The 129818-nt window shown below is 40.0% G+C and overlaps 2 protein-coding genes and 1 non-coding gene across 5 annotated transcripts; 1 reads left to right on the forward strand and 2 right to left on the reverse strand.

Annotated features, from left to right (window-relative positions):
* Positions 1 to 10903: 10903 nt before the first annotated feature.
* Positions 10904 to 113072, forward strand: hmcn1 (hemicentin 1). 3 transcript variants are annotated; one of them, XM_038715368.1, is made up of 107 exons: positions 10904 to 11490; positions 34942 to 35012; positions 36980 to 37138; positions 37224 to 37346; positions 38586 to 38757; positions 39609 to 39715; positions 44301 to 44421; positions 44562 to 44825; positions 44932 to 45076; positions 45970 to 46091; positions 53068 to 53337; positions 56611 to 56752; positions 57021 to 57148; positions 57443 to 57556; positions 57805 to 57963; positions 59516 to 59707; positions 59786 to 59881; positions 61323 to 61450; positions 61558 to 61702; positions 63165 to 63277; positions 64294 to 64453; positions 65172 to 65337; positions 65917 to 66044; positions 66429 to 66680; positions 67114 to 67209; positions 67400 to 67594; positions 67755 to 67885; positions 68690 to 68837; positions 69034 to 69160; positions 69256 to 69410; positions 69540 to 69818; positions 70335 to 70616; positions 72283 to 72391; positions 72481 to 72650; positions 72754 to 72908; positions 73467 to 73590; positions 73768 to 73869; positions 74544 to 74720; positions 79063 to 79214; positions 79483 to 79606; positions 81432 to 81607; positions 81778 to 81874; positions 82182 to 82304; positions 82383 to 82538; positions 83319 to 83600; positions 83750 to 83917; positions 84794 to 84907; positions 85171 to 85257; positions 85401 to 85592; positions 85715 to 85888; positions 85991 to 86104; positions 86352 to 86497; positions 87161 to 87311; positions 87626 to 87823; positions 87899 to 88012; positions 88103 to 88290; positions 88611 to 88707; positions 88973 to 89134; positions 89309 to 89422; positions 89521 to 89723; positions 90239 to 90320; positions 90405 to 90536; positions 90775 to 90924; positions 91140 to 91299; positions 91409 to 91533; positions 91669 to 91852; positions 92310 to 92407; positions 92523 to 92801; positions 92895 to 93091; positions 93287 to 93368; positions 93880 to 94016; positions 94106 to 94247; positions 94361 to 94505; positions 94714 to 94841; positions 94945 to 95101; positions 95321 to 95442; positions 95576 to 95740; positions 96093 to 96200; positions 96628 to 96765; positions 96969 to 97103; positions 97440 to 97709; positions 98242 to 98432; positions 99904 to 100117; positions 100238 to 100372; positions 100480 to 100670; positions 100889 to 100970; positions 101202 to 101471; positions 101721 to 101891; positions 103097 to 103267; positions 103574 to 103744; positions 105392 to 105562; positions 105745 to 105915; positions 106356 to 106526; positions 106603 to 106749; positions 106882 to 107019; positions 107211 to 107332; positions 107617 to 107854; positions 107937 to 107999; positions 108225 to 108344; positions 108456 to 108590; positions 108681 to 108794; positions 108943 to 109068; positions 109220 to 109348; positions 110493 to 110861; positions 111065 to 111184; positions 111275 to 111401; positions 111885 to 113072. In XM_038715368.1, exons 1-107 carry the CDS (start codon positions 11235 to 11237, stop codon positions 112249 to 112251), a joined length of 16875 nt encoding a protein of 5624 aa, XP_038571296.1. In that variant the 5' UTR covers positions 10904 to 11234; the 3' UTR covers positions 112252 to 113072. The 3 variants fall into 3 exon arrangements, with proteins under 3 accessions (XP_038571296.1, XP_038571298.1, XP_038571299.1); XM_038715370.1 differs by lacking the exon at positions 110493 to 110861 and having other exon boundaries at positions 111885 to 112251; XM_038715371.1 differs by lacking the exons at positions 105745 to 105915; positions 106356 to 106526; positions 106603 to 106749; ... (11 more) ...; positions 111275 to 111401; positions 111885 to 113072 and having other exon boundaries at positions 103894 to 105497.
* On the reverse strand, positions 71471 to 71552 carry trnas-aga. The gene has a single exon. It is a non-coding gene; the product is annotated as a tRNA-Ser (tRNA).
* A 4031-nt stretch (positions 113073 to 117103) lies between the features above and the next one.
* arpc5b (actin related protein 2/3 complex, subunit 5B) lies at positions 117104 to 122406 on the reverse strand. The gene is made up of 4 exons (XM_038715372.1): positions 122102 to 122406; positions 121060 to 121132; positions 120448 to 120624; positions 117104 to 119340 (listed from the first exon to the last, which is right to left on the reverse strand). Exons 1-4 carry the CDS (start codon positions 122239 to 122241, stop codon positions 119278 to 119280), a joined length of 453 nt encoding a protein of 150 aa, XP_038571300.1. The 5' UTR covers positions 122242 to 122406; the 3' UTR covers positions 117104 to 119277.
* Between the last annotated feature and the right edge of the window lie 7412 nt (positions 122407 to 129818).

Consider the following 129818-nt stretch of genomic DNA (forward strand, 5'->3'; position numbering starts at 1 on the left):
TTCACAGTTTGGTCCACATACACTTCTGTTTCGCTGACTGTGTGCAGAGTTTTGACAATGTGACTTCAATTTTGACCAATGCAGGTTAGCAATTGAAAAAAACTGTAAAAGAGAGTATTTCCTTGCCACTGTCGGCAAGTGCTTGCTCATGGTCAAAGTTGTTGGGTCTCCAAATAATATTACAAAGAGTGTGGTCTAGACCTGCTCTATATGAAAAGTGAAATGAGAATTTGTTGGAACTTGTGAATAAAACTGACACGCAGTATGTCTGATGCACACACAAATGCCTTCTGTCAGGATAAGATGTGAGCTGTGAGAAACTTGTCCTTCCATTCCTTCAGTGGGATAAGGTAAGGGAAATGTTTTGAGAAAATGGTTGAATGGGGAGAGATGGTCTGCTTTCTCAAAATACTCTAGTACATGTTTGAATTTACTTCTTGGTTGTGAGAAAGAGACAATGTCAATGATTGTAAACCAGACAGAGAGACTGACAAGTTGAAGAGAATAAGCAATAGATCCGAGAAAAGGGAGGAGGAGGATGGGAGGACATGAACTACAAATGACTGTATTATGCAGTATATATACTGTGTCAGTTTTCTGTGAAGATTCTCAGTCATCTAGGTCATAGTTATCCAAGGATTGATAAAGCAAGAGGAACAGGGCTTGGTTGAATGTAGCGTACTGTATAACACATTTCTCCACTTATCCAAGAGGCTTCTTCAGATCTAACTGGCAAGCAGGTAATCCCCGGTATTTAACCGATAACAACTCCACAGAGGTTAAACACATCTGGACCCAAACTGGACTACGATGAACCATCCTATGACGTGACCTTCTTTTTCACATGTATCCTCACAATGGAGGCAGTGGAAACTGTGAACCCTGAACAACAGAACTAACGTCAGCCCAGATCAGTTCTGTCTGAACACCATCTATTTCCAGTACAACAGTGGAATTGTACAGACAAAAGCATGGCTGTATTACCAGTATCCCTTACTATGGCCAACATCTCAGAAAAAGTAGAAAGCAGAGCCCTGAATTTCTTCAGTAGAACAGCACCGAGCAATTGGTACAGATACGTGGACAACACATGGGTCAAAATTGAAATCCAGAAAGTGTAAGCCTTCACAGAATGCATCAATTAGGTGGACAGTAACATCAAACTCACACAATATGTCAGCAACAACAGTTTGGCCTTCTTGGAATATAACGTACACACTGAAGGGGACAGGAGCCTCCACTTTGTCATATACAGTAAATCAGCAAACCAATACTTTGACTTTCACCACCTACTGAAGCATAAGCAAGGAATTATCAGAACCCTGCACCACTAAGCTTATAACATACCAATAAGTGCCCAGGCCCAGGAGAAGGAGAATAAACACCCAAAAGCTTGTGGATATCCAAACTGGACCTTTGTGAAAACAGCCACAAGATCCAGGAGGAAAACAACACTATGTGTGATAAAGAAGAAGAAAAGCAAAAACATTGTAATTCTATGTGGGTTTGGAGTATTAGAGAAACTCAGGAGGATTTTCAACAAACACCACATCCCTGTGTTGTTTAAACCCAGCAACACGCTAAGACAGATACTGGTCCTCCTGAAAGACCACACACACAAACACAAGAAAAGCAATCTAGTGTAAGCAATAGTAATTGTGACCATTATAACCAAGGCAGTGACAGTCTCAGTGAACTGGGACAAACAGGTGCCTTTTCAAACATAAATATTCCATTAGTGGTTAGTATAGGTTGAAAGTTATGTCCTTGCTGAGCTACATTTTGCCGTTTGGCTCTTATACTCCATACACTTCTTTCACTCTTGTTTTCTGCATCTCTCTTTCACTTTCTGTCCTGCCCACACACTCACATGTGCACACACACACACACACACGTACATACACCGTTCTCGAAGAGTCTGTGTTCGCTGGCTGTGAAAGGCAAAGCCTGAAAGAGCGCTTAATTATGTGATCAGCATTCGCAGTAGCTTTTAAGGGAGGAATGTGCAGACCAAATAGCAGCAGTGGCCAGAGTGAAGAGTTTGACAGAGAAAGGTGCAAGGGACAAATGAAATTAGATGTCCAGGCAGCAGTCTAGCCAGATCCAGTTAGATCTGAATCTGCCAGATGGAGAGAAACTTCTTCCTTCCTCATCTGTGTTTTCCATTTAGCTTTTCAGAAGTCAGATGTCTTAGATTCTCATTTTGTACAGCCCACAGTGGTTTGTGTTGTGAAGTTACAGATGGCAGAAGCCATACGTTTAGGAGTGCAACATTTCCACTGAATTAAATGTCATTCATCACCTTTTTATATTTTCCTTGAAGGACATGTTCGCTGTTCCCTCCTCCTCCATTCTGTCACTCCTTTTCTCATTATTTACAAACTTCTGAAAACCATAGCCAAGGAACAAACATTTTTTCATCACTGCTTGTGTGTCTGCACACCTATGCTGGTATTCATGTGGTTACCCATGCCTATACTACAGTGTGTTTATGAGACCCATAGTGGGAGAGAGTGAGAAAGGAGAGGAATTACAACAGGTAGCAAGGGCTGCATGTGCACAACCAGTGAGCCTCATTGGCCAGATGAGTTGTGTTCACTACAAAAGAGGTGAGAGGACGAGATGAGAGGCAATAAGCCCAGGGATTAGTCTGTTGGGCAGCAGAGCTCCAGGCCCCAGGGCGGGCTTTCTGGTTGGCTTACTAGAGGGATGGAACCCATGTGTCATGTGGATCTTGTTTGGGAGACAGAGGGGCTGGTGTTTGTGTGCTGCAGTCATGTGAGTCGGCACTCAGCAGCCAGCAATGTGCACTTTACTAGCTTTAGAAAATCACAATATAGGAGGGAACACACACACAAAGAACACACTGTTTCCCAACCTGGGTGCTTCTGAGAGCAATTGAGAGAGGGCAGGAAATAAAAGATGAAGATGTCACTAACTGCTGGAAGCAGACACCGGTGCAGGCAGGAGAAAGTTACTGGTGTGAAACTGTGTTGTGTCCATGTCTTTGTCACTCCTTCCATCCTGTCATTACCTCAGCTCTCTTTTGTACATCTCTCGTTCAGTGACAAGTGACTATATTACTTAGAAAAGACTGCCTTTGTTAAGCATTTATTTGACAAAATACATTTCCACAGCTGTTTTATTATGTGAAATAAAATGCAGCACTCTCATTGATCTCGTAACCAATACATTATTTCATTTATAATAGAGGGAGGAAAAAAGCAAAGTGTCAGTTAAAATTTCTAGAAGTGCTCGGTGATCAAAAAACAAGTACGTATGGTTGAAAAAAACAGTGTGTGTGCCTGATTAAGGTTAGAGCTATACTCTACTTTTCCCTTCCTAGACTGAAAAACAATGAAATCTTAAGGAAGGTGAAGTGCCTACAGTTCTTTAGAGAAAAGAAGTTTCTTTCCTTTCCCCTATGTATCCCTATTTTTTTTTGTAGAAAGTGACGTCCATTTACCTGTACATGTTCCAATCTGTCATACTTCATTTCTTTCTGAAACTTGCACTGCAGGATTTTCAAAACATTTTCACATTAACAGCAGTGAGTATGTAAAGACTATTTTTCATTATATTCTTAATGTATTATCCAAAAACTACTGGTAGATGAAGGAGAAAGTCAGTTTGTGAAAGCTGGGTTGAGATTCATTGTGCAATAGAAAAGGAAGTTATGCAACTCTAATGTAGAGTCAGTTGGACTTTTTGGCTTTGTCAGGTTTGGTAAATCTTTGGAGAAAATGCCTCAGGCGAGTGTATACCTGCAAAACCGGCAAACTTTGCCAATCATTGATTCATTATCTTTGGATAGACCTGTGGTGATACAGTTGTGCCACTGAACAAATATCATGTTTGTACACACTGTAAGTAAATGTAAAGTAGGTATAGCAATGTCTCTCTCATTTTACACTGTCATGAATATCAATTATATTATCTATTATCATTTACACTTTTATCGTAAAAAAAATCATGAAAGTTTCGTTTAAATGTGTATCCACTGAACAGGGTTGTTTGTGTGGAAATACTATGTACCACGTTCTACTGAGCTCTATGTTCCACTGTGTTTCACTGTGTTTACCCACATCTGATAATGAATCTTTTCACTTCAGCAGAAATTAATCTGCAGTTTACTTTGAAAACAAGCTCTACCACGTGCGTACCTGTAGCAGAGAAATATTAATTTGTGTGTTAGACAGATAGATACATTTTCTCACAGTTCTTTACATACTTCCTGTTCTCTAATCTCAGATGTCAAAACTACCAACACCTTTTTTCCAGGGAAGTGTAGATTCACAGTAATCTACTTTTGCAGATTGCTTTTGGATGAGTCAATCATATTCCTAGCTTGCCCACATAGTATAAAGGAATGACAAGGAAATTTGTGTGAGTGAGTGTGTTAACAATCCCTTCATTACCCCCCCAAGTATGAACTTGTTAGGAACATGTTGTACCTCCAAGCTGTTGCTTCAGCTTAGAAAGACTTTATTTATTTATGTTGGGAAACATGTTGTGTAATCACTATCTGCATGGTAGATTTGCCACGGTACATTTCAAAAAGCTTCAGTCTCCCCATTTGTTTGTCATGCAAAATTCTCCTCAGCAGCTGCTCTCTGCCTACCTCATTTGAGTGTATCTTGGTTAGTGAGGTTTGGCTTTTGAATTCTTATTTGAATGTTTTCGTGTACCTTTACATCCTTCTGTAAAGACCTGGTAAATTCACCTTAGAAAAAAGACAAACACTTCACTGGAATGCCTTTACAGAGCCATGTATTTTGAAATAGACTATGACAATGACTTTCATATGCTTTTTACCTTTATTTTGAAATCCATCATGGTCCTTATGTTCTTATACATTTTTAAATTGCCCTGATCTCACTTATTTCTTTTCAAGCCCTGCAACAACAGCAAAATGAGACATTAGTGGTGTAGTAGCTCCCCCTAGTGCCAAAATATGCTGATTGTTTACAATTTACAATGATTGCCTGAGAACCACACAGTAGTTAAATCAGAATAATGTGACGTTTAAGAAATTCCAAGAAATCCTTCTTTCTATCACATCAGTTACTTTCCCCCTAATTCTCCTTTATTTCATATTCAATCACTTACTGCCACTCACAAAAACTGCTGTTTTAAGAAATTTTATGTATAGATTCATGTGCAGACTGATAGGGTCTAAGAATATGATCATTGTGTCCATAGTTGATGTTTCCAAGAGTGACACAAGGTATACATCTTGCTTTTGGAAACGCTGGACCCGAAGCCTGTATATGTTCTATAAATGATGCTTCATCCGCATCATTCTTAATTGTTTTGTATTGTTTTTACATTTATATATATAGATGTAGTGTGTTGTCTCTATGGACCTTTGTGTCTTGAATAAAATCATGTCATCATATCACTATTCATTCAGAATGGTGGCCTACTTTGTAGTGACTTTACTGGTTAGATGCTCATTAAATATTTTATCTAGTGAACACTTTTACAGTAGGCTTTTATTATTTGATGCAAAACAAAGAATTGCAAACCATCTTAAAATATTTAGAATATTGTACACAGTTGTGAGAGATCAAGCGGGGCATATAGCATAAAAAGTAAGAAACGTATTTTGTACATGTGCAGGAACACAGTCTCTCTGACCCCTCTTACATTATTTTTCAAAGAACCCTGCAACTTGAATACATTGAATTATCATCTTTCATAACTAACACAACTATCATAATTCTTGCTCTATGGCGTTGAAACGTTTTCTCAGGTAGATATTGAATGGCCTAATATGTTAAATTACAAAGACAATTTCCCAACCAAAGAGGCCTTTTTCATTTTGACATGTCACAATATACAGTCCCCTCCAAAAGAATTCAAACAGTAAGGCAAATTCCTTTGTTTTTGTTGTTCACTGAAGACATTTGGGCTTAAGATCAAAAGATGAGTATGAGACAAGAGTTCAGAATTTCAGCTTTTATTTCCTGGTATTCACACCTAGATGTGTTAAACAACTCAGGATATACCACCCTTTGTTTGAACCCACCCATTTTCCAAGTGAGCAAAACTATTTGAACATGTGACTGATAGATGTTTCTTGTTGCCCAGGTGTTGCCTTTTAGGTTGATTGTCCAAACATTAAATACAGTGAGGAAAATAAGTATTTGCTATTTTGCAAGTTCTCCCACTTAGAAATCATGGAGGGGCCTGAAATTGTCATCGTAGGTGCATGTCCACTGTGAGAGACATAATCTAAAAAGAAAAATCCAGAAATCACAATGTATGATTTTTTAACTATTTATTTGTATGATACAGCTGCAAATAAGTATTTGAACACCTGTTTATCAGCTAGAATTCTGACTGTCAAAGACCTGTTAGTCTGCCTTCAAAATGTCCACCTCCACTCCATTTATTATCCTAAATTAGATGCACCTGTTTGAGGTCGTTAGCTGCATAAAGACACTTGTCCACCCCATACAATCAGTAAGAATCCAACTACTAACATGGCCAAGACCAAAGAGCTGTCCAAAGACACTAGAGACAAAATTGTACACCTCCACAATGCTGGAAAGGGCTACGGGGAAATTGCCAAGCAGCTTGGTGAAAAAAGGTCCACTGTTGGAGCAATCATTAGAAAATGGAAGAAGCTAAACATGACTGTCAATCTCCCTCGGACTGGGGCTCCATGCAAGATCTCACCTCGTGGGGTCTGAATGATCCTAAGAAAGGTGAGAAATCAGCCCAGAACTACACGGGAGGAGCTGGTCAATGACCTGAAAAGAGCTGGGACCACCGTTTCCAAGGTTACTGTTGGTAATACACTAAGACGTCATGGTTTGAAATCACGCATGGCACGGAAGGTTCCCCTGCTTAAACCAGCACATGTCAGTTTGCCAATGACCATTTGGATGATCCAGAGGAGTCATGGGAGAAAGTCAGATGAGACCAAAATAGAACTTTTTGGTCATAATTCCACTAACCGTGTTTGGAGAAAGAAGAATGATGAGTACCATCCCAAGAACACCATCCCTACTGTGAAGCATGGGGGTGGTAGCATCATGCTTTGGGGGTGTTTTTGTGCACATGGGACAGGGCGACTGCACTGTATTAAGGAGAGGATGACCGGGGCCATGTATTGCGAGATTTTGGGGAACAACCTCCTTCCCTCAGTTAGAGCATTGAAGATGGGTCGAGGCCGGGTCTTCCAACATGACAATGACCCAAAGCACACAGCCAGGATAACCAAGGAGTGGCTCTGTAAGAAGCATATCAAGGTTCTGGCGTGGCCTAGCCAGTCTCCAGACCTAAACCCAATAGAGAATCTTTGGAGGGAGCTCAAACTCCGTGTTTCTCAGCGACAGCCCAGAAACCTGACTGATCTAGAGAAGATCTGTGTGGAGGATAGGGCCAAAATCCCTCCTGCAGTGTGTGCAAACCTGGTGAAAATCTACAGGAAACGTTTGACCTCTGTAATTGCAAACAAAGGCTACTGTACCAAATATTAACATTGATTTTCTCAGGTGTTCAAATACTTATTTGCAGCTGTATCATACAAATAAATAGTTAAAAAATCATACATTGTGATTTCTGGATTTTTTTTTTTGATTATGTCTCTCACAGTGGACATGCACCTACGATGACAATTTCAGACCCCTCCATGATTTCTAAGTGAGAGAACTTGCAAAATAGCAGGGTGTTCAAATACTTATTTTCCTCACTGTAGCTCTGCATGACTAGTCTAAGTTTTCATCCTTGGTTCAAACCTATAAAGAATGCATTTCCTGTTAAAGAGGATAAATCAACATGAAGACCAGAGAGCTGTCTATGGGAGAAAAGCAAGCCATTGTCAAGCTGAGAAAAGAAGGAAAATCGACTAGAGCCATTGGACAAACATTGGGCATAGCAAGCACAACAATTTGGAATGTCCTGAAAAAGAAACTACTGGTGTACTGAGCAACAGATGACGAACAGGTCGGCCAAGGAAAACAACAGTAGTTGATGACAGAAATGTCGAGAGCTGTGAAGAAAACCCCCAAAACATCAGTAAGTGACATCACCAACGACCTCCACAGTGCAGGGGTGAAGGTATCACAATCCACTGTTGGAAGACGACTCAGAGAGCAGAAATATAGAGGCCACACCACAAGATGAAACCACTCATCAGCAGTACGATTCGGAAGGCCAGATTGAAATTTGCAAAGAAGTACAGAGATGAGCCACAAAAGTTCTGAAACACAATCTTATGGACTGATGAGACCAAGATTAATCTCTACCAAAGTGATAGAAAGGCCAAAGTGTGGAGAAAGAAAGGAACTGCTTTTGATCCGAAGCATACAAGCTCATCTGTGAAGCATGGTGGAAGTGATGTCATGGCTTGGGCATGCATGGCTGCTTCTGGAACAGGCTCATTAATATTTATTGTTGATGTAACTGATGATGGTAGCAGCAGAATGAATTCAGAAGTGTACGGAAACATTTTGTCTGCCAATTTATGGAGAAATGCATTGAAACTAATCGGGAGGAAGTTTATCATGCAGCAGGACAATGACCCAAAGCACACAATCAACAAAACAAAGGACTTCATCAGGGGAAAAAGTGGAAGGTTTTAGACTGGTCAAGTCAGTCACCTGACCTTAACCCAATAGAGCATGCATTTCACCTCCTTAAGAGGAGACTGAAGGGAGAAACACCCCGAAACAAACAAGAACTGAAAGAAGCTGCGGTAAAAGCCTGGAATAGCATCACAAATGAAGAATGCAACGGTTTGGTGATGTTGATGGGTCGCAGGCTTGAGGCAGTTATTGCAAGCAAGGGTTATGCCACCAATTATTAAATGTTATTTACTTTATTTGTTTGTTCCTTTACTTTTTCTGACCTAAGAATGCTGTGGTCTCAGACAAACGGTGATATGTCCTAAGTTGTTTAACACATCTAGATGTGAATACCGGGAAATAAAAGCTGAAATTCAGAACTCTTGTCTCATACTAATTTTTTTATCTTAAACCCAAATATCTTCAGTGAACAACAAAAACAAAGGAATTTGCCTTTGCCTTTAGAAGGGACTGTAAAAAGCAAAGTATAAATATGAAATTAGTCATGGCTCAATTCCAGTTAGCCGCTTTGGTTTCAGGCTGCTGGTATAGACCTATTTCACAGCAGACATTTGACTTGTCAGAGCAGCAAAAGCACAGGTGTTACCAATAACATTAAGTCTGCCAGTGAGCTAGCATAAATGGCCCTGGAACACCTTAATGGAGTGAAGCCATCCTTAATCTTGTAAACTCCTGTGCTTTTCCTGTTATCACGTCAGGCATTTTGATGTAAAGTTGATGGCCCAAACCCAGTCTCCACTCTAAGGCCCAATTCCAATGCCCCCCCGAGCCCTGAACCCTCACAGACTTTTCTGACGTCACCTGGTAAGTGTGAGAGGCTGCAAGGGCCCAAAATGGCCTAATGGAAAAGCACCGCACTTTGCAACACATCACGTTACCTTGAGTATGCCAAAACAATTGGGTGTCTGGGACTTTTTATCTTACATTTTTTACTTTCTTCACGGATGAGGTACTGAAGGGACCGACCATCTGATTTGAATATATTCTAGGCTCTTGCCAGGTAAATTGATTATTTGAAAATTACCTCTTGTCCACAGGTAATTTTCAAATAACCAATTTACTAGTTTTTATCAAAAAAGTATTATATTCTTGCATATCAACTTTTTTCTTGTAGGCATTATTGCTCGTTCCCTGTTTGTTTACCCTTTTTTTAAACAGGCTTTCCCATGGTAAACCCCTGTTGAACATCACAATGCTATGAACTGTGGGTAATTCCCTCAGGCAAAGTCTGAAGATATGCGGACTTAAGAAAAGTGTGCATTAAGGATTTGACAGTTTGTACTAACAATTTGACAGTGGGACAGCCCTAAGCCCTTACGGACAGGAACGCGCTTCAAAGTCCATGAGTCCGTGAATGTGGAGAGCCCCCCCCCCCCAAGTTACTGTCTGTGGAGTCTCCACTCCAGTTAAACAAACTAGAAAAGGATTCAAAGATTAAATATATAGTAATATAGTAAACATTTACTACAATCTAGAAGAAACCGACTGACACACTACTTAGAAATAAATGTTGCATTGATCAAACCTTTTATCCCAAACATCTGCAGCATCAGTGTTTATAGTTATTTGTTTGTTAATGATGGACAAACTGATAAACTTTTGAAACTGGGGCAATTAAGATTTTAACTATTTTTATATGTAACTAAATCAGTTCATTAATACTTCTTTACTTCCATGTTTCACGTTTTTTTAACCTTTGCTGTTATTGTTGGTGTTTCATAGCTTATCATCGTCTGCGTACTGAATAAAAATTCCAGTGTATTACTGTTGTAGGCAGTTAAGTGTGAGGTCAAACTACAATCTGTAGATGGCAGTACAGAGTTCAAAATCAGCGAAGAGCTGCGTTTTGATCGTCCTTCTCTCATACCAGCTTGTCTCATACGTAAGTTCACCATGTCAAACTGATTACAAACTGTTGCTTCCTTTCTGTGTCTGAATTTGGTGGTTCATAATAGTTCGATATTAATTGCCCTGCTAATAATTTACATCTAATCGGTTAAAATTCCTTTTCTCATTGATTTTTTTTTAGATTGTTTCTCAAAAAAAAAAACAATGAGAGCTGCAACAAGTGCGTTAATGGTGTGTAAATCCATCAACATTTTATGACTCTAAATGTTTGAGCATGGTGAGCATGGTAGCCTTGCACATCTTTGTATAACGCGGTAACGTGAAGTAAGTTACGCACACTGTCCCGAAACATCTCGTCAAGTCATCCAAAAACATTTCGTCCAATCAGAGCACAGCTATTCTGAGTCGGGTAGTTTGCGCCTTGGAGACTTTATGCCCAGCTGAGAGGTGGTCTTTGTATGACAGAGCTGAACAACAACTCCTGACTCTACAGACAACAGGCACTGCTGCAGCTGCTGGGGTCGCAGAAGTTTAGTTCACGTAGAGTACAGCGACTGCGACTTCTGTGCACAGTAACTGCAGAAGAAACCAAAGACGCGCACGACGAGGGAATCCTTTCTTTCGTTGTCTTTGGCTGATGCTGTTGTCTTTGTAAATTGCTCTAAATACGTTTCAGTCCATTTTTGAGAGCCCGATGTCTCTACCTTTATATCGACACTCACCCTGAGGTTCCGACTGGCGAGAACAACATACCCAAGAACTTTGCTTGAGAAGCTTCTTGGCTCTGAAATGGGCAGCAGATTGGCGTGGCTGTTCCTTGCGCTGTCAGTGGCGTTTTCCTCCGGGCAAGAAACGGGGACCGGGGCCACAAAGGAGGACATCCCGGAGGGCGCATCTACCCTAGCATTCGTCTTTGATGTGACCGGTTCCATGTACGACGACCTGGTCCAGGTCATTGAGGGCGCGTCCAAGATTTTGGAAACATCCCTGAGCAGACCCAAGAGACCTCTATATAACTTTGCCCTGGTCCCTTTCCACGACCCAGGTAATGTAGGCTAATTAAATATATGGAGTCAACATCTAGTTCTCTGCTGCTCACTTTCTTACACATGGCATTTTTCCTTTTTTTGTAACATTTCTGCACACTTTTCGGGATTCTTTGGAGTATACTTCCTGTTGTGACAACAAAATGAAACAGAAAAGTGAGAAATGTGATAGTTTGCTCACAGTCCGCCCTTTGAATCCCTAATGTTTCTCACACCTCCAGAGGAAGGACTCTGGGGATTCTGTCTCTGCACACAGATGTTCAGACTGGCGGTCACTATCATTAGCATTCCGCCACGGTTAGTGTGTGGCTTTAGGTTTGCAATGTAGCTTGATGATTATCATCACCCCTGGGTGCTCTCTCATTCTGAACAGCTAATACCTAGACAATATATCATTGGGCTATTTAACAGCAACCCTGGCTTGTAGGTCAGAGGTGGAGGAGCACTGTCGTATAAAAATAAAAAAGTTCCAAATGATCAGTGTAAAATAATCAGGAATGATATTAAGTTAAGATTTAAAACTTTGAAGGGTTTTTTTTTTAAAGTTTTGGTGACGGAGAGACTTTGTGTGATGATTTTAAAGTCCCTGTAATTACTATTTTCTGAGAGGGAGGAGAGGTCACTTCCCTGCTTGCAAAAACACCATCAAAGGCTGCCATCATGTCATGTCATGGATGTTTGTGTTCTGATTTGGAGGTGAGATGTGTAAGATGTCCACTTGTGAAAATGCTCCATCAACAGCAAGTGTAAGGGGACATGCTGGAGAGTGCTTGAGATGTGCACTATTTCCAGAAACACCACTGTAGATAAACCTTAAGTAGGTCAATAGAGACATGGAGCAGCAGAAATGAGAGACGAGACAAAGAGAAAAAATAGTGTTTGTTGGACTAAATATTTTAAGCATTTTTGGGTACAACTTACTCCAATTATTTCTTACCATAGACTCTTAGTTTTGTAGTATTTGTATTGGATATCCAGACAAAACGTGACTTAGGACTTATGATGGGCTTCCTCATCACTTCTTAATGATAAATATAATTAATATGTACTCAGTTTAACTTGAATACGCTAAGAAACTTCACAAACAAATGGCTCCAAAAGATCAGAGAGAAGGAATGAGATGAATTGACATAGGTGATCTGTGTGTTGAAGAGACAGATTCCTATTCCAGATGTTTGTTCTCCTCTGCTAAACTTCAACATGTCACAAAATTTTATGGAGCTCAATTCCTGTATCATTGTTTCAAGCTGCAGCTCTGTGCCTAGAATAATAATTATATTCAAGGAGGAAATATGTCCAGTATACACAAGTGTAACAAATGATGATTTCATTATTGTGTGCTTCGGGGATAAAAGTAAATCTTAGATCATTAGCAGATGATGCATTGTATCTTGGCCAAAGCAACAGTAGTGAAAGAATGCTGTTATTACAACCTGCATCTTACTTCAAGGCTTGATTCATAGCAAATGTTATCCTAACTAGGAAGTAATTATAGGATTCTCCTCTTACTGTAAACTGAAGCTGGAACAGCTTGATTCAGATATTCAGTGTTGACATCTCTTTACGAACTCCATGTCTTTGTTTTTGTCCCTCACCACCAAGTGATGTTTGTTTGCTTCTTAAAATGTTTACGAGGATGTCAGAATGTGTTCTCCAAAACCCCCAGGGAAATAGAGGAATGATTAGCAAAGCACACTGCAAGCAGGGATAGCTGAACATTTACCCAAATGCTGTTCTGCCCCCCTCTCTCTCGTCTCACTTTTTGTCCTGTTCCGACTATACCCCAGACCCTCTGAGAATCAGTTTTGTTTTCATAAGAACTTTTATTTCAGGTTTCTTTCATTCTGACACAGATCCATTTTCTCCGCTTTCCATCTGACACAGTGTGATAACGCAGTCCCTCCTGTTTGATTTGGCTCCTTTTAAATCAGAGGCCGGAGCTCCGCTTTTATTTACACTGCAATCTGACACGGTAAACAGTAGAGTGTGTGTTTGTGTATCTGTGTTTCTCTCGGCCTGTGTGTGTGCTTGTCTGTGTGTGTGAAGGGAGAGTGTCAGGAGGATGCCTGGATATTGGGGTCAGGCTTGTGTGGGAAGATCAGTCAGGAAGCCTCCCCCCTTTCCTCCATCCTGCAGGGGGGAAAAGAAAGAAAGCAAGAGAATACTTCACATGTCATTTTACTGAGGCACTAGGATTGTGTATTTAGCCCTACAGTCTGAGAACACTTCAATGAAACAGTTTTAGGGAGGAATTATGGCTACAGTGTGGTGTTATCATTTCATACCCTGGTCACCTTTGAAAATGCCATTCATTTAATGAGATAATCCACTGTAAAATACCATCCTGGGCTCAAATAACAGCTGGGAACATGAATATGTCTCTATTGTAGCTATAGCCAGAGAACAATGACTAATCTGTCATTAAGAATCCAATCTTAGGCTGAGAAGTTAAAGGTGTATTGCAAGCAGACTCTCTGGGCTCATTTATTTGAGAGTTTACAGCCAAATAAACTTTATTTCACACTCCTACCATTCCCAAGCCAGGAAATGTGGCATTTACCCCAGAATTAATGCCAAATTATGCAGTTTTCCAATGAACCAAATATAAAGAAACTCTACAATGTGTAAAGAATGTGCTCTAAGGAGTTCAGGTGACATGAAATAAAAAGAGTATGTGTGTGCATGTGTCCACACATTAGTTCCCAATGGTCTCAGAGATTTTACATTCTTCATAGCTCTGCTGACGTCCATACACACACATGCTCTCCCTTGTAAATACTGTCTTGCTGTGAGAGTGTGTGTTTGTGTGTGTCTTGTACGTGCTCGTGTGAGTGTTTAATTAGCTGAGGTTGCGATGGGTCAGAGCATCCTGCCTTGGGTCAGGGGGGGATCCAGCACTTATACCATAGTCATACAAATTCAGTGCAGTCAGAAAGTATTAAGACAGTGACAATTGTGCATACCAGCATAATGGATTTAAAATGGAACATTGTTAACGCTCTGACTGCTTTAATTTGACTGTGTTTGTTCCTCAAAAAAGTCACAGTTTTATCTCTTTTTAGTGTTAAAAGTGTAGTCCTCCAGTTTTAAATGCCAGACAGGATTGGACAAGTTAATATTGATAAGTTAATATAGTGTTATTTAACGTAATAGTATTCACACAGTAATAATAACTGAGCACACTTACATGCAAAAGTGATAGAAGTAGTTGTGTGAACTATGAAGAATTATAAAGGGAGCTTGAGAGAGAAGTTCAGATGATGTCTGCTTCATCAACTACACACACCTGCATGAAGTGTGCGTACTTGCCATTTCAGAAAACTGCAAAAAATTGTCCAATGCAAACCCCCAATATCATCATTGGAAAAGTGTGTGTGTGGGGGGGGGGGGCGACAATCTTACAAGCACTTAATTTGAAGCATGCTGACCATTTAAAAATCAGCACTTGTAATTGTAAGAGTAATTGTTTCATTTCAAATCCAGTGTGCTGGAGAAGCACTATGTGCTCTGTAGATTGGTTCTTCTGAGCTAATGTCCTTACCACCCTTTTCCAGCCAGTCAACTTCAGTTAGAAGGAGATGGACGAAAGCCCTGGGCGTTGAGTGATGAGAGGAGATGACGAGATAGCTTCTACCTCCTCTGCATGATCAAAGGCACTTATCTCATAGCTGTCTTTGTTGGTGTTCATCATTCTTTACCACCATCCCTGTCTCCTTTTGTTTCCTTCTTTCCAGAGCAGCAGTTTTTTGTCTGAACCACCCGTGTGAGATTACAAGGAGTCTGCGTTTAGCTGGACAGAGTCAATAATGATGCTATTAGGCAGGAATGCCTAAAGAGAGAGGTGGAGGTTTTTGGAGAATTAGAGAAGGAGAGAGGAGTGTGGCAGACTTCAATGCGTGTCTGTGTCTTTCATGTTCTACTAGAACTGCACTGGAATATTAAAATGTCCTTTAATTTTTTGGACCGTACGTGCACCTTCAGAGGTGCTCTGAGGTGCTCTTAGCGGCAGTAGTTTCAACTCCATCTGTAGCTTTGTAACCGGTGCTCACAGGTAATCCCCCTTTCATTTTGGAAGGCAGCTCCTGAAGGCTGCTACAGGCACACTTTAAACATTGTCCATTCTATATGCTGTTTACAAATATATAATTATAAAGGCTATTATGACTAAAAGATGTTGCTGATGTTTAGAAAAGTCACAGGTAGTTGACCTTCAGGTGCACTGGTTGACATGAATCCATTTGACATGAGTGACTCATTCAAGAGATATTTGTCAAATGTTTCTGGTACTTTGTACTTTCCACCATTTGTATCCCTCTAGGCTTTAGATTTGTTTTCCAATCTCTGTTGAATTCCGAGCCTCATCCTGAGGTCCTCGGGGTTCCTGTGCCCCAGTTGTGACCTTCAGGGCTTTTTGACATCACTGTCTGGGTCCCCATCATCCTCTTGACCTTTTGTGGCTTCTTTTTTGTTGCTGCTCTAGTATCTTTCAGGAAGTGCTTACTTTGTAAGTCAGGAGGTCCCAGAACACAGAGAGGGTGGTATTCTGGCAGGTCAGGGGGAGTGAAAAAGTCACAGAATGCATCAAAGGGTAGTGCCTGGAGGACATTGGACAACGCCTACGTGCTAACTACTATAACTAAACAAAACTGTCATCTCAGACAAATTTACATTTATTATTTAGAGCATTCACAATAATCTCTCAGAATTAGCAGAGGGAGGAGTGGAAAAACAGCTGTTTACGGTTTTCCCTCTCTCTCTGTCTCTCTGACTTTCCCTTCACTTCCCACTTGTTTCCTTATGTCTATGGATTGCTGCTACAATGGGGGAAAAGGAATTAGAAAGTTCCAAGTACAACCACAAAAAAACAAACAGGCTAAGAAACCAACTAAGTGATGTGTTCTGTCTGTCTGTCTGTCTGTCATCTCCGCTCTATATCAGTACTGTGGACAGCGCCGTACCTTCACAGGCATCCTTAATTTAGTGAGACAAATTTCAGCATTTCACTGCACAAATGGCCACTTGTAAGTAAGTAATCATATGCCAAAATATTAAGACGCCAAAAAGCATTAAACCACTTTGGTAATCCTTTGGGCGTTCATTTGAAGGAGGCCACTTAGCATTGGTATCCAATGGAGGGCCCCAGCAAAAAGTTTAACCTGGGTCAACTTATGCTGCAATGCAAAATTATGTCATCTGGGTAGGTGCTATGTTGGCCAATCAAATATGTGCAAGCTTACATCCTGGGTCAATTACTTTAAAATGTGAATACTGTATTTCTGCTGTTAACCTTGTGATCAAAGATAGAATGATAGTTGCTGTGAACTTCTCAGACTTTTAAAATCATGTCTCATATTATTATAAGCCATTGTGCAATATTTCGGTGTCTGATAATATTACGTTGCCTCACCAGTCCCTGAAACAACAGCCCTTGAATTCTCTCAGAATGCCAAAATAATAATGATTAAAGAGGTGGTATTATGCCTTTTGCCCTTTTCCCTGTCCTCTATTGAGTTATATATCTTTTTTGTGCATGTAACAGGTTTGCAAACTGAAGCAAGTGAAGTCTAGCCCAAAGGGAGTTCCCATCTCCCACAGAAAACACTGCTCTGCACTGTCTGAAATCAGCTCGTTTGTAGTCCAGTCATTTTCCTTTCATCCCTGTGTCGTCACAGGGATGAAAGGAAAATGCGTGTCATATAACGCTTGCCAAGCGGCTAGTCCGACACGCCCTCAAAAACACCTGTGGAAAAACACTGAGCTGCAGCACACCTCTCCTCTCCCTTCCAAATACTAGCTACCCTTCAGGCAGTCAATGGACATAAAGTTGTTACTGTGATGTAGAGAAAGAGCTCAGTTATAACTTTATGGATGAAAGATACTTTCCACGCTGAAACTCTTGCTCCAGTCCACGTTGCTAAGCTGGAAGGGGACATACAACTGAACCAAAGCCATGTTTACCGGCTTTTCACGACCCACCCTTCTCTGCTTCTGATTGGCTAGTAGTCCTTAACTAGGAACTGCGCATGTGCAGCTCCCAACAGGCAAGATATATCACTCCATAGCTAAAACTAAGACTTCAACACACGGTGAAAAGAGGAGCTGCAGCAATGTGCAGCATGACAAAAATATAGTGTTTTTTGAAAATAAACCATGTAAACCTGTTCTGGTACAACCCCTAAATAAGATTTTAAACCTTAAAAATGAGCATAATACCACCCCTTTAAATGAACCTGATATGATTACTCAAATGTAAAGGAGTTAACAATTTATTAAACCTAATTAGACCTGTGTACCTCACTTTTCATTAAGCATTGTGGTTTTTAAAGTTTAGACTATAATTTGCCCAATTCAAATATATGATATCTGCGTCAGAAGACTTGTATCAGTGTTATTTTAGATATGACAAGTTAAAAGGAACTGTCTTTAAGGTTCACTTCTCAGAGGAATCTGATCATTTCCCTCTGTATGTTTATAGAACTTGCACTGTGTTTGCTGCATGTCTCTGTTTTTTTCCTGTTCTGGGCCAGACATGTTTACCTGACCTATCCCTAACTCTTGCCATGTGTCCGCAGCATAAGCAGCCAGTCACTCCAAATCCATTTATCAAGGAGAGCTGAGCACCCGAGGCAACTCACGTGATTTTGATAACAACTGCCACTGCTTGCCTTTTATTGATGGGGAGCAGCTTTAAAATGCTGTAGTTGGTTTCGTCAATTTCTCTAACAGAGACGGCTTGAGCCACATAGCACATTATGAAATTGGTTATGAATAACATACTGAACCATTTTTATGCCTCTACAACAAAAGTTTGGTCCCGAATCACTGTTTCAAAATCACTACCCTGGAATCCAAGTGGATTGTTTCCAGCTGCTCATTGTCAGCTATACCAGTTGCAGACCTACATACACTATGTTGTGTTTCAGTAAATGTCAGTCAGCATTTTTAGTACTTTATTACTCATAATAATAAGCAGCAACCTCAGCACTTTTACTGTTTCCCCCTTCAATGAGGGCTTTCCTCAAATCAGCGTTTTTATAGTCAGTTTAGACTCTACAGATCGATGTCTAGACATTATTATTCAGGAAACATTTTTCCTAAATTACTTTTTAGCACAGATTCATTTTATTTCATTGTTTTACATCATACTTTCAGGGTCTGGAGGACTAATTTGGAACACATTAAAATTACGTCCATATAGCTCTGGAGCCAAAGTTGAACATTCCCGTGGTTTGGGATGGCATGACCTCATTTTCTTTACTGTGTAAACTGTTTATGTACATTTTAGTTGAAACATATGTTAGCTTTCATCAGCTTGGCCGGTGTGTTCAGAGTGACACTCAAATTATTAACACTACAGTGATGTGCTTTTTCTCATAGAAATAGACAGAGGACAGCTTTTTTGGAGTTATCTGTCTGCACCGGATGTAGGCATTTATTTAAGCTTGGTGATCCTCTAACACATCATGTACAGGGGTGAATGTGCAGGACAGCAAAATAGAAGGGTTTATGGCCATACTTACTTTTCCTTTTTTGAAACAGATTTGAATCATTCAAGCGGCCCTAATCAATGTCTTTAGATTAATAGGGGATCAAATGACTATGTGTTTCTCATTGTGACAAACCCATAAAGAATTGTCTCCGGACTCAGTTCAGAGTTACAGAGCTTTTTAGGATGTTGCAACTATTTATTTTGGGTTTACTGACCACAACTTTACTTGTTTACATTCTGTCTCCCCACCTCATCAACCTTGTTTCCAACCTCAACAGGCAGCTGTTTTCCACAAAAACACTTGGTTATACATCCTGCATGCTACCTTCCTAGCTCTACAAAGTTAGCTTGTGAACATAATGAAGCACTTAGATGCTAAAGAGCCACATATTTCCCTCAGCAGGTGGTCAAGACCAAACAGAGGTGAAATGAGAGTGACTATTGGACTTACATATGTCAGCTGGCCAGAGACATAACTCCAAATTAATACTAACTAATACTAATGAATACTAACACGTTCACCACAACAACAAGGTGATAATATGACACTATTGCTTCCAGAAAATAAAACTGTTGTTGTGTTCATTAAATTCTGTCTACTGTGCCATCTTTGCAATACCAGAAAAGACCAAGCAGGACATTACCTCCTTGAAAAAGTTTAATAATAATAATAATCTTTATTTGTAGAGCACTTTTCAAAAACAAGTTACAAAGTGCTTTAACAAGTGTAAAGACAATAATACCCAAAAGACAATAATACATAAACAATACAAGATAAAAGCATGAAAACATTGAAAAGACTAAAATACACATTTAAGATAAATATAAAATTAGTAAAATACAATAAAATAAAAGGGATAAAATAAAGTCAAATAAGATCGGGAAAGGCTCTCCTATAAAAGTATGTTTTAAGAAGGGACTTAAAAGAGTTCACTGACTCAGCAGACCTGATTTCCTCGGGCAGGCTGTTCCAGAGCCTCGGGGCCCTGACAGCAAACGCTCTGTCCCCTTTAGTTTTCAGTCGAGACGCTGGAACAGACAACAGACCTCTGCCCGAGGATCTCAAGGTGCGTGCTGGTGCTTATGGGACTAAAAGGTCAGAAATATAACAAGGCGAGAGGCCATGAAGAGCTTTAAAAGTGATCAATAGAATTTTAAAGTCAATTCTAAAACATACTGGGAGCCAGTGTAATGAAGCTAAAATTGGAGTAATGTGGTCATATTCTTTGTTCTGGTTAAAAGCCTGGCAGCTGAGTTCTGGACAGTCTGGAGTCGATCAATAGATTTTTGGGTTAAACAGGTGAAAAGGCTGTTGCAATAATCCAGGCGTGATGAGATGAAGGCGTGTAAAAAGGTCTCGGTGTCCTTAAAAGTTAACATAGATCGAATTTTTGCTATATTTCTAAGTTGATAAAAACATGATTGAACAAGCTTTGTGGTGTGCTGCTCAAAATTTAAATTACTGTCAAACCAAACACCAAGATTCTTTGCCACAGGCTTAATGTGGTTTACTAGGGAAGCAGATGGCAGTATTTGTTTTGCCATCTGCTGGGACCCAATGACCAGGATTTCTGTTTTGTCTGAGTTCAGTCGGAGGAAATTATTTGACATCCATTTTTTCTTAACTTCACAAAGGCAGTTGTTAAATGAATTCAGCATTCCAGGGTCTGTGGATCTGACGGGCAAGTATATTTGTGTGTCATCAGCATAAATATGAAAAGAAATGCCATGTTTATGGATAATATGTCCAAGGGGAAGCAGATACAAGGAAAACAAAATGGGTCCTAAGACCGACCCCTGAGGCACACCATATTTAACTGCACAGAACGAAGAGACAGTTGTTTACAGACACGCAAAACTTCCTATTTGACAGGTAGGATGAAAACCATTCTAGGGCAGTACCAGAGATCCCCACCCAGTGCCTCAGTCTGTCTAACATGATGTTGTGATCAGTGGTGTCAAAAGCAGCGCTAAGGTCCAGGAATACCAGGACTGAGCACATGCCTTCATCAGCAGACATTAAAAGGTCATTGGTGACTTTAAGCAGGGCAGTCTCAGTGCTGTGGTACTTCCGAAAACTTTTGAAAACTTCCGAAAACTTTTGAAACTTTTCAAATATTTTGTTATTTTCCAGTAAAGTGAGCAGCTGTTTGGACACAATTCTTTCTAGAATCTTTGCAATAAAAGGCAGTTTTGAAATTGGTCTAAAATTATGTGGGAGGGAGGGATCTAAACCAGGTTTCTTTAAAAGTGGGTTCACGCAAGCCGTTTTAAAATAATCAGGGACACAACCAGTAGATAGGGAGCTGTTGAAAACAGAGATCAAATGGGGCCCAACAGAATCTATTACTTTCAGTAAAAACTTTGTAGGTATTACATCAAGTGGGCTGGAGGACACTCTCATTTGTGATACTGTTTTTAAAAGCTCAGACAAGTCAATGGGATAAAACTGGTTAAAACTCTCTTGTTGCTGGTGAGGAACCTCTGCGTAAGAGGCCATGGGGGTAATAGAGGCTCTGATTGACACCACCTTATTGGTAAAATAAGATAAAAACAATTCACAGTCATCATTACTTCCAGCTGAGGCACAAGGAGGGGTTGGGTTTACCAGCTGATCCACAGTCTTAAACAGAAACCTGGGATTGTGTTTATGTGTAGTAATGAGTTCAGAAAAATAGTGTGTTCTCACATCCTTAACCATGTTATTGTAGTTAATTAATAAATCCTTCAGACTGAGGTAATGGACTTGGAAACTGGATTTTTTCCATCTGCGCTCTGCTTTCCTGCATTCCCTTTTTAGGCTGCGAATGCTGTCATTTATCCAGGGTTGCTTACTAGCTTTAGACGTAGGCCTAAGCTTTAGAGGAGCAGTAATACTTAGTGACGACAAGCAGATATGATTGAAGTGATCGACCAGATTGTTGGTGTTGGAATCGGACAGGTGTTGGCTTTGGCTCTGAAAGAATGCGCAAAACTTTGAAACACTTTGTTCATTAAAGATGCGAGAACACACGGAGCTTGGTGAGGCGGCATGAGTAACAGGCGAATCGCAGCTAAAAACAATACATCTGTGGTCAGATATGGTAATGTCCACTAATTCCACAGAGGAAATGCTGACACCCAGGGTAAAAACCAAGTCCAGTGTATGACCACGGTTATGGGTTTGCCCTTTGACATGTTGTTTGAAGTTAAAAGAAGTGGCCATATTTAAAAGGTCAGTTGCATTAACATTGGTGGGGTCATCATCATGAATATTAAAATCGCCACAAAGAACAATTCTGTCATAATTTAAAACCAGAGTAGATAAAAATTCAGGAAGTTCTGATAAAAATCCTCCAGGCGGTTTTGGGGGGCGATAAATTATAACAAATATGATAGGTTGCAGCCCTCCAACTTTAAGAGTGAGAACTTCAAAGGAGTTAAATTCATCACAGCGTACTTGATGACATTTTAAATTTTTCCTATACACGCTCACTAGCCCACCACCACGACCACTGACCTTCGGTTGACTAAAACAATCATATTTAGGTGGACACAGTTCAGCTAGCTGGCTATAGTCATTCGTTTGCAACCATGATTCAGTTAAAAACAATAAATCTAGATTTGCAGACAAGATAAAATCATTTAAGATAGAAGTCTTACTTGAAAGTGATCTCACATTGAAGAGAGCCATTTTAAATGAGTTTGTTCTGGGTGCTGGAGTTGGTGCAGTTGTCCTAATCCTTAAGAGATTACTAATATTTCTGTGTGGGATGTGCACATTTCGGTTTACTGGTCAATGCGTGATGATGACAGGAATAGAAGTCTTTGGAACAGCGCTGGGAGCAGACGGCTTTACATGCCAGCAGGTGGAGACTGTTAGAGTTGTTTGTGGCAGTGAGGCAGAGATCTGTTCAGTGACCCGTGGTGTGTCCAGGTGTGCTGCATGAATGATTAGTGATACATGCTGTATGTGAGCAGCTAACATATCTGAGCCCCGTTTGTTTGGGTGAAGTCCGTCTGTCTTAAAAAGAGACATTCTTTGCCAGAAAATATTAAAATTATCCACATAACAGACACGGTGAGCCCTGCAGGCGGACTGGAGCCAGTCGTGGAGGCCAAGGAGTCTACTGAAGCGGCCAGCACCGCGACCAACTCTGGAAATGGGACCAGAGATAAAAACGGACTTTCCACACTGCTTTAAAAACTTAAAAAGATGGTTAAAATCTGATTTTGTCAGCTCAGACTGCTGAAGAGCTGTGTCATTTGTTCCCACATGGACTATCACTCTTGTGATGGAGGACGGAGGATGGAGTTTTTTAAAAATGTCAGCTGTCATCATAGGACCCCATGTTTACAGCCATACTTGAGCAGGAAGATTTCAGTCACAGTGGATATATTTACAGAAATAGATGAGCTCACAGGCTGCTAGTCTGGAAGACGTCTCATCCATATTTTGAAAGAGCTGTTGGACAATTCGAACAGTTCTGTTTTCAGTCAGAAATATATTTTATTGAATGCAGTGTTGGCAGTGAGCCAAATCTCTGCGATGCTTTCTGTAATCATGATCAGAATTGCTCTCTGGGGATGCAAGAAAGCATTTTACCTATGTGCAGTGTATTGTGCTTGATGCATTGTGCTTTCTCACCATTGTCTTTTGTAGGCATATTCTTTTCATCCTTTCATTCTCTCTTTCCACATTGATGTCTCCTGCTCCATCCTCTTGCAGACAAACCTGATGTCTAGTGCTGAAGCATTTACTGAAAGGCTGCTCCACTTGTGGCATGTCCATTTGTCTGCACCAGAGGAAAGGGCATAAAGATAAAAGCCAGGGATATAAGTAGACATGGTAGTCAAGTCATGTGTCAAGACCACCTTAGACCGGTGTTTACCAATATTTTCTATGCCATAGCACAGGTTCCAAAACTCCCTGGGCACACCACTTAAACATTGCAAAATAATATACACATATTAAACTGTGTTCATCCCCTACAAATGTAGTAACATACAAATTTGAAACCTGAGCTTTTTTTTTTATGTCAAACTGTCTAAATGGTTACAAGCACAGGCTGAGCTCAAAAAGCTAAAACTAGCAGATACTATCCATATAACTTTAATTTTTAATTGTCAAAACCCACAGGGTTAGGTCTAAAGACGCTCTTGTGTGCTATAGAAAACTGGTTGGACAATCTTAGAGAACAGAGTGTACATCTGTGTGTGGTCGGCAGTGCTGATCTGCTGCGTCTGAGCTTTCTCCTCCTGTTTCAGCATGCACAATTAGAATTTCCTCAGTAAAACAAGAGAGGCACAATAAACAGAACACACCACCACCCAGTCACTTTTAGGTGGCTTTCTCTGGGATTACACCATCACTCATAAAATGCTTGGTCATGAGCAACAATTTGTGGTTGTAATATTGAGGTTGTGTCCATTTATTTTCAAGACCTCTACTTAATGTTTTATGCAAATTAATGCAATTAATTTTAATTGTAAAGTTGTTGTTTTTTCCTGAGAGTGAATCATAAAATCAGCCTCAGCCACGTCGCAGGGTTTGGGCGTTTTTTTCTACAATGGATACCATATGTATGTGCCAGTTTTTGCCCTTTCAATGAGAGGCATTTAGAGATTTAACAGAGACAACACTACCTGATGCCTTTCTAGACCACAGCTTTGTCTTTTTTGTCATCCTCTTCTCCAGCCCTCCCTCTCATCCTTTATATGTTGTCAAGGCAATAAAATTAGCATCCGTCTTAACTCTTTGCTGTCATGTGTTATGGGTAAGGTGAGATGTTGCGCAATACAACCACCCATCATGGAAGGGGTCAGTTTTGTAAGAAAATTTTATAAGATCAAACTGCTATAGTTATAAACATGTATCCAAGGTGTCATCAGCACATAAGGACCATGATTTGTTTATTTTTGAGTTTAACATTTTTCACAGGTGAAGAAGATGAAGAGGTTAGGAACATTTCACAGTTTAACCCAGAAACGCCTCTATCAATTAGTATTGACAGAAACCAACAGAAAATTTCAAGGAGTTGAGAGAAATGACTGCTTATATGTAAAAAGTGGGGAGGTGCTGAGCTTAGAATTGATAACACAACTCTTACAACAATGATCATAAATCAGACCAGAACTCTTTCACTCAGTCACGTTCCTTTCAATTTTACACAGCATGCTTTTCGACGTCTGAGTCAATGTTCATGTTTAAAATAATGACATTAGCCATCTAATTAGTGGTTGTAAATAAGTGAGGACTGTGTAGGATAATCTTAAAACAAACTGGATTATGGTTTGTTTCTTGACATTAAAAGGGAAATGTGTATTTTTCAGTGGCCACTAGTGGTGCGGTTTTAAGATTACAACCAGGTGTGTGCTAGTACACGTGCTCGCTTGAAGTCATGAGCAAGCATAATAAGAAACACAACCGCTTTCATAAACAGTGGTAAATTTAGTTAGCTGGCTTCTCCATCCGTACATCAAGGCTAGTATAAACAAATCACTCCACATTTGCTTTGTAGTGTTACACCCTTTCTTGTGGCTAAGATAAACACTTAACACTTAATACCGGTGGTACAACAGATAGTAGTATGAATCGCGTTAGTAAATTTATGTGGAAAGCCATACTGTTACATATTATATATTGCAATGCACCAGATAACGTTAGCAACTGTTCGGCATTAGCTGGCAAGCTAACGTGACTCTCTCCGTGGTTCACGTAAAACTTTATTGTTGTTTTTTAACCTTACGTGAAGTTTATGTTAGAGTCTGTGTTGTGCTAAGAGCCAGTTGTTTTATGGTAATAGTGTACTGTATTTCGTTAGCTGTGGTGTTGTCGCTGTAGTCGGAGAGAGGCTCGGGAGCGCGCATGTAGCTACATCACTACCCAGTGCCTTCACATTAAAACAGAATAGTGGAGAAAACAGAAAACAGCTGTGTGCTTCATTTCTAAATGAGGTTAGAGATTATTGCCAATAAGGGAGTAAAATTTTGATTACTTAATACGTGATTTCATTGAAAAACTACATATAGACCTTTTAACTAAAAAGTCTCAAAATACACCATGATTGCCTATGAAAAGTTGTATTCAAATGTGTCAAGGAGAGATACACTCTCAACATTACCTTACCTAGCATGTTTTAAAACATTGTAAACACAACAGACTGGAGTGTCATGCTTCAATGAAGCTTCTGTGGTCTGAAAAGTTTGTGTGTAGAGAGGCAGTAACATTATTTGTTGATTTGGGGCTGTTATGTGAAAACATCTGCTTTCGAACAGTACACTGTAAAAAAAATCTGTAATTTTACAGTTATATTCCTTTTTATTTCACAGATTATTCCTGTATTTTTGAAATACATGAAAATATCAAAAAATTACAAAAATAAACTCTGAATTTACCTGTCTAATGTAAAATAACATGAAAAACCTGTAGCTGTTATTTTAAAGAAAATATTGGGTGTTTTGACATAAACAAACTGTTCCATGGATTATGGATATTTGGAAAATAAAAACATTGAATAAATGTTATTTTAATCAGTATATAATGTCTAGAAGCATTGTTAAACTGTCAAAACATAGTTTTGATCATTGAAAACAGCCATAATTACTGTCATTTCACAGATGTTGACTTTTATCATAATGTTTAGATTACAAGTTAAATTAAATAATTGCCAAAAGTGGTAAAATTACAGAAAGGTAATATTTCATTTATTGTTAAATGACAGGTGTCCACGTCTTTTAATGGGCTTAAAAAAGAAATGTAAATTTCCTGTAAAATTATGGGTTTATGATTAAAAATGAATTTTAATGCCATTTTACAGACACTTTGATTGAAGAGTCTTAGCTATAGGTGTATTATCAAAACCTAAAACCAACATATTTAAATCGTTTGTTAAATTGTTTTTTCTTAATTAAAAATTACCACGTTCACATTTTACATTAGAGTAATATATATCCATTTATCTTAGACCGAAAAACCCTTTTTGAGTTATCTTAATTTGAGGAATCTTAAATTACCACCACAATAAAAATACGGACATCTGATACTATTTATAGACCATTTATTCAATTCCATGCTCACAACAAATAAGCCACACAAATCAAACATTTCAGTGTAAAGAATTATTCCTCCTGAAACTAAAGTTTAGTTTTTAATTTACCTTATTGCTGACATTTTCAGATCTATTCATTAGAAACATAACTGGTTTGACATAAAGAACATTTTGGACACTGTCAGACACAGCTCCAAGATTAAAGTCGAACATGAATGTAAAGTAATTGGAAAGTATTAAAATGCTGGCATTTTGCTTTGATAGGAGTGTAGAGAGACGTAAAAGGTAAAGGAGAGGGGATAATGGTATATACAAAATAGTGGTTTTACATAGAGTGATCTTCACGCACAATCCAAAGACTTGATCATTTTCCACTTTCTAATGCCAGTTTTTGTATCTGGTAAATTTTGTTACGGCTGTATGTGTTTCCCTGTGCTGTGCATCCATGTTCCTTTTCTGTCCTCTAGTTCTACCCCAGGAGTGCTACAGCTGATTGCTGAATTATGTCCACCTTGCCTTGGAAGGCACAACTGTGTGTACCTGAGTTAAGGAAGTCCACAATTAATAAATTAAGTTGGTATACAAAATAGATGCAAATATGTGCAAGTAGAAAGACAAGTGGGAATGTGATAAAACACAACTCAAGCAGAGCATTTACCTGAAATTTTATGTGAATTCAAACTCATCTTCTTAAAATGGTTTGAATAATACCTAGTCAAACAACAAACACCGGGTGGCCATAGCTCAATCACTGTAGAATATATGCAAGTTTTTCTTGGCAGTCCTAATGAATCCATTTGTTTGCAAGTTTTTGGTATGCAAGGCGAAAGTACATTTTCAGATTCGGCTGACTTTGCACAACAACACCTCAGGATGACCTTAAGAAACCATTTTGCTTGTCATGGTAGCTCAATTGGAAAACATAAACAATGGCAAACGTAATAAACAGCATATCTATCCAAGGTCTGTGAGACATTAAGTAAGTTTCCTTTAATAATGATATGGTGACCAAATTATGGAGATGTGTTAGTCCATAGTCCTCTCCACAGAATTAGGGACAAATTCAATTTTGCAGCCAGAGCAGATAACCACTCCCCCTCCACCACCAGCTCTTCCATCAAGTGTGAGCAATAAGCAAAAGGCAGATGATCTTCACTTGCTTGCCGTTCCTTATATCCAAAAAGCTTGAGAGTGTTTGATTTACAATATAACTGCCATTAATAAATAGGACTGTGTGATATAACAATATACACTATATTCCCAAAAGTATTGGGACGCCTCTCCGAATTACTGAATTCAGCTGTTCCAATCACTTCCATGACCACAGGTGGATACAATCGAGCACCTAGGCATGCAGACTCCTTCTACAAACATTTGTGAAAGAATGGGTCGCTCTCAGGAGCTCAGTGAATTGTGAATTGAAGCATGGTACTGTGATAGGTTGCCACCTGTGGAATAAGTCCATTTGTGAAATTTCCTCACTACTAAATATTCCACGGTCAGCTGTTAGTGGTATTATAACAAAGTGGAAGCAATGGGAACCACAGAAACTCAGCCACAAAGTGGTAGGCCACTGTGCACAGTGTGCAGAAGCCGATAACTTTCTGCAGAGACAATAGTTACAGTCCTCCAAACATCGTGTTTAGTATAGTAATAGTAATAGTTGAAGATTTGATGCTTCAATGGGCGGAGCCTGATTCGACTGTCAATCTCACGGTCGAAGCTTCGCAGCAACACAAGGATCATGCCATTTTGGCTATATGGGGGTACTCAACATCTGATTTTACATAGAACTACCAGTTTTCTCTCAATAAGTTAATATACAGCATATTAGAACATACATTTCAACGTTTAATGCTGTAAATAAACATGTAAAAAGAATAAAACTTTCAATAAATGTTTTTGAAGTGCGTGAATAAATCCAAAATTGTAACCCTAACCCTGGGTCGTCAGTGCGCATGTGTAGGCCTAGCATGTATGTGTGCAGTGGCAATGGAGGAACACTTGTAGAAGAGACGGAGTTCAGCTTCACTGGTTTTGTGCCGCACCTCGCGGGACTTTCAGATAATTTATCACTGTTGATGAACCACATAAAGAATATTTTATCATTTTTAAATAGCCGGCTACTTGAAATAGACCCGCGACATGAAGAAAAAAACATGCAGCTGTCGGCAGCGGTAATGCACGTAAAACTCTGCATAAGACCAGTGAATGAGAGAGAGCGCCTCAGTTTAGCTGGATGAAAAGAGACTGCAGCTCTGCAGTTTCTCAAGATTAAAGCGGAGCTACCATGCCCCAAAATTACAAAATGTTTTTTGTAAAATGAAAGTTTCAAACTTTATTATTATTACTATATGATAAACTAATGCACTCCAATATTGTTTACCCTGTCTAGACCATTCACAGAGTTCAAGAGCACAGTTGATAACCTCTAAAGGTCAAAAGTCAACCTTGCAGACAGGGTCAGACAGGTCTCTGAAAATCATAACTAATTCCTTCTTTTCTGTGATAGCACATACATCTCACCTCTAACTAAGTCACTAAGTCTGTTTTATTTATGCAGCCACAAATTTGCCACGAAGGGCTGTACAATATGAACAGCATACAACACACTCAATACTAAAGAAATTAGTTTTCAATGCATGCTATGTATTCTTACACATCTTCATGAAGACAGTTGACACACGTCTTGCCAATGAGTAGTCTATCTTGTTTTGAACAATAGATTATTCACTTTTTCCCTCTTCTTCCTTCCATATTTGTCTACATTGTTCTCTTGTGGCTGGTATTCAGACACAAAGTCCGTCACCAAACCACACAGATTCAACTCTCTCTTGTAATGTTTTACTTTGAAGAAATCTGCCCATGCACATGTCACAGTTCATAGAATTTGTGGTAAGAATTAGACTAAAGTCTAACATGCGATCGTGTTTATATGGATCCTCAACAAATCATAACCATAAACTAACCCTATTCCTCTTTGTTGGGTCCACTATGATCATTGCCTCCGACCCCACCCGTTCCCAGACCAGATGTAAATAAGTGACAGTCACAGAACAACACATCCCCATAAATGACAATCATAAATGAACATACACGTACACATACACACGATACACACTCAATTAAGACTTTCCCACGGGTTATATCCTCTTCTGTGTTCTGTCTCTGGCACCAGTTATCATGTCAGATGGATAACTAGTGGAGGGTTCAGAACTGTCATCTGTCTCTGGAACATGCTCCCCATCAGGCCATGCATCTGGGAGGGATTACATGTCTTTGTGTGATGCGTGCATGAGTTGGGTCTCTACATGTTTGTGTGTGAATGGCTGTGTGTGATCATTATAACTCATGAGTGCCATTGATAGAAATCTGTGGTTTTGTGGCCCACCATCCTGAAACACGTCCAATTGAGTTTAGCTGCCTGGTGGTCCTGCCCTCTCTCAGTTGGTTGTGGGAGAAGTTTCCATCAGAAGTTCAGTTTGTGCCCGTTTGAAATCATTGTCAGCTCTGTTGCTACGGGCTAAACCTCAGTCATTAGATGGCAGCTGGTGAAATCAAACAGTGTAAAAAATGAAATTTAAAATAGCAAGGGTAAGAGGAGAACAAATGTAGAGGGAGACACATACAGCGGAACTGTAATAAGGGACAGAAAGAACATATAGAAAAAGGTGGTAAAAAACAGAAAGAGAGAAAAGCAGAGGCAAGATTGAGCATGGATTTTGAAGCCTGGTGATTGACAAGCTTTGAATCTTATCCAGGGGAAAGAGTAAAAGTGAAGAATTTGAATACAGTCAGTTTACATCATGCCAAAATATGATCTTTTTATGTTGACAGTTAGCAGGGCTTTATTTGAAATAAATGTGGATTATTTTCCTGTGAGAGGGTCTAACCACTTCCTCGCCACTATTCTTTCCCATTTTAAATAGGCAACACATGAACTTGGTAAAAAGCAGGAATTAATCTTTCACAAGGCTGCAATTTCCTGTTTGGGAAAATCTTTCAGGCTGATTTCACCACCGGTGTCTGTGTAAAGCTGGCCAATTTAAGCAACTGTAATTAGGGATTTAGATCTCTATCAAAAAAACAAACAAACAAGCAAAACAAGGAAAAACAATTGGGTGAAAATGAAGGAATAAAGAGGTATTAGATAATAAAGTTCATAGTTTAAAATTAATGGAAGGAGAGTTAACAATTTAAGAAAGAAAGAAACTACACTTTGTTTTTTGTATGCTGTGTACTTAGACCTATTTAGTTTTGTTGCCTATTCTCAAGAGAATATATAAGTGTATTCCCTATTCAGAGAGATTGCTGCTCATACTGAGGTAACACAGCACTATGTTGTTGACCTTTTATCTACAGTATATTTATTTGTGTTTGTGTGTGCATTTATATGTCAAGAGTGTAAATGGATTTGCACGCCTTTCCTCATGTATGCTGTATGTCTGCAAACAATGTATGTATAGTGCTCAACTCTTCCCACTTAGGCACACTAATTGCACCATGTGCTGTTTCTCATGTGTTTTCTCAGTGGGGCTGATTAAGTGAATTATGCATCATAGCTGACGGTTAAGATGACAGCCACTCTTATTTTGGCAGATTTTACACTGAGTCAGCAGAAGCAATGTGTGTTTACAGCCTCTGTTGCTGTTAAGTGTTGTAACAGCTACTTGTTGTGTAACCTGTTGAATTTTATTGGATGGGGAAAGCCATAGATCCTATTTTACCTGAGCATTATTTCAGTGAATAACTTATTCTAGTAACAAACAGTGGCTCACTTTGAAACAATGGGCACATTTAGGCACATTTTGTTAATCAAAATCTTGAACCATGAATGATCCAGTGCCTGTAAAAAGAATACCCAACACCGCCCTTTGTAACTGTATTGCTGCAGGTATTGATGAACAGAAGGTTCAGTTTAGGGTTTCTTCAGTTTGCTGTTGGTCTCTATTCTTTCATAAACCAGAGTAATTGTTAGTAAGGAACATCCTGGTCTTGATGGAAAAATTTAAACAAATGTAGGCAGAAACTTCTGGAGACAACAAACACAAAACATATAAAGACCATAAATTTCCCAAACTGCCACATCATATCATGGTCACCATTTGAAGAAATGTCAGTAGTACATCATACAACATCTCTTTCAATTGTCCATCATGTAGCAGCTTGTGAAGCTCTCGCGTCTTATGTATTGCTGCCAAAATTCTGAATTTATTTGGTTGGAAGACATTAACGGCTGTGACCTTTAAATGCATTGGCCTCAGGATTCTTTGCTGGTGATGTTGTAAGGAAAGAGAAATTCACTCCGCAGTGAATGCGTGAGTGATTCCCAGAAAATTACTTTAAGCCTGAATGTCAGTGGAGGTGAAACTGAGTTTGCCATTGGACTGTTGCCCAGGTTTTTCCATCCCACTAGACTTTCTGCGAGTGTTTAAACTTGCATGCATGCCTTTACAGCCGCCATTATAGATGAATGCTGTTAGTATATCAACTTGTAACTTATAACTTGTTTTGATCTTCATTTTGATTTGTTTGTTTTGGTCATTTTCTCTCTTTTGTCTGTCCTTCTTGTCAGACTTTAGAGCATTCTTTCACTCTGAGTTCATTCACTTGGCCATGCTCATGCACCTATGTGTACCTTATCATCACAGAGAAAGCGTTAAAATGATTTTCTGTGTGGCAGCCAAAACACTGCATTAAGATTTCCTTACATGTGTAGTCATGTAAAGCATCACATGTCCTCAAATGTGTTTTTCTTCATAACATTTAAGTGGTAAGTGTGGAAAATAGCTTTGTTCCTTAAAGTCCACAGAGTTATCCAAAATTACGTTGCCTAAAAAGGTACCATATTTTGTGCAAGGAACCTCTAGTTTGACTCTCCAGACCTTTAGGGAAAATGTGTTTTTTGGATATGAAGCAGTAATGATTCCCCTTCCTGTAACCACACAAACCACAATTCATGAGGTGCTCTTGCGCAAGGCACTTAAACAGTACTAGTGGACTTCTGGAATTGGGAATCTCCGAGGCATGAATGTTTGTAACTGTTGACTTGGTACTGGCCCTGAAAAGGAGCACACATGCTCTGGTTTCCAAATGCGGATAAATGCACATTTAAAGTGATTATAACGATGAAAAGAGTGCTATCTTTATGTTTAAATGTCAATGTCAAAGATCATTACACAAGTAGTGCTTGAATAGGGAGGTTTATGTCATGTCATATGTCTGTGTAGAGGTCATGAGTATTAGCTATGGTTTTCCACAGTACTGGTGCAACGATGGTGGCTGTGGTTAAGGGCACCGTAGCCAAAATAGTCTAAAGAATACTTACCACAGCCATGGGAACTTCTCCCATAAGGAAAGAGATGTCAGCTTTTCCATCTCTGAAAAGTTTGGCTCGAGATCCATGTTCCGTTCAGAGCAGCCAGACACATTTCCATGTTAGTTTTAAAAAGCTTTGCTGATCGCCACAAATGTTCTTTCACTCCACCTTGAGGATTTACAAGGATACCAAAATCTGGGTCCTTTGGAAAAAGGCTTCTTGCTTCTTTGTGTATGTTATTATAGAAATTGAAAGTGCATGTGGAGTGCTTTTCAATAAGAAATGTAATGCTGGTTGCAAAAAAAGAAAATGCTTCTAATTCCTCACAGCATGTGGTTTAACATTATGTCAAATTCAATAACTTTAAATGTTTTACTTTATAAAATAACTCGAGACAGAAGAAGAATAGAACATTCTCAATGATAAGTATGTTTAAGGATTCTCAGCACTCCACCAAACAGCTAGATTTCTCATTTGGGCCCTGGCCTCTAGACAAAGTTGAAGACTGCTGTAAAACAGTTCAAACTGTATGCCTTTCAGGGATCCTTTGAAATTGCCCTCTCTTGAACAAGGGAAACCTTGTTTTCCAATCTGCTTGCATGTGCAGAACCACAGTGTGTGTGTGTGTGTGTGTGTGTTTGTGTGTGTGTGTGTGTGTGTGTGTGTGTGTGCGTGTGCGCTTATTGCAGCCCCTCATCAGGCTCATTCCACAGCACAGCTGCAGTGGCTGAAGTCACACAGTTTGACTCAAGAAGGGGTTTAGCAGCTCATTAACGGATAGAACAAAGTAAGCTGAGAAATAGCAGTGACTACCTAAACTTGCAGAGATACAGAGCACAGTCTATGTTGTCACTATGTGGCATTGGTTATCTACTTTATGGTACAGTGACAGATGGCCTCACTTGGGCCAAATACTAAGCCGACATTGACAAAAGAAAATTACAGTAACTGAATTGAAAAGTCTTTTGTCTGCAATCACAGAGGAGCCAATCACACAAGGAATTGCAGGGAGGATAAACCCATCCAACCATTCATAAACTGACAGTATCACATCATCTTTATTCTAATGACTGTAGCTTTTTTAACTCATTGTGCTTAACTCTTTATTCCTTGACAGTATGGGCTTCATCATTTGCACCTTTGTCTTCTCTGTCTTTCACTATATCTAGTCTAAATTCTTGTTTGTGATATGTAGATGATACCAGCTTTGGTATATCAGTTTGATCGAATTGGACATCTTTTCAAAGCTCATATGGTTTATCAGTACAGACATTCAAATTTTCATCATCATTATCCCTGATCTGTCTTTAGAAACATTTTAAGACTATAATTGCAATCTTGCTTGTCTTTCCTTTCATGTTTTTTCTTTATCATTTGTCAGTCTCATATTTCCTTCTTTCACTGTTCGTTAAATCCCTTTTCCTGAAGTTTTTCCTCACTGCAGTTCATATTGTGACATTTTAATCTGGACATCCGTACACATCTGCCAAAACTAATATTTAGCTAAAGAGAAGAATTTCAGAAACAAAAATGCTTTCAGTTATTCAATTGATGTGGTCTTCCGCCTTTGGCCTTATTAATCACAGAGCTTCTTTCTGTTATTTCTTTGCAGAGATTGGACCCGTAACAATCACAACAGACCCCAAGAAGTTCCAGTATGAGCTGAGAGAGCTGTACGTCCAGGTGGGTTCAGGGATCACATTCTTGAAGCCAAGGAAACAGCAGCAGTTGTCTGGATGCTATAGCAGTAGCATAAGGTCATCTGGCCTTGATAAAAGTGGCAGAGTGTGGTAGTCTGGGTACGAATGTTTGTTTGATTAAGACCAAGCCTGATCTGCCGGTCTGCATTGGATGATGAAAGAAGTTTCAAACAGTAATTCACTTGCAATTACTGTTCACATTTTTAGCTGAATTTCATCGTTCATAAAATGTAGCTAGGGGTTCTAACACTGTCTTACAAGACTTTGGTCATATGTTGACCTTACTGTTGCAAATGAAAAAAACCTTGTTGATCCCATGTTTAATTGCCTTCCTGCACAATTACAAACAAATGTATAAACATAAACATACAATGGCTAGAAAGCTAAATAGAGTTCTACTAAGTTCGAATTTTTGTGCAGTCACTTGGAAAGATAAAATAAGTTGTGCAGAAACTCTTGAGAAAAACAGAAAACTGCAAAACTGGTACTCTTCATGTCTACGGATGACAGAGAGACAGAAACGAGTAGCATTCAGGTCTGTCCTTTGAAGAAAAAGATTTTGGCATATGTCTGTGCATCCTTGGCACTAGCTACTGTTAATCTGGTGAGCGAGTGTGTTGTGTGTAGCATGGAGTAGATCCAGTTTCCTCTCACTTGCTGCTTCATTCCTGAGTCTGTTTTTCCTCCCCTCACCACTTCACCTGCACAACCCCTGAAGAGGTTTTGGCCAGAGTGCATGGAAAATATAATCTTTGGAATTTACATTTTTCTTGAAATTGAAATTCTTCTGACATGAACTTTGTGTTTTAAGGGTGAAGATGTTAGGCAACACACTTCATGCTTTTAAACCACAAACCCTTCAGACAGACAATAATGTCTGTTGAAATGCTGCAGGGGACATTTGTCTTTGACCCCACCAACAAGACAAAGAGACAGAGAGAATAGTGGATGACAAAGACAGATCGAACACTTGCATTCACACATACTGTGAGACATTTTTTAATTTCATACTGACTCCTGGATGTAGCATTTCTACATTACATTTATTCATTTAGCTGACGCTTTTATCCAAAGCGACTTACAATTGCTATACATGTCAGAGATCGCACGTCTCTGGAGCAACGAGGGGTTAAGTGTCTTGCTCAGGGACACAATGGTGGGTAGGTCACAGTGGGGGATTGAACCGGGTCTCTCACACCAAAGGCAGGCGTCTTATCCATTGCACCATCACCCCCGCTTCTACCACTACACATTCAATCTTTTTCAAGAAATAATGTTGGTGCTCCAAAAATACCAAGCATTCACTCAAATGCAATTTTATTAATTTTTCCTGAAACTTGAAGAGAAATGTGAACTAATTGCCTTCTAGTTGTAGTATTTAATTTATCCATTTAATCAAAGCACTGAATCGACACTGCACTGATAATTATACACTATATTACATAGACTCAGTGACCACTTTATTAGGTACATCTGCATGATCCAATTCAGTTCCGTTTTTGTTGACATTGTCATAGAAGTTTTATTTGAATTATATGTTTTAACTTTGATATCATAGTGACGGTGTTGTGCTGGACTTCATTATTCAGAGGTGCTCCTAATATTCTGTCCCCCTCATGTATATAAATGGGAAGGACTGAAAAAACAGAACACCAGTACAAGACCACATTTGACTTTGACCTTAATGATAAACAAATAATTGAATTTACACCTTTCCGACAATGTCACCAAAAATGGAACATCATGAGCTTTATAAAGAAATATGTTTTGGCAGAGCTGCTATATTGGATTTTATTAATTTGTACAGGTGTAATGAAATTACCTTAGACTGCATGCTATAACTAAAAAATATATTTCCTGGATAAATCAGAGAACTGTGTTGCCTCACAAACTCACACATACTGTATGTACATACAAACCATTTGCTGATGATATCCTTCTCTTTTTCAGGGAGGTGGGGACTGTCCAGAAATGAGCATTGGTGCCATTAAGATTGCCTTGGAGATCTCCTTGCCAGGATCCTTTATTTACGTCTTCACAGACGCCCGTTCAAAAGATTACAAGCTGACCCATGAAGTCCTGCAACTCATTCAGCAGAAACAGTCACAGGTTTGGATATTACTGCAATGAACTGTATATAGTATACTGGTTTAGAAGTAAAGAGATCACATTTTTATTTATTTTATGTGTGTAGGTGGTGTTTGTGCTGACAGGGGACTGCGATGATAGGACTCACATTGGCTACAAGGCTTATGAGGAGATTGCCTCCACCAGCTCTGGACAGGTCTTCCATCTAGACAAGAAACAGGTCAATGAGGTAAGAGCATCACTGAATGGAAATTTGGAGTAGCACTTCTGTTCTCTTTGCTTCCTTGCAAATACAAGTTTTTAAGTTTCAGAGTCAGAAGAAAACCTTTCTGGTTTTAAAAGACATGCTTTGGTCACAGTATTCAAATCATTTCAGCTTGGCCTGGATTCTACCCCTAAGCTGTATAAATTAAATGGCACTGGAAGGTTCCACACAGCTTCTCTCGTGTCTTTTGCTGTGCCCATATTCAAGTCTGGACTCCAGATCAAATGTGCAGGAAACATTTAATTGATTGATGCATACCATGGCTCTTTTTAACCTTTCCAAGAAATATAAATCAGCGGTCTTAGACTGGGCAGTGAGTCAAAGTGTGAAGTTTGAATAGTAATGCTGTTTTATTACTGTAAGATAAGGCTCCTTGCTAGGGGGAGGAAGGGATTTTTGATTTTGGGCAATTTTCTATTAAGACGACATGAAAGTCCTTCGCACTTTCCCATTTCTCAATTCATCAATTTTATCTACCTTCTATCTTTCTCCACCAGGAGAGTTTTCAAAAGAAGCAAGTAATTAGAAATGTTGTTTTGTAACTAGTTTGGAGAAACACTAGTATCAAATGTATTGACTATGGTTTGGTTTGTTTTTGCAGTGATTATTCTGAAGAATCAGATTTCTTTGGGTGCATTTCAGTCAAATCATTTCTTTTTCTCCATGTCCCCAGCTTCACTCTCAGAGTTTTTGAAATGAATGCGCTGTATCATATTATTCTCATGTCTCAAATGCCTGGTACTTTACATAGTATGAGTTAAATAGCGTCTGGGTCTCATACAGTAGCTGTTGAGTTCTCCAGAGGGACCCGGGGGGTGGGGGTGGGGGGGCACGACACAGGGGAATGTGAGAAACTTCCTGATGAAAGCTTGCACATGTTGAGGGGATGACCTTATATGCAGCTGAGGGGGTAAGTGTGTGTGTGTGTGTGTGTGTGTGTGTGTGTGTGTGTGTGTGTGTGTGTGTGCGTGTGTGTGTGTGTGTGTAAGTGTGTTTGTTGGTTGATTATTCATGTGTAAAAATGAATAACTTCCTTTTAACAATGGTATTTAATTTTTTAAACATCGCTTAATCATTAAACATCAGTATTAAAATACAGCACCGTATCTAGCTTCTATATCATCACAGAGACAGAGTACATTTCTCACAATATAAATGCTGTGTAATTCCTGCCTTAGTAACATTTCCTTCCCATCACTGTAGGTTCTGAAATGGGTGGAGGAGGCTGTGCAGTCATCCAAGGTCCACCTGCTGTCTACTGATCACTTCAGCGGGATCAGCAACACTTGGCAGATGCCCTTTGACCCCAGCCTCAAGGAAGTCACTGTGGCCCTCAGCGGCCCAGCACCTGACATTGAGATAAAAAACCCTCAGGGTATGATAAGTGTTACTAGAGATAAATAAGATTGTCATTCCAGAAATTCCTCATTTTTAAATGAAGCTATTTATTAGCAATCATACAGATGGGTGACAAACAAAACAGAAAAAAATGGGAAAATAAGTGGAGAAACACAAGATATGTAGATGCTTATATAAAGGGTACTTGGGATCAGTGAATAGTTTGACGAGAATTAAAATAATTTGAATCCTATGTTGGGGTCAGTCACCAGATCTTAACCCATCTGAACATCTATGGGAGATTTTGAACTGACATGTAATAATGCCCTCTCCATTACATCATCAAAACCAAATGTGTAAATAAATATATATTTTAAATATTGCTTAAAGGGTCTATGACAAGAAACATGGAAGCTGTTCTAGCTGCTTGTAGTTTTATTCCTGGGTCTATTACCAAGATACTTCCAGTGCATCTGTTAGATTTTAAAAGCACATTTTTAACTGATCTAAAACTAAAACTAAAAAGTGTAATCTTCAGGTCTTGATGTCTGTCTTCATCAAATAAGCGAAGCTTTTATAGACTATTTTGGATCATGGTTCCACAATCATACAGGAAGAAGAGGAGGAAATTTTACTATTTAGAATATGAAACACACTGTAGAAGCTGATGTACACAGACACAGACCAGGTAGAGTTAAGTTTACACCAAAAAACAAACCATTTTTTATCATAGGACTAAACCATATCTTGCATATTCTTCTTTATCTACCGTAAATTTTTTAAATGTAACTTTCAGCAATGTATCAAGAAGTGTTAAGAATTCATTTGCATCAGTCAGAGCTGCAGAAAAGGTGAATAATTGTCTTGGTGTTCATGTTTGGCCTATAGGGAAGATTGTGGGGAAGAGTGATGGCCTGACTGAGCTCCTGCACATTCCCAACTCTGCCAAAGTTGTCAACATCAAGGACCCACACCCTGGGATGTGGTCTATCAAGGTAAACAATTCAGTCTTTACCTGGGAATGTGTGTAAAATTACATCCTTATCCTAACAATTTCCGCAGCTGACCTGTCTTTTAAAAGACTGAAAATAGTGCATATATTTCAGTAGTATAACCTTGAAATGAGGTCACAACTCACACCCACACACAGGAGGGAGCTGTGCCCTTGAGGAAGGTTCTTAAATTGAATTACTGCAGTAATATTCCAGCATGTTGAGATACAGTGTTATGTAATCAATTTAACATGCGTGACGTCTGGTGAAAACATCTCAGAGCAAACAATAACATGTCCAGAAAGACACATTTTAGCACTGAGATGATTTTTAAGACAGTCATGGTAGATGAAGATAAAGTATGTTCAAGGCCACTGCTGTCAACACAACCTGCTACTTTTATTGTTGGGGCACCCTTGCTGTTGTTTTCCTCTTGCAGAATTGAAACTGTTGGCACCCTGCTGTCGAGGTAATGCAAACAAGGTCATACATTTGACTGCCCACACTTGGGTGACCAGACGTCCCGGATTTCGAGCAGTTGTCCCGACTCCTGTCCGGTTTGTCCTGAAAATAAGACATAACATGAGTTTTGATTATAGCCTAATTAATCATTAAATACTGATCGTGTAATTCTCAGGCTCCAGCAGGGTTTGCAGGTTATCTGTAGCCTACATTGTGTCAACAGCGTTGTTAAAACCTCAAAGTAACACTTTGTTTTCTTGTGGTTAGTGGAAGTTATAGTCAATAAGTTTAGCTTCAGGCAGCTACGGCGGAGAGATCTGACATGCGCGTTGCGCGGACAGATGTGTCAGACACTGCACTGATGAAATGAATGAAATGAAAAATAAAATAAAAATTAGGTAAAAGATCATGATTTACCCACTGTTACAAATCCACAGTTGTTGCGTTTTTCCTAATGACAGACAGGTGACTTGATAAAAATAATTAATTTTAGCGTTGTGTTTTGATTTTCACATGTATTAATGTTCATTGCCACTGAATGTACCGGTAGCCACGCCCCATCATCCCGAATTTCACCCGTTCTCATCTGGTCACCCTAGCCCACACTGTCAATGCCAGATGTTGGGAAATGACAAGCATTTTTACCTGAGTGATTTGTTGAAGGGGCCTCGATGGCCCCTGTATTCTCTGTAAACTCCTGCTGGGGCACTTTCCCTCATCCCTGCATAGCTGTGTTATGTGTTAGTGGACATTTGATTTACTGGTGAAGAGATTAGATGTAAAACTGTCATCTCTGTGTTTCCACTCAAAGAAAGGTGTCGTTGTAAGCAGACGCTGAGTTTTATGCATATTTGCTGTAGGTTCTCTCAGTGATTGGCTTTCTCATGATTTATTCTGGCATTTCTACACGTTTGATTCTTGTACATCATATGGCATTTGGTTTTCATCACTTGCAAATCCATGAAATTTCCCTCAATAGGAGTTCTTCAATATAGTTCTATTCTTCTCTTGTTCTTGTCATGCCTATTAATTCCTCACTCACTTATCCCCTCTCTGTTGGCAGTAATGTCATTATGGGTCATTATAAGCATTATAGGAGAACCATTGTATTCAAAGTTTAAATCTCATGCATTCATTCATATAGTTATCTCAAAAAAGTATGAATGTATATTCAAACAGTAATGCATTTTTTTTGGACTGAGGTTGATTTGCTGTATAAGATGAAACAAGGTCTTTCCAGCTGTGTCTGCACTTAACCCACAGGTTAACACAGAAAAACTGGTCTCAATATTTCTAACTGGGGCTTTGCTGACTTTCTTTTATCTCCTGTGCAATATAGACTAAAAACACTCCCCATCATGTTGTGTTGCCTCTGGCAAATCTTCTCAATCAACTTCTGATTGATTGTTTACTTGATTGTTTTGGCTTCATAACACACATTTTTCTCTATCTCCCTCTCATCTGTAGCTGTGTTTCCCAAGACATCGAAAGTATTGTGGATAAATACTTTAGGGGGATTTCACTGCTCTGCCATGCTGGGTTTCAGTAATGCTAATGGCCCATTACACACCAGTGTAAGGCCCTGACCATAGACTGTGTGTGAAAAGGAATTTGATCCTTTTTAATCTGTCTTTAATTGGATGTTGTGGTGGGGTGTAGAAGGTGGGCTCACCCTACTATCACCCTCTGCTGCTTCATTACTCTCTCTTCTACCTTACATTTACTTTGTGCTAAATTCATAATACTCATAGTAGTATTCTTCTACAATTACTACATGTAAACCATTTGCAAATACTGTAGTATAGAAGAAATAATGTAATTTTTTTATTTTGCACTAATATGAAATGATACCAGGTGTGCACAGACAGATATGAAGCAATTGGTGACTGTGTTGTCAGTTTCAAATCTTGTCATACAACAAGCTACAATACTTTCCCAAAACGATTGATTGCTCTTTAATTTACAAGAAACTCTGTATTAGTAGTAAGGAGCTCCTCCATTTACGCTTTGTGGGACTACAGTGTCGGTCAGCAACACACTCCAAAAGCTAGTGATCTTAGTGTCCATGCTGGTCACATGAAGTTAGAATAACTGTATGTGTATAATTGTGTGTGTGTGTAGTGTGTGTACATGTTTAAATATGTGCTCTACGGAGAGTCATCCAGGTGAGACGCATTAATGGTGAGTGAGCTCAGCTGAGTGACCTCAGCATTGATGAGTGCATTTCAGCTTCATACTGAATTTTATAGCCCATGATAATAGTTTAGACAGGCTGTAATTTTGCGATTTTAAAAGCATGCAAACAGTTCAAAGGAGAGAACCTGCCCGACTCATGTTCTTTGTGTCTGCTCTTTCTCTTTCTGAGTCTGCTCTCTTGGTTTCTTATGTTCCTCTGTGCTGATGTGCAGACAGCAGCCAAATATCCTGCTGAACAAAACAAAAACAAGGCATTTAATTAAATATTGACAGAGAAGAAGCAGGACAGTAATTTTAAAGGACTTGAAGCAACTGTGATATTTATTGAAGATCTTTCTTCTGCCAAACGGAAAGAAAACTAAAGACTACCCAATGTTTCTGACCTCACAACATCTTGAAGTTCCTTCTATCCTTTCCTCACAAATAGCTTGATGCTTAAGCCCATGTTTTGCAGGTTAGTGCTAATAATTTTTTCCTACATTTTGTAAAAAAAATACAATATAACAAATTAATAAAGTCATAAAATACATTTGTGTAATCCAGGATGCAAACTTGCATTCAGAGTGAACATTATTCCATGCATGTCAGTGACAGTTCAAGTCAACTTCACTGATATATATAGTATTGAGATGGATGGATGCACATTTCCAACAGAAAGGCAATTCATGGTGCTTTGCGTAATACACAAAATACATAAAATAATAATGTAACCTTTAAATAATCTCAGACAATTGAGTATTGAGCATTACTAAGGTTTTGAGAAAAGCCTATGCTCAAATCATGTTAATGTAACTTCATGATTCACAATAATGTGTCTAATGTATCACACCATTAACAGCAAATGGTTTTCTCTTTGCACGTGTCCTGCATCTTTAGGTCTTCAGTCAAATCTGTATCAGTTATCTTACCTCAGCAACACAAGAACTGTGTTGGTCATCTGTTTGGCTTGGTGTGAAATTGGGTAACAAGTAGCTTTAATGACAGGGACTCTTGTCTTTTTGTAAGAGCACAACCTTTACAGGACCTCTCCCCAAATTACAGCCTCATTTACCACTAACTAAAGACCTTGGATAATTTCATGGTGGCCATTAGGGCAGGTTTGATGACCACTGCATGTATTGTTTTTTTATGATGGCAGGCAGTAGCATTTAAGGCTGTGCCAGATTCCCTCTGTCCTGCTGTTACCTCATTGTTTGACTTGATTAACCTCCAGCTTTGTTGTCTGGCTGCCTATATGCAATGCACTATCCTGTTTGGTAGTTTACTTTCCACATGGAATTTAAGTTCATGTCAGGTAGAACTCAGTAATTGTAAAATCCACACATTATCTTTCATTTCAGGCAATTTGCAAATGACAGTTTAAGTTTGCATGCCTCTCTCTGCATTGTGAGTCAATGTCTGTGACACCACCAAGGTGTTTTACCTAAGGTGAGGAGTTTCCACCTCTCACCAACCTATATTTCTTTGTAATTACTCTGTCTCTACTTTTGCAAAACTTCAAAAGACCTCCACATGATGAAGACCATGTGAACCACTAACAAGGATTTGATTATAGTGGTTGGGTTTGTTTTATTAAAGTGTGTATGTCAGACTGAATGGGCCATCTCTGAATTGTGGATGTTCTAAAGCTCCATCGTAAGATATTCAACATAAGCCTTGACTTACTTAGAGTGGCTTGTCTATACATGCAGGGATGGTTGGCATACAAAAGACTGTTACACAATAGTCCCAGCGCTGTGTCTGTCATTTAGACAATTCAGTACTGCCTTTGATGCAAAAACTCTTCTCTCTTTTGTTTTCTTGAGTTTCTTGAGGCTCTTGAGAAAAACGGATGTACTAACCTGTACTTCTGAGTCACATTATCAGACATACAACCAGAGTCCTGGACATACATTTCCATAAATCTCCATGCCCCTTTTCCTTGATACAGACCTCCAGTGAAGGAAGACACTCAGTTCGTATCTCAGGTCTCAGCACCATTGACTTCCGAGCCGGGTTTTCCAGAAAGCCCACCCTGGACTTAAAAAATACCTCCAGTAGGCCAGTTCAAGGTCAGTGAGGTCAACCATACCAAATGGTAAAAAACAAAAAAAACACCACACCACAGCTGCTTTTTAACCTGTTGTGTTCACTTACATCTTTTATCTTTGGGACTGTAAAGTATACAGTATATGTTATATCAACTTTCCAGGTATTCCCACCCACATCCTTTTGAACACCACTGGGCTTTCGCCCCCTGCTCGGGCTGACAGGCTAGAGCTTTTGTCAATCACGGGCCAAGTGATCAAAACTTTGCCAATCCGCTACTATCCTGAGCGCCAGCCATTTGGCCTCTGGAACATTACAGAGTTCATTCCACCCAACGAGGCCTTCTTCCTTCGAGTGACAGGATATGATGTGGATGGTTTCACATTCCAGAGAGTCTCCAGCGTTTCCTTCTCCAGCATCATACCTGGTCAGTAAGCAGGTTGTCACCCATATTTAGATGGTGAGGGACTGCTTAGTAGTTTGGTTGATTAACTGAGTGATTACCTTAACTTGCTGATTTTGCTTTCTTTTAGATGCCCCTAAGGTGCTGATGCCAGCCAAAACTCATGGTTACTACCTCCAGAGAGGGGCTGTCAGCTGCCAGGTAGAGAGCCTGATCCCCTTCACCCTGCGCTTCAGCAGGGATGGGAGACGACTTGGGGTGGACCAACTCTTCAGGTAAGCAGGGCTGTGGAGAACTATGTGTGTCAGTTCAGGTATTGTTATATAGCCCAATATCACAAATCACAAATTTTCCTCAAAGGAGTTTACATTCTGTATAGCATACAACACCCTCTTTCCTTAGCCCCTCGATTCAGATAAGGAATAACTCTTTCAGCACAAAAGAGGGAGCCCTCCTCTGTTGTACTTCCCAAATAATCAATGCCAGTTCCATATGATGTACTTTCACATAAGGTCATTTATCCAGGTTCCATTTCCAACCTGTTTAAAGCCAGAAGATTAACACATTTTTCGACAGTATCTGAACTGTGACATGGGATACATCTGTTAAAGTCCTAGCCATGTTTTAAATGTTTCAGAAGATTATTTTAGCAACATGTGGTTAGTCAGATCTATTTTTGTTCGGCGACTTTATGGATTTTTAGGTTTTTGGAAAAACTTGCCATGTAGTCATGTTTAACCTAGAAATGAGCTCCACAGATGCACTATGTTGCTGGATTGGGCCAATGATGGGTTTGCCCAGTCTTCTCTCAGCGGATAGACACACAAAGTTTTGCTGATGATATGATACAGTCATTACATGCTGAGAAACCATACCAATTTTTCTTTTGGCCAATGACTAATGGTTCCACATTTCATGGATATCTACTGATACCTTCTAAAGGATATCTATCTACCAGGCAGAAAGGAAAGCAGAATGAATCAAAATTTTCCATCCTTTGTCCAACTCTGTTGGAGAAGCAGCAGATTAAAACTCCCATACTGTCTTTCCATTTCTACGCTCCTGTGTGACTAAAGCCTAAAGGAAGGATTTTCACCAGATCAAGTGATGAGTTAGTAGCAGATTTTTGAGTCAGAGGTATTAAATGTGCTTCCATTTCTCATTCTAGTGAGTCTGCCAATGCATCATGGGAAATAGCCCAGGTAACTCTGAAGGATGAGGGCTACTATGAGTGTATTGCTGTCAACAGTGCTGGGACAGGAAGAGCTCGCACCTTCCTGGATGTATCAGGTAAGCACACATACCTAGACTCATTAAACATGTCATAGTTATTCAGCTTATTTGGTGATATACTTGTAATGCAATTATTCTATTAAAATCCTACAATGGCATTAGTAAACATATTATTAATAACATATAAGCTGTAAACTGAAGCACTAGGAATTAAGTTGAGACAAATTATGTATTAAGACACTATTACAACATGTCAGAAAGACTCTCTACACAGACAACAGTGTTGAATTATGTCAATGGACTGCAGTACTGTAGTTTATGTTAATAAACAGCGTATGGTGAGCTATTCCCCATCACTATGTGGAATGAGCCATGATGGTCGATCAGACATGAATGCGTAGGGGCTGGCAGGCATTAGACTGTCATCAAGGGTAATTGGTGTGTAGTGGATCTATTTGCATGAGCAACTGAAATTAATGAAAAGCATTTTTTGTGTGTTACGACATACATTTCTGCTCTGTAAATCCCTTGTCCTGTGTTCTCCTTTGAGAAAAAATCAGAAAGAAGGTTTTGCATTAATTTGATGGAATACTGTTCCGGTATCAGATCTTGCAAAAAACACTAATGTCGCTGTTCTATTGTAGGCAGAGCAAAAGGTCACACTGACTACACAACACAACACAAGAGTTTGAACAACAACCCACAATAGCTTTCCTGCTAAAGTCTCCTTCTTATCTAACTTACAAACATGAACAGATGTCTTGTTGAGCGAGCCACCGAACAAAAAGTGCACTGTTAGCTAGCTAATTAGCTGCTCAGCTACAGTATATTAAATAGCATGTACCTGCTAGGGCTGCACCTAATGACTATTTTTTAAACAATTAATCTAATGATTGTTTTCTAATTATTTATTGATTATTCTAAAGATTTTTTTATTACTTTTATTTTTTAACGTAATTTGACAATTCATTTATTTAAAATAAATATCAAAACCTTTTACTATTTCAGAGGCCAGATCAGAAAACTGGACCTCAGATTGAAAAGGATTGCTGTGACACATAGATGAATTTAAGCCACCCCTTTCCCTGAACTGGCGAATTAGTCTTTATATTCATTCTTTTATTAATTTTTGCATCAGTGTGCAGTGTAGAGAGTATAACAACAGTCAGAAAAGTGCAGAAATTATTTTTAACATGTGGGCGAAGAAATATTTAGACATTTAAGTGACTCCTACTAACAGAAACACATTATTTAATTTTGTAAAAAAATAATTTTGCTTCAAGTGTTCGTGCATAGTGGTGTACTTCCAATTTACAGATCTTACAGAGCACTTGCTGACAGTCAAACACAGACACCAACACGCCCCTCCAGGCAGCTGAGACAAAAAGGGGTATTCCTGATATTTCCCCATAGACCCTTTTTTTTAAGAAAAAAACTATTACCAATACTGTATAGAAGATTTCATATTCTTTCATGTATTTCTACCTTCTATTGCTTGAAACTTGCTATGGAAAAACGTGTTGACATTATATTAGCCGGGACCCGGGTTCAATCCCCCCCTGTGACACATTCACCTTGAGCAAGACACTTAACCCCTAGTTGCTCCGGAAGCGTGCGACCTCTGACATATATAGCAATTGTAAGTTGCTTTGGATAAAAGCATCAGCTAAATTAATTAATGCAATGGACGTCATGTTTGGAAAATCACACTTAAAGGACACACACATACCGTATAATACACAAAATACCTCAAGGAAAATGGTGCAGCAAAATTAAGTTTATGTCATGCTCAATAGGTTTACATACACTTACACTACTTATGGACATGTGGTTGAAATCCAAGCACCAGTCGATGTGGGTTGAACCTTATAGATTTGTGGTCTGTTTGTCTGGATCCCATGCAGAGCTACTGCATGACGTCAAAATTAATGTAAGTTTATGGAAAATTCGACTCTTAACTTGACATTGTAATCCATGCCTTACAGTGATCATGTCATGGGGTTTATGGTATGGTTTGTGTGCCCGATTTGTAAAGCAATGGACTATAGATATGATGTAAGATGAGAACACACTGTGCACCAAGAAAAAACTGTATAGTGATAGTTTAGGTGGCTTTACGGTTACTCAGGTGCACAGTTTCACTAGAACAGCAGAGCTTAAACACAAATACTCACTTGTCACCACAATAATTAATGCAAAACAGATAAATTCATAATCTAACATTACTGTGATGATGATTTTGTGATCATGATGATGTCAAAGCTTTGAACACAGACACAACTAGTGGGAACATATAATGATTTATACCTTAAGTCATTGAGCCAAAACAAAAATTTATTTTTGCCTATTCCACAATCCTCTGTAGTGCATTTATTTTTCAGTCTGATCCCTTTCCATTATGATACACCAGAGCTGACACCACATGACTTCCAGTGCACTCAGTAATGGTCTCGAAATTTTGCTTTCCAAAAAACGTCCTGCTTTGGGAAATTCACTGGAGCCTCATCAACATAATGAATGCTAGGCAGAAAGTAAGAAGGTAGAGTGAAGAGAAAAAGAGAGTGAGAGGTAGTTGAAAGAAACTTTGTGAAACAGAAGGATAAAGGGAGTCAGGCAGGGATCTGGTAATGTATGAGTGTAGCTCATTATTGTAACTCACCCACAATGTTCACAGTCCAAAGGTGCAGCTGGACTTTGTGTGTCCGACTTTTACCTCTTATGATGTCTATAAAATGAGGTGAAAGTAATCCTCCTCAGCCACAACTTCAAACTTTGTTACTTGGCCAGTGATATTCTTAACAGGATGGCAGTCCTCTGCATTTTAAACTTGTACACACAGAAACACAAACACCCACTATGCTGCCAAATTTTTGTCATCCTAATCCCTGATCCCTGATCTGTGCTGAAATCCCCATCACCCTCCTTCTATCAGAGCCAAACCCTCTGGTACCTCTCCTCACCCTCATCTTGTCTTTCCTTCCCATTATCTCTCCTTCCCCTTTTCCCTGCTTAGCTCTGAAAGAAATGATTGAAGACACACTGAGGTTTAAGAGATGAGTGTTTTTGACATGGTGACGAGAGAAAAGACAGAGATAGTGGAAGAGACAGAGAAATAAGATAGGAAAAAGTCCAGTGATGAACATCATTCAAATAGGGGTGTTTCAAATTAAACTTCTCTTGCACATAGCTAAGAGAAGCTACATGTATTACGTTTAAACAAAGCTGAGAAACACATACAGTGTATACATCCAAACACACACTGTATAGGTGGTAGCAGTGCATTAGAGGGTTAGACAGACAACAAAATGCTGACATTGGTGATGAAATGTGGATTGTTTAAACTGCTGATGCAGCTCCCAGGTATACATACAGTATATACAGTCTCTAAAATGAACAATAACATTTTATTTCATCACTTTTTATTAAAGGGATACTCTAGCAATTTACTATTGCACTGTCATAAAGTTGGTCAGTTTATTAGAGACAGATTAATAAAGAATGGTACAAATATACAACATAATATCCACACAGAACTACAGACAGTAAAAGTAGTAGTGGTGCAGACTGAAAATAAATAACGATACAGATAATTATAGTAATAAAAATATAGTTTTCTCAGACTGAGCAGTTCTCCTAATGATAGTATATACACTTAACGTGTAAAATCAGATGAGTGCCCCTAATTATTCTTAATTTAAGATGTTATATGTGACATTCACCTTCTATTGAAAACTACACTAAACAAAATTATAAAGGCAACCCTTTTGTTTTTGCCCCATCCATCATGAGCTGAACTCAAAGATCTAAGACTTTCTCTATTAACACAAACAAACAAATATTGTTCAAAATCTGTCAAAATCTGTGTTAGTGAGCACTTCTCCTTTGCTGAGATAATCCATCCACCTTACAGGTGTGTCAAGATGCTGATCAGACAGCATGGGTATTGCACAGGTGTGCCTTAGGCTGGCCACAATAAGGCCACACGAAAATGTGCTATTCCATTACACAGCACAATCCCATAGATGTCGCAAATTTTGAAGGAGCGTGCAATTGGCTGGCTCCATGCTGACTGCAGGAATGTCCACCAGAGCATTCCTGCAATTGAATGTTCATTTCTCTACCATAAGTCGTCTCAAAAGGCATTTTAGAGAATTTGGCAGTACATCCAACCAACCTCACAACCGCAGACCTTGTGTAACCACACCAGCCCAGAACCTCCACATCCAGTATCTTCACCTCCAAGGTCGTCTGAGACCAACCACCCAGGTAGCTGCTGCAATAATTGTTTTGCATAACCAAAGAAATTCTGCACAAGCTGTCAGGAACCGTCTCAGGGAAGCTCATCTGCATGCTCATGGTCCTCATCGGGGTCTCGACCTGACTGCAGTTCATCGTCGTAAGCAACTTGAGTGGGCAAATGCTCACATTCGATGGCATCTGGCACTTTGGAGAGGTGTTCTCTTCACGGATGAATCCTGGTTTTCACTGTACAGGGCAGATGGCAGACAGCTTTTTTGGCGTTGTGTGAGTGAGCGATTTGCTGATGTCAAAGTTGTGGATCGAGTGGCCCATGGAGGCGGTGGGGTTATGGTATGGACAAGCATGTGTTATGGACATTGAACACAGGTACATTTTATTGATGGCATTTTGAATGCACAGAGATACAGTGATGAGATTCTGAGGGCCATTTTTGTGCCATTCATCCACGACCATCACCTCATGTTGCAGCATGATAATGCACATCCCCATGTTGGAAGGATTTGTACACAATTCCTGGAATTTGAAAACATCCCAGTTCTTGCATGGCAAGCATACTCACCGGACATGTCACCCATTGTGCATGTTTGGGATGTTCTGGATCAGCGTATACGACAGCGTGTTTCAGGTCCTGCCAATATCCAGCAACTTCGCACAGCCATTGAAGAGGAGTGGACCAACATTCCACAATCTGATCAGCTCTATGCGAAGGAGATGTGTTCAACAACCCTGGACACCCCCAATACAATGAAACTGCACTACCTATAGTGGACCTCATCACAGCTACAGAATCAGCAATTAGTAGAACAGCTCAGGCTAAAGGTATCAGCAGCCCTTTCCAATGTGAAGGCCCCCCCTTCCAACCTCACTATCCAAGAGGGCAAGGAGAGCTGTGACATCTCTGAGCAAGGATCAAGGATCACCATCTTACCGGCAGACAAAGGCAGATGCACGGTAGTCCTTAACACAGTGGACTACCAGGACAAAGTCAACACACTACTAATGGACACTATCACATATGAGACACTGAAGCGGGACCCAACCAGTGGGTACAAGAAAAAGGCCATAGAATGTCTACAAAAACTTCAGAAAGAAAACTCCATCACCCGGGAACAGTATTACAATTTGTATCCTGGAGAAACCATTCCTTGCATATATGGACTACCCAAAATACACAAAGAAGGAGCCCCACTCAGGCCTATTATCAGCAGCATCAACTCTGTCACCTCCAACATTGCCAAATACATATCTACCATCTTAGCACCTTTAGTTGGTAACACGCCCCACCACATCCAAAACTCTATTGACTTTGTTAACAAAGTTCGCGGACTGAAACTGGACCCAGATGAAACCATGGTGTCCTATGATGTGACCTCTCTGTTCACCTGCATCCCCACCATGGACGCAGTAGAATGCGTAAGGAAAAGGCTACTACAAGACAACACCCTGGACAACAGAACTAGCCTCAGCCCTGATCAGATCTGCAAATTATTTGACCTCTAAAACATCACCTATTTCCAGTACAACCAAGGATTCTACAGACATGGCTGTGCCAAGAGCATGCTAAGACAGGTACTGGTACATCCCAAAGACCGCGCACCCAAACACAAGAAAAGCAGTCTAGTGTATGCGACCCAATGCAGTGAGGAATGCACAGACCTGTATATTGGGGAAACTAAACAACCACTACACAAACGCATGGCTCAGCACAGAAGGGCTAACTCCTCTGGTCAAGACTCAGCAGTTTACTTACATCTGAAGGACAAAGGACACTCATTTGAGGATTACCGACAGAGAAGATGGATGGTTTGAAAGAGGTGTCAAGGAAGCCATTTACACCCGGGTTGAGAAGCTGTTGCTGAACAGAGGAGGGGGTCTACGCCACCATTTATCACCCACTTACAATGCTGTCCTTTCATCACTTCCCAGGAAACTGAACAAGCATTTCCACTTGGCCTCAGGTGAAGTTACCAACGACGGTTGTTCAGACAAGTGGCTCTAACGACCATGACGACTGTCGTTACCACAGCCAGGAGCACTAAGGGACCAGCGCTATCGACGATCCTAGCTAACGATCCCACAGAGGTTAAATAGCTGAGTTTCCCCACCAGTCAGTCAGAACTGAAGAAGTCTCTTGGATGAGGGACGAAACGTCTTCTAGTTTTTTTTTTCTTCTACAAAGTCCAGTTGCCTTTGACCTCAACCTTCGGTGGACAGATTTTGACAGATTTGTGAACAATATTTGAGCGAAATAGGCCTTTTGTGTACATATAGAAAGTCTTAGATCTTTGAGTTCAGCTCATGATGAATGGGGGCAAAAAAAAAGTGTTGCGTTTATAATTTTGTTCAGTGTATCATCTTAGGTGAATTTAAGTGTCCCATGTTCCCTTCTCATTGTTTATTTGTAATAGTTTTAGGCTAAAGAGGTAAAAGTATTCAGGACTAACACAATAAAAGAGAAAGTAAGAAAGAAAAGTAAACATGATTTGTGTAGCAAAATTTTACTTTTAACTCCCTGTCATCTCCCAAACCCTGAAATTAAACTGGTCTTAATGAGAGGCACAAGGATAGATACATTTATGGAAAAAAATTACTTTAGACGTCTAAATTTCAGTATGGTCTGCAGCATTGTTCTCCATGGCTGGAAAATACTACATGTCTCTACATACGTATGTGTCCACACGAAAGTAACCACTTGCTCTGAATTCCTGTTTAGTTTTCTTTATGATGTAAAGTTCCTGGCAGCTGCCAACAACATTATGACCTCATCCTGCAGAGCCACCTCCAGCCATCACAGTTGAGGGTAATGTAACTGCGTCTCCTGGCTCCCATGCTGTCCTCACCTGCCATGTCGTCAGCACGGTCAACTTCAACCTCACCTGGCTGAGAAGGGATCATGATGCCCGTCTGGACCCACGGGTGGACGTTTTGACCAACCTCTCGCTTCAGGTGTCCTCTGTGACCCCAGATCACTCTGGCTGGTATGAGTGCATTGCCATAAACGAAGGAGGGGTGATGGCAGAGCGAATCTACCTCACTGTGCAAGGTGAGGGATAATTTTTATAACTGCTTGTGTCTAATATAATTCTGTGGTCTAAGAAATGTGTGGCAAGTGACAAGAAGTTACCTGTGTAAATACGTTGTAGCACACACTGGGTTCCAAAAGCTGGGGCTAGCAGGGTGGATTTTGTTGATGGTGTGTGTGTGCTTGCATGTGTGTTTGAGTCTTTGTATTTGGTATATGTGAATGTTTCTTCTGTGTGATTTACACTGTGGGGGAACAGGACTCTTGGCAAACACAACCTCCTTCCCAAATACATGATCGTCTCCCAAGTTCCCCCACCCTTCTTCCCTCCCCAGCTCCCTATAATTCACCCTAATGCTTTATGGGACGTGTGAAAATTATTTATGCCTGACTCTCCGGCAGCGCTAAAGTAGAGTTTTCCGTCTCCGGACAGCTGTCATGGTCCTGTTCATAATACTTCACTGACATTGAATCAGGAACACTTTGTTGTACAGATGGAAAAGTGTATAGCTGGCAATCTGGCCAGCACCATAGCGCATTGGTCTGCGCCTGGCCTGGAAGTGGCATTGTAATACAGCCATTAAAACCACCGTCATTAGCGGGTTATTTTATTATTATTATCAATTATTATTGAAATAACCCGGCTCTAGGAGGTATATTGAATTGAAAGAAAGCAGGTGAGAGCAGCAAAGAACTTTGTTTTACATAATCCAATCTGTCCAAATGAACACGCAGTATTTACTTTGTTATACAAGCATCAGTCCCAGAAGAAGTTAATTCAAATTCCATATGCTGCTGACTGTAGCCTTCATTCCTCCTTGTGTGTGTCCTGTCCTGAAAATAAATAGTTTAGCCACAGCGATTCATATTGAAATGACAGCTGACAGCAGAGGAGAGGAGAGAACAGAGTTTGATAATGACTACATGATTGGCTGGGCTGATTGTGGAAAAATCTGATTGGAAACTAAAGAGAGAACGCCCATAGTGGGCAGGAAGAGAGAGACTATATGAGAGAGAAATAGGGTTGTGAATAAATTAAGCATAAAGATAGTCTTCCTGGTTGAACATATGCTGAGCTTCATTACCTGTGCTGCAGACAAGTTTGGAGAGGAACTTTGTCATTTGGCCCATCTCACTGAGTGATAAGTTGCAGAGTTGACCCTTAAAACATTATCCTTGGTTTAACTAGATATTTTCCGTTTTTTACATCTCTTCCAACTGTCATTTTTCATATCATCCTGTCACACTTTTCTTTGTCTTTTGTTTAACCAATTTCTCACCGCTTCTTCATTTTTTAATCGCTTCATTTCTTTCTCTCACTAAAACAGCTGTCAGCAAGCCCTGGGGGTTTCCTAATTATCCCCTGGCCAATCCCATCCTACTTATTAGTCTCACTTTGAAGTGAGTCAAGTCTGTTGACATCTTATAACACTTGCAACACTTGGACAACACTGTGGAGCTGAGTGCACAATGTCCACAATAAGAAAACTAAATTTGAACACATGTTTGTTCCCGTTTGGACTTAATCCACACGAATCATTAATTTTACAGTAAATGTCAATGTATCACACAATACCGGTTTGGTAGCAGCAATCAAATCACAATGTTTTGCTTTTGTTCAGTTGTCGGATAACAAAAATAGAGAAATATCAAACAAAATTGTGAGCTTGTTTGAGAGTATAAGGAGACAGAAAGGAGGTTGTTGGCTGTGATGCACAGTTCTGTTGCTTGCCAAATTTAAAAGGTACTACAGAGAGCTGCCACTATGTTGATGTAGTGGAGGTAGTGTAATGTAAGGTGCTTAACAGTGCAGGTAGTGCAGATGTAAAAAGTAAGCCGTTGTAGCCATTATCCTGCTGTTTTAATATGATAAAGTCTGATAAAGGGATGAAGGAAGAGAGGATGAGCGGAGAGAACAGGGGAAGTTGGAATAGGAGCATGCATTGTTAGTGGGAGTGAATGGAGATGAGCAAGGGGGGAAGAAAGAGTGAAAGATGGAGCAGGTGATGATGGGAGTGCTAGAGACAGACTTCTTCCTGACAGATTTGTGTCTTCCCTCTCAGGACCCTCCTTGTTCCTGAACTCAGAGGTATACCTGCCCCCCTCAGGGAAGGAGGACCTTGCGAGTTGGAAGTACAGCCTTAGGCACCGCTAAGATTAAGATCAATACAGTGGCAATTTGAGGCTGTAATATATCCAAAGTGTTGCCTGTAAATTTATTATCTGCATCTGGTAAATGAGCTGTATTTCTCTCAAAATGTGGCGTCACTGATGATTGAAGCTGAAGCATCAGTACAAAAATCTATACATTCCTTCACACCCACTGTACTTACTTAGAGTAGGTGTGAAGGAATGTAGGTGGTAGGTGTTACTGCTTATGTGTGTCTATTCAACCTTTTGAACTTGGTGACTAATGGCCTTCCATCGCCCCAGCGCCAACCCAAAGACACTGTCATTTTTTGGTTTATAGATGGCATGCAAGGAACAATGTAGTTCACCTTGCTGTCCACAGCTTCCTTCTGGTCACAGGACAAAATAACTACCTCAAAATAAATCCCTCTCTGGTAATCCTAGATAGAAACAAATTGGAATTTTGTTGTTTTGGAAGTGGTCAAATTCTCTATTGTGACAACAAGTTCTCACACTGTTTTTTCTACACAATGGAAAGGTCAGAGATGATTCTAGCAGTGGGAATAGAATAGAGAAAACACACCCTTAAAAGGTTGAGTTACACATCATGAATCAATTGGAAAATCGTTTCAGATTCCAGAGCTTCTCAGAGTCTGGATTCAATATTCCTCCCTGTTTTACCAATAAAGAGGAAATCATGGTGAAAGATATGCTGTGAAACATTATTAGTTTTAGTAACAGCCATCACTCTTTCTGCTACAGTGACAGTAAAAATCTATTTATGCTCTGTTATCGTTTGGCATTTAAAGGTCCAACATCACCACCTTAGGTGCACTAATATATGTATCAAGATTTTTATCTGATATTTCTCAAAGCCAAATACAATCATATAGTAAATGATGTTGATGGAAATAATTTTTAATTAAAAACTATGATAGAAAAGAGGCTAAAATCAACCTTATATATTTTTTAACTGTAACTTGGATATTCACTGTCACAACTTCTTACCATGACTGTTTCAAATGTTCAGTAAGATCATTGAATGATTGATTGAATATGGCCAATGCACTATATCAAGTGAATTGTGTGGCAAAATTAGATGAAATAGGTATTAATTGATTGATTTTGGCAAATTTGTATTTTTTAATCACTTCTCTTTTCTAGAGGTGCCCAGGGTTTCAGTAGAGCCTCGGAATCAAACCTTTACAAAAGGAGATATAGTGAGGACCAGATGCTCAGCCAGCGGCTACCCTCCACCCCGTCTGGTCTGGACCCACAATGACATGTTCATCATGGCAACCAGCAGGTGAATTCATCTCCTTTCACATGAATAGATTTAAGGACATTTACATGTCAATTAGAACATTTGAAAGTTTTAAAAGGAAGTATGGTTTCCTAAGCTGGTCATTTTTAAAGCTGGAATCTGAAAATGAATGTAAATGTGCTGGTGTTTTATAATTCCAATCAATCACAATCATTAGTTTTACTTATTTTCTCTGTCTCACTCCTACTTGCATTTTTTGATGATGCTGAAATTCCATTAAATTACTGAAATGTTTATCTTGGGTGTTCAGACACAGGATGACTCCTGATGGCACACTGGTTATCAGGAACATGGAGAAAAAAGATGGAGGAGTTTATGGCTGCCTTGCCAGCAACCAGGCTGGGACAGACACAATGACCTCCATCCTCACTTACATTGGTGAGTGCCACAGACCACAAGACAATTATTCATCCATCCATTAGCTATACCTGCTTGTGCTTTAGAGGGGGCCCTGGAGGTAAGGTATACCCTGGACAGATCGTCAGTCAGTCACAAAGTGGACACATAGAGACAACCATTCACACCACACACACTCACTGCGAGGCTGCCTCCGAGCACATGCAGTCAAATGGAAATAAATAAAACAGACGTTTACAATTTGCACTGTATTTCTGTTTGCGCTCGCTATCATACTGATGTCCTGTCTATTGTTCAACAATTCTGCTTCCCTAGAATCTCCTGTAGTGACAGTTGCTCTGAGTGAAATTCTCATTGGCATTGGAGAAACCACAGTGATGACCTGTTCTGCGTCTGGAACCCCACAGCCTGAGATCTGGTGGTACAAAGGTAACACGTTGGAAGTAGAAGGAAGTAAAAACACAAACAAAAACCATGAAAAAATATTAAGAGCTCAGTGTGGAGATAAAATAACAACATTTGAATTACAGAAAAATGTATTCCACATGATTAAGTAGCTTTTAGTTTGTCCCACTATTAGTTTGATACAGTCCAGATATAACACTTGCTTTTTTAAGAACAAAGGTGACCACACTTTGTGGACCACACTCCACTGTTGCATTTGTTCTACTTGCTAGGTGATATCCAGCTGCACTCGTCATCCCTCTTGGACGTGGACAACTTAGGAGGTACACTGACAATCAAGAAGATCCAGGATGTCGATGCTGGCGATTACACCTGTGTAGCTGTCAATGCTGCTGGCACATCATCAGGAAAGATCTCTCTTGATGTTGGAGGTGAGAGTGGCACCAAGTTTAGTTAATGTGATGAACCCAGAATAAAAACAGATTAAGTTGGAAGATTACTACTTGTGTATCCTTGACATAGATGTGAATTTGCAGACGCCAACATTATTCAATTTTACAGGAGGTTGGTATTGATGAAGACTGTCCATATTCTAAGCTTAATAGGTATTTGATTCTGTTCTGGATCCTAAAATCTAATTTACATCATGGGTTGCTTAGTTCTTGCAATTCAGTCCAGTAGTAGATACCTATCTGTCTGAGAATATGGCCCAAAAAACAGTGAACCATGATGTATTGGGTTCTTAGAAAAAGTGACAAAACTTTCTATGAGAAAATACACGGAGAACACAAACCTGTTCCCAAAGAAGAACCCAATCAATGAATTAGCTGTTATGGCTCACAATATATACTAGTGCTGAATGATACAAAGGCTGCTTTGGTGCTGTTAATGAAAGCTGCCTTTGCCAGACCAAGGTCAGAATGTGTCTGGTTTACATCTAAACACAGTGGTGTGTTAATATCCATGTATGGTTAACTGTGCAAGCTAGACTTTTACTCAAAATTTAAAAATGACTTAAACTCATAACACGGAATAATGCTATGTTGGCATATTTCTGCTTTTGTGTAAATACACAATTTTAGTCTTCAATCGACACATATGGAACCCCTAACTGTTGAATATTAAATACGATGATGAAACAATCATGTGAATATGGTATGTATGTATAATTTATGAAATAATTGAAGACGCTTTTAAAACTCAAGTCCTTATTATGAAATGTCATTTCATAATTGAACTTTTTTAATAATTGTTCATTGTTTCATTGTAGCCATTTTATTATAAGATGTCTGTTTTTTATTTCAGTAGAGCATTTTTCCTGATTTTTTTATGTTTTAGTGGTGAGTTGTCACTGCCCTCTCACTTTTCACAGTCATGTACCCCCTGCCTCTATTAAGCTAGCAAGTGCAACAACTATTTACTACAACTAAAAATGAGTTAGCTCCTCTTAGCTAGAGTAATTCGGGTCATTCCTATGTTGCAATGGTCCTATGTGTTCTGGATTTATTTGGCCCATAATGGGAACATGACAAAGGGTCCTGTGGTCCCCAGTTTTAGGGTTAGTGTTTAGGAAGTTAGGGAACTCTGGATCCTGGGATCATAGATAGGCTCCAGCTGGAGCTACAACAATGCCAACATGATTCTGAATCAACCAACTAGATACAGTAACTTAACTTTTGCATGGTTAACAAGACTGCCTTTAACACTTATGGAATGAATGAAATAAAAAGAATGAAAAGTTACATGAAATAAAAAGTGACATTATGAAATATAATTTATATATTTTCCACAATTTATTCATGTGGAAATTTATTTATTTATTTGAACACTTTGGAGCTCCATATGCACACAGTTCTGTACATCTGGTCCCGAAATCAGAAGTAAACAACCTGAGCTTACAGCTTGTATGTAGAATGCAATACAGATGGATGGGTTTCCCCTCAACTTTTCGACCTTTGCCATTCTCAACCTTGATCTCTCCAGCTGCACCCAAGTTCACCCGGGAGCCATCAGATGTAGCTGTGGACATTGGCTCCAATGTGACCCTGCCATGCCTTGCCCAAGGTTACCCTGAACCACAGGTCACCTGGAGGAGAGAGGATGGACTTCCCCTTTCCAACAGACCCCCCACACATGGCACAATTACGCAGAGCAGGGGAGGTCTACATTTCACCAGTAAGTTACTTAGTGGGATATGTGCATACACATTGTACATGTAAAGGTTTAAACCTAAATTTTTTTTTTCTCTCTCAGACTTGTGGGTTGAGGATGAGGCGGTATATGTCTGTGAGGCTCACAACCACTTTGGCAAAATCCAAGCTCAGGCCAGAATCACTGTGACTGGACTGGGTAAGTACAGCATTTGAAAAGTCCTGCCTTTCTGACTATTTCTGCCTCTCTCTCTAAGATAAAGAAGTAGTCTCTTAATTGTCAAATGAATACTAGTGTTCATAGTTTAGTTATTTCAGATAGGCATTGTAATTTTTTATTTGCATCTAGGCTTTCTGTGATTTATTATTGAGTGATCTGTTAAATTAACAATCCCCAATGGGAAACTGATGGTGGTTTGCATGCAATAAATATAGTGGAAAGTGAAGGAATACAGAAGTGTAGCTGAACTGAACTGAAACTGCTCAGATGCCATATGAGCATTGAAATACTTTTGCACTTCAAAGACATAGCCCTGTGGAGCACAAAATGCACACACACACACGCTTACATATGCTTAAATTTTTGTCTTTTTTTGCTGAACAAGAATTTTTCTGAATAGGTCTAATCCAAGATCACATCTACTTTCCATGTCCAGTGCATTTTATAAAACAACACACAGTACCTTTTGAGTACCTACATCTGTCTGTATATCTTTGTGGATGTTTGTGTGTTTCATGTGTCTTTACACATGAGTGTTAGTTCATTAGTAACCACAGTTAACCACTGTTTCTGTTTCACTGTTTTCTGTACAGTGAAAACACACTGACCCATTTCCCTATCGACAGCATTTTCTTATGAGACATAAACCCTTTGGACAATGGTAGAAGTAGAGAGCAATGACGTTGGCATGTCAATAGCATGTGTGTGTGTGTGTGTGTGTGTGAGGCCAAACCATTAAGACAAATCATCAAGTGTGTGTGTTTATATATGTGCTGTTTATAGGTATGCATACGTGAGGGAAGAAAGGGATGTGTCGATACTTTTAACAGCTGTGGAAAATGTATACTGCATATGCTGTGTTTTTTGTATGTGTTAATAGCAACCAAGCATTCCCTATTCATTAAACTGTTCACACATAAACAGTTGATCATGTGCTTCCTTTGAGTTTTGCCAGTGATAAAGACCTTTGATTGTTAGTTTATTATGTTTGTCTGAGAATATTTACAGTGAAAATAATAAAATAAAATAAATACAATTACACTTTTTGTCCATTCTGCTGACACACCAAATTTTAAGCATTTGTCATATTTGACTTCTCCATTTTTTGACTGTTTGTGAGATTTTTAAGGATGAATTAGATTGCAGTAATTGGTTGGATTATTTTGGTTGTATGCTTTCAGACACTTGACTTCTCTGTGTGTGTGTGTGTGTGTGTGTGTGTGTGTGTGTGTGTGTTTACACAGAAGAGGCTGCTACATATTGTACATCTCAACAATATCAAATAGCTTCACAGGATTTTTACAGCTCCCTGCTGATCTGAATCTACTTAATAATTTTCTTTAATGCTTTCCTGTTGTCCTCTCAGTCTTGTTGATTTTTTGACATAATCTCTGTATAATTGTTTGCATGGTATCTGCAGTCTCGCCTGTCATTGCGATGAGTCCGACTGTGCTTAGTGTGATCGAGGACCAGCAGGTGACTTTGCCCTGTGTGCTATTGGCTGGGAATCCGCTGCCTGAGAGGCAGTGGCTGCACAACTATGGCCTGGTAAGGACACAGAGAGAAACACTTTTTAGATTTCTTGTGGGTCTTTATTTTGCATCTGAGTGAAAACATGATCTCATATGAACTAATTTAACCTACAAAACTTTCAGGTGACCTCAGACCAGTATGTTACAGTGAGGAAGGATGGCAGTCTGCATATTGATAGAGTCCGGCTGGACGATGCAGGTGACTACACCTGTTTGGCTGAAAGCGTTGTTGGGGCCACCAACCATACCACCACTGTCAACGTCTATGGTAATGTACAAGAACATACATACAAACCAACTATAAACAGACATACATATGCACAATGAGGAAAATGCAGCAGTTTAGTTTGGTGGTACCTTGTTGAGTTTTTGAGCACAAGCTGGACCCATATTGTTCCCGGTGTTGGGAGTAACGCGTTGGACTTTTTTAAAGAACAACACCTTACTGTAAGTCCCCCTATATCGCATTTATAAGAAGTATACACATTTAATAAATACCTTATAACATACTACAATGTAGCTACAAGCTGATTTAAGTGTTTATTAATGCATGTGAAAAACTATAATTCCTTATAGGTGCTCCCATGAGTGTATGCTGGTGTATAAAAAGATAATAAATAGAAAATATAGTAAAACCTGTTGTAATACGTTATAATTGTAATACTGTAAATGAATAACCCCTTCAAAATGTCTATTAAATGTATTAAATAGGGGTTCATAAAATTAAGTGTTGCCATTGAAACAATCCAAGTTTTAAAAAATTTAAACGCCAGTCATAGTAAAAAAGCACAGGTGTAATGACACTAAGTTCAGCTAGTTCCAGATTCGTGGTGTTGTGCATACTGGAACACTTAATTGAACTGAGCCATGGTTAATGTTATTAGTCACCTGTGCCTTTTCTGCTATGACTAGTCGAAACATCTTCTGTGAAAAAGGTCTATTGTGAAGTAAATGTTTTATGAGATATGAAATGCCCCTCTGTCTTTTTTTTCTATTTAATTCTGTTCCCTCCTCCGTGTCCCGCTGCCCGTCTTAAATGTCTCCTTTACACTGCAGACGGCTCTTAACCTCATGAATGGGATTATCTGAAGTTGCATTAAAACCAGGGGCAGCTGAGGGTAATGGCAGATTTTGGAGCACAGTCAGAGAGGAAAATGTGTTCTCTATTCATACTAAAGTCAGTCATTTCCAGATCCTACCAACTTAAATAGGAATTGTAATGTAAGTAAAAGCACTGGCTCCCTCAGTACTAATTAGGTCAGTCCTTTTCAAATATACATACAAAAACCACTGGCTATTTACACTGTGTAGTTCAGCGTATAGTAAATTTGCCCTAACCTATGAAAAATACTTTACATGGAGCCTACATAAAGTGAAGTACACACTCATATTGTCTACACTGTGAATGATTTAGTTGTTTAGTGAAATCACATTTTTCATTTCCAAGAAGATTCTCCAAGCGTCCAAGGGCTGATCTTTTCTACAGATTCCCTCATAACAAAAAACAAAAACAAGACAGATAGTGAAGGAATGAGGGAAAGGACAAGAAAGGGAAGAATAAAATAAGAGCAGTATCCATCTTGAATGTTGTGTGTTAAGTAAGGCACAGGCTTTCTCCAGATGCCTTTGAGAAACATGCAACAAAAGAGAAAAATGCATCTGTACAACCACTAGATTTTGTAAATACTTGAGGAATATATTTATGTGTCTTCATTTTTTCTTGTTTCCAGTTATCCCTACCATTCAGCATGGCCCTCAGGTGTTCAGCACAATTGAGGGCATACCCATCCCTCTGCCCTGCCGCGCCAGTGGAATACCCACCCCTGACATTACATGGGCAAAGGTATGTATTGGCATTACCACTCTGAGGATAAAGTAAGCCACAGTAAGAGCCAGTACTCTACTTGCAGCGTGCTGTTTAGTGATAAAAGTCATAATTTCTTACACTAGGGCTTCACATGTCCAAGAGGCATATTATGATGTCTTGACTCACGAACTCCTGTGAAACCGAATGCTGGTATGCAGTTTATTTGAATTGGAAATGTGTACTATTTAAATTTAGGTAGTGTGACAGTGCAGTTTTGGGCAGTAATAAGCACAAATTGAAAGAGTCCAGAAATGGATGTGGACTATTTTCAACTACAGGTTCTTGCATTGTTTTGTGTCAAAGGTCAGGGTTGCTAATTTATTTTATTGGACAATACTCTGTTGATGGGCTCTGGCAAGACAATAGCACATGATAGGAAAATGCCTGTGTGAGGATACATGTGTTTGCCTCATGTGCTGCTGCATGAAATCAGCACTACCTGTGACTCTTGGTCTGTAGGCTACAGTGTGATCCTTCTTTACATGTGTATTTTTGGTTGTTAGTGTGTACTGTAAGCCACTGTGTGTATGTGGACAGTCCCTCGCTCTTTTCCATCTTTTACACTAGTTTCTCTGAGTTGTAAAAGTGATGCTGTAAAAGTGAACAGGGCTAGAGGGACATATGAAACTAGACCCTGCTAAGTTTTGCACCAGCTGTTAAGATTCGATTCCCTCTGATTCATTTGCTGTTCTCTATAACATCACTCAAGTCAAGTTAGTCACATCAGAGCTAAAAGGGCAGTACAGAAGAGGCACAATCCTGATACACTGACATCACATTTGCATTGTGTTTTGTTTCATTTGCCATTCTATAACTTTAAAAAAATTCATAGCCTTTTTATTTAGCAGCAGGGGTGAAAATCAAATCATACATTTAGGAACAAACCACACACCCAACCTCTTTCTTGGACATGTCCACCAAGTGTTAATAAACCTGAGTTAATGAAACAAACTATGGCCCCTGCCCTTTCCCTGCTGTGATTTGTTTTGTAGGGTGGGGAGCAGCTGTACTTGGGTGGTCCAGCCTTCTCCCTGGATTCTGACGGTAGCCTCCTCATCACCTCCCCCTCTGGAAATGAGTCTGGAGAGTTCATCTGCACAGCTACAAATGCTGCCGGCTACGCCTCCAGGAAGGTCCAGCTCACTGTCTATGGTACACTCTAAATAAATAAAGTAAATAAAGTCTGAACAAAGATAAAGAAGACAAAGATTCTTTAGGATAAATAGCTGGCAAAATCCATAACGAGTCATGTCACTGTGTCAGATTATGCAAGACAAAGACTTCACAGTGTAAAGATAGTCAGATGCCTAACACTACAAAACAAGATCTAATATTCACTATTATGGCCTAATGGTTTCAATATAATTGTAGTTTACCATGTCTATGTGTAGATTCAGTGTCCTACAGTTTCCCCTAATGGCTATTGATTCTTAAAGCCAAACTTACACTTTACTTTAACTACAAAACATAGTCACTCACACATTTCTGTAGCTCATTTATTCATCACTTTTACCAGCAATTACTTTAGCTTGATAATCACATCTGCCTTAATAAGATGACCACCTTTAAAATTAGCCACATATAGAAAATGGCTTTTCTGATGGGGTATGACTTTGTTCTTTTTGAAAATATAAATTGGCACATAAATGCAATATGAGCAATGGCAGAGACTGTAAGTGAGGAAGGAACAACACAAAACCACTATGTAACAGGATTATTGAAATATCTCATCTTTTTCTCTTTTGAAATGAATTCTTTGTTTGCACGTTTATACCTAATTTATACATTGTCTGAAATATGTCTAAAAATTTTGAGTTGAGTCACTGTTCTGTTTCTGTGTTTACCTGCCGGTGTATGTATGTATTTCTAGTCCGTCCTAGATCAGACGTTGGCGGCGCTGGAGGCTCAGCAGAGCCAAAAAAAATGTCCGTGATTGAGGGTGAAGATGCTGTTTTGCCCTGTGAGGTCTACAGTGTCCCACCTCCCAGCAAAAGCTGGGCCAAGGAGAGGCAGCTTATCTCCCCTTTCTCTCCCAGGTAAAACACCTACAGAACCACACATAATACTAATGTTGTTCATGGATCATCCAACAACCTGTTGTACACTGCTGGGTATTTATTCATTTTTCACTAAAATCATCCCCATCCCTATTTTTAGACACAGACAAAAATACCTTGCTGCCTTAAAACACACATGAATAAAAATTGATCCTTAAAGATAAATAACATTTGGTAAAATCATATTATCCTGGCTGTAACCTCAAACTATGTTTGATTTGTAGTTCTAAAAGACTAAGAGAACCTCCATGCTGTCTACATTACTGTGCTCTATGTCTGGATCGTTTGTAGCCTCAGGGTATAGTTTGTGGTTTTATAGGATGACTGAGTAATCATAGTTTTCTCTGTGATCTGCTTTACCTACTGTGCGTCTGCCACAGCAGCTGTAATTGCGGTTGATGGTGGATTAGTAAGAATTACTGGAGTATCTGTTTACAGAAAAAGTCACTGAGTGGAAAAAACAGTGAGTGTGTGTGCTTGTTTCATAATAATTGCCACTCAGACTTTCACTTTACAGTTTAGTTCATTGCTATTTGTTTGTTTATGTGTTCCTCACAGGCACACTCAGCTTCCCTCAGGCTCCATGAAGATCTTGGAGACCAGAGTGTCAGACAGCGGACTTTATGTGTGTCTTGCCACTAATATTGCTGGTAACCTAACACAATCCATTGAGCTGAGTGTTTTGGGTAAGTTCAAACATCACAAATACAAACAAAGTTTTATAATGAAATCATCATTGGCATCAGCAGTGTAGCTTTTTTCTATCATAAATGCAAGAATTCTTGTCAAGTAAATGTTAAGGTATTTTTGAGTTGTGCCTGAATACATAAAATGATTTTCTTCCATCAGCTGTCATGTAATTGATTCTGTCTGACACAGCTGAACAGCAATTTAAATTCAGACATTCAATACTTATAATTTCCCAAATGTGAGTTGCAGTCTAGACACATATCATTTGGGATTACATAGAATAACTACTATCAGGCGTGTACCTGTGTGATAAATAACATTCATGTGCAGCCGAGTTACTAAAACTTATTAAATCTGTACCTCTGTCATCTGTGCCGCAGTGCCCCCCAGTATCCAGGCTGGCCCCAGGGTAATGAAGGTACAGGTGGGTCACCCTGTGGAGCTGCCCTGTATGGGTAGAGGGGTCCCAGAACCCACCCTTACCTGGACGAAGGATGGTAAGAGGTACCCAGTATCACCTGATGGCAGCTTGGCATTGAGAAATGTGGGACTGGATGATGAAGGAACCTACACCTGCACAGCAACTAACAGTGCAGGCAGAGACGAGGCTCAAGTTCGGCTTCTAGTGCAAGGTTGGTTTCAGTTAACGTGTCGATCCCACAGACTTGCACTGTGGTCAGTATATGTTGGATTTAAGTTGCGTTAAACCAAGTGACAAACATACAGTATATCTCCCTGTCTGACTCTTTTATTTTTTGAGGAAAAAACATCAAATAATAGGCCTACATGCACTATATAATAATTTTTATTCGTAGTAATGACAGTGTTTATTACTCTGATTTTAAATTATGTATGGATCAGAAATCTACAGCGCAAAACACTGTACACATGCTAATGTAATACATACTGAACCATATGTTCAGTTCAGTCTCTAATTCTTTATTTGAATGATGGCTGATTCAATACAGTACATTTTTTTTAAAGATGCATACTAAAACTGCTACAGATGCTTTTTTAGTGTGTGTATTTTGTAGTGTATATTTGTTATTGTTTGTGTGTTTTCAGTGCCCCCTGTGGTTGAGGTATTGGAGCCCCCCTTCAATAGTCCCCTGCAGGAGAGAGTTGCAAACCAGCGTATTGCATTCCCTTGCCCTGCCAAAGGTAAAGGGAAATTTTCACCCTCTGATATTATGAAAAATATCAGAGGGAATGAATGAATGAATTATGAAAGATTTTACTTACTTACACACCTATCAAATGTGACATTTAGTGAGACAAAGTTAATTCTAAACATTCTACTAAAAGTAGACACTATACTTTCACAAGTACTTTATCTTCTTCTGTCTTTCAGGTCTTCCTAAGCCAGTGATTCGGTGGTTGCGTAATGGCCAGGAACTGACAGGTAATGAGCCTGGTGTGTCCATCCTGGAGGACGGTACACTGCTGATTCTGGCTGCAGTGTCACCGCTGGATAATGGAGAGTATGTCTGTGCTGCTGCCAATGATGCCGGATCCACTGAGAGGAAGTACCAGCTCAAAGTCAATGGTGATGTGTTCTCTTTGCTTCTTCCTGAGACTTTGGAATAGGTTACCAGCTCAAAGTAGTTTCAGTGCACTGAAAACATCAGCTTCTGTCTTGAATTTTGCATTCACTGGATTCTGTTGAAATGCTTAAAGTTCAATAATCAACTTTGACACCTCCACAGTGCCCCCAGATTTCCGTGAGAGTGAAACTCCAGGCAATGTGTCATTGGTCCTGAGCCAGTCCACCAGTTTGGTGTGTGATGTTACAGGAAGTCCAACCCCTGTCATCACCTGGTACAAGGATGGGATTCTTGTAGGTGAAATTGCACTGATTAAACTGTTAACATATATTTTATACAAAACATGTTCATAGTTGTTATTCATGTTTACAACTTACAACAATTTTTACAAATCTTACTTCTTTTAAAGGTAAATATACACATCAAAGTAAGAGAGATTAAGTAATATGCTGCCATATAATTTGTATAACCTATACTTAAACTGTGGTCTAGTAAGTCCTCTACAAGGATTGGATCACAAAACCTTATATGCATAAAAGGAATAAGAAATTATAATTAACCTTAACATGTATTAATGAAAGTGCTCATAAAGACTGAATGAGCTCTGATCACAGGGTACACTATCCAAGAGAACAGATCTAAACCACAGTGGACTGTGTGTGGTCAAAGCTGTAATGACAGAATAATTATGATAAATTGAAGCGAGAACAGAGAGTTAGCAGACACTTCGCTGTAACATCCCAGTTAGCTGGCTGCTTTTTGTTCCCCCTTTACTGCAAGGCACAGATGGGGGAATCAGAGTGCTTACTTTAATCTGCTAATCATGAGCAATCTAAAGAAAGACACTGCTGTTTTTGACTCTAAGCAACAATTTAAAACCTTTCATGTTTTGTATTTATTAAATTGTATTTTTCATTTAAATAGGCTATTGTTCAATTCTGCCTGAGTTGTGAGCTGCAGCTGTTCTTTAGTTTAGATCCTTTTATCATGATGTCTTCTAATTTGTTAATTATTGTCAGGCAGTATTTCCTAAACTGTATCTTATGTTGTTATTTTTGTTTTCGTGTTTGATTTAATTTATTCATGTTGATCGACAGGTAGTTGCTAGTAACAGCATCAAGATTCTTGATATGGGAAAAACCCTGAGACTACTGAAGGCAGACATAACAGACGCAGGCACCTACAGTTGTAAAGCTATCAACATTGCTGGCAGCACAGAAAAAGACTTCTTCCTTGACGTACTGGGTGAGTAAGGGCGGTAAGCAGTTGTCTGTGGAAACGCCAAGAATAACAGGAAAAGAGCTGTGTGCAGACTTTTGGACACACAGAACATGAAATTAATCCTGCATTAAAAAGAAGCCAAATGTGTAGGACTTTCTCACTTAATCACTTTCTTGATGAGTCAGCTAATACACTATCAAACTCTTGCTCTGTGCTCCAGTCCCACCAACCATTGTAGGTTCAGGATCTCCTCGAGATGTTTCAGCCATTGTCAAACAGGAGATCAGTCTTGAGTGTAAGGTGCAAGGAGTGCCCTTTCCCACAATCCACTGGTACAAGGACAGGAAGTAAGTGGCTTCTAATATTAGAGTATTTACTGTCTACATTATGGGAAGAATGATCAAACAAATTGAAAAAACATTTGTTAAACTTTTGTTTCTAGGCTGGTGTTTCTTGGTGATCCAAACCTAGAGGTCACCAACATGGGTCAGGTTTTGAGAATAAAAAGTGCCCGTCTTGGGGACAAGGCCCGGTACCAGTGTAGTGTAATGAATACAGCTGGCAAACAGTCCAAGGACTTCAACCTAAGTGTCTTTGGTGAGTGTGGATTTTTTCAGATCCTACGCAGTCAGGTTCTATGTGCAAAGCATACTCTATATAAACTATATATGTAAATATGTTCACACACCGTACGTTACCAAAATTACGTTTGTGCCTTTATTGCAGTGCCCCCCTCCATCAAAGGTGGTAACATAACCTCAGAGGTCACTGCCCTGCTGGACACGGTGGTAACACTGGAGTGTGAGGCACGTGGAGTGCCGCTTCCCACCATCACATGGTACCGAAATGGAGAGGCCATTTTGTCCAACCGACAGGCTCAGTACGTCGAGCGAGGCCACTACCTGAAGATCCCTCGAGCGCAGGCGTCTGATGCTGGCCAGTACATCTGCAAGGTGACCAGCTTGGCTGGGAGCGCTGAGAGGAGCTATGAACTGGACGTTTACTGTAAGAACCTGACACCTGACAATTTACATACATTTCCTTTTTTAACTGTGCTGTATGTCAGCTTGAAACAAAAGCTTTTAGACACTCATCTTAATGTGATTTAGAAAATAAATAGCACATTTTGGCACTAAATCAGGTTTTCAAAATGTAAGAACTGAGTAACTCTCAGAACTTGAGCATTTGCAATTCTTCTCATATGTGCTGAGCTCATAACCTTATTATTATATTAATCAGAGCTTTAAGGCATTTGTTTTTACTTACAAAGCATAAAGACATTCGTAGCAGTCAAGAATAATTTCAAACAGCTGTGGATAGTAGGAAAACAATTTAATAAAAAAAAAAATCCTTGATCCTTGAACAACAAAAAAATGGATACAGAAAGGAGGACTTTTATATGTTGTTGGCTGATGAAAGCCTTGAGAGTGTGAGATTTAATTAGGATATCAGTCAAGCAGAAAAGTCCTTGAGGCTCTAACCCTCCTTTTGTTCTGTTCCTTTTTTTTATGCATTCCCCAGTGCCTCCTACCATCACAGGGGGTGAGGACGGGCCAACTGAGAGGAAAGTGGTCCTCAGTAAGCCTCTGATCCTGGAGTGTAATGCTGGGGGACACCCTCCCCCCTCTCTTACCTGGCTGAAGGATGGAGTTCCTGTGCGTGATGGTGAAAGCGTCCGTGTTCTCGAGCAGGGGGGTAAAATAGAAATCCTCTCAACCACGGTCTCAGACTCGGGACGTTACATTTGCGTCGCTACAAGCATTGCTGGGGAGAAGGAGGTCAAATACGACGTCAGAGTTTTAGGTATAGAAACCTAAAAATAACTGTTTGGCCATACACTGTGCTCACACTAACATACACAGCACACACTATAAACACTCATGCCTCATTGTTTTTATTGTTGCATTGTTACCGTCAGGCTGATAGAAACTAATGAGAAAACAAGTGTTCTAACTCTATGCCTCAAAGATTGTGTATAGTTTAAACTTTATAATATATATCTTTTCTACGAGGTTGGCTTGCTTGAGTGCATTTAACGTATGTTATGGCAATATATATAATCATTCTAAAACCTTGACCTGACCTCACTGTTCTTTCACATTGATTTCTTTGGTGGACTGTGACTCATACTGTTGTCATTAATGAAACTACAGAATTATTTGTCTCCCTGCATAGTTTAACTCTGCTCACAAAGATAGCAAGTTCAAAAGAAACAGAAGCACATCAAAAAAAACACATCAGAGAGAGAAGACTTCCTAGAAGGCTGTTACCATAAATGGCCACCCAGCTATAAGTGTTTTATAGCTGCTATAAAGATTATGATATAAAGAGTCGGGACATTTGCTGAGGACTTATCTTGGTCCAGGTTACATAAGCCATACTGTAACACATAGAGCAATGTTGCTTAAGCTGACATCATAAACTATCCTGAATTGTTAAGATTAGTGATGTTAGTTAAAAACTTGATTTGCTTTTATGTATTTCCACCTTTAACTCATTCACAATGCTTATCAGTAGAAACAGCAGTGCTTGCTTCATGGTGTAAAATAGATGACATCATCTGCTTCTGTAACCACATTGTAGATAAGAAGGAGCCTCTCTGGTATTTTAATCTTAATTTTATTCTTTAACAGTTTGAGACAGCTGAGAAAATGTGCCGTTGTCGGCAGGATTCGAACCTGCGCGGGGAGACCCCAATGGATTTCTAGTCCATCGCCTTAACCACTCGGCCACGACAACTTGATATATGAAGTCTGAGCTGAGACAGTTGCTTCCCGCTGAGGCTGTTGCTATCTACACCATGTGTATATTCCACTTGAGAAACAGACACCTGCCATTTCACCATGGCTTTGCATTTCTGACTGATAACAGAAAATTAGTTCAGTACATTTCAGAGCAAGAGACAGCAAGCAGAAGATTTTATCTTTACATACCTCATACCTGATCTTTTCTGATATTGTTATTATAAGAGTATAATAAGTATAATATATAAATAGAGGGAGAATAGAAAGAATGAATAAAAGTAATAGAAAACTGTTTTAAAGCTGTGATCTTATAATTCATTCAAAAATGTAAATTTAGCCTTTAATTCATTATGAAAAGGGTTTTCCAGTCTTAAATATAGGGAAATATTAATTTTAAAATTACATAATAATTTATTGTGGTTTTCCAGAGTAGAATAGATTAAAATATTAGTAGACAATGCAGTAGAATCGCTGCTGGGTCTTTGTGGTAATCACATACAGGGGCTCTTTGGATACTTTAGGTGTACTGTGCTTATTCCATCTTGTGAAGGAATCATTGCATGGGTGAAATATATATAAATTGATTACCTTGGATCGTTTTATATACATTCCATGAATGAGAACTGCATTTTACATATTTGATTGGGACTATATTCCTTCCATGCAATAAACCCTTCACAAATTGGAATAAGCACATTGAAATATTAATTTTTTTTCAATCCTAGTCCCTCCTTTCATTGATGGAGCTGATGATGTGACAGACAGCACAGTGATAATTGACAGCCCTTTAGAGTTGGAGTGTCAGGCCACTGGAACACCTGGACCTGTCATAACGTAAGATTTCCATCTCATGCATACAGATAAACAGACATAAATACACATGAATACACACACATATTCTCTGTAAAATTATTGTTTTCTAGGTGGTATAAAGATGGAAAACCGGTCCGACAGGGTGAGGGGTTGCGGGTAGCTGCCAGTGGTCGACGACTTGTTGTTTCCCGCGCTCAGGTCTCTGACACGGCTCGTTTTCAGTGTGTGGCCACTAATGAAGCAGGAGGCCACGAGAAGGACTTCAATGTGGTAGTTCATGGTACAATTTTAAAATGCTATCATATGATCTCCCACTTTGGGTAAATTACTACTAATTTACTGTTAAAAAGTGTAAAATAACTTTAGCCTCTTTCTCTATCCAGTTCCTCCATCCATTCGTACCACCGGGTCTGCTGAACGTTCAGTGGTTGTCCACAAGCCCGTCAGTCTGGAGTGCATCTCCAGTGGCATCCCTCCTCCCAGCATTACCTGGCTTAAAGATGGCCGACCTGTCGACACAACACATGGGCACCTTAAGGTGGATTCTCTTATAAACTGTATATAAATTAAATCATTTTTATATTGCTTACCTCCGGAGTAGGAACAACTTCAGCCAAACCCTACAGGCTGACTTATGCTGCTGAAATTAATACTATTAATCTATACTATAAATCGATCACTGAATGTCACATGGATTTAAAAAAAAAACCACTGTTTTGTTTCAAGGTGGTCTTTGATTGGCGATATGAGTCACTCCAATGCAACACAAAAGAAAAACACTCAGCTGTGTGGCTAGTATTATTCCATCATGCTGGTGTACTGTAAGGACATTATAATCATGCTAATATCAACACTGTTGCTGCAATAGCTCTCTTCACCAACCCCACCTCTTTCTGTGTGTTTTTTGTGATGTTTTCAAGAATGAAACCGTGACTTTGCAGTCACAGGAAAATGTTTCTCTCCTTGATTCACAAATTGACAAATCCTTCTGACATGTAGAATATACAATATGTTTATGCTCACATTTTAACATGAAAAGTAGTTACCAGCCTCATTCTCTTTGTCCTGTGTGTATTTGTGCTTTTATCTGTTACAGCTGGAGTCAGCAGGCAGAATGCTAAAGGTCACAGAGGCAAGACTAGAGGATTCTGGGAGATACACCTGCCTGGCCACCAATGCAGCTGGTGAAGCCCAGCAGCACATACGGCTAAGTGTCCATGGTAACTTAAAGATACACACAACACTCTCCTTGAATGTTTCTGTTTCTTGTCTCATTCATCTTCTGGTTTCTGTCATATATACTTCTCTCTACTTTTTGTGCCAAGGGATTAGGTGGAGACAGGAGAATATCATCTGATAAATTGTTGTTCTTATGCGTAATACTGTGTGTCCCTCAGAGCCTCCCAGTATCCCCTACTCTGGAGAGATCATCAACCAGACCATCCTGTCAGGCTTTCCCACTGAGCTTGAGTGCAAGGCCACAGGCAGCCCATTACCCGGTAAGACGGCTCACAAACTTCCTCCTCCATCCTGCTGTGCTCACTCACAGGCTTCAGGGTGTAGTTTCCTTTGACTGCTGAGTTGGAATTGGCTTCACTGCCGCTTATCTTTAACCATTAATGAAACGATGTAAAATTGATCTCAGATGACTCCCTACAGGCAGCATCACTCTCTTAGCACTGCCTTTCTTTCCAGTCTGCAAGTTCAGTCTGACAAGCAGTCGCATTCCTGTGTAATTGAACACTCTTTTCTTTGGATGTTTCTGCATTTCACAGAAGGTGTTTCATTCCAACAATCTGATATCTGTGAAACCATGTTACGCGTGAATATATTTTATTAGTAAACTATTTCAAGCTCCATTGTGGGAAGCAAAAAGTTTATGAAGCACTAAATGGTAAAATAGGTCAAAATACATACGAACCCTCCAGATCTTTTTCCTTTTCTGAGGGTTAAAACAACTCTACCCAACCCTAAACTCTTTTAAATCAAGGCTAAATACAGGCCTGCTTTTTTATTAGGTTTTGGGTTGTTTCTGCACTGTTACTGTACTCCAACGTGTATTCCTCTATCTAGTGTTTTAATTTATATTTGTTTTCCTCTCTCTGGTGTCTTTTAAATGTCAGTTCCATGCATTTTTTGTTTTATGTAAAGCGATTTGGTCTTTGTGCTTCAGCCATCACTTGGTACAAAGATGGCCGACCGCTGACAAGTGCAGCTGGGGTGACAATGCTGAAGCGTGGCCAGGTTCTGGAAATTGAACGGGCTCAACTGTCTGATGCTGGGGTATACAGATGTGTAGCTGTCAACCTGGCTGGAGTTGCTGAGATATCCCATAGCTTGCAGGTGTATGGTAAGTGACTTTTTACATGGCATTCATTAAACAGAGATTGGCTGATCCTTTAAGAAATCAGATAAGTAGGCCTCATAACAATCTTTCTCTATACCTGGGAGATGACTAAGTGACACATGGTTAAAATCCAGTTATCCACCTCATCCAACTTCTTAAAAATCCAGCAGCATGACTATATGTCATGTATTTATTAGGGGTCCAAGACCAAGTGGGCTGTACCAGCGAAGCGGCTGGGAACCCTATTGTTTTCGCTAAGATTATTATTTTTTTTTTATGATTCTGTGCATAAAACTGATACTACAGCCTAGACGGTAAGTGCTACAGATGCGAAACTCACAGGTTAGGTTCACAGCCCCAAGAGTACCTCAGGCGCAAAAATCCGCACACTTCTACCTCTAGGGGGCGCTATAAGCAAGGTCAACGCGTTTGGGCTTGGAACTCCTGCCTACGAAGGTGGATATCAAAAACCTTATATCCACTCGTTCAGGGGATCGAGCTGAATCTCCTGGTATAGGTACATCGCGAAAACTGAATAAACTATTTTAATTAACTTCTCCGAACCCGCAAGTCCCATCAGCACCAAACTAGGCACGGATAATCTCTCGACCAAGTTGATGAAAGTTTGTAGAGGAAATTTTGATCCGACTAAAAATGTTGCAATTATAAGCTAACAAAACAGGAAATGACATCATATCTTTCGCTTTGGAATGGCCGATCGACACCAAATTTGGAACATTAATGTGGGACGCCCCCCCCTGCAAAATTTGGTGCAACTCGCCCCTAGGTGGCGCTATTTCATTCGTTCACCCAAATATGCCCATAGGTGGCGCTGTTATTGCAGATTAAAGACGTCAAAAAAAAATCCCATTGACTTACATGCATTTTATATCTCCATAACCACGAGTCTGATTCATACCAAATTTGGGGCGGTTGTTCCCCATGGGGCCCTGATGACACCTGAAAAATTTGGTGCAATTCGGCCTAAACGTGGCGCTATAATCGAAGTTCAAATACCCCATTCATTTCAATGTGATTTTCAACCAAAGAACATTTTGCCTCATAACTACTACATCGCACATTCATAAACCTTATATCTACGTGTTTGTGGGATGCTGCCGATTCCGATGGTATAGGACACGGCTCTGTACGATGACGTTATCATTTCGATAAATCGCAAAAACTGGAAAACCTATTTTAATCAACTCCCCTGAAGCCGCAAGTCCGATCGCCACCAAACTTGGCACGGACGATCTCTGGACCGAGCAGAAGAAAGTTTATAGAGGGAATTTTGATCCGCCAAAAAACGGCCGAATTACAGGCCAACTAATTTTAGCACAAACTCTAAAAACAGGATGTCCTGTCACATCTTACGTTTGCAATGGCCGATCTACACCAAACTCGGGGACCTTATCTGGCACACCCGCCTGAGGGGCTTTGTAAAATTTTGCGTCAATCAGCCTCTAGGTGGCGCTATTAATTGGAAATCAAATAACACTCCCATAGACATACAGTCATTTCACAACTCCGTAACCGCAAACCCCTTTCATTTATAACTCTGCTCATTTATTTTCCACGGGTCCCCCGAGCTGCAGCACGCCCTCCACGGGGCCAGGGGGGGCGGCTTGCGCCGGGAGGCTTGGATCCCACTTATAACTGCTTGCAGTTCTAGTTATTATTATTATTAGGCTTCATACCGCTTAGCGGTAGAACCCTTCTATATTTGTGTTTTAGTTATTAGGGTTCATACCGCGTAGTGGTAGAACCCTATTGTTTTTGTGTTTTAGTTAGTTTTTTCAAATGCAGCTCTCACACTTTTGTTCTCTTCGCTCTTTATTATTATTATTTATTCCTCCATTTTTTGGCATCTATCTTCTCCTGTACCGTTTGTCCTACAAACTTGGTTTCAACTTCAAATTGTACATCTTCTTCATGAGATGGGTGCTATTACCTGTGTTGCTGATATCTGTTATGGTTGATTTTATAGTAATATTTTTATGCATTTTAAAATTAATGTGTTCCTATGGGACTCCTGTTCCAACCTAGCGGGGGCGGAGTGAAGAAAGTTTTGCTAAAATTTGCTAATAAGTCTCCTATTTGTTCGAAATACAAAACAAATACTTTGTGATTTATGTATTTGTTAAACATGTCTCCTTAGAAAATAGTGTTTTATGTTGGTAATTGTCATTCTTGTGGTGGTTTACTCTAGAAACCAGGAGTGAAGTGCCTGTTTCATTTGATAAAAATGGATGCATTGATAGTTAACCTTTAGCCAGGTACATAATAATTTAGATGGTTTTCTGTCTTCCTCTTTGCTCCTCTAGTTCTTTAGCTTGCATTCTCTTTCTGCCCAATTGTGGTGAAGACCTGTGCTTTATATTTTTGTGTTCAGCTGCTCAAGCAGTAACTCGAATTGCCCAAATGCCAGCTGAAAAGCTGAATTTTTCAAGGCAGATGCACTTTACCATTAACAATACTTCAAAAAGCTGTGTGATCCAATAGCATAGTGGTAAAGAGACAGTCCTAAGAGTACCACTTCATGCTCCAGACATTGATTTGATTCACAATATTAATATATTATAGCTTCTGAATTCACACAGCTGTTTGTTGTTAGAACTTCATGCTTGCAAAAGGTGGAGTACTTACTGACGTGCAGTGGTTACTTTCAGAACTCTACGCTATTAGTCTTTTTAAGTGTAATCATTGTTTACATAAAATTAAGTCTTTCACAGGATAACGTTTTAGCTGTTTAGTTTGTTGTTCAACAGCGTTGTTATCAAATGAAACAGGCACTTCACTCCTGGTTTCAATAGTAAACCACCACAAGAATGACAATTACCAACAAAATAAACTATTTTCTCACCGACATGCATCATGGGAATTTTGAGGGATGGACTATATCACCCCGTCCCTCAGAATGGGGGAGGTGATGACGCAATGGATGTAACTACACATCGAGTTGACGCGGACCATAAGCTCTGTGATTGGTCGGCTGGGTAGCCTCGCAATGCCTCCGAGCTGACCGGAAGTACCCCGTGCTTTGAAGTAACATTTACTAGCTGCCAAAACGGCGACTGTAACACAGTGAATCAATATATTTGACCATCGCAACCCGAGCGAAATGACTCGTTTCGCTATCAGAATTTGATCCATTCGGTCGGTAACATTTGAAAAGGCTACACCAGCCGCACGTTTACAATTTTACCCGCATTTACGTTAGCGGAGCGCTAAACCGGAAGTTAGCCTGCTCGGCCAGCAAAAGTCAACACAGTGGATGCTGTAGCGCTACTGCCGACTAGCGTTTGAGGGTGTAATTGCAGACTGACGGACACACCTACGCACAAGTATAAATGCATGGCTACGTAGGAGTGTATAAGGGTCTTAAGACTATACCTTTGGTGTGAGAGACCCGGGTTCAAACCCCCACTGTGACCCATCCACCATTGTGTCCCTGAGCAAGACCCTTAGGGGTTGCTCCAGAGGCGTGCAACCTCTGACATGTCTAACGATTGTAAGTTGCTTTGGATAAAAGCGTGTGTTTTAGTTATTTTTATTTGTTGTCTGCTGCGTCGGCTCAAATTCCTGTGAGCTGGAATGAGCTAGAAACATGAAACTCACTGTGCTCTACAAAAAAGCCTCAAGGACTATTAAGGTCCGCCAAGAGTTTTTTCCGCCATTTTGAATTTTTTGAAAATCACATTTTTGACATCTCCTCCTAGACCGTAGTGGCCGATTGCCACCAAATTTTCAGTGAATCATCATTGGATCAAGCCTATTAAAAGTTGTATAAAGCATGTCAATATCTTAATTACTTTTCAAGATATGGACCAATGAACTTTGACAGGGGCGTGGCTCTGGACATAAATGACCACAAATCAGCAACCGTATGGCCAATCATCACAAAACTCACAGGCTATGTTCAGATAGGTGACCTAGATATACCTGGACAGTTTGATGTATATACGTCCCTAGGGTGCGATACAAGTGCAAGAAAGGTGCATAGCATTACCCAAATTACACTATAAATCCCATATTCATTCTCCAACCATCACAAATCTCTCAGGATATGTCCTTATAAGTAACTGAAACATGCCCTGAAAGTTTCATTCAAATCGACCACTAGGGGGCGCTATAAATGCATCGTAACTGGACGTGAAATGATACAAATCAAGCTATAGATCAGAAAATGGTTGTCCACTTGTTACAAAACTTGCAGGATATGTTTTATAACAATGTTGAACCATATGTGTGAAATTATTTTGATGGCAATATTGCGAAAAAAGGTTTGAACCCGGGAATTGCCGCTTGCGGCTATATTTCTTGCTAATTTTGTTTTTTCTTGCAGTGCCTCCGGTCATCTCCAGCCGAGGTGGCACAGTAACAGTTGTGGTGAATAAAGCTGCCAGGCTGGAGTGTGAGGCCACGGGAGTTCCTCTGCCCAGCCTCACATGGCTCAAAGATGGCAGCCCAGTGGCAAGTGTATCACATGGCATACAGGTGCCCATAAATCAACTTAAATAAATTAATCAATTCATGTTTCAATCAAGTAATGACATTTTCCTGCCATTCAAATTTGAGATGCTTAAGCCCAAAAACAACACAGTGAATGTACAAACATTATTCCAAACTTATTATATTGGTTTGTAATGAGGCAAAATGTGACATAATGTCTTATGGAGGTTAATTGTACAAGTGTCATAGAGACATTGTATTATTTGGTATTATTATTATATTTATTATGTTTTTTTGATTTGTGTATGCTTAGGTATTGTCTGGTGGCAGGGTGCTGTCTCTGAACAGTGCACTGGTTAGTGATACAGGCAGGTACACCTGTGTGGCTGTCAACGCCGGAGGAGAACAACATAGAGAGTACGACCTGAGAGTTTATGGTGAGTAAATCACCATTTGTCAGTTGTTGTTATATACATGTAGTATATATACAGTACATGCATGTAGTATATATACATACATATATACTTTTGGAAGTGACATTGTTAACATAGTCTTATTGTTGCTAAAATGCCAGAAATTCTCTAATTCCAGCCTTTCAAATGTTACGATTTATAGCTTTCCTTTGTCATGTATGATAATAAACTAAATATCTTTGTGTTTTGGACTATTAGTCACAGAAAAAGAAAACAATTTAAATATGTCAACTTCAGGATTTTTCACTATGGTCTGGCATTTTACTGACAAAATAATTAATCAATTAATTGAGAAATTGGCACATAAATCACCAATGAAAGTAAGTTTACGTTTACTTACTTTTGTATCAGAGATTGAATCTTTTATCAGCTTAACACAACATAACTTTCATCATCATCATGACCCAAACATAATAAGAGATGCACTATATTACAAATAAAGTAAGACCTTAGAAGTATTTTTTGGGGGGTGGTGCTTTGAAATGAACATTAATTTTAGTATAAAAGTAGCTGTAAAAGCTTAATTAGGTAAGTTGTTGGTAGGCACTATTGAGAGAACAGTACTTGTGTTCAGTTCTTATCCTTAGTCTTCCTGTTCATTACTTATATGTCTTTTCCTTGTTCCACTTCTTGTTTTACTGAGTAATGGTTATGTACTGTAGGATGTCTTTCAACCGAGCACCAGATCCAGCACGAAGCATAAATTAAAATACTAAAACAATATTTGAAAAACATTAGCATATAGGGGATTGTAAAGTCTGTGCTTGTGTGTGTCTGTCCCTGTATGTCTGTTTCAACATATGCAGGCATCTGCAAACATGCAAACATCCCCATGACATGCGTTTCCTCAGAAAGATCAAAAAGAGCTTGTCCAGAGAAATAGAGGCAGATTTGTTGTGGTAATTACTACCATTCTTCAACAGCTTCCTGTGTCTGGCCAAATGCTGAGCTGAGGGCCTGTTTCTGTCCTTCCCCAGTTACTTGTGCTCAGTCTGTTCAAAAACCATAATGCAGGGGAAATTGGCCACTAGTCATTTTCTAAACCAGGCCAGATTCACCAAAAAAGGGGGAATGTCTCATGAAAACCTTGGTGAAAAAACTTGCCACTTCAAGTAGATGTTATTTTTAAGGACTCCGATCTGCTGCTGGAATAGAGCCATTGTCATACATAGGGTGGAGACTACCTGAGTTGTTGCAACAAAGTTGTCACTTAACTTTTGTTTCACTGTTTGCCTCTCTGTGGCACAGAGGTGTGTGTTTTGGTCCCAGTAATCCTGTCCAGCACTAATTCAACCAAGTCAAGTTGCCCTTGATTTTAACCTTCCTTGGATAACTATGACCTGGATGACAGATCACAGACAAATACTTCTCAATCACAGGGGAACAAAAACATTGTTGTGGGAATTTCTGTGCTCCTGATTCATTATGCTTCTCTGTGCGCATGTTAGCAATTTCCATGGAGATTAGGTTTCATGAACTTCTTGGAAATGAATATACTCAAAAACAAATGGTACCACAAACAACTGGTTTAATAGTGATGTCATAGCCCAAGATGGAATTAGTACTTAAAATGCACCATATGCCCAGATTAACAGAGCTTGTGCATCTCAGGAAGTAATTATTCTGTTTTCTTATGAGGTAATATGAAGAGTTTACAGCATTTAAATGGCTTAGCAGGCTAACTTTCAATTCTTATTTTGTGTACATGGTCCTCTGTTCAGAGAAGATTTTTGCTGATAGAATCTGTCAGAGAAACATTGTCAGTAGCTTGCCTTCATGTCTGTCACAGTGCCACCTAACATCATGGGTGAGGAGGTGAATGCCACAGTAATGCTTGGTCGTCCAGTGGAGCTGCACTGCCAGAGCGATGCAATCCCTCCACCTACCCTCTCCTGGCGCAAAGATGGCCGCCCGCTCTTCAGGAAGCCTGGTCTGATTGTCTCAGCGGATGGCAGTGTGCTCAAGGTACAGCTAGAGTTAGAGACTATAAAATTGTTACAAAATTGCCTGCTAATTAAAACCTTTATTCATTTACTATTCACATTTTTTCACTTGTTTTATTTGCCTTATAGTTCAATGTGTCATTGTATTGTTATCTACAAGTCTCATGATTTTTCTGTGAATCTAAATGTTAGGTCAATAGTGCCCAGGTGCAGGATTCAGGCAGGTATTCCTGTGAAGCCACCAATGTTGCTGGCAAAACAGAGAAGAACTATAACCTCAATGTCTGGGGTGAGTTGGTCTTAATTTTTGGCTCCATTTGTTTGTTTTTACCAGATCAAGAATATCTTCTATCCTATCTTCTATCCTATCTTCTATTCTATGTTTAGGTTCCGTAGTTCGTTGGTGTAGTTTTTATATTGATGTGAAGTGTTGATACGAAACATCCTTTCACATTTTCACAAAAAAAGAGATGTCAAAGCAGTGTTTTTGCTCTGTTCAGTTTTGCTAGACTCACCTTTAACCTCAGTTAAACTAACTACCATGTAGGTTGAATGAGATTTGAGCGCCTTCTTTTGGTGTCCTGTTATTATTACAGTTTCTCCCAGTATACGCGGATCAGAGGAGGTTTCTCCTTTGACTGTGATTGAAGGAAGTCTAATCACTCTGGTGTGTGAGTCCAGTGGCATACCGCCCCCCAGCCTTACCTGGAGGAAGGACGGTAAGTGTATGTATGAGACAGAGAGACACGTGACATGTTACAACAGCAAACCTAACCTGTGGTCTGTGTGTGTCCCAGGTTCTGAGGTCAAGACAGACCAACGGCTCAGAGTTTTGTCAGGAGGTCGACAGCTACAGATCTCCAGCGCTGAGAGGACAGACTCAGCCTCCTACACCTGCACAGCCTCCAGCACAGCTGGGACCACTTCCAAGGAGTACAGCCTGCAGGTATATGGTACGTGTCTGCCAACATATCCTTGACATCTAGTGATCAAATACATTTTGATTGACTAGATGTTTGGGCAAGGGGGAATCCTCTGGTGTGAATGGCATGGCAGGCAGGCAATGGCGTGGAGAACAGGCCATGTGGCTCCAGAAACACTGACTGGTAACAGGCTGTTCAGGCACAGTGACTTACAGGCTGAGAGAGCAGGAGACAGAGGGTGCTTTTCAAGTCTCTTAATTGCATTCACATTTCCCTCACTTGCGTTTTTTCCTTGTGTCTAAGTCCCGCCCACCAGGGATGCATGGAGAGACACAAGGGGTGCTTCTCAAATCTATTATTTGTCGTTTCCTCACTCCTCAGAGCGCAAATAAGAGCAGAATAACTTCCGGTTCTAGCAAGGATCAAAGAGCAAGGAAATGACAAATAAGAGACTTTAGAAGCACCCAGACACACAGTTAGCAAGCAGGTAGTGACAGAAAACAAGAACAGGTACTGATAGCAACACTGAACTCAGCTGAATGCTGACTTGAGCCCTACGGTGCTCAACATAACAATCCAGCAGAAACTGGAAGGAAATGCAGGGCTCAGGCGGCACTGTTCAGGTGTGCCCACTGTTACAACCTGCAGGGAGGGGAGATAGAGGGAGAAGCAAGAAGGAGAGAAAGACAGAACGAGTATGAAGTACAGTATGAAATCATGTGGTACTAATATATACTTAATATACTTTGGATGTGTTTAGAATCTCTTGAGGGAGCATGTGCACCAACTCACTTGCTTTTCTCACTTCAGTCCGCCCTTCCATCAGACACAGCGAGGGTGACACAGATGACGTCGCAGTGACAAAAGGAGGCGATGTGACCCTACAGTGTGCTGCAGAGGGCGTACCACGACCAGCGGTGACATGGCTGAAAGATGGACGGCCTATCACAGGCCAGCATGGTGCCAAGATCATGAACGAGGGGAGGCTGTTGCAGATTAAAGATGCTAAGGTGTCAGACACGGGACGCTACACCTGTATCGCAGTTAATGTGGCAGGACAGGCTGACAGCAAGCATGACATCAGTGTACATGGTATGAATCATCAACTGGGTTTTAAGTTGTTTTTTTCTTTAATCTTTTTTATTGTTATCACCAATATTCAGTTTGGAGAGTTACAGTCCATCTCAAGGTCTCACATTTACTTTCTTTCCCTTTCCCTCATTCCATCTCCTCTTGTTCAGTCCCACCTAGTATAATTGGTCAGGTAAAGTTGCCAGAAAATGTGAGTGTTGTAGTGAAGAACCCAGTTGCTCTGAGCTGCGAAGCTTCTGGCATCCCTCTTCCTGCCATCACCTGGCTGAAGGATGGTCGGCCAATCAAAGCTTCCAGCTCAGTGCGCGTCCTCTCGGGTGAGTTCCTGTTTGACTTTCTGGGGTTTCTCTGATGTTGTGGGGAAGGTGTTCTTTTGATAAACCCAAGTTACACAATTAATAAAATGTGCAATATTTCAAACTTAATTGTTAAATGTTGTGTGTCATGTCAGGTATCTTTAAAGATCTTAGTTTAGTGTCCTGTCATGAAGGAACAGACTCAAGGAAAACCAAGAATTTATGTATTATAGTCTAAATCTTCAAACGAGTTGAACTATTTTGCTTCCCAGGTGGGTTTCAAAGGTCAAACAGTTGCAATACATCACCAGTAATAATATGTAATAGGATAATTGCAACTGGGGCCAAACTCAACAGACAGAGATTTGTGAAAGAAGACAATCAGGAGCAATTGCTTTGAATTGTGTTTAACATTTAACAAGATTTATTGGGTGCTTCCAAATTAAACCATCCTCCTGAAGTTAAGCACACAACCTACATTGCTTGTACAGAACTAAAAGTACCACGCTCAGTCAAGTTGGCCCCTTTGGTTTTTGACTACATTTTGTGCATGAACTCAGGATAATGGGAATTATTTGAGAACCCAATAAATGCCATTTTTTTTCTGAGGAGATTCTCGTGAACCCTGTTAAGACAAGGATGATTTTAAAGACAGAAGCAATCAGTCTTGAATGTCATTAAAGTGGTTTGTAAATGTTTTAACAGCTGTAAGCCTCAGAGTCTAAATTCTTTTTGCAAATAGGAAGGATTTACTTTCAACAGGCTTGAAATATTGTTTACACGTCCTGGGGATGTTTTGGTTTTTTGAAAAATGGCAGGTTTATGCTGACATAGCCTTTGAAAACATTCCATGACGACAATAGATAAATGATAATAATTGGCCCGATTAATCTCTAGGGGGCCGAAGCCTGCGTCTGATGCATGCTGCAGTAGAGGACGCCGGGAGGTACACCTGTATCGTGTCTAACAGTGCTGGAGAGGAAAAGAAGAACTTTGATCTCGACGTCCTGGGTAAAGATATAATTAATGTTGTAATTTAGTATTTTGTTAGATGGCATCATATTGAATGAAATGTCTGCATCAACTTCATTGTACAGATTAAAATACTATTAGTCTATGTTAGGAGTTTGTTTGTTTGTTTATTTATAAGTCATTTGATTTCATTTAATATCAACTTGAAGAAATTTGATGAACATGAATCTTACTCTTAAAGCTTTTTAATAAATGGGGAGACAGTGAGAACCTTGTAATTGATTTTCAGTCTATTTTGACAGTTCCACCAAGCATTGTGGACGAGGGAACTGTGTTGGATACTAAAGTGAAGGAGAAACACAACATTACTCTCACATGTGAAGTGTCAGGTAATTTATATAATTTAATACATCTAAATCATTTGTTCTGCGAATCAAAAATGATCTTGATCAATCCTTGATGTAAATGACATTAGAAATACAGTAATGTATATATATTACCACTTTGTTAACCTCACCTAATAATTTCCCAGGTAACCCTGTACCAGAGATTAAATGGCTGAAGGATGGACAGCTGTTGGTGCCTGACAGACGCAACCAAGTTTTGTCTCACGGCCGTTTCCTCCAAATCTCTGGGGCCCAGGTGGTAGATACTGGCAGGTACAGCTGCCTGGCATCTAACAGTGCAGGGGATCGCAGCCGGCATTTCAACCTCAATGTCCTGGGTACAAACATATCTCTTTTTAATCAGTTGAGGATCATTTCTAGAATTAATCAAAATATTTGAGATGAATTTAAGTAATATTCTTGAATTGTTTGCTCTGCTGTTCCTTCCTCTGTTTGGCAGTTTCTCCCACCATTGCTGGTTCAGGTCCTGATGGTTCTGCGGAGGAGGTGACAGTAACTCTGAGCAGCCCAACCTCTTTGTTGTGTGAAGTCCAATCCTACCCTGCTGCTCTCATCACCTGGCTCAAGGACGGCACTCCATTTGAGTCCAGTCGCAATGTCCGGGTCCTTCCAGGTTTGAGATCACATGTACATGATAACAGAGTCAAACTGAATTGAATACAGTAGTATAGTACGTATTTTGTCATTCATCACCCACGCTTCACCCTGCTCACAGGTGGGCGAACTCTGCAGATTCTCAATGCTAAAGAAGAGGATTCTGGGAGATATACCTGTGTGGCCACTAATGAGGCTGGAGAGACACTGAAGCACTATGAGGTCAAGGTTTATGGTGAGATTCCTGCATCTTTGAAAACATGCTGTATCTTTCATTACTTAAACAGAAAAAAAGTACAGTCTATTGCATAGGATTACATGACCAAGTAAATATTACTAAAATTGCTGCCAGACATTATCAGTTATCACATTTTTAACATTATTTTAACTTGTTAATGTACGATATGTAAATTCTTGACAAATGATGATCATATAAATATACTGTATGTCAGTGTAATCTAAAACATTTTTCTTGACTCCAGTTCCCCCTCAGATCAATAAGAATGATATCCCAGGGGAAGGACTGGCCCCCAAAGAGGTTAAGATCAAGGTCAACAGTACACTGACCCTAGAGTGTGCTGCTCAGGCCTTTCCTACACCAGCACTACTGTGGTACAAGGATGGACAGGTAGAAATCTGATTTGATTCTCGGCAGACTACTCTGGATGCAGAGTGTGGGAGAAGTAGATAAACAAAAGCAAGACAAGCGAAAAAATTGCGAAGTGGATAGCTACACACATGCATGCTGGTTAGTATTGGGGAAGATGTCAGTCTTAGGAACATTCACAAATCATAAAGTAGTCGCTTGACCCCACGGGGTTGCTCTGGGCTCCAGTGATCAGACAAGGAGACAAGCACTCCGTGAGTAAACAGCAGGAGACCACTTCACCTCACTCTAATAGTTTATGCTGCTCCATGATAAAAGAAAAATGTTTCTGCTGATACCTGTTCAGAAAGAAAACAGATTTATATATGTTAACCTGTTGCTCAGATGGTGCCTGTTATGATGTTATGATCATGGCTCTGGACTCTGATGGTAACTAGTTTTAACAAGCTAGATAAAAGGTAATGTCCTGGCACTGGCAAATAGGTTTGGTTTTATATTTGATTTGATTACAGATTTACAAGAAATATTTATATACAAACCACATGTTATTGCACTTTTGTGTATATAAATAAAAAGTGTGCAATACATTACTTTAGATTTCATTATTCATATATGTGTGTGTGTGTGTACCTGTGAAAGCTACTACTCTGATTCTCCTCTCTCATGCCCTTTTTTCCTCCACAGATACTGCAGGCAGATGACCATGTGTCCATTACAGCCAATGGACGTATCGTTCAGATCAAGCATGCTCAGGTGTCAGACACTGGCCGCTACACTTGTGTAGCCACTAATATAGCTGGAGAGGATGAGAAGGACTTTGATGTAAATATACAAGGTGAACTGGGTTGACTGATGCCGCTGTGTTAACTGAGACTTTTTGTGCATTTCATGGGCTCGTAGAGTTTTCTTGTGCTGTTGTCTCTGTGTTTTTATTGGAACACTAAAACTGCATATAGAAAACTGCAATAATAATTTGTGCTTCTATTATTTATTTTAATAATACCATTCATTTTAGAATCAGCGTCCTTTGACATAAAATCAGAGCCATAGCCTTGATTGTGTTTCTAACCACGTTTTTGGAAATAAAGTTTCCAAAAATGCTCAAAGAAGGGTTTAAACATTTTTCCTCTCTTTTTTCCCCCTATTTAGTTCCACCTAATTTCAGCAGGCCTGGTGGAGTTGGTGGTGCCACGTCTTCCCCAGGCTTTGGAGGGGATGTTCGAGATGTGATACTCAACAATCCCATCTCTTTGTACTGTGAGACCAATGCTGTCCCCCCTCCAACACTCACCTGGTACAAAGATGGACAACTGCTGACTTCCAGTGACAAAGTTTTGATCTTGCCAGGTGAGATACAAAGAAAGAGAGGGAGCCAGGCAGAGAATGAGTTCCTACTATCCTACTAATGAGTTTTATTTTCAGGTGGGCGAGTGTTACAGATTCCCAGAGCCCAGGCTGAAGACTCAGGCAGGTTCACATGTGTGGCTGTCAATGAAGCAGGAGAAGACTCCATTCAGTATGATGTTAGAGTATTATGTAAGTAAAAACACATTTCTTTGTGGCATAGGTATCAGTCAGTTTAACAAAGAGAACAGTTTCTCATTCTGTATTTCCACCCTGCAACAGTGCCCCCAGTCATCCGGGGAACAGACAGCGATTTACCTGATGAGGTCACAGTCTTAGTCAACAAAACTACCCAGCTGGAGTGTCACGTGGATGGAAACCCTGCCCCCAAGATCACCTGGTTTAAGGACAGTCAGCCAGTCAGCTCCGATGGGCTACATAGAATCATGTCCAATGGCCGAACTCTTCAGGTAACAACCAGGAAGCACAGATAGTTGTTGTCAATGTGTCTTCATTACCATAGCTCATTTTTGCATTTAAATCCATTCCAGGTTAAAGTTGCTCTAATATACCACAGAAAGTCTTCAGTCATCATACAGATACAACAAACATGTATAGCTGGAAATTTATAGTGACTTGTGTGTTACTTAATAAATCAGACACACATATACATTGGTAATATAAGTCACATTAAAAAGAAGTGCTCTGTCACTTTAATATAGTACATGTATGTACAGTAGATCTGTGTTCTTACTGGATTCTTTATTTCTCCATATTTCTTAACCATCAGGTGTTGACTGCTCAGGTGTCTGACACAGGGCGTTATGTGTGTGTGGCTGACAATGTGGCTGGAAGTGCAGAAAAATCCTTTAACCTTAATGTTCATGGTGAGTCAGGAAATTGTATGTATGTAGTTCCTACATTCTAAATTGCCTTATTTAATCGTTTTGTGAAAAGATGAACTGGATGAAAAGATAAGATACATCTATATTTAGCAATGTATCTTAGCAGTACTTCCTACATAAGTAGAAGCACTATTAAAGGCTGGCAAATCATTGAAGTGTTAAATCTATTTTTTAATTCTGCTCTCTAAGATAAAAAATAATACTACTTACTACTATACTGAATGTTTCTTATCTTTTTTCCTTTCAGTGCCTCCCACCATTATGGGCATGAGTCCAGAGGCTGTGACTGTAGTGGTGAACAACTTTGTGTCTCTCACTTGTGAAGCTACTGGCTTCCCACCTCCCACCTTGAGCTGGCTAAATGACAGGGGGCCCATTCAAGCCAACACCAATGCACTCATCATGCCAGGTACTGCGAACTTGGAATTATCTACAGGGTCACATTGAATAGATTGAACATTAAAAAGTCGGTGACAACTGAAGCCATTTTTCGTTAAAAGAATAATGAGAATAATAATTATCTGGATATGAGAGTGCCATAAAAATAACCAAAAACAAGTTGTATGTCCTTTTTTGCCTTTAGGTGGTCGTACGCTACAGATTCTAAAAGCAAAAGTATCTGATGGAGGAAAGTACAGCTGTGTCGCCATGAATGCCGCAGGCGAGGCTTACAAGCACATCTACCTCACCGTTCTCGGTCAGTACACATCCACAATGTGTACTGCACACTGAGCGCCTCACTTTGGCCTCTAGCTGTACATGAGTAAATGTTTTCCTCTCTCCTCTGCCTTTCAGTTCCTCCAAGCATCCGGGACAGTAGTGGGGACTCTCCTGTGGTGGTGAATGTGCTTGTTGGTAAATCAGTTACTCTGGAGTGTGAGTCCAACGCTGTGCCTCCTCCCACCATCACCTGGTACAAGAACGGCAGGGTGGTGACAGAATCAGCCAACCTGCGCATCCTGGCAGAGGGACAGATGCTTGAGATCAAAGGCTCAGAGGTAAGAGATGAATGAATGTCATGTTGTCTGTTCTTTTTCTTTCTCTCAGCGATAGCATGCCAAGTCAACCAGGGTGGCCATTACTGTCACATACTGCTATTTTTTTTATGAAAATTTGAGTTTTTGTAGGAGCCACTCTTGTCTTAACCATAATGGCATTCAGATGATGTTGCCTATCAAGCCAGCTGGGCCAGCCACTGTAGTTTAACCTGAACAGAAACACTGTAAATATAAGACTGGCTCAAGCCACCAAGTATTTGCTCTTTGCTTGGGTGAGTGTAGGATTTAAAGGCAGCTTAAAGATAAGTTAGGTTGGGGCTTGATAATTACATCGCTTTTATCGGGCCCAGTATACTGATGGGTCAAAACATCATTTAACATCATTATGGGCTTCAATAGGAATGCCCTCTCAACTTTTGCAACATTTTACTGTGGGGGTGGGGTTTGTCTTTTTTTCTTTTTCTTTTCTTTTTTTTTTTTTTACATCTTCCTTATATGTCTCCTCTGTTCTTCAGGTGTCTGATACTGGACAATATGTTTGCAAGGTCACCAATGTTGCTGGACAAGTGGACAAGAACTTCCACTTGAATATCTATGGTAGCACATTATATTTTATAATAAATGAAAAACTCTGTTTCAAACAAAGCTTAACACTTAAAAATAATCTCTCTCCCTCTTCAGTCCCTCCCAGTATTGATGGCCCAGCAGAGGAGAGTGTGGTGGAAACCATCAGTAACCCAGCCACCTTTGCCTGTGATGCTACTGGAATCCCTCCTCCCAGCCTCACTTGGTTGAAGAATGGACGACCCATAGGTACGCCTGTGTTTAAGTTTAAGTGAGCTGTACTGAAAGTTTTTTGTTAATCACACAAACCACAAAATACTGTTTTGTTATCTGTTTGCATCTCCTCTTGGGAAAGGTGATTATATCACAATTTATCAGTATCTTACATTTAACAAAGTACCTGTTGTTTCTCAATAAGTTTACACAGGATAAAAAACAAACAACAATGTCATTTCATATCAGACATATGAACTTCATGTTTCTTTAGAGAACTCAGATTCTCTGGAGATGCACATCTTCTCAGGAGGAAGCAAGCTGCAGATTGCACGGTCACAGCGTTCTGACAGTGGCACTTACACGTGTGTCGCTTCCAATGTGGAGGGCAAGGCACGCAAGAGCTACCACCTCACCATACAAGGTACATACAGAGTCACTGTAAAAAAGTTAGAAATCATTTTCAAATTAAGAAATGCAAAAGCTTATTTTTTCCAGGGAAGACCCATAGTATATTATGAAATGTTTTTGTCAGGCTTTATGTGTCAACATGTGTTATCATACAGATAAATTATTTTCCAATTCATGGTTTCTCATGGTATTCATAGGATTGTGCTAAAACCAGTAATTTTCTCTTAGTCCCTCCCAGTATAACTGGATCAGAGCTGCCCAGTGAAATGGGAGTCCTGCTGAATGAAAGCATTCAGCTGGTCTGCCAAGCCCAGGGAACCCCGACTCCAACCATCCAGTGGTTAAAGGATGGGAAAGTCATCAGCAACACGAGGAACAAGGAGCTCAGGTAATACCTTAAATGGTAAAGAACAAAATGGAAATTGGGGATTTTACGTCAGACCAATCCAGTGATAAGTGATGTTTTATATTGATAACGATGATGCCTTTGTGATCAGGATCAGTCCAGATCGCAGCACACTCACTGTGACTGAAGCACACACCACTGATAGTGGCAAGTACACCTGTGTGGCTACCAACGCTGCGGGAGAAGAGGACAGGATATTCAATTTGAATGTATATGGTGGGTTTAATTCTTCTTCTTTTTTTCAAATACATACTACATGTGTCGTCTAGTACAAAGAGTTTGAGTGACTTGTCCTTGATATTAGCATGGGTTTTTATGCCACTGAGTTTGCTTGTGATTTTGATTTTTCAGTGCCTCCTCTGATAGACGGCAACAGCGAGACAGTTGAGCAGCTGACTGCAGTTCTGGACAGTTCTGTCAACATTGAGTGTGTTGCTACAGGCTCTCCCCCACCCCAGCTCAACTGGCTGAGAAATGGCCTACCTCTGCCAGTGTCTTCCTACATACGACTTCTTTCTGCTGGACAGATGCTCCGGTAGGTCAGTGGACAGGGCTCAGAAAGAGTTTGTAACACGTGGTGCTGCATCAAGAACAACTTCTTGTGCATCTTTTGTATGTTCTATGAAAAGTGCAGTGAAATAACTTCTTATGAAGTTATGAATTGGTGCTATACAAAAATAATAAATAAATAAAATAAATAAATAAACAGTGTATTATATTAGGGTAATCCTTTATCTGTAAAATTTGCAAAGAAATCTTGTGTTTTCACATGTTTAGTACTTGTTGAATTGAATTGAATTCTCTATTTAAAATCTTCCTACTATATTTAAATCAGTATGGAAGTTCATACTGACTAAAACAGTTTCATTGTAATGGGTTAGTCTAATAATATTAACAAATATTAATATTTGTTGGAAAACCAAAAATGGTTTATTATTTTAGAGTTACAATGTAAAAGGCTGTTTATGTATTTTACCTTTTGCAACTGTCAGGATTACACGAACCCAGGTGTCCGACAGTGGCACCTATACATGCGTCGCATCAAACAGAGCAGGAGTGGACAACAGACATTATAACCTTCAGGTGCATGGTGAGTCTGAAAACATTACTGGCTTGTAAAATCTGAGGAATAAATCACCAAACACCATTCTAAGGGTCTTGTTCCGCAATAAATAATAATCAACTGTATTTTTATTCCTCCACAGTCCCTCCTGGTCTGGATGGAGCAGGGAGCACAGAAGATGTGACTGTAGTTAGAGGAAACTTGGCTTCTCTGCTGTGTATTGCTGATGGGACCCCGACCCCCACTGTGTCCTGGCTCAAAGAAGGGGTGACTTTAATTCCTGACCCCCACCTCCAATTCCTAAACCTGAATACCACTGTGCAAATCAGACAGGCCCAGGTCAATGATACAGGACGCTACACCTGCATGGCTAACAATACAGCTGGTCAAGCTAGCCGCCACTTCAACCTGAAAGTGCTGGGTGAGTAAAAGCAGATTATAGCACTTTTTTTCTCCAGCTTATGTTTCATGCATGAGAAAATACATTTTGTTTGGTTTACATTTTCTTTGTCAGATCCTCCACGCATCAAAGGCTCTGGTGTACCAGCAGAAGTATCTGTTGTGGTTAATAATGTCCTGGAGCTTAAGTGCGAGGCCACAGGTATCCCCACACCCTCTTTGACCTGGCTAAAAGATGGACGCCCACTCCCACAGACAGACAGCCTGCGCCTCCTCCGGGGAGGAGAGGTACTCCGTGCGGCCTCTGCACAGGTCAGTGACTAGGGATTGTTCACTGAAATCATGTCTCATATATTAATTAATTTAGTTTAATCATTTTCTGTTTTGTATAAAAACATTAAAAACATACTTTCATTAAATATGATAACTTATGCATATGATAATTGCAATGATTTGGTCTTTTTCCATAGTTTTCATACTTGGTTAAACCTTTTTTCACTTACTCAGTTGGAGGACACAGGCAGATACAGCTGCTTAGCCAACAGTCCAGCAGGAGATGATGACAAGGAGTTCCTGGTTCGAGTGCATGGTGAGTAATACAGACACACACACTGCAGTGTGCACTGTATTGTGAAACAATCTAGCTTGATGGGAAGTTATATTAAATGTACAAAAAAGGATGATTCAGTCAATCTGTACTTAGTTAATAAATCTTTTTTTCTACTATTTGTTCTGTCATGATTTTCTAGACAATAATAATAATAATATAATAATCTTCATTTATAGAGCACTTTTCAAAAAAGTGCTTTAACAAGTGCAAAGGCAATAAAACACATTAAAAAAATACACCATAAAAGCAAGAAAACATTAATATACATGTTAAAAGTTAATATAAATAGATGGAAAAAAAATAGAATAAAATAAAATAAAATCAGGAAAGGATATCCTATAAAAGTATGTTTTAAGAAGGGACTTAAAATCACTGACTCAGCCTCCCTGATTTCGTCGGGCAGGCTGTTCCAGATACATTATAATGCGAGATGAGATTGGGCTATAAAATCCATATCAGTGCCGGTCTCCTTCTGGTTTTCCTGCAACAGTTCCCCCTAACATTGCTGGAGAGAGTACACCTCAGGACGTGTCAGTGCTGCAGAACAGACAGGTGACCCTGGAGTGCAAGTCCGATGCTGTTCCACCACCATCTCTGACTTGGCTCAAAGATGGCCAAACAATTCAGGTCAGAAATCAAACAGACAAACAACTATCCACACAGTGCTAAGACTTTTCTTAAAATGTACTTAAAAAGTAATTTTCATTTCTGTGTAGGGTTCTGCCCGTGTGCGTATTCTGTCCAGTGGCCGCTACTTACAGATCAACATGGCGGAGCTCAGCGACAGAGCTCAGTATACCTGTGTAGCCAGCAACATTGCTGGCAAGACCACACGACAGTTTAACCTGGCTGTCACTGGTAAGGTTACAGTCTTTTCCCAATTCCCTCTGTAATTAGTAATTGAGCTGAATTCATTACCCAGCTGGAAACGAGTTAAAAAAAACTTTTTATCTGTCTCCTGTTCCCCTCAGTGGCCCCAATTATCAAGGAAGGTTCCCAGACAGTGTCAGTGAACATCAACAAGCCAGCAGTGCTTGAGTGTATTGTAAGTGGAGTGCCACTGCCTCGCATAACCTGGAGGAAACATGGTGCCATATTGTCAGGAAACAATCCCAGGTAAATCCACATGTCAATTAGTATTATTTTCATTATGATACAGCAATTGCATCTACAGTTCAATGTAATGAATGTAATGTATTAATGATTTCCAGGATATTAAATCTGCATACTTGAATAGAAGGAGATTTGAATAGTTTAGTTGAATAGTCAATTTATGGCAATTCGTTGATGCTATACCTTAACCAGTTTGTACAAATGCGTGCAGGTACACATTTGCAAAGGATGGGTCATTACACATCCATTCTGCTCAGGTGGCCGACACTGGTCGCTACCTGTGTATGGCAACAAATCAAGCTGGGACCCAACACAGGAGAGTGGATCTGCAAGTCTATGGTGGGTGGTAGATATGTGCATACAAAACACATGAATACTGTCCTGTCAATTTGTCTCAATCACCCACAGTTACCTAGTAATTTTATGATCCTTGATCTTTCAGTCCCTCCATCCATTGCTGACGGCCGCACCAATGTGACAGTTACAGTCAACGTTCAGACCACCCTGTCTTGCGAGGCCACCGGTATACCCAAACCCACCGTTAGCTGGATGAAAAATGGGGGAGCCATCAATACTGACCAGAACCAGAATATGTACAGGTTGATCTTTCAACAGAAGTTTTCCCCCTCTCTTCTTTCTAATTAAAGATAAATTTAAAAAAGACAAAACCGGAATTTAAGAGACATTTTAAAATCACTCTACTTTGACCAAACTCAAATTCATAGCCTTAGTGCTTGAGTGATTCGTTAACTTTTAACCATTTCTGTAGGGTGGACATTATAGTGACACTGTTCAACTAACGCTTTTGTTATTTCCAGATTACTATCATCAGGTTCCCTGGTAGTTATAGCACCCACAGTGGAAGACACAGCAGTGTATGAATGTGTGATCTCTAATGAGGCAGGGGAAGACTCCAGGGCCATCAACCTCATTGTCCATGGTGAGTAACACAGCAAACAGTTAACAAATGCTGTGATATTGATCATTCTGTTTTAATATTTCATTTCTAAACAGATCATATATCAACAGCAAGATCAGATTTTCTTTACATGTTCTAACATATGTCCCCCTAGTTCCTCCATCTATAGCGGATGAACCTACAGAGCTAGTTGTTACCAGACTGTCCCCTGTGGTCATTGCCTGTACTGCATCAGGCGTCCCAGAGCCCACAATTCTCTGGAGCAAAGATGGCATGAAGCTTCCCAAAGAGGGACAGGGATACATCATCCTGCCCACAGGTCAGAATCATGTGAATGCAAACAGCATCCAGAACTACACAACTTTTATTTGGTACAACTATCCAAACTACCACAAACAATACTTGAATTACTAGCATATTCTTTTAATCACACACTCTTTTATTAGTAATAATGCTATTATATTCAGTTAATTCTGTCAAGTGGTCTTGCTAAATTTAAAGAAACGCTACCAGTGCGTATAATGTAATACTGCACTTAAGATTATACTAAGTGATAAATGTGGTAGGTTACTTTTGTATGTAAATATAGAGAATATGTTTTACTTAACAATTGTGGTCGCTAGTAAGATTGATTCATTATGTTGACTTGGTGTGTGATGATCTGTGCTTAGGTCCAGTAGAAATCACCTCAGCTGAGCTCAGTCATGCAGGACGCTACATGTGCACAGCCAAGAATGCTGCAGGCTCCACCCATCGCCACGTGCAGCTCACAGTGCAGGGTAAGAACATCCTGAGAAACAACTGACTGTTGTTTGGAAGCTGTGGAGAGTGCAACAAGCCAAAACCATTCATTATTCATAGCTTAGATGCTTTTCATATCATAGTTAGGATTCTGATTGACAAACTCATGTCCATTCATTTGGTTTAGCATTTAATTAAAAGAATCTTTGCGTACAATCAAATATATTTGATGAATGTAGCCTGCAATATTGCTGAGTTCAGTCATGCAGGTTAGGTTCTAGTTTTCGTCATTCACCCATAGGTCTCTCAGCTGAACATACCTGTTTCTGCTCCACATAGAGATGCCATGATTTGAATTGAATTGAATTGAAAATGAATCCATTACAACCATTTTATAATTTTTCTCTGATAATGTTTTTTTTTAGATGTTTCTGAACATCACTCTTTTCTCATCCCTCCCCTCAGAGCTCCCAGTGATCCAGCCTCATCCGTCCACCCTGGATGTGATCCTGAATAACCATGTCACTCTGCCCTGCAGGGCCACAGGCTTGCCCAGACCCACCATCACCTGGCAGAAGGAGGGCATCAATATACCCACCACAAGTAATTAATCCTGTCTGTGTGTGTGTGTGTGTGTGTGTGTGTGTGTAATATACCCACCACAAGTAATTAATCCTGTCTTTATGTTTGTGTGTGTGTGTGTGTGTGTGTGTGTGTGTGTGTGTGTGTGTGTGTGTGTGTGTGTGTTTGTGTGTGTTTCAGTAATCATAATCAGTCATAACATCATGTCTCTTGCTTCATGCCAGGTGGAAGTTTCACAGTGCTGCCTAATGGAAGTCTGCAGATCTCTAAGGCCTCTGTGTCAGACTCTGGAACATACATATGTGTGGCTCAAAACCCTGCAGGTACTGCGCTGGGAAAGACCAAACTCAGAGTGCAAGGTAGGGAACACACTCGGGTAATGGTAACATTAACAGATGCATTATGTAATATTCAGTAGTTGTGTACAGGGATGTAAGAAGAACGCCTTTCAGTTGATTGTATTCTGATACAGTAATCCTGTATTAAATGCTACTTCCATAGAATTGTTTTTTTTTTAAATTGTGTTTAAACATCAAATGTAGTACACAAATCTCTGGTAGAGTTGACTGTCTAATTAGTCTAAAATATTCCCCTTATCCTAATAGGTAAGGTTAAAAGTTCCAACATGCACCCTCTTCAGTCACACTTATTTTGCTAATGATGTCAATAAGATTTCTTTTTTACGTGTCCTGCAGTTCCTCCAGTGATCAGCTCAGAGACTCAAAAGTACCAGGCACCTGTGGACTCCTCTGTGACACTGCAGTGCCAAGCTGACGGCTCCCCTCCCCCCTCTGTCACATGGCATAAAGACGGGCAGCCGCTGACTGAATCTGTACGCCAGCGGGTGCTCAGTTCAGGATCCCTGCAGATCGCCTTCATCCAGCCAAGTGATACTGGACGATACACTTGCACTGCTGCCAATGCAGCGGGCACTGTCAGCCTCGAGATGAGACTCACTGTACAGAGTAAGTTACAGTCAATGCAGTATTTTAAACCACATCACTATGTTTGTGATGTTACACATAGTTTGCATAAAATTTTGCTTTTGGTTGTCCTTTATGTTGTGTCTCCGTAGTACATTAGATAAGTATGACACTCTAACAATAGATTTATGTTGATGGTTGCTGTTTTTGGTTGAATACAGAATTTAACTGAATGTGATACATTGATATCTAAAAACCACATTTCACATAAAACCTGAACTAACATTTCTTATTGCAAAGGTAAGATTGCTACTTGGCCCTATCTGCAATCTGTGATTGCAAGAAAGCTAAAAGAAGGATGCCTTCTCCATTTTGTGGTGTACAACATTTTCCCTTTTGTGCCATAAAGCGGTCTAGCGAATTTGCCTTGAAATGTAAACTGTAGTGTACAGGGCATTAGGGACTGTATATTACTATACTATATTACTATATTGTATATTTTATAAAAACAAAACTAGACTAATGCTTTTAGAATGATTGCAATAGTGACAAATGATACCTCCTGCCTTTGCAGTCCCACCTTCCATTCGTGCTGGTGAGCAGGAGGTAGCAGTGGTGGAAAACAGTCAGGCTCAGCTAGTGTGTGTAGCGGAAGGGGTCCCTCAGCCCACTTTGTCCTGGGAGATGGACGGTAATCCCCTCATTGAAAGCACAGGGGAGTACACAATTCTGCCATCTGGAGAGCTGGTAATAGACATGGCTCAGGTAAGAGAAACAAAGAAAAACAACACATCTTTCTTTTTGTTAAAGGTACATTGTGTAAGTTTTAGTGATATCTAGTGTTGAGAGTTGCAAATTGCACCCCCCCCTCCCCTATCCAAGCAAGTTGTATCGCTACGGTGCCTGAGACAGGACAAAAGATGTCCTCTGTGAGATAGCAGAGAGATTTCTTTAGATAGATATATTAAGAAGTTATATATACTTAATTATTCAGTAAAAACATATGTTTGTTTTTTATTTATTATTATTATTATTATTATTATATTATTTATTATTGTTAATTGTTCATTAATAAACAACAGCCACATCAAGAAATGAAGTGCTACATGATGTCTCATACTCCTGTAATACAGTATTTTACAACTTGGGAGGGTTGGCACATCTGGACTGAAATACCAAAGAAAATGACATCTCACATCTCAGAAACACTGTCACATCTAGTGCATCAAGTATGGCCACTGACAGATAACAGGAAAATGTAAGCCTCACTGTTTCTGCACCACAGTCCATTATAAACCACATAATACATGAAATTTACAAATGCATTGTCAGGTGAGGATCAAGGCTCCTCTCGCTTTGTTAAATTTGTTAGATAAGCAATCTTACCAAAAAATGTTTAAATTTTTTAAAATACAACAGATTGTGGTAAAACGGTGCAATGTTTTAAATGAGCATTTAGCATGTGAAAGTACAAATTACACATTTGTGTGCACAGTGGCTAAGCACTATAAAAAAACAAGTTTTTTTTAATGCAAATTCGGAAAGTATTCATTATTGGTCATTTGATAGGCACATGGTCATGTTATGTGTCACTTTTAGCAGTAAATAAATACATGTTTTCCACCAGGGCAGTATTCAACAGAAGTTAAGCTGCTGATCTGAGCTTCCATGCTGTTACCGTTTTATTTCCAATAATATTCATCAGCGGTTTGTCTCAGGAAGGTAATGGCACATTTCTGTCCACCTTGCAAAGCGATAACAGAGCGCTGTAGAAAAACTACATTAAATTACAATCTGATGAAGCACTGTTTGTCCGTTGTCGGCTATTGTAAAAACATGACGACAAAATACTGCGATGTCCATAGGAGGGGGTGCCCGCAGTTATGTAGATAAAAATTGCTCATTCTAAGGTAATAAAAACATAATGGTTCATTATGTAAGGTCTTTATACACCACCGAAAACATAGTTGTGGATATTATATTGCATTTCTGTCAGTGAATCCTAATATAAAATAATATAATATAAAATATTACACACTGAACCTTTAATGTCTGATTGGTGGACAGTGAAATTTCCTTGTAGTCATTAGGTGGGGATGGTTCCATCCAGATTGTTAAGTGTTCTACTACCAGTAATGTGTGCTGTGTGGCATGCGCTAAGCTTGTGTGCTTCAAAATGATGCATCAAAAGATTTTTTTATGTATGCTCTCACTCTCTTCCCCTCCCTCGTATTAGCCTGATGATGCAGGCAGGTATACCTGTGTTGCCACAAATGCAGTAGGACAGGACAGTCGGACAGTGTCCCTGTCTGTTCATACTCAACCTGTCTTCACTGAGCTTCTCAGAGATGTGGCCCTCAACAAAGGAGAGCGCCTCCTGCTGGCCTGTGGAGTCAGTGGCATCCCCCCACCTAGAATCACATGGGCCTTCAACAACAACAATATCCCAGGTACATAGTGAGATTGAGTTATAAAATCAAATATCCCCCAAAATCCATCAGAGCAGCTTTACAGCTGTGTCATATATAAGAATTAAACTACTCTTTTACTGCTATTTGTTATTGCTTTAGTTCACTATGATCATATGAACGGCCACAGTGAGCTGGTGATAGAGCGTGTGAGCAAAGACAACTCTGGCACCTACACATGCGTGGCAGAAAACAACGTAGGAACCATCAAGTCACTGGGCTTTGTCTATGTCAAAGGTAAAACCATGTGAAACTACTTAATGTTCGTATTAACATGTAACTCACAACACAACCCTAAGTGATGTGTCCATAATGTCTAAGCAAGTTCTGCTGGCTTACTCCAGAGCCTCCTATCATTGATGGGGATGTTCACTCCAACCGTATTGAGCCTCTGGGTGGTAATGCCATCTTGAATTGTGAGGTTCGGGGAGACCCACTGCCCTCCATCCGGTGGAGCAAGAATGGAATAAACATCCAGATCAGCAACCGCATCCGTCAGCTGGACAACGGCTCTCTAGCCATCTATGGCACAGTGGTAGGAAAACACATGAGACTGAGAACTCTTGTGTATAATACTCTGTTGATATTATAATAATAATAATAATAATAATGTTGATAAAAGAGCACTGGTGGCTCAATAGTCTAAGAAAGATACCATGTCTTGAAAGTATTTTCATTTATAAAGTTTATATACATCTTGGAAGTTATTTCTTAGTATGATAACAAACTTTATTTTCATTAAATGTTATACAGAGTGAAGATTCAGGCAACTACATGTGTGTGGCAACAAATGATGCTGGGGTGGTGGAAAGGAGTGTCACGCTTACCCTGCAGAGTAAGTGTCTACCTTCTCTGTGTCAGTCCTACATGTGTTTTCCATTAAACTTGCATTTGCTACAAGAACAAAATGTGAAAGTTATTATAACCTGAAAGAGTACTCCAGTGATTTAGTATTAGACCTAAAACAATTATCAGGGGTTATTTTCTTTGTGCTCCCCATGTCTATCAGTTTTGATGTGTGAAGTCAGTCTCCTTTAAAGATCACTTGGATCTGGCCTTCTTCCAGGTGCACCAACCATCATAGTGGAGCCAGTGGACACTGTGGTGGATGCTGGCACCACAGTTATGATCAACTGTCAGGCACAGGGTGAGCCTACCCCCACAATAGAGTGGTCCCGCCAGGGCCGCCCCCTGCTGGGCAACAGCCGCTTCTCCACCCTGTCCAACAGTTCCCTCAGGATCAGCAGTGTTCAAAAGGAGGACACAGCTGAATATGAATGTGTGGCCAGAAATTTGCTAGGATCAGTGCTAGTCAGGGTCACTCTTACTGTAAAAGGTGAGCTTGACATATTTTTGAGTCAACTTCAATTTTAACGTTTAACAAATGTAGTTCAAATGAACAACATCTTCAAGATTGCATTATTTCTTTAACTGCAAAGGGAACTTTTTCACTATGACAGACAAAAAAAGTATTCTTCCTTTTCTGTGTCCTACTCAGTGTAGAAAGAAGAAAGCAAAATAATCATCTAAATTGACCAAATGGCTAAAGACATGTTGTGTTAATGTGCATTCATTTGTTTTCCAGTTCATGGGGGCTACTCAGAGTGGGCAGAGTGGGGTCCCTGCAGTGTGTCCTGTGCTGTCGGGTCCCAGAAGAGGTTGAGACATTGTAACAATCCTCTACCTGCCAATGGAGGGCGTCACTGTGCAGGATCAGACACAGAGACACGTAGTTGTCAGGGAAAGCCCTGTCCAGGTGAGAGTGCTTCAATCACAGGCAGATGATTCAGTATGTTCTCTCAGAACTTGCAAAGGAGACTGTCTGCAAATGGCGTATGTGGTAACAAAAGCTGCGTTTCGACCAAAGGAACTATACGCCAGAACTAGGAACCTTTAGAGGAACTCACTGTTTTTCCACTGGAGGGACCAAGGTCTAAATGTAGTTCTGGGGTCTTTATTTTACCCCCCAAAAAGTCCCTGCTCGGTGGGTAGTACTTTCCGAAAGTACCGGTACTTTGGGGGGGTGGGGCTTGCCTTGCAGTGAAATTCTGAATGGGCGAGTAGAGGCTACTGGCTTTAACTGGAGAATGTCAGCTGTTTCTCTACGACTGCACGTCGTGCAGCGGTGTGTTTACGCTAAATACTGGGTCCTAAGTTGTTGTTTTAAGTTTTTACACAGAGCCGAAGTCGGTCTCCTCCTCTCCAAAACAAGCGGAACAGCTGATTACAGCAGGTAATTAAGCTCGCTAAACATCACGTTCCTCCGACATTCGGGTGACACAGACGTGAGTCCTGCTGTTCTCGTCGCTGGAAATGTTTTAATAACATTTTATTTTTGTGTTGCTTTCTCAGTGCTGGAGTTATTTTAAGAACTTGATGGTTTTATCCTGTTTGTTATCCATACAAGCCTCGCCAATGTCTGTCTGAGATCGTATGTCGGCATTACATTTATAGCTGGGAAATATCAGCCAGCTGCAGCGATGTGTTTACAGTGAACAGCTGATGGAGTTACGCTAAATACTAGGTCGTTGTTGCTTTCTCTGTGCTGGAGTTATTTTAAGAACTTTATGGCTTTATCCAGTTTGTTTGGCTACTATTAAATGTGTAACAAACTTTGTCGTGTGTCTCTTTATTATAGCTCCCATACAAAAAAGCTTTAATAATGGTCAAGCAAAGCCTATAGTTTTTCATTATGTTCCAGTCAAATCTGATGTTAATTTATAAATGTTGCTCATGGATAGTGGTTACAAATATTGATGCCTGTGCATTGCTTTGTATGGCTACAGCCTATGTCAGCTGGTTAATCTGCCTAATCTTCGCAGGTCTTTAGACCACGCTGGAAACGCGCACAACAATGGGCTGAAGGAACCTTTTAGTTCCTTGAAAAGAGATCTGGGGACTTAAAAGTCCCCGGTACCTTTGGTTGAAAAGCGGCTGAAGTCTGTACCTTTGTCTCCACAGTGAATGGTATCTGGTCAGAGTGGTCTGTCTGGGAGGAATGTTCTCGTACCTGTGGTCGGGGCAACAGAACCAGGGTCCGGACCTGCAGTAACCCTCCAGCACAGCATGGAGGCAGGCCTTGTGAAGGAAAGGCAGTGGAGGTCATCATGTGCAGTGTCAGACCTTGTCCAGGTGAGGAACCAAATATGTTTTCTGTCAAGTCAGTAGAAGACTGTTGGTTCTATGAATGGGTGGCATGAGGAGATTCAACTGGCAGGAATGCGTAACTGATCGCACCTGGATGTCCCATGCAGTAGAAACAGTTACCTAAAAATCAAACCTAAAATTTTTTGGGTGTAAATCATACTGAGCAAAGTAAGAACTTATCCTTCAATACAGTACTTGAGGAAATGTACTACTTACTTTCCACCACTGAGCCTAAATATGTGACTGTAGGCCTGTACTTTATGTATTGACTATCTGTTTTTGCTCCTGCAGTGGCAGGTAACTGGGGGTCTTGGCAACCATGGAGCCCATGCAGTGAGACCTGTGGTAAGGGTATGCAGTCCAGAATCCGGCTGTGCAACAACCCTCCTCCAGCATTTGATGGGCCACAGTGTGAGGGCTCAGACACACAAACACAAGTGTGCAAGGAGACACCTTGTCCTGGTGAGGGCTCAGGGATTTTAGTCCGTGTATGTTTATCCATATCCATATGTCTATGGATACAAGAGTCATTGCTAAATCAGGTTTGAAATAAGTATAATGGCTTTTCTCATTTCCCAAATTTGTGCCTTCTCGCCTCCTCGATCCTTGAGCCTGTGACCCGAAAATCTATCTCAACACGCCATCTTGAAGGACATCTCTTCCTAAAATGCACCTGGAGGAGCGAGGATCGAGGAGGCTTGCTGAAGAAGCTATAAGAGAGCATACACCGATGTATCCTTTGCGGAAGTCTTTTCAACCGCTGTGACATTTAAAAGAGGCGTGACACGCAGACCAACCCATGGCTGGAGCAGTACTCCTGTTGTATTCATAAGTTGTATTAGTTAAGCCTGTTTAAAATGATCCAATGCACAATCAAACATTCTGCCATTCATCGTTTGTGTAGCGCCTCATAAAGTTTTTCTAACCGCATTCCTTAATGTCATTTCACTTTGATGTCACTGATGTTGTTGAATGTGATGTGCGGATGGGCTGCAGGATTGTAAAAATGAACACTGAATAGTGGCTGGCTGGGCGAAGCGTCTCCCCAGAGACGTTGTGCGCATTTATGCATGAGCCACAGCAACATAAATTAATATTTAAATTACCCAACGTGCCAACAGGATTGGTTGTAATGTTAATTCATGTTCTGTGTTCTTTTACACATCCAAAAGGTCTCACACACAGTCCAGGTTCATACAGTGAATCTGTTTGGAGTAAAGCAGCTGTCCTCCTGATCAATCCTGCACTCCATCAGAGTGTCTAAACGTGGATTATAGAAGCTAAAAGTTTTTGTCCCACGACATTTGCTGTGACTTTACTGCACAGATGAAAACAATTAGTCTGTTAGTCTTCCGTTAATGTCCAAGCTTATCCGCGCATCACACCAATTCAGCTGCTATAATCGTGACAAAACAGAGCAAACAGCTGATGACATTATTAGGCTGTAATATCAACCAGAGCATTCAGCAGTGATCTGCTCTGTTTCATGTTGTAATAATAGGTGCCCATGTAGTCTGCACATGTCATTCCAACAGTAGAGTCCTGTGATGACAATTTTAATTGGGGCTATATGAGATAAATGTTACTGTGTCATTTGGTAAAGGGACTGATGATGAAACTCTCACCTCATCAGGCTGAGGGCTGAAATGATCTCCTGTTTTCTGTGTAGTGAATGATTAGGCTGCTGTAATCTGTGACTGTCCAACAGAAGCTATCATGTTTATTGGAACCGCGAGATGTGTTATAATATTGACATACACCTTTTTGGATGGTGAAGATATGATCTGTAGCCTTTAGTGCCAAAAGCTGGTCTGCTTATCTGACATCATATTGAGATCACAGCTCAAACAGTGGACAGATGATGCAGCTGTGCAACATCGCTTTAAAATGACTGCTCCGAGGAAGGGACATCTCACTTCATTGAATGCCTGTTTTCTAGACTCCTCTCTCCTCGCGTCTCCTCCTCGACTCCTTGATGCTCAAATCTCGGGTGGGAGGGACTAAGACGAGAAATCAAGGATCGAGGGGTTTTGGGAATTTGGGAAATGAGAAAGGCCCTAAGTCTAAATCTAAGTGACTGATGTTCCTGCTCTTTCTTGTGCCCTCCAGTGGATGGAAAGTGGTCATCCTGGGTGAGCTGGGGTGCCTGTAGTGTTTCATGTGGAGGCGGGACCAGACAGAGGACACGCCTCTGTGCCAGCCCCGCCCCTCAGCATGGTGGCAGGCAGTGTGAAGGCAACGATGTGCAAATTGACTTCTGTAATAGCGACCCCTGCCCCAGTGAGTCATATTAATTGTTTTTGTTCTTACTGGTTAAATTGTACAAATGCAGCATCTTTTACTTTATAGGGAAATATGGGGGGAAAATGTCTGTCTTGGGTCTCGTTTTTTTCCCAGTAACATATTTTCTCTTTTGGCTTATCTCTTGTCTTTTTCTGACATTTTGACTTTCTTTATGTCAGTCAGCGGTAACTGGGGTCCATGGACTAGCTGGGGCAGCTGCAGCAAGACGTGTAATAGAGGTCATATGAGACGCTACAGGACATGTGACAACCCCAGACCTGCTAATGGTGGGAGAGCATGTGCAGGTGCAGATACACAGTTACAGAGTTGCAGCACATCCAACTGTCCTGGTGAGTCAGCATGTTTAAGACTGTGTCAGGGGTAAGGGATAGAGATTCTCTTTCATGTGCATAAAATGCTCTTGAAATAATGGCTGTAAATGCCCTAAATAAATAGAACAAACATGTTTCTGCATTTCACATTGAATTTACAGTGGTTAGGGGGAGCAACATGGGACAAAGAAAAAAAAATCTGCACACACCCTGAAAGATGGCAGTGTCTTCTCTTCTGTGTGTTGAAGCATATGGGAAACATATGTGAAATGTTTCTTTATTTTTTAATTAAAAAGAAAACCTCAGTAATTCAACTTTTTAAGGTATCTCAAAAAAGGGTTAGGGTTTGCCTCTAAAACTCAGATTATAAGGCAATTAACAACTCCCTGCTGTATGCCCGTTGTTTGATGATTTGTGTTTTAATGTGTGAACTTTGTATTTGGGGTATATCGTTGCAGTTGATGGTACCTGGGGTTCATGGCAGCCATGGGGAGAATGCTCTGCTTCCTGTGGGGGTGGACAGAGCACACGTGTCCGTCTCTGTAATAATCCGTCTCCTAGCAACAGTGGTCGACCGTGTCCAGGAGACTCCTCTCAGCTGTCCCGGTGTAACACTCAGGCCTGCCCAGGTATGGTGTTTTATATATTCTATAAGTGTGCAGTTGAGTGCAGCACAGTATTCTTAAATACTATCTCTTTTGTCAGGTGGTCCCCAGAAGGCAAGAGGAAGCATCATAGGGAACATCAATGATATTGAGTTTGGCATTGCTATCCTCAATGCCACCATCACAGACAGCCAGACTGGTGGCAGAATTGTCAAGGCCACTATTACTAATGTACCAAGGACATTAGGTCAGTTTTCCAACAGTTTCATATGTTTAAATCTTCTACTTTTAGATGTGATGTGCACCAAATAATACCAGCCTCCATGTAACTAGTGCACATAAGTTGTTACACTCTTTTTCTACCTTTTTTAATTTCAAGGTCCTGCAATGAGAAAGCTCATCTCAATCCTGAACCCCATCTACTGGACAACTGCACAGGAAATAGGAGAGGCTGTCAACGGCTACACGCTAACAGGAGGCATCTTTAGGCGAGAGACACAGGTGGAGTTTGCCACAGGTAAAATTGGACAAACCCTTGTGTGTCCATATTATTACTACCACGTGAGCTATTTATATAAATGCACATAGTGGGTTCAATCTGGTGCTTGTGGGCTGTTAATCAAATAGTGAAAATGTTGACTGAGGATTGTGGATGGGAATAATCTTAGTAGGTTGACAAACGTCTGTGGTGTAATTGGATCTTGGTAGGTGAGATCCTGAGGATGACCCACATTGCCAGAGGCCTGGACTCAGATGGAGCATTGTTACTGGACATCGTAGTGAATGGACACATCCTGCAGCTGCCCTCACATGCTGACATCAGCATCAAGGTAAATAAATAAGCAGCGCAGATTATTAGACTTTGTGGCCTATTGGTAGGTATATTTATTACTTAGTTTAAATCAGATTGCATCTTGTATAAAACCTTAGCAAAATGAGTAAAAACCAAACATTATGAGGCGAACAAATGCTGTCATTTCATATATTTTCAAATTTTAGTTTACTACAAATCACTTTACACACCCATTACAGTATAGACGATTTCTAGTAAATTAGCTAAAACATTGTCAAAATAATTATAAGCTGCCTCACAAGTGCACTTTGTTTGACTTAGGACTACACAGAGGACTACATCCAGACAGGCCCAGGCCAGCTGTACGCTCTGTCCACCCGCATGTTCAGCATCAACAGGGAGAGTGTGCCCTACTCCTGGAACCACACCATCTCCTATGACCTTTCCAAGGGCAAGATGCCCTACCTCGTAGAGATGTTGCGTGCCATATCCATCAGCGCTCACTACAACCCCCTGGAGGAGGTGTTAGAATATAGCATCCAAGCTAGTATCACCAAGGGTAAGAATAGTCATCTGTAAAAGGTCTGAATTTAGGAATAATATTTAACTATAATATTAAATAACAAATTAAATTTTTCCAGGAGATCGCAGTAACCAGTGTCCCCAGGGATTCACTCTGGTATCTGCTGGGCCCTACTGTGCAGGTAATGTTTAGAAGTACAGTTAAACAACATATAATCTTTGGTTAATAATAGTGAAATGTACAGTTGAAAATCTACTAAAAAAGTTGCTTTAAAGACACACAGTCAATTGGTAAGTACCTGATTTAATAGCTCACCTAAGTACATCCAAAGCAAAAATCTGTTGTTACTGGACATCGTAGTGAATGGAACAATGTAGTTTGTTTATATATCATTCATGTCCTGCAGATGAGAATGAGTGTGAGGTCAGGAACCCCTGTTCTCATGCCTGCCACAATGCCATGGGCACCTACTACTGCTCGTGTCCACAGGGCCTCACCATCTCAGCTGACGGCAGGACCTGTCAGGGTATACAACTCACAAATACACACACCCAGCTGTTCTGAGTCAGAGCTGTCATCATTATTAATACACAAACAACTCATTGTTTAAATAAGTCACTGCTCTTCATTGTCACAGACATTGATGAGTGCTCACTAGGTGGGAACGTGTGTCATGATGGGCAGGACTGTGAGAACACAATTGGCTCTTACCGATGTGTCATGCGTTGTGGCCGCGGCTTCAGGAGAACTGCTGATGGTCTCAGCTGCACAGGTACACAAACAAGCTTTATTGATCAGCTAAGCATTTGTTGTGAGTGTTGCTGACATGAAACTTTTCAAAGTTGTCTTCTTTGTTGCTTAGATGTGAACGAGTGCCAGGAGTCCAATCCATGCAATCAACACTGTTTGAACACGATTGGTAGCTACCGATGCGCCTGCGAGCCAGGCTTTCAACTCAGGAACAGACGATGTATAGGTGAGACAGTTACACATTTCCATATAATGCTATTTTTTTACTTTATATAATTTTATTGCTTGAAATAACACGGTCACATGCTCTAACCTAAAATAATTTCCTTGAAGAAAATTTGACCCCTTCTCTTCTCTCTCGCTCATCATCCCAGATATAAATGAGTGCAGACAAAGGGTTTGTCGATCAGATCAGCAGTGTAAAAACACACGAGGTGGTTACACCTGTATTGACTTGTGCCCCAATGGCATGACTAAAGGTGGCAATGGGACATGTGTAGGTGAGTATTCACCAACATATAGTATTTCTTGATTCCCAGGGAGTATAAGTACATATATATTTTTTTTTTATTTCAAAAAAAGTAATTTGACTGAAGGAAATTTTAGCTTTGCACCATGATTTACTTCTGTATCCTTTGTGGCTTGCTGTAGACATTGATGAGTGCAGAGATGGCACTCATCAGTGCAGATACAATCAGATCTGTGAGAATACAAGAGGCAGCTACCATTGCACCTGCCCACGTGGCTACAGGTCTCAGGGAGTGGGAAGGCCCTGTCTCGGTATGTACATCCTTTTTGTCTCTCATATTCAGCCCCTTATTAGGCAAAACATAAGGCAAACACAATCCAATATTTCATGACATTCGAAGGGTTTTATTTGCAGTGGAAAGACAGGTGATACTTCCACTTGCTAATGTATAATTGTGTTTAGCTGAGGATATTTGCCAGACATTAAACATTTTATGCACTGCTCTTCCTTACACTTGCCATCAGCTTGCTTGCTTCTGCCAGCATACTTCTCTGTTTGTGTCAGTGACTCACTCCTGTCGAAAGTCTAAAATAACTCTGCTGTCATCTGCAATGTAGCTCAGACATTCTGCCAGTGCTTGCTTCCGTTTCTATAATGCTGCAATTAAAACTCATAAGATTAAATGTGAAGACCCTGCAAAAATTAAATGCATGGTATCAGGTCCTCTACAGCTCTAGGTTGATGCTATGTCTACTTAGGAGTCAGAGAGAGGACTAAAGAGGAAGGGAAACTGAAAATAAATGTGTTTGACACATCAAACATAAAAAGACCAGCACCATGACCTCACAGCTCTGTGTGTCACTCTGTTTCTTTTCACTTCCTTCCAGTTCTTTCATTTCAAACTGTTATTCTTTGTGTTTGGATCTGGCTGTTCCCTGGAGTTGCTTTGTAATGGCATACCTTCACTGTTCCCTTTGTGACATCATTAACATTGTACGCTGACGTCTGTCTTTGTGACACACTTATCTGACATAAACATACCTGATATCAAATGTGAATTATATTTGATATCATTTCCACAGATTAAACCTTAACTTAACTGGATTCAGAATTAAAGTTGTTATCTTCAAGCATCACTTTTATTTGATATGAGAGGACATAATCGCAGTCTCTCATTAAATATATGTATTTATAGTCTCAATACATTTCTGTCTTAGGGACATGAACATGTATTGTTGTACAGTGAGGTAATTGACATATACGCTTTTCCCCCCCTTCATTCTCATCTCCCTCCTCTGTTTTCATGGCCCGCACCACTTCATTTGTCATTCATCCATCGCCCTTTTCTGTTACTTCTGCATTATTTTTGCACCTTTTCCTCCTTCCATCCTTCTTTTCTATCACTCTGTCCTCTTGTCTTTTACTGGTGCTGGTCTTTCTTTGTGCTGAGGGCAGACATAAATGAGTGTGAGGGGCAGCCACGGCCCTGTGCCCACCGGTGCATCAACACGCCTGGCAGCTTCAAGTGCACCTGCCCGCCGGGACGCCACCTGCTGGGGGATGGCAAATCCTGTGCCGGTCTGGAGCGTCTGCCCAGTTATGAAAGTTACTCTTACGGCTACCGAGGGTCACAGTCCTCTCCAGAGCACAGCTCCTACCAGCAACTGTACCACAACTTGGCCTCTCAGAGCTACCACTCTCATGTAGCCACCATGAGGGGGCGCTACATGAGCCGGACTCGCAGAGAGACTCCCATTCATTCATCACAGCAGGGCTTCCTCGCTTGTCTGCAGGGGTTTGAGTCCAGGGGTGGCCACTGCTTAGGTAACTATGGAGGACAGGCAGGGTCGAAATGAGGGAGAGATGAAAGTTAATAGAGAAGCTGCCTCTTTGCTTCACTGCTGCTCATGGATTTGCTGTAAATATAGGATTATAAGCTTTAAACATGTGTCTTAATATATCATTTGTGTGCTCTGATTTCTCTATATCAATCTGAAGTTGTTTGTGCATGTGTGTGACACCAACAGACATTAATGAGTGTGAGCTGAGGGATGCCTGTCAGCATGAGTGTTTGAACACACCAGGAAGCCATAGGTGTCTCTGTCCTACTGGTTACCGCCTCACGACCAATGGCAAAACATGTCAAGGTGAGAACCACCATCTACTCCTTCAGTCATCATCATCATTTCATTATAGCACGTGCTGTAATAACGATAAGCTGCTTGCTGTATCTACAGATATAGACGAGTGCCTGGAACAGAACATCCAGTGTGGAGCAAACCAGATGTGCTTTAACATGAGAGGAAGTTACCAGTGTATTGACACACCTTGTCCACCAAACTACCAGAGGGATCCAGCCACAGGGTACACTTTCACAGAAATAACACTCAGTTAGGATGAACCCAATAAAGAGATCAAACGTGACATCCAACTATAACAAAATATTTGTTCAATCTAGGGTGATTTACAATTCTGGAGCAGTTTGTAATTTGTAAAAAGTTTTAAATTTTAAAGGGTCAGTTCATAAAAATAAAAGAAAATTGGGAAACAAATGGTGCTCAGACTTTTGTCACCTCAGCAGAATCGAAAATGGTAAGAAATACTTCCAATGAAAACAGTTCATAACCAGATCGGTGGTTTGTCTGGAGTAACCTGGACACCATTCACTTTAATTATCATTATGTGGTGTTCATACATGAGTTAGATATATCCCAGGGCTAGCAACTGCACTTTTGGTTTGTAATTAATTCAAAATAAATCTTATATACAATAAGTGGAATTTCCCTTTGAGATTAATATAGTATTCTGTCAATCTATCTTAACTAAAACCTGCTGTCTATGTTGTAGGTTTTGCCTGAAGAACTGCCCACCAAATGACCTGGAGTGTACACTGAGCCCTTACGCCCTGGAGTACAAACTGCTGTCGCTCCCCTTTGGCATTGCAGCCAACCAGGACCTCATCAGACTGGTGGCCTACACACAGGACGGAGTGATGCATCCGAGAACCACCTTCCTAGTGGTGGATGAGGACATCACGTTACCTTTTGCCCTGCGAGACGAGAACCTGAAAGGAGTGCTGTTCACCACACAGGCGCTACGAGAGCCCCACACGTACCGCATGAAGGTCCGAGCCCTCTCCTACAGTAAAGATGGGGGCATTGAGTACCAGACGACCTTCATCGTCTACATCGCCGTCTCTGCTTACCCCTATTGAGAGCACTTTAAAAGATGCAGGACAAAGGTGCGGTGATGAATTGTAAACCCCTACATGCAGCACCACTGAGATAAATGAGTGAGTTGGTGTGGTTTTGGAAAAAGTTTCCACATCAGTAAACAAACTGAGAAAAAAAAGACTTTGTGTTCAGTGTGAGAGAGACCAGTGAACAGCCCTGAAGATGTAACAAAGTAGATTGCTAGTGTTGATACATTACAACTGGAGGTTAACGGGAGACTTGTATGAAACTGGCTGTTTATAGGCTCTAATCCATGGGATCCTCACCTCAGTCTGTCAGGACTTTTTCAGTGATATGTTTGATATTTTGCCTTGTTATTTCCCCCTGCCCCATGAGATTTATTTATAAGATCAACAAGATTTTGTTCCTTAAAGCCAAATCACGAGCACCACTAGCTCAGAAACCCTACTCAAGGAGTCTTAGCTAGCCTTTTATTTACATCTATTATTAACTTATTGGGAATTGCTTGAATAAGAAAAATGGGCAGTTCCGACCTTTGTTTAGCCCTTGCGGAGTTTTGACTGTTCAGATATGGTGCTCATTTTGGCAATAAAAAAACTTGACTGTCACATATTCTACATCCTCAGGTACAAGTGCAAATAGTCACATAGAAACCCTCTCCAATCATTACACTGATTACATCATCAATGTGCCATATTGCTCCAATAGTATCCAGTGATACCAAGATGTATTTTATTTTTATGACTTGTACATATGTTTTCTTTTCCTCATAATGTATTGTCATACTGTACTTACTGTATCCATTTTGTAATAAAATGTAATAAATGAATATACACTGAAATTAAGCTTACTGTATGTCTGCAGCACCACTGCATATTAAGCATGTCTCATCTGGGTTTATCAAACCTTTAAGAATTACACTCAAGAATGTTCCAAAGAGACAGTTTAGGAGTAAAAAGAAAACTGAGTGTGAGGAATAAGACAAATGTATCAATCTATTTAAAGCAAAGTGTAAGAGTAACTCACAGGTGATATATCACTTTCATAAATAAATGACAATTATTCACTTGTATGCTCTGGAATAGCCAATCAGAGACAAGGATTTACACTATCTGCAATATTGTTTAAATTAATCCTTAAATTTTTTTGTATTTGTAACACAAATTTTAATCATAATGAGTCAATTTTATTTGTGTAATATCTCCAGTAGCAATTAACATGTTAAATTAACAATGACCTAATATATTTATAATGTATAAATATGTAAATAGGGGTTAAATAATGGGAAAGTGGCTTGAATGGAAAAAATCCAAAATTTTGAATGTGAACATAAATGGGAAATGACTGCAAACAAAATGAATATAAATGTTATCCTTGTTGTTTGCAGCTGTGATAAATGCAAAAAAAGACAAGTGGTGTAACATCCAATCTTTAAATCAAATGCTAATAATAGCTAAAACTGCCTTATTCTGAATTTTGCACTTGCAAAGCTGCAGCAAATTATTATTTATTTAATACTATTATTTATCAAGATCAATTTTATTTTGTACAGTCACACCAGAATATCTCCCAGAATAATAATAATCTTTATTTGTAGAGCACTTTTCAAAAACAAGTTACAAAGTGCTTTAACAAGTGTAAAGACAATAATACCCAAAAGACAATATTACAAAAACAATACAAGATAAAAGCATGAAAAAACTGAAAAGACTAAAATACACGTTTAAGATAAATATAAAATTAGTAAAATAGAATAAAATAAAAGGGATAAAATAAAGTCAAATAAGATCGGGAAAGGCTCTCCTATAAAAGTATGTTTTAAGAAGGGACTTAAAAGAGTTCACTGACTCAGCTGACCTGATTTCCTCGGGCAGACTGTTCCAGAGCCTCGGGGCCCTGACAGCAAACGCTCTGTCCCCTTTAGTTTTCAGTCGAGACTCTGGAACAGACAACAAAACATACTGGGAGCCAGTGTACTGAAGCTAAAACAGGAGTAATGTGGTCATATTTCTTTGTTCTGGTTAAAAGCCTGGCAGCTGAGTTCTGGACAGTCTGGAGTCGATCAATAGATTTTTGGGTTAAACAGATGAAAAGGCTGTTGCAATAATCCAGGCGTGATGAGATGAAGGCATGTAAAATGGTCTCGGTGTCCTTAAAAGTTAACATAGATCGAATATTTCTAAGTTGATAAAAACATGATTGAACAAGCTTTGTGGTGTGCTGCTCGAAATTAAAATTACTATCAAACCAAACACCAAGGTTCTTTGCCACAGGCTTAATGTGATTTACTAGGGAACCAGCAGATGGCAGTATTTGTTTTGCCATCTGCTGGGACCCGATGACCAGGATTTCTGTTTTGTCTGAGTTCAGCTGGAGGAAATTATTTGACATCCATTTAACTTCACAAAGGCAGTTGTTAAGTGAACTCAGCATTCCAGGGTCTGTGGATCTGACGGGCAAGTATATTTGTGTGTCATCAGCATAAATATGAAAAGAAATTCCATGTTTATGGATATGGATGTCCAAGGGGAAGCAGATACAAGGAAAACAAAATGGATCCTAAGACCGACCCGAGGCACACGATATTTAACTGGACAGAACGAAGAGACATAGTTGTTTACAGACACGCAAAACTTCCTATCTGACAGGTAGGAGGAAAACCACCCAGTGCCTCAGTCTGTCTAACATGATGTTGTGATCAGTGGTGTCAGCGCTAAGGTGCAGGAGTACCAGGACTAAGCACATACCTTCATCAGCAGACATTAAAAGGTCATTGGTGACTTTAAGCAGGGCAGTCTCAGTGCTGTGGTACTTCCTGAAACCAGATTGAAACTTTTCAAATATTTTGTTATTTTCCAGTACAGTGAGCAGCTGTTTGGACACAATTCTTTCTAGAATCTTTGCAATAAAAGGCAGTTTGGCAGTTTTAAATTGGTCTAAAATTATGTGGGAGGGAGGGATCTAAACCAGGTTTCTTTAAAAGTGGGTTCACGCAAGCCGTTTTAAAATAATCAGGGACACAACCAGTAGATAGAGAGCTGTTGAAAACAGAGATCAAATGGGGCCCAACAGAATCTATTACTTTCAGTAAAAACTTTGTAGGTATTACATCAAGTGGGCTGGAGGACACTCTCATTTGTGATACTGTTTTTAAAAGCTCAGACAAGTCGATGGGATAAAACTGGTTAAAACTCTCTTGTTGCTGGTGAGGAACCTCTGAGTAAGAGGCCGCGGGGGTAATAGAGGCTCTGATTGACACCACCTTATTGGTAAAATAAAAAACAATTCACAGTCATCATTACTTCCAGCTGAGGCACAAGGAGGGGTTGGGTTTACCAGCTGATCCACAGTCTTAAATAGAAACCTGGGATTGTGTTTATGTGTAGTAATGAGTTCAGAAAAATTGTGTAAATAATTGTGTTTTCGCATCCTTAACCATGTTATTGTAGTTAATTAATAAATCCTTCAGACTGAGGTAATGGACTTGGAGACTGGATTTTTTCCATCTGCGCTCTGCTTTCCTGCATTCCCTTTTGAGGCTGCGAATGCTGTCATTTATCCAGGGTTGCTTACTAGCTTTAGACGTAGGCCTAAGCTTTAGAGGAGCAGTAATATTTAACGACGACAAGCAGATATGATTGAAGTGATCGACCAGATTGTTGATGTTGGAATCAGACAGGTGTTGGCTTTGGCTCTGAAAAAATGTGCAAAACTTTGAAACACTTTGTTCATTAAAGATGCGAGAACACACGGAGCTTGGTGAGGCGGCATGAGTAACAGGCGAATCGCAGCTAAAAACAATACATCTGTGGTCAGATATGGTCATGTCCACTAATTCCACAGAGGAAATGCTGACACCCAGGGTAAAAACCAAGTCCAGTGTATGACCACGGTTATGTGTTTGCCCTTTGACATGTTGTTTGAAGTTAAAAGAAGTGACCATATTTAAAAAGTCAGTTGCATTAACATTGTTGGGGTCATCAACATGAATATTAAATTCGCCACAAAGAACAATTCTGTCATAATTTAAAACCAGAGTAGATAAAAATTCAGGAAGTTCTGATAAAAATCCTCCAGGCGGTTTTGGGGGGCCATAAATTATAACAAATATGATAGGTTGCAGCCCTCCAACTTTAAGAGTGAGAACTTCAAAGGAGTTAAATTCATCACAGCGTACTTGATGACATTTTAAATTTTTCCTATACACGCTCACTAGCCCACCACCACGACCACTGACCTTCGGTTGACTAAAACAATCATATTGAGGCGGACACAGTTCAGCTAGCTGGCTATAGTCATTCATCTGCAACCATGATTCAGTTAAAAACATAAAATCTAGATTTGCAGACAACATATAATCATTTAAGATAAAAGTCTTACTTGAAAGTGATCTCACATTGAAGAGAGCCATTTTAAATGAGTTCGTTCAGGGTGCTGGAGTTGGTGCAGTTGTCCTAATCCTTAAGAGATTACTATTATTTCTGTGTGGGATGTGCACATTTCGGTTTACTGGTCTATGCGTGATGATGACAGGAATAGAAGTCTTTGGAACAGCGCTGGGAGCAGACGGCTTTACATGCCAGCAGGTGGAGACAGTTGTTTGTGGCAGTGAGGCAGAGATCTGTTCAGTGAGCGGTGGTGTGTCCAGGTGTTCTGCATGAATGATTAGTCATTCACATAAGTCATGTGTGGACCGCACCACATGCTGTATGTGAGCAGCTAACATATCTGAGCCCCGTTTGTTTGGGTGAAGTCTGTCTGTCTTAAAAAGAGACATTCTTTGTTTGTGCTCACCTTGGTCTCTGTACAGCAGCCATTTAGCATCTACTTACTGTATCTCTCTGTAAAACATCATCAAAAGTCGTGACAAAGTTATGATCAGCATTCATACCTTTTATTTTTTTGTCAAAAAAGCACAAACATAAAAAAGGAATATCGAGTAAGGCAGTTTGTACATCAGTTTGGTATGTTCCCTTGTCTTCTCACCCTCAGCTAAAAGAGCATCTCTCTAGAATACATGGAGCAAAAGAGGAAACCAGACCGTATTCCTTTTTCTTTTCATGTAAAACTAGATGTTACTGCATTAGAAAGGGAATCTAATGTCTGGATGCATCATCACTGATGTCAGTATTCAAACATGAAAAGCCATGTGTAAATATCAACTGGTGGTAACTCATGAGTGAAACACAACTGTGATGATACTTTGTGTTTTAGAAAAAGCAACATCCATTGAGAAATTCCACTCAGTGCTGGAAATAAGCATGAACAAAGCATTAGGCTGGAAGTGATTTCCCCTTATCACTAGGTCTACATAAGAAGCAAGGTTGCTTATTTTCAAAACAGCAACTTTTTCAACCAAAACACACTTTACTTTTATGTTCATTTATACTGTTTATAGTCCACCACTAAATCGTCAATGTAAGCTACAATGAAAGCAAATAAATCATTTGGCAACAGATGTAATCTGCCTGATAAGGCAGATAAAACTTTTACATTTCCAGTTTTCCGCCTCACTGAATATAATGCATGGAAATTCAAAGTATTTGTGGTAGTAACAGTTGATTTCCCACTGCCAGACAATACCATGTGTGGAGAATTTGTTTGAGTGAACAAGCATAAATTTAAACTCAGATTCATTACAAAAATCACTGAGACACATAACATGTACAAAAGACAGGTATGAAATGCTTGAAAAAAATACTCAAACTCAAAAAATTGTGATCATGCAAACATAAAACTCCATCTCAATATTCAGAGAGACAGAATATTCATTATCTTATCTTACTATATCCTGATACTGTCAACCCTTTTAAGCTGTGTTTTTAATTTTGATTAAGTAGGGATTTGGCCTTGAGGCAAAAATCATTACCATAAAACAATAACAAAACCAAGAAGAAAATGTTTAATCCTAGATTATTTTTCTGTTAAATACCAAAATAAAATTAATATATCTGAGCAAGAATTCTCTGGGTTATTTTCCTGAAATGAAAGAAAACAGCTCCTATAAACAGTACCAGCAAAGCCACATAATGCCCTGTACAGTAGTAGAGGCTGCATGAGAAAATCAGACATACACAGGATGTGATGAATGGTAAAATGGGATTAATAAGAGTGGTGGTGGAGATGCATCGTGGGTAATAATCCTTAACTGTGGCAGAAGGCAGCATTAAAGGATGGATAGATGACACCAACCACCCTTCTCCTCCCCCTTCCTCCTCAGGGTGCAATGGCGACCCCCATGAGCAAATCCACCAGCCTCCATCTGTGACTGTGCTTTTCAGGAGACCCCTGCTGCTAATGTGTTATACGGAGAGGCAATGAGAGGATTTACTGACAGAGAATCAGGCTTTTTATTCCATCAGGAAGTCTCTACTGCAGAGATAACACAAGAGAATGATGTAAAACAAACACAGAGAGTTTTCCTGAGAGAAACAAAGCTGAAACCTTATGTGTGTTTGTGTGGAAGTCAATGGAGGATACATTACTAGGAGTCATGCCTGTTGTTTGTTCATGAGTTTATAGGTACTGTGTATAGCAGTGGCTCCCAACATTTTTCCCAACCTCTATTGCATTTGACCAGTTCAAACTTGAAACATTTTCCCTTGTTTTATTTGAATGATTTTTACAGGCCTGAATAGGTAAAATGATCAAGTAAAGACTAGAGGAATGTCTCATTAATGTTTCTATGATTTATCTCACCTAGGTTGGGAACCACTGGTGTGTCGAATGAGTGCATACTGTGTGGGTAGGGGAATCATACGTTAACATATATATGTAAATAGATCAGGGAAGCAGCACAGACACATGGGGTTATCTGTAGCACCCTGTGAGGAATAGGATTTAGCAGGCTATGATCTTGCATGGGAAGAAAGAAGAAAACCTATTTTTTAACCTGATGTGACCCAGATTTTTAGTCTTTTTTAGTCTAGTCTAACGCAGCAGGATCACATTGGGTTAAAAAACAGTTTTTCCTTTTAGTCCCTATGCCATCTGTTTCCCCCTGCATCGGTCTGCGACGTGGAGTGAGCTGATCCTTTGCGCCTGTTTTAGACCGTCTTTCTTGCGGTTAGTACCCTGACGATGCTTCCCACTCCTCCAGCTGCCAGAGCCTGAAGACACAATAAGAAAAATACAACTGAGGCGATTTCTTTTATTTACATTTAGTCTATCTCAAAGTGACCTTTATAGTTCCACTGTGGTAGACAGAAGCCCTACATGATGCTTTTTAAGAAATATTTTTTAGAGCTGGTCAACGATTAAAATTTTTATTCGCAATTAATTGCATGATTTTCTGCAATTAATCGCAGAAAATCGGCTACAGCTGTGTAGCGCACAGAAGCCGTTGCCATGGTTACTCTCCATAGTGTGCCTGCCGTTTACTCGCAGAGGTGTCTCCTGTCTGATCACCGGAGCAAAGAGCAACCCTGTGGGGCCAAGTGACTACGTTGTGATTTTAAGAACGTTCCTAAGGCCGACATCTTCCCCAGTACTAATCAGCATGCAGTGTGTAGCTTTCCACTTCGCTATGGCATTTGATCGCTTATCTTGCTTTTGTTTGTCTACTTCTCCCACATGCTGCATGCAGCGCAGTCTGCCGAAGCCTCCCTCCACTGGGAGTGGGTGATTTGCAGGCTGATCAACATCCCGCCCCTCCTGTGACTCATGGATTGACTGTATGTGTATTCAGAGCCGGTGAGTAAGGGACTTTCAAAACAATAATAATAATAATAAAAATTGCGTTAATGTGCGATAAAATAATTATTGGGGTTAATTAATTAATGCATTAAAGCAATAATAACGCGTTAACATGCCCAGCCCTAATATTTTTACATTATTCCAGCGATAACTGTTGATGATTAGTATGTCACCTTATGTAAACCATTAACACTTTTCTTTGGCATGTTAGAGTAAAATTATTTAATTTTATTATAAAATGTTGCAAACAATATAATAAAAATTGCGCGGTGTATGAACAGCCCCACACTTAGTGTTGAAAAGTTATGTGATGCGTAATGTTACTGTATATAAGAATGATCCTAATAAGTTCCACACAGTGAGTTTGGTTATCAGAATCAGCATTGGGAGAGAAAAGGCTGGATTGGTGCACTCATAAAATTAATAGTGTCTCTAGAGGGTTTTTTAGGAAATATTCCCCGTCTCTCTCTCTCCTCCTGTCCCTTTATGATAATGTCCGACAACGTAGTGTAAAGATTTACCTTTTCATGCCACTGCAGTAGAACTGCGCTGCTGTTTTCTGACGGCCTTTCGAAGCCTTTGTAGATGTATTTCATCAGGAGGTCCACGCCGTTCTTGTCGAGGGACTGCACCCCTTTCTCAATGTCACTGCTCTTAAAGGCGCTGAGTACCTTCAGCACCAAACCTTCTGCACGATCCTGAAAAGAAAAATGTGAAGACATGTGAAGACGAGATTTGCTACAGAGTTCAGTTATATACTAGCCTCCGAATCACTGCCCATGTCTCCCACCGCCCATCTGCTAGCCTATTCGGATAGATGGATGATATATAATAAATATGAATAATAAAGTTTTTAAAAAATGGCAGTTCAGTTAAAAATAAATAGCCACAAGATTTTAGCTGCATTTCAAAATGATGTGTTTCAAAAGGCCATGGGTCTACAACAACAAGATCTGCTACTGTGTGTATTAAGAGGGCTCAATATCTCTACTATGTACATCCATAGAACCTTTTCTCACCAATCATTAATTATTTCATCATTCGAGAGTGTAAAAGCCTACAAAGTGATTTATCAGAAAAACTAAAATGTAGCAAACAGTCAAACCATTACTGACCGAGAAAACCAAACCCACCTTGACGTTCTGGTTCTTTGTGTTGATTGGCGGGTTCTTCAGAACTGCTTGTAAAGCCTCCATGAGATTCCCTGTGCAGGGAGGATTAAGGATGCAACACAGCACAGCAGGGTCCCACCTCCAAATCACAATGTTGGCTCAGAGCCCAAATATGATACATGAGCCCAACATCAAGCAGTCACAATTCTAATTCATCCATCTTGTGATTAGTTACTGTAGGCGTAACTAATAATAATAATAATGTAGGTTTGTAGTACGAAATACCATCGTCACAGCGTTTCTTTGCTGAGCTACAGTGGAGGGCTAGTAGCACAGACACTGAATTGTGTACTCTGCACAGCAAGTATAGAGAGAAGGAACAATTAAACATTACATCATTGTTTTTATGTTCATATTCTGAGCATTGTTGTTGTCAGACTTGCAAAAAATGGTTTACTGTAACATGAAGTGGGAGGTAACTACCTTATTCAATGAGGAAGTAGAGCACTTTCATGCCTTATAAGGCCTATACGACTGAAACTGGATAAAACTGGATGCAGAGTTTACAGCAACACTTCCAACACAGCAAAAACCTCTCCATAAACACCGGCACCCGAAATTTAAGTTATGTATCAAAGAGAAAACTGCTTTTTTTCAAAGCTCAGGAGTCAAACCTCTGCTTCCGCAACACTCATCTTACAAAGCTAACTTGCAGAACCACAATAAAGTTGGACGAGTATTTAATGTCAGTGGGGTTATTAAATGGTTTTATAAAATTAAATAGTGAACCTGTAGTTACACAAATGCATACTAGCTTACACTTAATATACATTCACAGCCGGTTTTGTTTTGGGGCAGAAATCCCTGGAATGTGACTGCCAGGCAAGTCTGGACAGTAACTGGCCTACTTGCAAAACGCCCATTCATACAGGCGGTACAACAGCAAATGTGTGTACATATATTTAGATAGAGGAAATATGCAGAATAATACACACAAACTTGTCGGTTTCCTTAGCAGATCGTGACTGCTAACCGACAATCTAGCTAATCATGTAAAGGATATTGTCTGATGAGGGAGTCCACCTCTGCCTCGTCAGGACCCAGCTGGTTTTCTCCTCCGTCCTCTTCGTCCACAAATTTGTTCTCGTCATACTCGTCCACGTCCACTCGCCTGAAGCGGGCGGACACGGTGTTCTTCGACATGTCGGTGGTTGTTTGGGCGTTTTACTCTTAACCGAAAAGGACCCGAGTTGTAGATCAAGTCCGACCTTTTTTTTGGTCGTTTTTTTAACAGTGCTTTTCTTTGGTAACGGCTGTCACAAGCACAAGCAGGCAGCTTCCTGACTTCCTCTCCTTCCCTCTGTAGGGTTTTTTTTGCTTCCGCGTACACGACATCACCTCCTGGTGGCCACAATGTGAACGGCAGTTCTGTGTTTCCCATTTTCGTCCGTTAGAGGGAGATCAATCACAAGAAATCAAACCACTGTCTGTGAACACTGCACACTGGCAAGCACCTATTTAATTCAACGCCATGAGTCAACACATTTTTAACAAAGCACCAAAAATGTTCTGTAAAATGATCCATGTATTAAAAAACTCACAAGATTCCCCATTTATGTATTTATTGAATTATGCTTTATTTTACTTTTTAATCCACATACATTATGGTCTTAAAGCCTTTGGCTGCCATGTAGCCTAGGAAAAAAAATGTAATCCCATTTTTTCTAATTAAATTTTTACACAAAAACAGACTAATTTTAAATATGTTCAGTGAAAACGTCAGTCATAATATTAAAAATAATATATGTGTGTGATTGTCGAAGGTATAAATTTCTCACATCATTACCCCCCACACCCCACCCACCCCAAAAAATCACATAAATATTTCCAAGGACATGAACTTGGTGACATCAGTAGTAGTAGTTTTGGTATTATTTTTATTAATAATATTTCTCTATTTGTCTGTAATTATTAACTTTTTTTCATTTGTCAAAGTTTTGAAAAGTTTTTGAAGCATCCCAGCACATTTATGTTTAATATCTGTTCTCTACATCTGAAAGTTGTGACTGACTGTATTCTGAATACTGTTTTTCAACTTACAATATTATTTATATGATGTAATTAATTGCTAAAACACACCTTCATAAATCTCTTTCTTGGTCTTTTAAAACAATTCCAAACAGGACATTCACAAAATTTTGTAGTTTGAGAACAAAAAAGCCTGTAAAACACAAAATGTGTTTAATACATTTTATTTATTATTTTGGTCCATTGTGATATTATATTTCTGTCAATGAACCCCACTTTTGTTTGTTATAGAAATTATTTTAAAATTGTGATGAATTTGAAATAAAATATTTTGATAAAACATACAAAATGTGAATCAGAATAATTTATTTAATTCAACTTTATTATCATGTTACTTTCAAATATAGTCTTATCATCCCAAGATAGATTCTAAGATGCTAAAAATAATACAAAACTATACAATATAACCTATATAATAGGTTGCTGTAAAAGTTGTGTGCAGAATCATTTTTAAGAGGCAAGATCATTAAGAAACTGGGGTAAACAATTGAAGAAATTCACATAAAACGTTCAACACCTAGACAAATTTCCCTGGCATCAGCAAAATGATGTTAAAAGGTCTGACCATAAACCATTATAATTATCCAGAGAGTCTGCATCAATGTCTCTTTCAATTTAAAAATCATCATGGTGTGTTCCACTAGAGAGACACTGTCACTCCATTTACAGAATATCCCCTTTTTGGCAGCAAATGTACATACAGTCACCAATGTTGACCGGAGAGTCAACAGAGAACTATTCCTTAATTTAAACAAGTAGCCTAGTCTCCCTGGCCCCGCCGCGGCTCGGGGGGCCCGTGGAGAATAAATGAGCAGAGTTATAAATGAAAGGGGCTTGCGGTTATGGAGATCTGAAATTAATGTATGTCTATGGGCGTGTTATTTGATTTCCAATTAATAGCGCCACCTAGGGCCCGATTGACGCCAATGTTCACACAGCCCGTCGGGAGGGCGTTCCAGATAATATACCAGAAGTATAAATTGCACTAATGAAAAAAGGTCTCCGGGTTTGGTATAGATCGGCCATTGCAAACGTAACATCTGACATGACATCCTGTTTGTGCAAACATTTGTTAGCTTATAACTGGGACGTTTTTGGTGGATCAAGATTCCCTCTACAAACTTTCATCAGCTCGGTCCAGAGATTATCCGTGCCATGTTTGTTGTCGATCGGACTTGTGGCTTCGGAGGAGTTAATTAAAATAGGTTTTTCAGTTTTCGCCATTTAGTGAAATGAAAACGTCATCGCACAGAGGCGTGACCTATACCATTCAAATCGGCAGCATCACCAAAACACGTGGACATAAGGTTTATGAATTTGCTATGTTGTGGCGCGTAGTAATGAGGCAAAATGTCCTTTGGTTCAAAATCCCTTTAAAATGAATGGGATTTTACGATTTTGTCTGTTTGTTTACGAAATGGGCGTCCTATAGGAGATTCAGCTCGATCCCCCGAACGCGTGGAAATGAGGTTTTTGATATCCGCCTTCATACGCGTGACTCATAGGGTTCCCAGCTCCGCTGGTACTGGGAACCAATGCCTTGCATTCGCAGGTTCCCAGACCACTCGGGCTTGGACCCCTAATAAACCGTTTAAACCAACATCATTTACTTGCTCCACATGGTGGCATTCAGCCTTAGCATAACATGGAATAAGGCTGTAAAAAAAATACTTCTTCTGTTACAGACTAAACAATACACACTCACACACTTTGTGTGTGAAACCTCTTCATAACAAACAATTCACCCCTATGATTGCATGACCCAGATTAAACTGCACCAGTGATGATCTTCACAATCAGCACTGGTGAGTGTGTATGTGTGCGCGCTTAGTCACAGCGTCTATTGACCATTTTACTATTCATTTACTGGCTGGTGGGATCACCACGTTAGCTCCATGATGTCAGGGTTTCCCTGCGTCACATGAAAGTGCTTTGCAGAAACCAAGACACACTTTCCATGTTGCTAATTCACATACTCATCTTTACTTGAATCAGCGAGACAAAACTTTGAATAAACACAAAAAGACATATCCGCTTGTCAAGCTGCAAGACAAATGGGTAAAAGTTTTGGCCCCTTTCACATCCTCAAACTAAGGATGAGCTCATATTAAATTCCTGCAGGGAGTCCTGTAATGTCGCCATGGGTAACAGGGCCGCAATAAATTGGCAGGATCCTGACAAATAAAAACTAGTTGATAACACACAGGCTTCTGGGAATTCAAAAAAGTGGCACACACCAATGTTTCACTTTGGAATTTTTTATTTCCTTATCTGGCCTGTCAAGACTGCTAGGCCTTTGGCTCAGGAGGGGAAAAGAAAACACAAGATGATGCGTTTCCCATCACAGACCTCCAGTATTTGTTCCAAAACACACACATACACACACACACACACACACCATATCTGACCTAGGAATGCAACTGGTCTGTTTCAGAAGAGTGAGAAAGTGTTGCTCGCTGCACTGGACACACGCGTAAGAACGAAGCTGAATAACACAACGAGAATAGCAGGACAGAATGATTGTGAAACAGAGAAATCTCATTGACACGCCCCCCCACCCCCCCACCCCCACCCCACACACACACACACACACACACACACACACACACACACATTTCCTTTCATTTACTCTCTCTTTTCTCTCTCTGCCTTCCTTCCACTCCCTCTCTCTCTCTCTCTTACACACACACACAATGACACACACACATGCACACACTTACAGAACCTTGCGTGCATTGGTCATGAGTGTCCTCATTGCGGTCTTTGAGGTGCACTCCACCCCGTCTGTGCTATTTGAATGACTCAGCACATCAAAAGGTGAGGATACAGGCACATACATGACCCTCACGTGAATGTGCAAATTAACACGCTGTGGAAAACTGGAGAAATTATGGAGGCCGTTTTCCCTCCCTCTGTGCAGTGCACACTGAGACAGACAGCTACTGCTGAGGAGAGGATACTTGAAAAAGGCCCCTGAGAAGTTGCCTGTGCACTCCAGCTTTAATGTCAGAGCAAATGTGCGGGGCACTGGGCCAAGTGCCTCCGTGCCAAAGAAAAGGACTGACACAATGGCAAAGTACCCTAAGCACATAATTAGTACTTTCACATGAGGGGAATATTACTCTTGGATGATGATTTAATTGGGGAATGTAATGAATTAGCGGGTGCTGTGTTGGAGCAGGTCTTCATGCTGGGAGAGCCTGTGGGTGGCTTCCTCCTTTCTGGAGGTGAAAGTGGTTCTGGTTTGTTGTTTTGCAACATCACATTGAGCTTAAAGTTAGCTATTTAGAGCATATTGAGATTATTATTGTGATGATGCTTTGAGATTTATGAAATAACATAGTATCATAGTATCAGTCATCATTAGACTCCTGACCGAATGTGAGGAAAGCTATGATTTTGGACCCAATCACTGGCCTAAAGAGTAAAGTTTTTATTTGTAGTGTAGAAAATACAACATTTCACAGAAAAGCATATGGTTTTATTTGCTTAGGGTTTAAGATATGCAATATTGAGATTTCCATCTGTGATGCACACTAAAATACTGCACCATTCCACGTGCATTTAAAAGTTTAGTGTACCCAAATAAATAAATTTAAAAAAAACAATATTGTCTCATTTGATTCTACTGGCTTCAACCCATACAGACAGTTTTAGTTTTATTTGTCCAGTCTTGGAAACTGTCTCTGAGAAGGCAAGGCAAGGCAAGTTTATTTGTATAGCACATTTCAACACCAAGGCAATTCAAAGTGCTTTACATAAAACATAAAAGCAACAAAGGGAAATTGAAAAAAACACCTTAAAATATATTTTTAAAAGGGTGAAATAGAAAATAAAATAGAAAAAAATACATTTTAAAGAGTTAAATAGGAAATAGAAACAGTAAAAAGTGCAGTACACAACACCAATCCACAGCTTTACATCTGATCTAATTAAAGGCAGTGGTAAAAAGAAAAGTCTTTATTTAAAAGAACTGACAGTTTCAGCAGACCTGCAGCTTTCTGGAAGTTTGTTCCAGATATATGGAGCATAAAAACTGTATGCTGCTTCTCCATGTTTAGTTTTGACTGTGGGCACAGATTAGACCTGCCCCAGACGACCTGAGAGGTCGGGATGGTTCATAACAAAGCAGAAGATCAGAAATGTATTTTGGTGCTAAACCATTCAGCGCTTTATAAGCCAACGGCAGGATTTTGAAATCAATTCTTTGACAGACAGGAAGCAGGTGTAAAGACCTCAGAACTAGAGTGATGTGATCCACCTTTTTGGTCTTAGTGAGGACTCGAGCAGCAGCGTTCTGAATCAGCTGCAGCTGTCTGATGGATTTTTTAGGGAGCCTTGTAAAGACACCGTTACAGTAGTCAAAACGACTGAAGATAAATGCATGGACAAGTTTTTCCAGGTCCTGCTGAGACATAAGTCCTTTAATCCTTGATATATTCTTCAGGTGATAGTAGGCTGACTTTGTAATTCTCTTAATGTGGCTGCTTAAATTCATGTCTGAGTCCAAGACTACACCAAGATTTCTGGCTTGGTTTGTGGTTCCTAACCGTACCAATTTAAGCTGAGCACTGACTTTCAATCGTTCTTCCTTGGCTCCGAACACAATAACTTCAGTTTTATCTTTGTTTAATTGAAGAAAATTCAGGCACATCCAATCGTTGACCTGCTCAATATAGCCACTCAGTGCCTGTATGGGATCATAGTCCCCTGGTGATATGGTTATGTAAATATGTGTGTCATCTGCATAATTATGATAACACATTCTGTTGTTTTTCATAATCTGAGCCAGTGGAAGCATGTAGATGTTAAACAGAAGAGGACCCAGAATAGAGCCTTGGGGAACTCCATAGGTCATTTTTGTTTGCTCAGATGTGTAATTATGCACTGAGATCGAATAATACTAAGACCGAAATTCTGCCACTGTCAGTGTTTAAATGGGTGTCATTGAAGACCTTAACAAGAGTGCTGTGGAGTGGTCGAAATCCTGACTGGAAGACATCAAAACAGTTATTTAGTGCCAAGAAAGGTCTGAGCTGTTGAAACAGCTTTTTCAATATATAATTACTCATTAGTGACCTGTCTAGGGCTCGTTTTCAAGAGTGGCTTAATGAATGCAGTTTTCAGATCCTGTGAGAAAAAAACTGACAGAAGAGACATATTGACAATTTGTAGAAGATCTGTGGCCATGCAATCAGAACCATTTTTGAATAAACCTGTTGGCAGAATATCAAGGTAGCATGAGGAGGATTTCAGATATTGTATTATGTCTCACTAGTGTTTACAGTGATATGACATTTTGTGATTACCTCTGTTTTAACAGTTGTGTGCACGCAGATAGCACTCTCAAAGAAAACACAGGAATGATCAGAGAGAGCAACATCAGTCACCACAACCTTGGAAATGTTCAGACCTTTGGAGATGACAACATTTCCATGGTGCCCCTTATTGTGTGTGGGCTCCGTCACATACTGAATCAGTATATAATTATCAAGAACACAACACAGTTCTTTAGTCCCCCTGTCCTGGGGGTTGTCAACATGGATGTTAAAATCACCAACAATAACTACACAGTCAAAGTCAATACAGATTATAGACAGCAGTTCACCAAAAAAGTTTGCACTATTAGTATTTGGGGGGCATATAGATATTTTGAAAAATAGCTTGAGAAGTGGAATTCAGCTGAAGAGCCACATATTCAAAAGAAGCAAATTTCCCATGAGACATCTTTTTGCATTGTAAGGAGTCATTAAACAAAAGAGCAACTCCACCTCCTCTCTTATGCACTTCATATCTTCACTCATAAAACTGAAGTTGGGAGGGGTAGACTCGATAAGGACAGCTGCTCTGTTATCTTGGTCCAACCAAGTTTCAGTTAAAAACATGAAATTAATATTGTGAGTAATTATAAAATCATTGATTAAAAATGTTTTTCCTGCCAAAGACCTAACATTTAACAAAGCTTATTTTAGTGAGTTAAAAACAAGTCCTCCCCCACACAGTGGAGGTAAATGGAATTGCTCACATCACTGAGAAAATGTTTTTTTAATGGTAACTTAAAACATGGCTAAATAAAACCCAAACTACATCAGTATAGATATCAGATGCTTCAATTTAATTTGGTGAGACAACCCAAATTTACACATTTAGAGCATGTTGAGTCATAACATGAAATATTTTTGAAAGTAAACAGTTTTGGCGTGACTAACATGTTATCAGTCATCATAAGACTCCTGGCTCTTCTTCCATTGGTCACCAGATCTCTTTAATTCCTCAGCTACAGTGATATCTTGAGAACTATTCGTGTTTGTTGTTGTTAATCTATTGTCTTTTCTCTGTGCCTCAGGATAGCCTTTCATCTGCTTACTTGCCTGCCTGGAAGCCAGATTCCAGAGCAGTCCTGCCTAGGTCGCCTGAGTCCAGGTTGTCCTTCAGAGTGGCTCATCCTCTTTCTTGTCCGCCTGAGGTCTCCTACTCTGACATGCCCCCCAGGCTGTCTGCCTGAGGTTTCCTGCTCCACCCCTGTCCAGACCCCAGGCCGTCTGCCTGAGGTTTCCTGCTCCGCCCCTGTCCAGACCCAAGGTTGTCCACCTGAGGTCCCCAGCTCCATTTTTAAGCTCTGTGGCCACTTGCCCCTGGCTCTGCCTGCTTGCCTGCACACACCCTTTTTCTAACACAGGCATTTTTTCTTT

This window comes from Micropterus salmoides, unplaced genomic scaffold, assembly GCF_014851395.1.
Source record: "Micropterus salmoides isolate LMB-PRFRI ecotype aquatic unplaced genomic scaffold, ASM1485139v1 Ms_hic_scaffold_13, whole genome shotgun sequence".
Lineage (NCBI taxonomy): Eukaryota > Metazoa > Chordata > Actinopteri > Centrarchiformes > Centrarchidae > Micropterus > Micropterus salmoides.

Excerpts from the sequence above, each read along its gene's own strand:
- hmcn1 (XM_038715368.1), top strand. The coding sequence starts at position 11,235 with ATGGGCAGCAGATTGGCGTGGCTGTTCCTTGCGCTGTCAGTGGCGTTT. Across the intron at positions 84,908-85,170 it reads CTTTGATCTCGACGTCCTGG|TTCCACCAAGCATTGTGGAC; the intron begins GTAAAGATATAA and ends CTATTTTGACAG. Across the intron at positions 100,118-100,237 it reads CAACAACAACAATATCCCAG|TTCACTATGATCATATGAAC; the intron begins GTACATAGTGAG and ends TTATTGCTTTAG.
- arpc5b (XM_038715372.1), bottom strand. The coding sequence starts at position 122,241 with ATGTCGAAGAACACCGTGTCCGCCCGCTTCAGGCGAGTGGACGTGGAC. Across the intron at positions 120,625-121,059 it reads CAAAGAACCAGAACGTCAAG|GATCGTGCAGAAGGTTTGGT; the intron begins GTGGGTTTGGTT and ends TTTTCTTTTCAG. Across the intron at positions 119,341-120,447 it reads TACTGCAGTGGCATGAAAAG|GCTCTGGCAGCTGGAGGAGT; the intron begins GTAAATCTTTAC and ends TTGTGTCTTCAG.